This window comes from Gnatocerus cornutus, chromosome 7 (assembly GCF_029298725.1).
Source record: "Gnatocerus cornutus isolate USDA-ARS CGAHR chromosome 7, icGnaCorn1.1, whole genome shotgun sequence".
NCBI lineage: Eukaryota > Metazoa > Arthropoda > Insecta > Coleoptera > Tenebrionidae > Gnatocerus > Gnatocerus cornutus.
Window position 1 is genome coordinate 6,228,639 of NC_142239.1, and position 144,179 is coordinate 6,372,817.

A 144,179-nucleotide genomic window follows, 5' to 3' on the forward strand; every position below is an offset into this window, starting at 1 on the left:
TCTTACAGAAAACCGCATTTTTCGATGCAAAACGACGATTTCTCGCCGATTTTCGTTGTTTTCTGGCATGAATTCGCAAAAAAGAGCACGAAATCTACAAAATCATGACTTTTTACCAAGATTCAACGGCTGAATTGCAAGAAAACAGCAGAATTCTGCACGAAATCATCAAAATTCTTTCAGAAAACCGCATATTTCGATGCAAAACGACGATTTCTCGCCGATTTTCGTTGTTTTCTGGCTTGAATTCGCAAAGAAGAGCACGAAATCTACAAAATCATGACTTTTTACCAAGATTCAACAGCTGAATGCAAGAAAACAGCAGAATTCTGCACGAAATCATCAAAATTCTTAGAGAAAACTGCATATTTCGATGCAAAACAACGATTTCTCGCCGATTTTCGTTGTTTTCTATCTTAAATTCGCCAAGAAGAACACGAAATTTACAAAATCATGACTTTTTACCTAGATTCAACGGCTGAATTGCAAGAAAACAGCAGAATTCTGCACGAAATCATCAAAATTCTTACAGAAAACCGCATATTTCGATGCAAAACGACGATTTCTCGCCGATTTTCGTTGTTTTCTGGCTTGAATTCGCAAAGAAGGGCACGAAATCTACAAAATCATGACTTTTTACCAAGATTCAACGGCTGAATTGCAAGAAAACAGCAGAATTCTGCACGAAATCATCAAAATTCTTACAGAAAACCGCATATTTCGATCCAAAACGACGATTTCTCGCCGATTTTCGTTGTTTTCTGGCATGAATTCGCAAAGAAGAGCACGAAATCTACAAAATCATGACTTTTTACCAAGATTCAACGGCTGAATTGCAAGAAAACAGCAGAATTCTGCACGAAATCATCAAAATTCTTAGAGAAAACCGCATATTTCGATGCAAAATGACGATTTCTCGCCGATTTTCGTTGTTTTCTGGCTTGAATTTGCAAAGAAGAGCACGAAATCTATAAAATCATGACTTTTTACCAAGATTCAACGGCTGAATTGCAAGAAAACAGCAGAATTCTGCACGAAATCATCAAAATTCTTACAGAAAACCGCATATTTCGATCCAAAACGACGATTTCTCGCCGATTTTCGTTGTTTTCTGGCATGAATTCGCAAAGAAGAGCACGAAATCTACAAAATCATGACTTTTTACCAAGATTCAACGGCTGAATTGCAAGAAAACAGCAGAAATCTGCACGAAATCATCAAAATTCTTACAGAAAACCGCATATTTCGATCCAAAACGACGATTTCTCGCCGATTTTCGTTGTTTTCTGGCATGAATTCGCAAAGAAGAGCACGAAATCTACAAAATCATCACTTTTTACCAAGATTCAACGGCTGAATTGCAAGAAAACAGCAGAATTCTGCACGAAATCATCAAAATTCTTACAGAAAACCGCATTTTTCGATGAAAACGACGAATTCTCGCCGATTTTCGTTGTTTTCTGGCTTGAATTCGCAAAGAAGAGCACGAAATCTACAAAATCATGACTTTTTACCAAGATTCAACAGCTGAATGCAAGAAAACAGCAGAATTCTGCACGAAATCATCAAAATTCTTACAGAAAACCGCATATTTCGATGCAAAACGACGATTTCTCGCCGATTTTCGTTGTTTCCTGGCTTGAATTCGCAAAGAAGAGCACGAAATCTACAAAATCATGACTTTTTACCAAGATTCAACGGCTGAATTGCAAGAAAACAGCAGAATTCTGCACGAAATCATCAAAATTCTTACAGAAAACCGCATTTTTCGATGCAAAACGACGATTTCTCGCCGATTTTCGTGGTTTTCTGGCTTGAATTCGCAAAGAAGAGCACGAAATCCACAAAATCATGACTTTTTACCAAGATTCAACGGCTGAATTGCAAGAAAACAGCAGAATTCTGCACGAAATCATCAAAATTCTTACAGAAAACCGCATATTTCGATGCAAAACGACGATTTCTCGCCGATTTTCGTTGTTTTCTGGCTTGAATTTGCAAAGAAGTGCACGAAATCTACAAAATCATGACTTTTTACCAAGATTCAACGGCTGAATTGCAAGAAAACAGCAGAACTCTGCACGAAATCATCAAAATTTTTACAGAAAACCGCATTTTTCGATGCAAAACGACGATTTCTCGCCGATTTTCGTTGTTTTCTGGCATGAATTCGCAAAAAAGAGCACGAAATCTACAAAATCATGACTTTTTACCAAGATTGAACGGCTGAATTGCAAGAAAACAGCAGAATTCTGCACGAAATCGTCAAAATTCTTAGAGAAAACCGCATAATTCGATGCAATACGACGATTTCTCGCCGATTTTCGTTGTTTTCTGGCTTGAATTTGCAAAGAAGAGCACGAAATCTACAAAATCATCACTTTTTACCAAGATTCAACGGCTGAATTGCAAGAAAACAGCAGAATTCTGCACGAAATCATCAAAATTCTTACAGAAAACCGCATATTTCGATGCAAAACGACGATTTCTCGCCGATTTTCGTTGTTTTCTGGCTTAATTTCGCAAAGAAGAGCACGAAATCTACAAAATCATGACTTTTTACCAAGATTCAACAGCTGAATTGCAAGAAAACAGCAGAATTCTGCACGAAATCATCAAAATTCTTACAGAAAACCGCATTTTTCGATGCAAAACGACGATTTCTCGCCGATTTTCGTTGTTTTCTGGCTTGAATTCGCAAAGAAGTGCACGAAATCTACAAAATCATGACTTTTTACCAAGATTCAACGGCTGAATTGCAAGAAAACAGCAGAACTCTGCACGAAATCATCAAAATTCTTACAGAAAACCGCATTTTTCGATGCAAAACGACGATTTCTCGCCGATTTTCGTTGTTTTCTGGCATGAATTCGCAAAAAAGAGCACGAAATCTACAAAATCATGACTTTTTACCAAGATTCAACGGCTGAATTGCAAGAAAACAGCAGAATTCTGCACGAAATCATCAAAATTCTTTCAGAAAACCGCATATTTCGATGCAAAACGACGATTTCTCGCCGATTTTCGTTGTTTTCTGGCTTTAATTTGCAAAGAAGTGCACGAAATCTACAAAATCATGACTTTTTACCAAGATTCAACAGCTGAATTGCAAGAAAACAGCAGAATTCTGCACGAAATCATCAAAATTCTTACAGAAAACCGCATATTTCGATGCAAAACGACGATTTCTCGCTGATTTTCGTTGTTTTCTATCTTGAATTCGCAAAGAAGAGCACGAAATCTACAAAATCATGACTTTTTACCAAGATTCAACGGCTGAATTGCAAGAAAACAGCAGAATTCTGCACGAAATCGTCAAAATTCTTAAAGAAAACGGCATAATTCGATGCAAAACGACGATTTCTCGCCGATTTTCGTTGTTTTCTGGCTTGAATTTGCAAAGAAGAGCACGAAATCTACAAAATCATCACTTTTTACCAAGATTCAACGGCTGAATTGCAAGAAAACAGCAGAATTCTGCACGAAATCATCAAAATTCTTACAGAAAACCGCATATTTCGATGCAAAACGACGATTTCTCGCCGACTTTCGTTGTTTTCTGGCTTAAATTCGCAAAGAAGAGCACGAAATCTACAAAATCATGACTTTTTACCAAGATTCAACGGCTGAATTGCAAGAAAACAGCAGAATTCTGCACGAAATCATCAAAACTCTTACAGAAAACCGCATTTTTCGATGCAAAACGACGATTTCTCGCCGATTTTCGTTGTTTTCTGGCTTGAATTCGCAAAGAAGAGCACGAAATCTACAAAATCATGACTTTTTACCAAGATTCAACGGCTGAATTGCAAGAAAACAGCAGAATTCTGCACGAAATCATCAAAATTCTTAGAGAAAACCGCAATTTTCGATACAAAACGACGATTTCTCGCCGATTTTCGTGGTTTTCTGGCTTGAATTCGCAAAGAAGAGCACGAAATCCACAAAATCATGACTTTTTACCAAGATTCAACGGCTGAATTGCAAGAAAACAGCAGAATTCTGCACGAAATCATCAAAATTCTTACAGAAAACCGCATATTTCGATGCAAAACGACGATTTCTCGCCGATTTTCGTTGTTTTCTGGCTTGAATTCGCAAAGAAGTGCACGAAATCTACAAAATCATGACTTTTTACCAAGATTCAACGGCTGAATTGCAAGAAAACAGCAGAACTCTGCACGAAATCATCAAAATTCTTACAGAAAACCGCATTTTTCGATGCAAAACGACGATTTCTCGCCGATTTTCGTTGTTTTCTGGCATGAATTCGCAAAAAAGAGCACGAAATCTACAAAATCATGACTTTTTACCAAGATTCAACGGCTGAATTGCAAGAAAACAGCAGAATTCTGCACGAAATCATCAAAATTCTTACAGAAAACCGCATATTTCGATGCAAAACAACGATTTCTCGCCGATCATTGTTGTTTTCTGGCTTGAATTCGCAAAGAAGAGCACGAAATCCACAAAATCATGACTTTTTACCAAGATTCAACGGCTGAATTGCAAGAAAACAGCAGAATTCTGCACGAAGTCATCAAAATTCTTACAGAAAACCGCATATTTCGATCCAAAACGACGATTTCTCGCCGATTTTCGTTGTTTTCTGGCATGAATTCGCAAAGAAGAGCACGAAATCTACAAAATCATGACTTTTTACCAAGATTCAACGGCTGAATTGCAAGAAAACAGCAGAATTCTGCACGAAATCATCAAAATTTTTAGAGAAAACCGCATATTTCGATGCAAAACGACGAATTCTCGCCGATTTTCGTTGTTTTCTGGCTTGAATTAGCAAAGAAGAGCACGAAATCTACAAAATCATGACTTTTTACCAAGATTCAACGGCTGAATTGCAAGAAAACAGCAGAATTCTGCACGAAATCATCAAAATTCTTACAGAAAACCGCATTTTTCGATGCAAAACGACGATTTTTCGCCGATTTTCGTTGTTTTCTGGCTTGAATTAGCAAAGAAGAGCACGAAATCTACAAAATCATGACTTTTTACCAAGATTCAACGGCTGAATTGCAAGAAAACAGCAAAATTCTGCACGAAATCATCAAAATTCTTAGAGAAAACCGCATATTTCGATACAAAACGACGATTTCTCGCCGATTTTCGTGGTTTTCTGGCTTGAGTTCGCAAAGAAGAGCACGAAATCCACAAAATCATGACTTTTTACCAAGATTCAACGGCTGAATTGCAAGAAAACAGCAGAATTCTGCACGAAATCATCAAAATTCTTACAGAAAACCGCATATTTCGATGCAAAACGGCGATTTCTCGCCGATTTTCGTTGTTTTCTGGCTTGAATTTGCAAAGAAGTGCACGAAATCTACAAAATCATGACTTTTTACCAAGATTCAACGGCTGAATTGCAAGAAAACAGCAGAACTCTGCACGAAATCATCAAAATTTTTACAGAAAACCGCATTTTTCGATGCAAAACGACGATTTCTCGCTGATTTTCGTTGTTTTCTATCTTGAATTTGCAAAGAAGAGCACGAAATCTACAAAATCATGACTTTTTACCAAGATTCAACGGCTGAATTGCAAGAAAACAGCAGAATTTTGCACGAAATCGTCAAAATTCTTAGAGAAAACCGCATAATTCGATGCAATACGACGATTTCTCGCCGATTTTCGTTGTTTTCTGGCTTGAATTTGCAAAGAAGAGCACGAAATCTACAAAATCATCACTTTTTACCAAGATTCAACGGCTGAATTGCAAGAAAACAGCAGAATTCTGCACGAAATCATCAAAATTCTTACAGAAAACCGCATATTTCGATGCAAAACGACGATTTCTCGCCGATTTTCGTTGTTTTCTGGCTTAATTTCGCAAAGAAGAGCACGAAATCTACCAAATCATGACTTTTTACCAAGATTCAACGGCTGAATTGCAAGAAAACAGCAGAATTCTGCACGAAATCATCAAAATTCTTACAGAAAACCGCATTTTTCGATGCAAAACGACGATTTTTCGCCGATTTTCGTTGTTTTCTGGCTTAAATTCGCAAAGAAGTGCACGAAATCTACAAAATCATGACTTTTTAACAAGATTCAACGGCTGAATTGCAAGAAAACAGCAGAACTCTGCACGAAATCATCAAAATTCTTACAGAAAACCGCATTTTTCGATGCAAAACGACGATTTCTCGCCGATTTTCGTTGTTTTCTGGCATGAATTCGCAAAAAAGAGCACGAAATCTACAAAATCATGACTTTTTACCAAGATTCAACGGCTGAATTGCAAGAAAACAGCAGAATTCTGCACGAAATCATCAAAATTATTAGAGATAAACCGCATATTTCGATGCAAAACGACGATTTCTCGCTGATTTTCGTTGTTTTCTATCTTGAATTCGCAAAGAAGAGCACGAAATCTACAAAATCATGACTTTTTACCAAAATTCAACGGCTGAATTGCAAGAAAACAGCAGAATTCTGCACGAAATCGTCAAAATTCTTAGAAAAAACCGCATAATTCGATGCAATACGACGATTTCTCGCCGATTTTCGTTGTTTTCTGGCTTGAATTTGCAAAGGAGAGCACGAAATCTACAAAATCATCACTTTTTACCAAGATTCAACGGCTGAATTGCAAGAAAACAGCAAAATTTTGCACGAAATCATCAAAATTCTTAGAGAAAACCGCATATTTCGATACAAAACGACGATTTCTCGCCGATTTTCGTGGTTTTCTGGCTTGAATTCGCAAAGAAGAGCACGAAATCCACAAAATCATGACTTTTTACCAAGATTCAACGGCTGAATTGCAAGAAAACAGCAGAATTCTGCACGAAATCATCAAAATTCTTACAGAAAACCGCATATTTCGTTGCAAAACGACGATTTCTCGCCGATTTTCGTTGTTTTCTGGCTTGAATTTGCAAAGAAGTGCACGAAATCTACAAAATCATGACTTTTTACCAAGATTCAACGGCTGAATTGCAAGAAAACAGCAGAACTCTGCACGAAATCATCAAAATTTTTACAGAAAACCGCATTTTTCGATGCAAAACGACGATTTCTCGTCGATTTTCGTTGTTTTCTGGCATGAATTCGCAAAAAAGAGCACGAAATCTACAAAATCATGACTTTTTACCAACATTCAACGGCTGAATTGCAAGAAAACAGCAGAATTCTGCACGAAATCATCAAAATTCTTAGAGATAACCGCATCTTTCGATGCAAAACGACGATTTCTCGCTGATTTTCGTTGTTTTCTATCTTGAATTCGCAAAGATGAGCACGAAATCTACAAAATCATGACTTTTTACCAAGATTCAACGGCTGAATTGCAAGAAAACAGCAGAATTCTGCACGAAATCGTCAAAATTCTTAGAGAAAACCGCATAATTCGATGCAATACGACGATTTCTCGCCCATTTTCGTTGTTTTCTGGCTTGAATTTGCAAAGAAGAGCACGAAATCTACAAAATCATCACTTTTTACCAAGATTCAACGGCTGAATTGCAAGAAAACAGCAGAATTCTGCACGAAATCATCAAAATTCTTACAGAAAACCGCATATTTCGATGCAAAACGACGATTTCTCGCCGATTTTCGTTGTTTTCTGGCTTAATTTCGCAAAGAAGAGCACGAAATCTACAAAATCATGACTTTTTACCAAGATTCAACGGCTGAATTGCAAGAAAACAGCAGAATTCTGCACGAAATCATCAAAATTCTTACAGAAAACCGCATTTTTCGACGCAAAACGACGATTTCTCGCCGATTTTCGTTGTTTTCTGGCTTGAATTCGCAAAGAAGTGCACGAAATCTACAAAATCATGACTTTTTAACAAGATTCAACGGCTGAATTGCAAGAAAACAGCAGAACTCTGCACGAAATCATCAAAAGTCTTACAGAAAACCGCATTTTTCGATGCAAAACGACGATTTCTCGCCGATTTTCGTTGTTTTCTGGCATGAATTCGCAAAAAAGAGCACGAAATCTACAAAATCATGACTTTTTACCAAGATTCAACGGCTGAATTGCAAGAAAACAGCAGAATTCTGCACGAAATCATCAAAATTCTTAGAGATAAACCGCATATTTCGATGCAAAACGACGATTTCTCTCTGATTTTCGTTGTTTTCTATCTTGAATTCGCAAAGAAGAGCACGATATCTACAAAATCATGACTTTTTACCAAAATTCAACGGCTGAATTGCAAGAAAACAGCAGAATTCTGCACGAAATCGTCAAAATTCTTAGAGAAAACCGCATAATTCGATGCAATACGACGATTTCTCGCCGATTTTCGTTGTTTTCTGGCTTGAATTTGCAAAGGAGAGCACGAAATCTACAAAATCATCACTTTTTACCAAGATTCAACGGCTGAATTGCAAGAAAACAGCAGAATTCTGCACGAAATCATCAAAATTCTTACAGAAAACCGCATTTTTCGATGCAAAACGACGAATTCTCGCCGATTTTCGTTGTTTTCTGGCTTGAATTCGCAAAGAAGAGCACGAAATCTACAAAATCATGACTTTTTACCAAGATTCAACAGCTGAATGCAAGAAAACAGCAGAAATCTGCATGAAATCATCAAAATTCTTACAGAAAACCGCATATTTCGATGCAAAACGACGATTTCTCGCCGATTTTCGTTGTTTTCTGGCTTGAATTCGCAAAGAAGAGCACGAAATCTACAAAATCATGACTTTTTACCAAGATTCAACGGCTGAATTGCAAGAAAACAGCAGAATTCTGCACGAAATCATCAAAATTCTTACAGAAAACCGCATTTTTCGATGCAAAACGACGATTTTTCGCCGATTTTCGTTGTTTTCTGGCTTGAATTAGCAAAGAAGAGCACGAAATCTACAAAATCATGACTTTTTACCAAGATTCAACGGCTGAATTGCAAGAAAACAGCAGAACTCTGCACGAAATCATCAAAATTTTTACAGAAAACCGCATTTTTCGATGCAAAACGACGATTTCTCGCCGATTTTCGTTGTTTTCTGGCATGAATTCGCAAAAAAGAGCACGAAATCTACAAAATAATGACTTTTTACCAAGATTCAACGGCTGAATTGCAAGAAAACAGCAGAATTCTGCACGAAATCATCAAAATTCTTAGAGATAACCGCATCTTTCGATGCAAAACGACGATTTCTCGCTGATTTTCGTTGTTTTCTATCTTGAATTCGCAAAGATGAGCACGAAATCTACAAAATCATGACTTTTTACCAAGATTCAACGGCTGAATTGCAAGAAAACAGCAGAATTCTGCACGAAATTGTCAAAATTCTTAGAGAAAACCGCATAATTCGATGCAATACGACGATTTCTCGCCCATTTTCGTTGTTTACTGGCTTGAATTTGCAAAGAAGAGCACGAAATCTACAAAATCATCACTTTTTACCAAGATTCAACGGCTGAATTGCAAGAAAACAGCAGAATTCTGCACGAAATCATCAAAATTCTTACAAAAAACCGCATATTTCGATGCAAAACGACGATTTCTCGCCGATTTTCGTTGTTTTCTGGCTTAATTTCGCAAAGAAGAGCACGAAATCTACGAAATCATGACTTTTTACCAAGATTCAACGGCTGAATTGCAAGAAAACAGCAGAATTCTGCACGAAATCATCAAAATTCTTAGAGATAAACCGCATATTTCGATGCAAAACGACGATTTCTCGCTGATTTTCGTTGTTTTCTATCTTGAATTCGCAAAGAAGAGCACGAAATCTACAAAATCATGACTTTTTCCCAAAATTCAACGGCTGAATTGCAAGAAAACAGCAGAATTCTGCACGAAATCGTCAAAATTCTTAGAGAAAACCGCATAATTCGATGCAATACGACGATTTCTCGCCGATTTTCGTTGTTTTCTGGCTTGAATTTGCAAAGGAGAGCACGAAATCTACAAAATCATCACTTTTTACCAAGATTCAACGGCTGAATTGCAAGAAAACAGCAGAATTCTGCACGAAATCATCAAAATTCTTACAGAAAACCGCATATTTCGATGCAAAACGACGATTTCTCGCCGATTTTCGTTGTTTTCTGGCTTGAATTCGCAAAGAAGAGCACGAAATCTACAAAATCATGACTTTTTACCAAGATTCAACGGCTGAATTGCAAGAAAACAGCAGAATTCTGCACGAAATCATCAAAATTCTTACAGAAAACCGCATTTTTCGATGCAAAACGACGATTTCTCGCCGATTTTCGTTGTTTTCTGGCTTGAATTAGCAAAGAAGAGCACGAAATCTACAAAATCATGACTTTTTACCAAGATTCAACGGCTGAATTGCAAGAAAACAGCAGAATTCTGCACGAAATCATCAAAATTCTTAGAGAAAACCGCATATTTCGATACAAAACGACGATTTCTCGCCGATTTTCGTGGTTTTCTGGCTTGAATTCGCAAAGAAGAGCACGAAATTCACAAAATCATGACTTTTTACCAAGATTCAACGGCTGAATTGCAAGAAAACAGCAGAATTCTGCACGAAATCATCAAAATTCTTATAGAAAACCGCATATTTCGATGCAAAACGACGATTTCTCGCCGATTTTCGTTGTTTTCTGGCTTGAATTCGCAAAGAAGTGCACGAAATCTACAAAATCATGACTTTTTACCAAGATTCAACGGCTGAATTGCAAGAAAACAGCAGAACTCTGCACGAAATCATCAAAATTCTTACAGAAAACCGCATTTTTCGATGCAAAACGACGATTTCTCGCCGATTTTCGTTGTTTTCTGGCATGAATTCGCAAAAAAGAGCACGTAATCTACAAAATCATGACTTTTTACCAAGATTCAACGGCTGAATTGCAAGAAAACAGCAGAATTCTGCACGAAATCATCAAAATTCTTACAGAAAACCGCATATTTCGATGCAAAACGACGATTTCTCGCCGATTTTCGTTGTTTTCTAGCTTGAGTTTGCAAAGAAGAGCACGAAATCTACAAAATCATCACTTTTTACCAAGATTCAACGGCTGAATTGCAAGAAAACAGCAGAATTCTGCACGAAATCATCAAAATTCTTACAGAAAACCGCATATTTCGATGCAAAACGACGATTTCTCGCCGATTTTCGTTGTTTTCGGGCTTGAATTCGCAAAGAAGAGCACGAAATCTACAAAATCATCACTTTTTACCAAGATTCAACGGCTGAATTGCAAGAAAACAGCAGAATTCTGCACGAAATCATCAAAATTCTTACAGAAAACCGCATATTTCGATGCAAAACGACGATTTCTCGCCGATTTTCGTTGTTTTCTGGCATGAATTCGCAAAGAAGAGCACGAAATCTACAAAATCATGACTTTTTACCAAGATTCAACGGCTGAATTGCAAGAAAACAGCAGAATTCTGCACGAAATCATCAAAATTCTTACAAAAAACCGCATTTTTCGATGCAAAACGACAATTTCTCGCCGATTTTCGTTGTTTTCTGGCTTGAATTCGCAAAGAAGAGCACGAAATCTACAAAATCATGACTTTTTACCAAGATTCAACGGCTGAATTGCAAGAAAACAGCAGAATTCTGCACGAAATCATCAAAATTCTTACAGAAAACCGCATTTTTCGATGCAAAACGACGATTTCTCGCCGATTTTCGTTGTTTTCTGGCTTGAATTCGCAAAGAAGAGCACGAAATCTACAAGATCATGACTTTTTACCAAGATTCAACGGCTGAATTGCAAGAAAACAGCAGAATTCTGCACGAAATCATCAAAATTCTTAGAGAAACCCGCATATTTCGATACAAAACGACGATTTCTCGCCGATTTTCGTGGTTTTCTGGCTTGAATTCGCAAAGAAGTGCACGAAATCTACAAAATCATGACTTTTTACCAAGATTCAACGGCTAAATTGCAAGAAAACAGCAGAATTTTGCACGAAATCATCAAAATTCTTACAGAAAACCGCATATTTCGATGCAAAACAACGATTTCTCGCCGATTTTTGTTGTTTTCTGGCTTGAATTCGCTAAGAAGGGCACGAAATCTACAAAATCATCACTTTTTACCAAGATTCAACGGCTGAATTGCAAGAAAACAGCAGAATTCTGCACGAAATCATCAAAATTCTTACAGAAAACCGCATATTTCGATGCAAAACGACAATTTCTCGCCGATTTTCGTTGTTTTCTGGCTTGAATTTGCAAAGAAGTGCACGAAATCTACAAAATCATGACTTTTTACCAAGATTCAACGGCTGAATTGCAAGAAAACAGCAGAACTCTGCACGAAATCATCAAAATTTTTACAGAAAACCGCATTTTTCGATGCAAAACGACGATTTCTCGTCGATTTTCGTTGTTTTCTGGCATGAATTCGCAAAAAAGAGCACGAAATCTACAAAATCATGACTTTTTACCAAGATTCAACGGCTGAATTGCAAGAAAACAGCAGAATTCTGCACGAAATCATCAAAATTCTTAGAGATAACCGCATCTTTCGATGCAAAACGACGATTTCTCGCTGATTTTCGTTGTTTTCTATCTTGAATTCGCAAAGATGAGCACGAAATCTACAAAATCATGACTTTTTACCAAGATTCAACGGTTGAATTGCAAGAAAACAGCAGAATTCTGCACGAAATCGTCAAAATTCTTAGAGAAAACCGCATAATTCGATGCAATACGACGATTTCTCGCCCATTTTCGTTGTTTTCTGGTTTGAATTTGCAAAGAAGAGCACGAAATCTACAAAATCATCACTTTTTACCAAGATTCAACGGCTGAATTGCAAGAAAACAGCAGAATTCTGCACGAAATCATCAAAATTCTTACAGAAAACCGCATATTTCGATGCAAAACGACGATTTCTCGCCGATTTTCGTTGTTTTCTGGCTTAATTTCGCAAAGAAGAGCACGAAATCTACAAAATCATGACTTTTTACCAAGATTCAACGGCTGAATTGCAAGAAAACAGCAGAATTCTGCACGAAATCATCAAAATTCTTACAGAAAACCGCATTTTTCGATGCAAAACGACGATTTCTCGCCGATTTTCGTTGTTTTCTGGCTTGAATTCGCAAAGAAGTGCACGAAATCTACAAAATCATGACTTTTTAACAAGATTCAACGGCTGAATTGCAAGAAAACAGCAGAACTCTGCACGAAATCATCAAAAGTCTTACAGAAAACCGCATTTTTCGATGCAAAACGACGATTTCTCGCCGATTTTCGTTGTTTTCTGGCATGAATTCGCAAAAAAGAGCACGAAATCTACAAAATCATGACTTTTTACCAAGATTCAACGGCTGAATTGCAAGAAAACAGCAGAATTCTGCACGAAATCATCAAAATTCTTAGAGATAAACCGCATATTTCGATGCAAAACGACGATATCTCGCTGATTTTCGTTGTTTTCTATCTTGAATTCGCAAAGAAGAGCACGATATCTACAAAATCATGACTTTTTACCAAAATTCAACGGCTGAATTGCAAGAAAACAGCAGAATTCTGCACGAAATCGTCAAAATTCTTAGAGAAAACCGCATAATTCGATGCAATACGACGATTTCTCGCCGATTTTCGTTGTTTTCTGGCTTGAATTTGCAAAGGAGAGCACGAAATCTACAAAATCATCACTTTTTACCAAGATTCAACGGCTGAATTGCAAGAAAACAGCAGAATTCTGCACGAAATCATCAAAATTCTTACAGAAAACCGCATTTTTCGATGCAAAACGACGAATTCTCGCCGATTTTCGTTGTTTTCTGGCTTGAATTCGCAAAGAAGAGCACGAAATCTACAAAATCATGACTTTTTACCAAGATTCAACAGCTGAATGCAAGAAAACAGCAGAATTCTGCATGAAATCATCAAAATTCTTACAGAAAACCGCATATTTCGATGCAAAACGACGATTTCTCGCCGATTTTCGTTGTTTTCTGGCTTGAATTCGCAAAGAAGAGCACGAAATCTACAAAATCATGACTTTTTACCAAGATTCAACGGCTGAATTGCAAGAAAACAGCAGAATTCTGCACGAAATCATCAAAATTCTTACAGAAAACCGCATTTTTCGATGCAAAACGACGATTTTTCGCCGATTTTCGTTGTTTTCTGGCTTGAATTACCAAAGAAGAGCACGAAATCTACAAAATCATGACTTTTTACCAAGATTCAACGGCTGAATTGCAAGAAAACAGCAGAACTCTGCACGAAATCATCAAAATTTTTACAGAAAACCGCATTTTTCGATGCAAAACGACGATTTCTCGCCGATTTTCGTTGTTTTCTGGCATGAATTCGCAAAAAAGAGCACGAAATCTACAAAATCATGACTTTTTACCAAGATTCAACGGCTGAATTGCAAGAAAACAGCAGAATTCTGCACGAAATCATCAAAATTCTTACAGAAAACCGCATTTTTCGATGCAAAACGACGATTTCTCGCCGATTTTCGTTGTTTTCTGGCTTGAATTCGCAAAGAAGTGCACGAAATCTACAAAATCATGACTTTTTAACAAGATTCAACGGCTGAATTGCAAGAAAACAGCAGAACTCTGCACGAAATCATCAAAAGTCTTACAGAAAACCGCATTTTTCGATGCAAAACGACGATTTCTCGCCGATTTTCGTTGTTTTCTGGCATGAATTCGCAAAAAAGAGCACGAAATCTACAAAATCATGACTTTTTACCAAGATTCAACGGCTGAATTGCAAGAAAACAGCAGAATTCTGCACGAAATCATCAAAATTCTTAGAGATAAACCGCATATTTCGATGCAAAACGACGATATCTCGCTGATTTTCGTTGTTTTCTATCTTGAATTCGCAAAGAAGAGCACGATATCTACAAAATCATGACTTTTTACCAAAATTCAACGGCTGAATTGCAAGAAAACAGCAGAATTCTGCACGAAATCGTCAAAATTCTTAGAGAAAACCGCATAATTCGATGCAATACGACGATTTCTCGCCGATTTTCGTTGTTTTCTGGCTTGAATTTGCAAAGGAGAGCACGAAATCTACAAAATCATCACTTTTTACCAAGATTCAACGGCTGAATTGCAAGAAAACAGCAGAATTCTGCACGAAATCATCAAAATTCTTACAGAAAACCGCATTTTTCGATGCAAAACGACGAATTCTCGCCGATTTTCGTTGTTTTCTGGCTTGAATTCGCAAAGAAGAGCACGAAATCTACAAAATCATGACTTTTTACCAAGATTCAACAGCTGAATGCAAGAAAACAGCAGAATTCTGCATGAAATCATCAAAATTCTTACAGAAAACCGCATATTTCGATGCAAAACGACGATTTCTCGCCGATTTTCGTTGTTTTCTGGCTTGAATTCGCAAAGAAGAGCACGAAATCTACAAAATCATGACTTTTTACCAAGATTCAACGGCTGAATTGCAAGAAAACAGCAGAATTCTGCACGAAATCATCAAAATTCTTACAGAAAACCGCATTTTTCGATGCAAAACGACGATTTTTCGCCGATTTTCGTTGTTTTCTGGCTTGAATTACCAAAGAAGAGCACGAAATCTACAAAATCATGACTTTTTACCAAGATTCAACGGCTGAATTGCAAGAAAACAGCAGAACTCTGCACGAAATCATCAAAATTTTTACAGAAAACCGCATTTTTCGATGCAAAACGACGATTTCTCGCCGATTTTCGTTGTTTTCTGGCATGAATTCGCAAAAAAGAGCACGAAATCTACAAAATCATGACTTTTTACCAAGATTCAACGGCTGAATTGCAAGAAAACAGCAGAATTCTGCACGAAATCATCAAAATTCTTAGAGATAACCGCATCTTTCGATGCAAAACGACGATTTCTCGCTGATTTTCGTTGTTTTCTATCTTGAATTCGCAAAGATGAGCACGAAATCTACAAAATCATGACTTTTTACCAAGATTCAACGGCTGAATTGCAAGAAAACAGCAGAATTCTGCACGAAATTGTCAAAATTCTTAGAGAAAACCGCATAATTCGATGCAATACGACGATTTCTCGCCCATTTTCGATGTTTACTGGCTTGAATTTGCAAAGAAGAGCACGAAATCTACAAAATCATCACTTTTTACCAAGATTCAACGGCTGAATTGCAAGAAAACAGCAGAATTCTGCACGAAATCATCAAAATTCTTACAGAAAACCGCATATTTCGATGCAAAACGACGATTTCTCGCCGATTTTCGTTGTTTTCTGGCTTAATTTCGCAAAGAAGAGCACGAAATCTACGAAATCATGACTTTTTACCAAGATTCAACGGCTGAATTGCAAGAAAACAGCAGAATTCTGCACGAAATCATCAAAATTCTTAGAGATAAACCGCATATTTCGATGCAAAACGACGATTTCTCGCTGATTTTCGTTGTTTTCTATCTTGAATTCGCAAAGAAGAGCACGAAATCTACAAAATCATGACTTTTTCCCAAAATTCAACGGCTGAATTGCAAGAAAACAGCAGAATTCTGCACGAAATCGTCAAAATTCTTAGAGAAAACCGCATAATTCGATGCAATACGACGATTTCTCGCCGATTTTCGTTGTTTTCTGGCTTGAATTTGCAAAGGAGAGCACGAAATCTACAAAATCATCACTTTTTACCAAGATTCAACGGCTGAATTGCAAGAAAACAGCAGAATTCTGCACGAAATCATCAAAATTCTTACAGAAAACCGCATATTTCGATGCAAAACGACGATTTCTCGCCGATTTTCGTTGTTTTCTGGCTTGAATTCGCAAAGAAGAGCACGAAATCTACAAAATCATGACTTTTTACCAAGATTCAACGGCTGAATTGCAAGAAAACAGCAGAATTCTGCACGAAATCATCAAAATTCTTACAGAAAACCGCATTTTTCGATGCAAAACGACGATTTCTCGCCGATTTTCGTTGTTTTCTGGCTTGAATTAGCAAAGAAGAGCACGAAATCTACAAAATCATGACTTTTTACCAAGATTCAACGGCTGAATTGCAAGAAAACAGCAGAATTCTGCACGAAATCATCAAAATTCTTAGAGAAAACCGCTTATTTCGATACAAAACGACGATTTCTCGCCGATTTTCGTGGTTTTCTGGCTTGAATTCGCAAAGAAGAGCACGAAATTCACAAAATCATGACTTTTTACCAAGATTCAACGGCTGAATTGCAAGAAAACAGCAGAATTCTGCACGAAATCATCAAAATTCTTATAGAAAACCGCATATTTCGATGCAAAACGACGATTTCTCGCCGATTTTCGTTGTTTTCTGGCTTGAATTCGCAAAGAAGTGCACGAAATCTACAAAATCATGACTTTTTACCAAGATTCAACGGCTGAATTGCAAGAAAACAGCAGAACTCTGCACGAAATCATCAAAATTCTTACAGAAAACCGCATTTTTCGATGCAAAACGACGATTTCTCGCCGATTTTCGTTGTTTTCTGGCATGAATTCGCAAAAAAGAGCACGTAATCTACAAAATCATGACTTTTTACCAAGATTCAACGGCTGAATTGCAAGAAAACAGCAGAATTCTGCACGAAATCATCAAAATTCTTACAGAAAACCGCATATTTCGATGCAAAACGACGATTTCTCGCCGATTTTCGTTGTTTTCTGGCTTGAATTCGCAAAGAAGAGCACGAAATCTACAAAATCATGACTTTTTACCAAGATTCAACGGCTGAATTGCAAGAAAACAGCAGAATTCTGCACGAAATCATCAAAATTCTTAGAGAAAACCGCATATTTCGATGCAAAACGACGATTTCTCGCCGATTTTCGTTGTTTTCTGGCTTGAATTCGCAAAGATGAGCACGAAATCTACAAAATCATCACTTTTTACCAAGATTCAACGGCTGAATTGCAAGAAAACAGCAGAATTCTGCTCGAAATCATCAAAATTCTTACAGAAAACCGCATATTTCGATGCAAAACGACGATTTCTCGCCGATTTTCGTTGTTTTCTGGCATGAATTCGCAAAGAAGAGCACGAAATCTACAAAATCATGACTTTTTACCTAGATTCAACGGCTGAATTGCAAGAAAACAGCAGTATTCTGCACGAAATCATCAAAATTCTTAGAGATATCCGCATATTTCGATGCAAAACAACGATTTCTCGCCGATTTTTGTTGTTTTCTGGCTTGAATTCGCTAAGAAGAGCACGAAATCTACAAAATCATCACTTTTTACCAAGATTCTACGGCTGAATTGCAAGAAAACAGCAGAATTCTGCACGAAATCATCAAAATTCTTAGAGAAAACCGCATATTTCGATGCAAAACGACGATTTCTCGACGATTTTCGTTGTTTTCTGGCTTGAATTCGCAAAGAAGAGCACGAAATCTACAAAATCATGACTTTTTACCAAGATTCAACTGCTGAATTGCAAGAAAACAGCAGAATTCTGCACGAAATCATCAAAATTCTTACAGAAAACCGCATATTTCGATGCAAAACGACGATTTCTCGCCGATTTTCGTTGTTTTCTGGCTTGAGTTCGCAAAGAAGAGCACGAAATCTACAAAATCATCACTTTTTACCAAGATTCAACGGCTGAATTGCAAGAAAACAGCAGAATTCTGCACGAAATCATCAAAATTCTTACAGAAAACCGCATATTTCGATGCAAAACGACGATTTCTCGCCGATTTTCGTTGTTTTCGGGCTTGAATTCGCAAAGAAGAGCACGAAATCTACAAAATCATCACTTTTTACCAAGATTCAACGGCTGAATTGCAAGAAAACAGCAGAATTCTGCACGAAATCATCAAAATTCTTACAGAAAACCGCATATTTCGATGCAAAACGACGATTTCGCGCCGATTTTCGTTGTTTTCTGGCATGAATTCGCAAAGAAGAGCACGAAATCTACAAAATCATGACTTTTTACCAAGATTCAACGGCTGAATTGCAAGAAAACAGCAGAATTCTGCACGAAATCATCAAAATTCTTACAGAAAACCGCATTTTTCGATGCAAAACGACAATTTCTCGCCGATTTTCGTTGTTTTCTGGCTTGAATTCGCAAAGAAGAGCACGAAATCTACAAAATCATGACTTTTTACCAAGATTCAACGGCTGAATTGCAAGAAAACAGCAGAATTCTGCACGAAATCATCAAAATTCTTACAGAAAACCGCATTTTTCGATGCAAAACGACGATTTCTCGCCGATTTTCGTTGTTTTCTGGCTTGAATTCGCAAAGAAGAGCACGAAATCTACAAGATCATGACTTTTTACCAAGATTCAACGGCTGAATTGCAAGAAAACAGCAGAATTCTGCACGAAATCATCAAAATTCTTAGAGAAACCCGCATATTTCGATACAAAACGACGATTTCTCGCCGATTTTCGTGGTTTTCTGGCTTGAATTCGCAAAGAAGTGCACGAAATCTACAAAATCATGACTTTTTACCAAGATTCAACGGCTAAATTGCAAGAAAACAGCAGAATTCTGCACGAAATCATCAAAATTCTTACAGAAAACCGCATATTTCGATGCAAAACAACGATTTCTCGCCGATTTTTGTTGTTTTCTGGCTTGAATTCGCTAAGAAGAGCACGAAATCTACAAAATCATCACTTTTTACCAAGATTCTACGGCTGAATTGCAAGAAAACAGCAGAATTCTGCACGAAATCATCAAAATTCTTAGAGAAAACCGCATATTTCGATGCAAAACGACGATTTCTCGCCGATTTTCGTTGTTTTCTGGCTTGAATTCGCAAAGAAGAGCACGAAATCTACAAAATCATGACTTTTTACCAAGATTCAACTGCTGAATTGCAAGAAAACAGCAGAATTCTGCACGAAATCATCAAAATTCTTACAGAAAACCGCATATTTCGATGCAAAACGACGATTTCTCGCCGATTTTCGTTGTTTTCTGGCTTGAATTCGCAAAGAAGAGCACGAAATCTACAAAATCATCACTTTTTACCAAGATTCAAGGGCTGAATTGCAAGAAAACAGCAGAATTCTGCACGAAATCATCAAAATTCTTACAGAAAACCGCATATTTCGATGCAAAACGACGATTTCTCGCCGATTTTCGTTGTTTTCTGGCTTGAATTCGCAAAGAAGAGCACGAAATCTACAAAATCATCACTTTTTACCAAGATTCAACGGCTGAATTGCAAGAAAACAGCAGAATTCTGCACGAAATCATCAAAATTCTTAGAGAAACCCGCATATTTCGATACAAAACGACGATTTCTCGCCGATTTTCGTGGTTTTCTGGCTTGAATTCGCAAAGAAGAGCACGAAATCCACAAAATCATGACTTTTTACCAAGATTCAACGGCTGAATTGCAAGAAAACAGCAGAATTCTGCACAAAATCATAAAAATTCTTACAAAAAACCGCATATTTCGATGCAAAACGACGATTTTTCGCCGATTTTCTTTGTTTTCTGACTTGAATTCGCAAAGAAGTGCACGAAATCTACAAAATCATGACTTTTTACCAAGATTCAACGGCTGAATTGCAAGAAAACAGCAGAATTCTGCACGAAATCATCAAAATTCTTACAGAAAACCGCATATTTCGATGCAAAACAACGATTTCTCGCCGATTTTTGTTGTTTTCTGGCTTGAATTCGCTAAGAAGAGCACGAAATCTACAAAATCATCACTTTTTACCAAGATTCTACGGCTGAATTGCAAGAAAACAGCAGAATTCTGCACGAAATCATCAAAATTCTTAGAGAAAACCGCATATTTCGATGCAAAACGACGATTTTTCGCCGATTTTCGTTGTTTTCTGGCTTGAATTCGCAAAGAAGAGCACGAAATCTACAAAATCATGACTTTTTACCAAGATTCAACTTCTGAATTGCAAGAAAACAGCAGAATTCTGCACGAAATCATCAAAATTCTTACAGAAAACCGCATATTTTGATGCAAAACGACGATTTCTCGCCGATTTTCGTTGTTTTCTGGCTTGAATTCGCAAAGAAGAGCACGAAATCTACAAAATCATCACTTTTTACCAAGATTCAACGGCTGAATTGCAAGAAAACAGCAGAATTCTGCACGAAATCATCAAAATTCTTACAGAAAACCGCATATTTCGATGCAAATCGACGATTTCTCGCCGATTTTCGTTGTTTTCTGGCTTGAATTCGCAAAGAAGAGCACGAAATCTACAAAATCATCACTTTTTACCAAGATTCAACGGCTGAATTGCAAGAAAACAGCAGAATTCTGCACGAAATCATCAAAATTCTTACAGAAAACCGCATATTTCGATGCAAAACGACGATTCCTCGCCGATTTTCGTTGTATTCTGGCATGAATTCGCAAAGAAGAGCACGAAATCTACAAAATCATCACTTTTTACCTAGATTCAACGGCTGAATTGCAAGAAAACAGCAGAATTCTGCACGAAATCATCAAAATTCTTACAGAAAACCGCATATTTCGATGCAAAACGACGATTTCTCGCCGATTTTCGTTGTTTTCTGGCTTGAATTCGCAAAGAAGAGCACGAAATCTACAAAATAATGACTTTTTACCAAGATTCAACGGCTGAATTGCAAGAAAACAGCAGAAATCTGCACGAAATCATCAAAATTCTTACAGAAAACCGCATTTTTCGATGCAAAACGACGATTTCTCGCCGATTTTCGTTGTTTTCTGGCTTGAATTCGCTAAGAAGAGCACGAAATCTACAAAATCATCACTTTTTACCAAGATTCTACGGCGGAATTGCAAGAAAACAGCAGAATTCTGCACGAAATCATCAAAATTCTTAGAGAAAACCGCATATTTCGATGCAAAACGACGATTTCTCGCCGATTTTCGTTGTTTTCTGGCTTGAATTCGCAAAGAAGAGCACGAAATCTACAAAATCATGACTTTTTACCAAGATTCAACTGCTGAATTGCAAGAAAACAGCAGAATTCTGCACGAAATCATCAAAATTCTTACAGAAAACCGCATATTTCGATGCAAAACGACGATTTCTCGCCGATTTTCGTTGTTTTCTGGCTTGAATTCGCAAAGAAGAGCACGAAATCTACAAAATCATCACTTTTTACCAAGATTCAACGACTGAATTGCAAGAAAACAGCAGAATTCTGCACGAAATCATCAAAATTCTTACAGAAAACCGCATATTTCGATGCAAAACGACGATTTCTCGCCGATTTTCGTTGTTTTCTGGCTTGAATTCGCAAAGAAGAGCACGAAATCTACAAAATCATCACTTTTTACCAAGATTCAACGGCTGAATTGCAAGAAAACAGCAGAATTCTGCACGACATCATCAAAATTCTTAGAGAAACCCGCATATTTCGATACAAAACGACGATTTCTCGCCGATTTTCGTGGTTTTCTGGCTTGAATTCGCAAAGAAGAGCACGAAATCCACAAAATCATGACTTTTTACCAAGATTCAACGGCTGAATTGCAAGAAAACAGCAGAATTCTGCACGAAATCATCAAAATTCTTAGAGAAAACCGCATATTTCGATGCAAAACGACGATTTCTCGCCGATTTTCGTTGTTTTCTGGCATGAATTCGCAAAGAAGAGCACGAAATCTACAAAATCATCACTTTTTTCCAAGATTCAACGGCTGAATTGCAAGAAAACAGCAGAATTCTGCACGAAATCATCAAAATTCTTACAGAAAACCGCATATTTCGATGCAAAACGACGATTTCTCGCCGATTTTCGTTGTTTTCTGGCTTGAATTCGCAAAGAAGAGCACGAAATCTACAAAATCATGACCTTTTACCAAGATTCAACGGCTGAATTGCAAGAAAACAGCAGAATTCTGCACGAAATCATCAAAATTCTTAGAGAAAACTGCATATTTCGATGCAAAACAACGATTTCTCGCCGATTTTCGTTGTTTTCTATCTTGAATTCGCCAAGAAGAACACGAAATCTACAAAGTCATGACTTTTTACCTAGATTCAACGGCTGAATTGCAAGAAAACAGCAGATTTCTGCACGAAATCATCAAAATTCTTACAGATAACCGCATATTTCGATGCAAAACGACGATTTCTCGCTGATTTTCGTTGTTTTCTATCTTGAATTCCCAAAGAAGAGCACGAAATCTACAAAATCATGACTTTTTACCAAGATTCAACGGCTGAATTGCAAGAAAACAGCAGAATTCTGCACGAAATCGTCAAAATTCTTAGAGAAAACCGCATAATTCGATGCAAAACGACGATTTCTCGCCGATTTTCGTTGTTTTCTGGCTTGAATTTGCAAAGAAGAGCACGAAATCTACAAAATCATCACTTTTTACCAAGATTCAACGGCTGAATTGCAAGAAAACAGCAGAATTCTGCACGAAATCATCAAAATTCTTACAGAAAACCGCATATTTCGATGCAAAACGACGATTTCTCGCCGATTTTCGTTGTTTTCTGGCTTGAATTCGCAAAGAAGAGCACGAAATCTACAAAATCATGACTTTTTACCAAGATTCAACGGCTGAATTGCAAGAAAACAGCAGAATTCTGCACGAAATCATCAAAATTCTTACAGAAAACCGCATTTTTCGATGCAAAACGACGATTTCTCGCCGATTTTCGTTGTTTTCTGGCTTGAATTCGCAAAGAAGAACACGAAATCTACAAAATCATGACTTTTTACCAAGATTCAACGGCTGAATTGCAAGAAAACAGCAGAATTCTGCACGAAATCATCAAAATTCTTAGAGAAAACCACATATTTCGATACAAAACGACGATTTCTCGCCGATTTTCGTGGTTTTCTGGCTTGAATTCGCAAAGAAGAGCACGAAATCCACAAAATCATGACTTTTTACCAAGATTCAACGGCTGAATTGCAAGAAAACAGCAGAATTCTGCACGAAATCATCAAAATTCTTACAAAAAAACCGCATATTTCGATGCAAAACGACGATTTCTCGCCGATTTTCGTTGTTTTCTGGCTTGAATTCGCAAAGAAGTGCACGAAATCTACAAAATCATGACTTTTTACCAAGATTCAACGGCTGAATTGCAAGAAAACAGCAGAATTCTGCACGAAATCATCAAAATTCTTAGAGAAAACCGCATATTTCGATGCAAAACGACGATTTCTCGCCGATTTTCGTTGTTTTCTGGCTTGAATTCGCAAAGAAGAGCACGAAATCTACAAAATCATGACTTTTTACCAAGATTCAACGGCTGAATTGCAAGAAAACAGCAGAATTCTGCACGAAATCATCAAAATTCTTAGAGAAAACTGCATATTTCGATGCAAAACGACGATTTCTCGCCGATTTTCGTTGTTTTCTGGCTTGAATTCGCAAAGAAGAGCACGAAATCTACAAAATCATGACTTTTTACCAAGATTCAACGGCTGAATTGCAAGAAAACAGCAGAATTCTGCACGAAATCATCAAAATTCTTACAAAAAACCGCATATTTCGATGCAAAACGACGATTTCTCGCCGATTTTCGTTGTTTTCTGGCTTGAATTCGCAAAGAAGAGCACGAAATCCACAAAATCATGACTTTTTACCAAGATTCAACGGCTGAATTGCAAGAAAACAGCAGAATTCTGCACGAAATCATCAAAATTCTTACAAAAAACCGCATATTTCGATGCAAAACCACGATTTCTCGCCGATTTTCGTTGTTTTCTATCTTGAAGTCGCAAAGATGAGCACGAAATCTACAAAATCATGACTTTTTACCAAGATTCAACGGCTGAATTGCAAGAAAACAGCAGAATTCTGCACGAAATCATCAAAATTCTTACAAAAAACCGCATATTTCGATGCAAAACGACGATTTCTCGCCGATTTTCGTTGTTTTCTGGCTTGAATTCGCAAAGAAGTGCACGAAATCTACAAAATCATGACTTTTTACCAAGATTCAACGGCTGAATTGCAAGAAAACAGCAGAATTCTGCACGAAATCATCAAAATTCTTAGAGAAAACCGCATATTTCGATGCAAAACCACGATTTCTCGCAGATTTTCGTTGTTTTCTATCTTGAAGTCGCAAAGATGAGCACGAAATCTACAAAATCATGACTTTTTACCAAGATTCAACGGCTGAATGCAAGAAAACAGCAGAATTCTGCACGAAATCGTCAAAATTCTTAGAGAAAACCGCATATTTCGATGCAAAACGACGATTTCTCGCCGATTTTCGTTGTTTTCTGGCTTGAATTCGCAAAGAAGAGCACGAAATCTACAAAATCATCACTTTTTACCAAGATTCAACGGCTGAGTTGCAAGAAAACAGCAGAATTCTGCACGAAATCATCAAAATTCTTAGAGAAAACCGCATATTTCGATGCAAAACGACGATTTCTCGCCGATTTTCGTTGTTTTCTGGCATGAATTCGCAAAGAAGAGCACGAAATCTACAAAATCATGACTTTTTACCAAGATTCAACGGCTGAATTGCAAGAAAACAGCAGAATTCTGCACGAAATCATCAAAATTCTTACAAAAAACCGCATATTTCGATGCAAAACGACGATTTCTCGCCGAATTTCGTTGTTTTCTGGCTTGAATTCGCAAAGAAGAGCACGAAATCTACAAAATTATGACTTTTTACCAAGATTCAACGGCTGAATTGCAAGAAAACAGCAGAATTCTGCACAAAATTATCAAAATTCTTACAGAAAACCGCATATTTCGATGCAAAACGACGATTTCTCGCCGATTTTCGTTGTTTTCTGGCTTGAATTCGCAAAGAAGAGTAGGAAATCTACAAAATCATGACTTTTTACTAAGATTCAACAGCTGAATTGCAAGAAAACAGCAGAATTCTGCACGAAATCATCAAAATTCTTGGAGAAAACCGCATATTTCGATGCAAAACGACGATTTCTCGCCGATTTTCGTTGTTTTCTGGCATGAATTCGCAAAGAAGAGCACGAAATCTACAAAATCATGACTTTTTACCAAGATTCAACGGCTGAATTGCAAGAAAACAGCAGAATTCTGCACGAAATCATCAAAATTCTTACAGAAAACCGCATATTTCGATGCAAAACGACGATTTCTCGCCGATTTTCGTTGTTTTCTGGCTTGAATTCGCAAAGAAGAGCACGAAATCTACAAAATCATGACTTTTTACTAAGATTCAACAGCTGAATTGCAAGAAAACAGCAGAATTCTGCACGAAATCATCAAAATTCTTAGAGAAAACCGCATATTTCGATGCAAAACGACGATTTCTCGCCGATTTTCGTTGTTTTCTGGCTTGAATTCGCAAAGAAGTGCACGAAATCTACAAAATCATGACTTTTTACCAAGATTCAACGGCTGAATTGCAAGAAAACAGCAGAACTCTGCACGAAATCATCAAAATTCTTACAGAAAACCGCATTTTTCGATGCAAAACGACGATTTCTCGCCGATTTTCGTTGTTTTCTGGCATGAATTTGCAAAAAAGAGCACGAAATCTACAAAATCATGACTTTTTACCAAGATTCAACGGCTGAATTGTAAGAAAACAGCAGAATTCTGCACGAAATCATCAAAATTCTTACAGAAAACCGCATATTTCGATGCAAAACAACGATTTCTCGCGCATTTTTGTTGTTTTCTGGCTTGAATTCGCAAAGAAGAGCACGAAATCTACAAAATCATCACTTTTTACCAAGATTCTACGGCTGAATTGCAAGAAAACAGCAGAATTCTGCACGAAATCATCAAAATTCTTACAGAAAACCGCATATTTCGATGCAAAACGACGATTTTTCGCCGATTTTCGTTGTTTTCTGGCTTGAATTCGCAAAGAAGAGCACGAAATCTACAAAATCATGACTTTTTACCAAGATTCAACGGCTGAATTGCAAGAAAACAGCAGAATTCTGCACGAAATCATCAAAATTCTTAGAGAAAACTGCATATTTCGATGCAAAACAACGATTTCTCGCCGATTTTCGTTGTTTTCTATCTTGAATTCGCCAAGAAGAACACGAAATCTACAAAATCATGACTTTTTACCTAGATTCAACGGCTGAATTGCAAGAAAACAGCAGAATTCTGCACGAAATCATCAAAATTCTTACAGAAAACCGCATATTTCGATGCAAAACGACGATTTCTCGCCGATTTTCGTTGTTTTCTGGCTTGAATTCGCAAAGAAGAGCACGAAATCTACAAAATCATCACTTTTTACCAAGATTCAACGGCTGAATTGCACGAAAACAGCAGAATTCTGCACGAAATCATCAAAATTCTTACAGAAAACCGCATATTTCGATGCAAAACGACGATTTCTCGCCGATTTTCGTTGTTTTCTGGCATGAATTCGCAAAGAAGAGCACGAAATCTACAAAATCATGACTTTTTACCAAGATTCAACGGCTGAATTGCAAGAAAACAGCAGAATTCTGCACGAAATCATCAAAATTCTTAGAGAAAACCGCATATTTCGATGCAAAACGACGATTTCTCGCTGATTTTCGTTGTTTTCTATCTTGAATTCGCAAAGCAGAACACGAATTCTACAAAATCATGACTTTTTACCAAGATTCAACGGCTGAATTGCAAGAAAACAGCAGAATTCTGCACGAAATCATCAAAATTCTTAGAGAAAACCGCATATTTCGATGCAAAATGACGATTTCTCGCCGATTTTCGTTGTTTTCTGGCTTGAATTTGCAAAGAAGAGCACGAAATCTACAAAATCATCACTTTTTACCAAGATTCAACGGCTGAGTTGCAAGAAAACAGCAGAATTCTGCACGAAATCATCAAAATTCTTACAGAAAACCGCATATTTCGATGCAAAACGACGATTTCTCGCCGATTTTCGTTGTTTTCTGGCTTTAATTCGCAAAGAAGAGCACGAAATCTACAAAATCATGACTTTTTACCAAGATTCAACGGCTGAATTGCAAGAAAACAGCAGAATTCTGCACGAAATCATCAAAATTCTTACAGAAAACCGCATATTTCGATGCAAAACAACGATTTCTCGCCGATTTTTGTTGTTTTCTGGCTTGAATTCGCAAAGAAGAGCACGAAATCTACAAAATCATCACTTTTTACCAAGATTCTACGGCTGAATTGCAAGAAAACAGCAGAATTCTGCACGAAATCATCAAAATTCTTACAAAAAACCGCATATTTCGATGCAAAACGACGATTTCTCGCCGATTTTCGTTGTTTTCTGGCTTGAATTCGCAAAGAAGAGCACGAAATCTACAAAATCATGACTTTTTACCAAGATTCAACGGCTGAAATGCAAGAAAACAGCAGAATTCTGCACGAAATCATCAAAATTCTTAGAGAAAACTGCATATTTCGATGCAAAACAACGATTTCTCGCCGATTTTCGTTGATTTCTATCTTGAATTCGCCAAGAAGAACACGAAATCTACAAAATCATGACTTTTTACCTAGATTCAACGGCTGAATTGCAAGAAAACAGCAGAATTCTGCACGAAATCATCAAAATTCTTACAGAAAACCGCATATTTCGATGCAAAACGACGATTTCTCGCCGATTTTCGTTGTTTTCTGGCTTGAATTCGCAAAGAAGAGCACGAAATCTACAAAATCATGACTTTTTACCAAGATTCAACGGCTGAATTGCAAGAAAACAGCAGAATTCTGCACGAAATCATCAAAATGCTTACAGAAAACCGCATATTTCGATGCAAAACGACGATTTCTCGCCGATTTTCGTTGTTTTCTGGCATGAATTCGCAAAGAAGAGCACGAAATCTACAAAATCATGACTTTTTACCAAGATTCAACGACTGAATTGCAAGAAAACAGCAGAATTCTGCACGAAATCATCAAAATTCTTAGAGATAACCGCATATTTCGATGCAAAACGACGATTTCTCGCTGATTTTCGTTGTTTTCTATCTTGAATTTGCAAAGAAGAGCACGAAATCTACAAAATCATGACTTTTTACCAAGATTCAACGGCTGAATTGCAAGAAAACAGCAGAATTCTGCTCGAAATCGTCAAAATTCTTAGAGAAAACCGCATATTTCGATGCAAAACGACGATTTCTCGCCGATTTTCGTTGTTTTCTGGCTTGAATTTGCAAAGAAGAGCACGAAATCTACAAAATCATCACTTTTTACCAAGATTCAACGGCTGAATTGCAAGAAAACAGCAGAATTCTGCACGAAATCATCAAAATTCTTAGAGAAAACCGCATATTTCGATGCAAAACGACGATTTCTCGCTGATTTTCGTTGTTTTCTATCTTGAATTCGCAAAGAAGAGCACGAAATCTACAAAATCATGACTTTTTACCAAGATTCAACAGCTGAATTGCAAGAAAATAGCAGAATTCTGCACGAAATCATCAAAATTCTTAGACAAAACCGCATATTTCGATACAAAACGACGATTTCTCGCCGATTTTCGTGGTTTTCTGGCTTGAATTCGCAAAGAAGAGCACGAAATCCACAAAATCATGACTTTTTACCAAGATTCAACGGCTGAATTGCAAGCAAACAGCAGAATTCTGCACGAAATCATCAAAATCCTTACAGAAAACCGCATATTTCGATGCAAAATGACGATTTCTCGCCGATTTTCGTTGTTTTCTGGCTTGAATTCGCAAAGAAGAGCACGAAATCTACAAAATCATAACTTTTTACCAAGATTCTACGGCTGAATTGCAAGAAAACAGCAGAATTCTGCACGAAATCATCAAAATTCTTACAGAAAACCGCATATTTCGATGCAAAACGACGATTTCTCGCCGATTTTCGTTGTTTTCTGGCTTGAATTCGCAAAGAAGAGCACGAAATCTACAAAATTATGACTTTTTACCAAGATTCAACGGCTGAATTGCAAGAAAACAGCAGAATTCTGCACGAAATCATCAAAATTCTTAGAGAAAACAGCATATTTCGATGCAAAACGACGATTTCTCGCTGATTTTCGTTGTTTTCTATCTTGAATTCGCAAATAAGAGCACGAAATCTACAAAATCATGACTTTTTACCAAGATTCAACGGCTGAATTGCAAGAAAACAGCAGAATTCTGCACGAAATCATCAAAATTCTTACAGAAAACCGCATATTTCGATGCAAAACGACGATTTCTCGCCGATTTTCGTTGTTTTCTGGCTTGAATTCGCAAAGAAGAGCACGAAATCTACAAAATCATGACTTTTTACCAAGATTCAACGGCTGAATTGCAAGAAAACAGCAGAACTCTGCACGAAATCATCAAAATTCTTACAGAAAACCGCATTTTTCGATGCAAAACGACGATTTCTCGCCGATTTTCGTTGTTTTCTGGCATGAATTCGCAAAGAAGAGCACGAAATTTACAAAATCATGACTTTTTACCAAGATTCAACGGCTGAATTGCAAGAAAACAGCAGAATTCTGCACGAAATCGTCAAAATTCTTAGAGAAAACCGCATATTTCGATGCAAAACGACGATTTCTCGCCGATTTTCGTTGTTTTCTGGCTTGAATTTGCAAAGAAGAGCACGAAATCTACAAAATCATCACTTTTTACCAAGATTCAATGGCTGAATTGCAAGAAAACAGCAGAATTCTGCACGAAATCATCAAAATTCTTACAGAAAACCGCATATTTCGATGCAAAACGACGATTTCTCGCCGATTTTCGTTGTTTTCTGGCTTGAATTCGCAAAGAAGAGCACGAAATCTACAAAATCATGACTTTTTACTAAGATTCAACGGCTGAATTGCAAGAAAACAGCAGAATTCTGCACGAAATCATCAAAATTCTCACAGAAAACCGCATATTTCGATGCAAAACGACGATTTCTCGCCGATTTTCGTTGTTTTCTGGCATGAATTCGCAAAGAAGAGCACGAAATCTACAAAATCATGACTTTTTACCAAGATTCAACGGCTGAATTGCAAGAAAACAGCAGAATTCTGCACGAAATCATCAAAATTCTTAGAGAAAACCGCATATTTCGATGCAAAACGACGATTTCTCGCTGATTTTCGTTGTTTTCTATCTTGAATTCGCAAAGAAGAGCACGAAATCTACAAAATCATGACTTTTTACCAAGATTCAACGGCTGAATTGCAAGAAAACAGCAGAATTCTGCACGAAATCATCAAAATTCTTACAGAAAACCGCATATTTCGATGCAAAACGACGATTTCTCGCCGATTTTCGTTGTTTTCTGGCTTGAAGTCGCAAAGAAGAGCACGAAATCTACAAAATCATGACTTTTTACCAAGATTCAACGGCTGAATTGCAAGAAAACAGCAGAACTCTGCACGAAATCATCAAAATTCTTACAGAAAACCGCATTTTTCGATGCAAAACGACGATTTCTCGCCGATTTTTGTTGTTTTCTGGCATGAATTCGCAAAGAAGAGCACGTAATCTACAAAATCATGACTTTTTACCAAGATTCAACGGCTGAATTGCAAGAAAACAGCAGAATTCTGCACGAAATCATCAAAATTCTTAGAGAAAACTGCATATTTCGATGCAAAACGACGATTTCTCGCCGATTTTCGGTGTTTTCTGGCTTGAATTTGCAAAGAAGAGCACGAAATCTACAAAATCATCACTTTTTACCAAGATTCAATGGCTGAATTGCAAGAAAACAGCAGAATTCAGCACGAAATCATCAAAATTCTTACAGAAAACCGCATATTTCGATGCAAAACGACGATTTCTCGCCGATTTTCGTTGTTTTCTGGCTTGAATTTGCAAAGAAGAGCACTAAATCTACAAAATCATGACTTTTTACCAAGATTCAACGGCTGAATTGCAAGAAAACAGCAGAATTCTGCACGAAATCATCAAAATTCTTACAGAAAACCACAGTTTTCGATGCAAAACGACGATTTCTCGCCGATTTTCGTTGTTTTCTGGCTTGAATTCGCAAAGAAGAGCACGAAATCTACAAAATCATGACTTTTTACCAAGATTCAACGGCTGAATTGCAAGAAAACAGCAGAATTCTGCACGAAATCATCAAAATTCTTAGAGATAACCGCATATTTCGATGCAAAACGACGATTTCTCGCTGATTTTCGTTGTTTTCTATCTTGAATTCGCAAAGAAGAGCACGAAATCTACAAAATCATGACTTTTTACCAAGATTCAACGGCTGAATTGCAAGAAAACAGCAGAATTCTGCACGAAATCATCAAAATTCTTAGAGAAAACCGCATATTTCGATGCAAAACGACGATTTCTCGCCGATTTTCGTTGTTTTCTGGCTTGAATTCGCAAAGAAGAGCACTAAATCTACAAAATCATGACTTTTTACCAAGATTCAACGGCTGAATTGCAAGAAAACAGCAGAATTCTGCACGAAATCATCAAAATTCTTACAGAAAACCGCATTTTTCGATGCAAAACGACGATTTCTCGCTGATTTTCGTTGTTTTCTATCTTGAATTCGCAAAGAAGAGCACGAAATCTACAAAATCATGACTTTTTACCAAGATTCAACGGCTGAATTGCAAGAAAACAGCAGAATTCTGCACGAAATCATCAAAATTCTTACAGAAAATCGCATATTTCGATGCAAAACGACGATTTCTCGCCGATTTTCGTTGTTTTCTGGCTTGAATTCGCAAAGAAGAGCACAAAATCTACAAAATCATGACTTTTTACCAAGATTCAACGGCTGAATTGCAAGAAAACAGCAGAACTCTGCACGAAATCATCAAAATTCTTACAGAAAACCGCATTTTTCGATGCAAAACGACGATTTCTCGCCGATTTTCGTTGTTTTCTGGCATGAATTCGCAAAGAAGTACACGAAATTTACAAAATCATGACTTTTTACCAAGATTCAACGGCTGAATTGCAAGAAAACAGCAGAATTCTGCACGAAATCGTCAAAATTCTTAGAGAAAACCGCATATTTCGATGCAAAACGACGATTTCTCGCCGATTTTCGTTGTTTTCTGGCTTGAATTTGCAAAGAAGAGCACGAAATCTACAAAATCATCACTTTTTACCAAGATTCAATGGCTGAATTGCAAGAAAACAGCAGAATTCTGCACGAAATCATCAAAATTCTTACAGAAAACCGCATATTTCGATGCAAAACGACGATTTCTCGCCTATTTTCGTTGTTTTCTGGCTTGAAGTCGCAAAGAAGAGCACGAAATCTACAAAATCATGACTTTTTACCAAGATTCAACGGCTGAATTGCAAGAAAACAGCAGAACTGCACGAAATCATCAAAATTCTTACAGAAAACCGCATTTTTCGATGCAAAACGACGATTTCTCGCCGATTTTTGTTGTTTTCTGGCATGAATTCGCAAAGAAGAGCACGAAATCTACAAAATCATGACTTTTTACCAAGATTCAACGGCTGAATTGCAAGAAAACAGCAGAATTCTGCACGAAATCATCAAAATTCTTAGAGAAAACTGCATATTTCGATGCAAAACGACGATTTCTCGCCGATTTTCGGTGTTTTCTGGCTTGAATTTGCAAAGAAGAGCACGAAATCTACAAAATCATCACTTTTTACCAAGATTCAATGGCTGAATTGCAAGAAAACAGCAGAATTCAGCACGAAATCATCAAAATTCTTACAGAAAACCGCATATTTCGATGCAAAACGACGATTTCTCGCCGATTTTCGTTGTTTTCTGGCTTGAATTTGCAAAGAAGAGCACTAAATCTACAAAATCATGACTTTTTACCAAGATTCAACGGCTGAATTGCAAGAAAACAGCAGAATTCTGCACGAAATCATCAAAATTCCTACAGAAAACCACAGTTTTCGATGCAAAACGACGATTTCTCGCCGATTTTCGTTGTTTTCTGGCTTGAATTCGCAAAGAAGAGCACGAAATCTACAAAATCATGACTTTTTACCAAGATTCAACGGCTGAATTGCAAGAAAACAGCAGAATTCTGCACGAAATCATCAAAATTCTTAGAGATAACCGCATATTTCGATGCAAAACGACGATTTCTCGCTGATTTTCGTTGTTTTCTATCTTGAATTCGCAAAGAAGAGCACGAAATCTACAAAATCATGACTTTTTACCAAGATTCAACGGCTGAATTGCAAGAAAACAGCAGAATTCTGCACGAAATCATCAAAATTCTTAGAGAAAACCGCATATTTCGATGCAAAACGACGATTTCTCGCCGATTTTCGTTGTTTTCTGGCTTGAATTCGCAAAGAAGAGCACTAAATCTACAAAATCATGATTTTTTACCAAGATTCAACGGCTGAATTGCAAGAAAACAGCAGAATTCTGCACGAAATCATCAAAATTCTTACAGAAAATCGCATATTTCGATGCAAAACGACGATTTCTCGCCGATTTTCGTTGTTTTCTGGCTTGAATTCGCAAAGAAGAGCACAAAATCTACAAAATCATAACTTTTTACCAAGATTCAACGGCTGAATTGCAAGAAAACAGCAGAACTCTGCACGAAATCATCAAAATTCTTACAGAAAACCGCATTTTTCGATGCAAAACGACGATTTCTCGCCGATTTTCGTTGTTTTCTGGCATGAATTCGCAAAGAAGAGCACGAAATTTTCAAAATCATGACTTTTTACCAAGATTCAACGGCTGAATTGCAAGAAAACAGCAGAATTCTGCACGAAATCGTCAAAATTCTTAGAGAAAACCGCATATTTCGATGCAAAACGACGATTTCTCGCCGATTTTCGTTGTTTTCTGGCATGAATTTGCAAAGAAGAGCACGAAATCTACAAAATCATCACTTTTTACCAAGATTCAATGGCTGAATTGCAAGAAAACAGCAGAATTCTGCACGAAATCATCAAAATTCTTACAGAAAACCGCATATTTCGATGCAAAACGACGATTTCTCGCCGATTTTCGTTGTTTTCTGGCTTGAATTCGCAAAGAAGAGCACGAAATCTACAAAATCATGACTTTTTACCAAGATTCAACGGCTGAATTGCAAGAAAACAGCAGAATTCTGCACGAAATCATCAAAATTCTTACAGAAAACCGCATATTTCGATGCAAAACGACGATTTCTCGCCGATTTTCGTTGTTTTCTGGCATGAATTCGCAAAGAAGAGCACGAAATCTACAAAATCATGACTTTTTACCAAGATTCAACGGCTGAATTGCAAGAAAACAGCAGAATTCTGCACGAAATCATCAAAATTCTTAGAGAAAACCGCATATTTCGATGCAAAACGACGATTTCTCGCTGATTTTCGTTGTTTTCTATATTGAATTCGCAAAGAAGAGCACGAAATCTACAAAATCATGACTTTTTACCAAGATTCAACGGCTGAATTGCAAGAAAACAGCAGAATTCTGCACGAAATCATCAAAATTCTTACAGAAAACCGCATTTTTCGATGCAAAACGACGATTTCTCGCCGATTTTCGTTGTTTTCTGGCATGATTTCGCAAAGAAGAGCACGAAATTTTCAAAATCATGACTTTTTACCAAGATTCAATGGCTGAATTGCAAGAAAACAGCAGAATTCTGCACGAAATCGTCAAAATTCTTAGAGAAAACCGCATATTTCGATGCAAAACGACGATTTCTCGCCGATTTTCGTTGTTTTCTGGCATGAATTTGCAAAGAAGAGCACGAAATCTACAAAATCATCACTTTTTACCAAGATTCAATGGCTGAATTGCAAGAAAACAGCAGAATTCTGCACGAAATCATCAAAATTCTTACAGAAAACCGCATATTTCGATGCAAAACGACGATTTCTCGCCGATTTTCGTTGTTTTCTGGCTTGAATTCGCAAAGAAGAGCACGAAATCTACAAAATCATGACTTTTTACCAAGATTCAACGGCTGAATTGCAAGAAAACAGCAGAATTCTGCACGAAATCATCAAAATTCTTACAGAAAACCGCATATTTCGATGCAAAACGACGATTTCTCGCCGATTTTCGTTGTTTTCTGGCTTGAAGTCGCAAAGAAGAGCACGAAATCTACAAAATCATGACTTTTTACCAAGATTCAACGGCTGAATTGCAAGAAAACAGCAGAACTCTGCACGAAATCATCAAAATTCTTACAGAAAACCGCATTTTTCGATGCAAAACGACGATTTCTCGCCGATTTTTGTTGTTTTCTGGCATGAATTCGCAAAGAAGAGCACGAAATCTACAAAATCATGACTTTTTACCAAGATTCAACGGCTGAATTGCAAGAAAACAGCAGAATTCTGCACGAAATCGTCAAAATTCTTAGAGAAAACCGCATATTTCGATGCAAAACGACGATTTCTCGCCGATTTTCGGTGTTTTCTGGCTTGAATTTGCAAAGAAGAGCACGAAATCTACAAAATCATCACTTTTTACCAAGATTCAATGGCTGAATTGCAAGAAAACAGCAGAATTCAGCACGAAATCATCAAAATTCTTACAGAAAACCGCATATTTCGATGCAAAACGACGATTTCTCGCCGATTTTCGTTGTTTTCTGGCTTGAATTTGCAAAGAAGAGCACTAAATCTACAAAATCATGACTTTTTACCAAGATTCAACGGCTGAATTGCAAGAAAACAGCAGAATTCTGCTCGAAATCATTAAAATTCTTACAGAAAACCACATTTTTCGATGCAAAACGACGATTTCTCGCCGATTTTCGTTGTTTTCTGGCTTGAATTCGCAAAGAAGAGCACGAAATCTACAAAATCATGACTTTTTACCAAGATTCAACGGCTGAATTGCAAGAAAACAGCAGAATTCTGCACGAAATCATCAAAATTCTTAGAGATAACCGCATATTTCGATGCAAAACGACGATTTCTCGCTGATTTTCGTTGTTTTCTATCTTGAATTCGCAAAGAAGAGCACGAAATCTACAAAATCATGACTTTTTACCAAGATTCAACGGCTGAATTGCAAGAAAACAGCAGAATTCTGCACGAAATCATCAAAATTCTTAGAGAAAACCGCATATTTCGATGCAAAACGACGATTTCTCGCCGATTTTCGTTGTTTTCTGGCTTGAATTCGCAAAGAAGAGCACTAAATCTACAAAATCATGACTTTTTACCAAGATTCAACGGCTGAATTGCAAGAAAACAGCAGAATTCTGCACGAAATCATCAAAATTCTTACAGAAAACCGCATTTTTCGATGCAAAACGACGATTTCTCACCGATTTTCGTTGTTATCTGGCTTGAATTCGCAAAGAAGAGCACGAAATCTACAAAATCATGAGTTTTTACCAAGATTCAACGGCTGAATTGCAAGAAAACAGCAGAATTCTGCACGAAATCATCAAAATTCTTAGAGAAAACCGCATATTTCGATGCAAAACAACGATTTCTCGCCGATTTTTGTTGTTTTCTGGCTTGAATTCGCAAAGAAGAGCACGAAATCTACAAAATCATCACTTTTTATCAAGATTCTACGGCTGAATTGCAAGAAAACAGCAGAATTCTGCACGAAATCATCAAAATTCTTACAGAAAACCGCATATTTCGATGCAAAACGACGATTTCTCGCCGATTTTCGTTGTTTTCTGGCTTGAATTCGCAAAGAAGAGCACGAAATCTACAAAATCATGACTTTTTACCAAGATTCAACGGCTGAATTGCAAGAAAACAGCAGAACTCTGCACGAAATCATCAAAATTCTTACAGAAAACCGCATTTTTCGATGCAAAACGACGATTTCTCGCCGATTTTCGTTGTTTTCTGGCATGAATTCGCAAAGAAGAGCACGAAATCTACAAAATCATGACTTTTTACCAAGATTCAACGGCTGAATTGCAAGAAAACAGCAGAATTCTGCACGAAATCGTCAAAATTCTTAGAGAAAACCGCATATTTCGATGCAAAACGACGATTTCTCGCCGATTTTCGTTGTTTTCTGGCTTGAATTCGCAAAGAAGAGCACCAAATCTACAAAATCATGACTTTTTACCAAGATTCAACGGCTGAATTGCAAGAAAACAGCAGAATTCTGCACGTAATCATCAAAATTCTTACAGAAAACCGCATATTTCGATGCAAAACAACGATTTCTCGCGCATTTTTGTTGTTTTCTGGCTTGAATTCGCAAAGAAGAGCACGAAATCTACAAAATCATCACATTTTACCAAGATTCTACGGCTGAATTGCAAGAAAACAGCAGAATTCTGCACGAAATCATCAAAATTCTTACAGAAAACCGCATATTTCGATGCAAAACGACGATTTTTCGCCGATTTTTGTTGTTTTCTGGCTTGAATTCGCCAAGAAGAACACGAAATCTTCAAAATCATGACTTTTTACCTAGATTCAACGGCTGAATTGCAAGAAAACAGCAGAATTCTGCACGAAATCATCAAAATTCTTACAGAAAACCGCATATTTCGATGCAAAACAACGATTTCTCGCCGATTTTCGTTGTTTTCTGGCTTGAATTCGCAAAGAAGAGCACGAAATCTACAAAATCATGACTTTTTACCAAGATTCAACGGCTGAATTGCACGAAAACATCAGAATTCTGCACGAAATCATCAAAATTCTTACAGAAAACCGCATATTTCGATGCAAAACGACGATTTCTCGCCGATTTTCGTTGTTTTCTGGCATGAATTCGCAAAGAAGAGCACGAAATCTACAAAGTCATGACTTTTTACCAAGATTCAACGGCTGAATTGCAAGAAAACAGCAGAATTCTGCACGAAATCATCAAAATTCTTAGAGAAAACCGCATATTTCGATGCAAAACGACGATTTCAAGCTGATTTTCGTTGTTTTCTATCTTGAATTCGCAAAGAAGAGCACGAAATCTACAAAATCATGACTTTTCACCAAGATTCAACGGCTGCATTGCAAGAAAACAGCAGAATTCTGCACGAAATCATCAAAATTCTTAGAGAAAACCGCATATTTCGATGCAAAATGACGATTTCTCGCCGATTTTTGTTGTTTTCTGGCTTGAATTCGCAAAGAAGGGCACGAAATCTACAAAATCATCACTTTTTACCAAGATTCAACGGCTGAATTGCAAGAAAACAGCAGAATTCTGCACGAAATCATCAAAATTCTTAGAGAAAACCGCATATTTCGATGCAAAACTGCAAAATTGCAAGAAAATAGCAGAATTCTGCACGAAATCATCAAAATTCTTAGACAAAACCGCATATTTCGATACAAAACGACTATTTCTCGCCGATTTTCGTGGTTTTCTGGCTTGAATTCGCAAAGAAGAGCACGAAATCCACAAAATCATGACTTTTTACCAAGATTCAACGGCTGAATTGCAAGCAAACAGCAGAATTCTGCACGAAATCATCAAAATTCTTACAGAAAACCGCATATTTCGATGCAAAACGACGATTTCTCGCCGATTTTCGTTGTTTTCTGGTTTGAATTCGCAAAGAAGAGCACGAAATCTACAAAATCATGACATTTTACCAAGATTCAACGGCTGAATTGCAAGAAAACAGCAGAATTCTGCACGAAATCATCAAAATTCTTACAGAAAACCGCATATTTCGATGCAAAACAACGATTTCTCGCCGATTTTTGTTGTTTTCTGGCTTGAATTCGCAAAGAAGAGCACGAAATCTACAAAATCATCACTTTTAACCAAGATTCTACGGCTGAATTGCAAGAAAACAGCAGAATTCTGCACGAAATCATCAAAATTCTTACAGAAAACCGCATATTTCGATGCAAAACGACGATTTCTCCCCGATTTTCGTTGTTTTCTGGCTTGAATTCGCAAAGAAGAGCACGAAATCTACAAAATTATGACTTTTTACCAAGATTCAACGGCTGAATTGCAAGAAAACAGCAGAATTCTGCACGAAATCATCAAAATTCTTAGAGAAAACCGCATATTTCGATGCAAAACGACGATTTCTCGCTGATTTTCGTTGTTTTCTATGTTGAATTCGCAAAGAAGAGCACGAAATCTACAAAATCATGACTTTTTACCAAGATTCAACGGCTGAATTGCAAGAAAACAGCAGAATTCTGCACGAAATCATCAAAATTCTTACAGAAAACCGCATATTTCGATGCAAAACGACGATTTCTCGCCGATTTTCGTTGTTTTCTGGCTTGAATTCGCAAAGAAGAGCACGAAATCTACAAAATCATGACTTTTTACCAAGATTCAACGGCTGAATTGCAAGAAAACAGCAGAACTCTGCACGAAATCATCAAAATTCTTACAGAAAACCGCATTTTTCGATGCAAAACGACGATTTCTCGCCGATTTTCGTTGTTTTCTGGCATGAATTCGCAAAGAAGAGCACGAAATTTACAAAATCATGACTTTTTACCAAGATTCAACGGCTGAATTGCAAGAAAACAGCAGAATTCTGCACGAAATCGTCAAAATTCTTAGAGAAAACCGCATATTTCGATGCAAAACGACGATTTCTCGCCGATTTTCGTTGTTTTCTGGTTTGAATTTGCAAAGAAGAGCACGAAATCTACAAAATCATCACTTTTTACCAAGATTCAATGGCTAAATTGCAAGAAAACAGCAGAATTCTGCACGAAATCATCAAAATTCTTACAGAAAACCGCATATTTCGATGCAAAACGACGATTTCTCGCCGATTTTCGTTGTTTTCTGGCTTGAATTCGCAAAGAAGAGCACGAAATCTACAAAATCATGACTTTTTACCAAGATTCAACGGCTGAATTGCAAGAAAACAGCAGAATTCTGCACGAAATCATCAAAATTCTTACAGAAAACCGCATATTTCGATGCAAAACGACGATTTCTCGCCGATTTTCGTTGTTTTCTGGCTTGAATTCGCAAAGAAGAGCACGAAATCTACAAAATCATGACTTTTTACCAAGATTCAACGGCTGAATTGCAAGAAAACAGCAGAACTCTGCACGAAATCATCAAAATTCTTACAGAAAACCGTGCAAAACGACGATTTCTCGCCGATTTTCGTTGTTTTCTGGCATGAATTCGCAAAGAAGAGCACGAAATTTACAAAATCATGACTTTTTTCCAAGATTCAACGGCTGAATTGCAAGAAAACAGCAGAATTCTGCACGAAATCGTCAAAATTCTTAGAGAAAACCGCATATTTCGATGCAAAACGACGATTTCTCGCCGATTTTCGTTGTTTTCTGGCTTGAATTTGCAAAGAAGAGCACGAAATCTACAAAATCATCACTTTTTACCAAGATTCAATGGCTAAATTGCAAGAAAACAGCAGAATTCTGCACGAAATCATCAAAATTCTTACTGAAAACCGCATATTTCGATGCAAAACGACGATTTCTCGCCGATTTTCGTTGTTTTCTGGCTTGAATTCGCAAAGAAGAGCACGAAATCTACAAAATCATGACTTTTTACCAAGATTCAACGGCTGAATTGCAAGAAAACAGCAGAATTCTGCACGAAATCATCAAAATTCTTACAGAAAACCGCATATTTCGATGCAAAACGACGATTTCTCGCCGATTTTCGTTGTTTTCTGGCATGAATTCGCAAAGAAGAGCACGAAATCTACAAAATCATGACTTTTTACCAAGATTCAACGGCTGAATTGCAAGAAAACAGCAGAATTCTGCATGAAATCATCAAAATTCTTAGAGAAAACCGCATATTTCGATGCAAAACGACGATTTCTCGCTGATTTTCGTTGTTTTCTATCTTGAATTCGCAAAGAAGAGCACGAAATCTACAAAATCATGACTTTTTACCAAGATTCAACGGCTGAATTGCAAGAAAACAGCAGAATTCTGCACGAAATCATCAAAATTCTTACAGAAAACCGCATATTTCGATGCAAAACGACGATTTCTCGCCGATTTTCGTTGTTTTCTGGCTTGAAGTCGCAAAGAAGAGCACGAAATCTACAAAATCATGACTTTTTACCAAGATTCAACGGCTGAATTGCAAGAAAACAGCAGAACTCTGCACGAAATCATCAAAATTCTTACAGAAAACCGCATTTTTCGATGCAAAACGACGATTTCTCGCCGATTTTTGTTGTTTTCTGGCATGAATTCGCAAAGAAGAGCACGAAATCTACAAAATCATGACTTTTTACCAAGATTCAACGGCTGAATTGCAAGAAAACAGCAGAATTCTGCACGAAATCGTCAAAATTCTTAGAGAAAACCGCATATTTCGATGCAAAACGACGATTTCTCGCCGATTTTCGGTGTTTTCTGGCTTGAATTTGCAAAGAAGAGCACGAAATCTACAAAATCATCACTTTTTACCAAGATTCAATGGCTGAATTGCAAGAAAACAGCAGAATTCAGCACGAAATCATCAAAATTCTTACAGAAAACCGCATATTTCGATGCAAAACGACGATTTCTCGCCGATTTTCGTTGTTTTCTGGCTTGAATTTGCAAAGAAGAGCACTAAATCTACAAAATCATGACTTTTTACCAAGATTCAACGGCTGAATTGCAAGAAAACAGCATAATTCTGCACGAAATCATCAAAATTCTTACAGAAAACCACATTTTTCGATGCAAAGACGATTTCTCGCCGATTTTCGTTGTTTTCTGGCTTGAATTCGCAAAGATGAGCACGAAATCTACAAAATCATGACTTTTTACCAAGATTCAACGGCTGAATTGCAAGAAAACAGCAGAATTCTGCACGAAATCATCAAAATTCTTAGAGATAATCGCATATTTCGATGCAAAACGACGATTTCTCGCTGATTTTCGTTGTTTTCTATCTTGAATTCGCAAAGAAGAGCACGAAATCTACAAAATCATGACTTTTTACCAAGATTCAACGGCTGAATTGCAAGAAAACAGCAGAATTCTGCACGAAATCATCAAAATTCTTAGAGAAAACCGCATATTTCGATGCAAAACGACGATTTCTCGCCGATTTTTGTTGTTTTCTGGCTTGAATTCGCAAAGAAGAGCACGAAATCTACAAAATCATGACTTTTTACCAAGATTCAACGGCTGAATTGCAAGAAAACAGCAGAATTCTGCACGAAATCAACAAAATTCTTACAGAAAACCGCATATTTCGATGCAAAACAACGATTTCTCGCCGATTTTTGTTGTTTTCTGGCTTGAATTCGCAAAGAAGAGCACGAAATCTACAAAATCATCACTTTTTACCAAGATTCTACGGCTGAATTGCAAGAAAACAGCAGAATTCTGCACGAAATCATCAAAATTCTTACAGAAAACCGCATATTTCGATGCAAAACGACGATTTCTCGCCGATTTTCGTTGTTTTCTGGCTTGAATTCGCAAAGAAGAGCACGAAATCTACAAAATCATGACTTTTTACCAAGATTCAACGGCTGAATTGCAAGAAAACAGCAGAACTCTGCACGAAATCATCAAAATTCTTACAGAAAACCGCATATTTCGATGCAAAACGATGATTTCTCGCCGATTTTCGTTGTTTTCTGGCTTGAATTCGCAAAGAAGGGTACGAAATCTACAAAATCATGACTTTTTACCTAGATTCAACGGCTGAATTGCAAGAAAACAGCAGAATTCTGCACGAAATCATCAAAATTTTTACAGAAAACCGCATATTTCGATGCAAAACGACGATTTCTCGCTGATTTTCGTTGTATTCTATCTTGAATTCGCAAAGAAGAGCACGAAATCTACAAAATCATGACTTTTTACCAAGAATCAACAGCTGAATTGCAAGAAAACAGCAGAATTCTGCACGGAATCATCAAAATTCCTAGAGAAACCCGCATATTTCGATGCAAAACGACGATTTCTCGCCGATTTTCGTTGTTTTCTGGCTTGAATTCGTAAAGAAGAGCACGAAATCTACAAAATCATGACTTTTTACCAAGATTCAACGGCTGAATTGCAAGAAAACAGCAGAATTCTGCACGAAATCATCAAAATTCTTACAGAAAACCGCATATTTCGATGCAAAACGACGATTTCTCGCCGATTTTCGTTGTTTTCTGGCATGAATTCGCAAAGAAGAGCACGAAATCTACAAAATCATGACTTTTTACCAAGATTCAACGGCTGAATTGCAAGAAAACAGCAGAATTCTGCACGAAATCATCAAAATTCTTAGAGAAAACCGCATATTTCGATGCAAAACGACGATTTCTCGCTGATTTTCGTTGTTTTCTATCTTGAATTCGCAAAGAAGAGCACGAAATCTACAAAATCATGACTTTTTACCAAGATTCAACGGCTGAATTGCAAGAAAACAGCAGAATTCTGCACGAAATCGTCAAAATTCTTAGAGAAAACCGCATATTTCGATGCAAAACGACGATTTCTCGCCGATTTTCGGTGTTTTCTGGCTTGAATTTGCAAAGAAGAGCACGAAATCTACAAAATCATCACTTTTTACCAAGATTCAATGGCTGAATTGCAAGAAAACAGCAGAATTCAGCACGAAATCATCAAAATTCTTACAGAAAACCGCATATTTCGATGCAAAACGACGATTTCTCGCCGATTTTCGTTGTTTTCTGGCTTGAATTTGCAAAGAAGAGCACTAAATCTACAAAATCATGACTTTTTACCAAGATTCAACGGCTGAATTGCAAGAAAACAGCAGAATTCTGCACGAAATCATCAAAATTCTTACAGAAAACCACATTTTTCGATGCAAAGACGATTTCTCGCCGATTTTCGTTGTTTTCTGGCTTGAATTCGCAAAGATGAGCACGAAATCTACAAAATCATGATTTTTTACCAAGATTCAACGGCTGAATTGCAAGAAAACAGCAGAATTCTGCACGAAATCATCAAAATTCTTAGAGATAACCGCATATTTCGATGCAAAACGACGATTTCTCGCTGATTTTCGTTGTTTTCTATCTTGAATTCGCAAAGAAGAGCACGAAATCTACAAAATCATGACTTTTTACCAAGATTCAACGGCTGAATTGCAAGAAAACAGCAGAATTCTGCACGAAATCATCAAAATTCTTAGAGAAAACCGCATATTTCGATGCAAAACGACGATTTCTCGCCGATTTTTGTTGTTTTCTGGCTTGAATTCGCAAAGAAGAGCACGAAATCTACAAAATCATGACTTTTTACCAAGATTCAACGGCTGAATTGCAAGAAAACAGCAGAATTCTGCACGAAATCAACAAAATTCTTACAGAAAACCGCATATTTCGATGCAAAACAACGATTTCTCGCCGATTTTTGTTGTTTTCTGGCTTGAATTCGCAAAGAAGAGCACGAAATCTACAAAATCATCACTTTTTACCAAGATTCTACGGCTGAATTGCAAGAAAACAGCAGAATTCTGCACGAAATCATCAAAATTCTTACAGAAAACCGCATATTTCGATGCAAAACGACGATTTCTCGCCGATTTTCGTTGTTTTCTGGCTTGAATTCGCAAAGAAGAGCACGAAATCTACAAAATCATGACTTTTTACCAAGATTCAACGGCTGAATTGCAAGAAAACAGCAGAACTCTGCACGAAATCATCAAAATTCTTACAGAAAACCGCATATTTCGATGCAAAACGATGATTTCTCGCCGATTTTCGTTGTTTTCTGGCTTGAATTCGCAAAGAAGGGTACGAAATCTACAAAATCATGACTTTTTACCTAGATTCAACGGCTGAATTGCAAGAAAACAGCAGAATTCTGCACGAAATCATCAAAATTTTTACAGAAAACCGCATATTTCGATGCAAAACGACGATTTCTCGCCGGTTTTCGTTGTTTTCTGGCTTGAATTCGCAAAGAAGAGCACGAAATCTACAAAATCATCACTTTTTACCAAGATTCAACGGCTGAATTGCAAGAAAACAGCAGAATTCTGCACGAAATCATCAAAATTCTTAGAGAAAACCGCATATTTCGATGCAAAACGACGATTTCTCGCTGATTTTCGTTGTTTTCTATTTTGAATTCGCAATGAAGAGCACGAAATCTACAAAATCATGAATTTTTACCAAGATTCAACGGCTGAATTGCAAGAAAACAGCAGAATTCTGCACGAAATCATCAAAATTCTTACAGAAAACCGCATATTTCGATGCAAAACGACGATTTCTCGCCGATTTTCGTTGTTTTCTGGCATGAATTCGCAAAGAAGAGCACGAAATCTACAAAATCATGACTTTTTACCAAGATTCAACGGCTGAATTGCAAGAAAACAGCAGAATTCTGCACGAAATCGTCAAAACTCTTAGAGAAAACCGCATATTTCGATGCAAAACGACGATTTTCGTTGTTTTCTGGCTTGAATTCGCAAAGAAGAGCACGAAATCTACAAAATCATGACTTTTTACCAAGATTCAACGGCTGAATTGCAAGAAAACAGCAGAATTCTGCACGAAATCATCAAAATTCTTAGAGAAAACCGCATATTTCGATGCAAAACGACGATTTCTCGCTGATTTTCGTTGTTTTCTATCTTGAATTCGCAAAAAAGAGCACGAAATCTACAAAATCATGACTTTTTTCCAAGATTCAACGGCTGAATTGCAAGAAAACAGCAGAATTCTGCACGAAATCATCAAAATTCTTACAGAAAACCGCATATTTCGATGCAAAACGACGATTTTTCGCAGATTTTCGTTGTTTTCTGGCATGAATTCGCAAAGAAGAGCACGAAATCTACAAAATCATGACTTTTTACCAAGATTCAACGGCTGAATTGCAAGAAAACAGCAGAATTCTGCACGAAATCATCAAAATTCTTAGAGAAAACCGCATATTTCGATGCAGAACAACGATTTCTCGCCGATTTTCGTTGTTTTCTATCTTAAATTCGCAAAGAAGAGCACGAAATCTACAAAATCATGACATTTTACCAAGATTCAACGGCTGAATTGCAAGATAACAGCAGAATTCTGCACCAAATCGTCAAAATTCTTAGAGAAAACCGCATATTTCGATGCAAAACGACGATTTCTCGGCGATTTTCGTTGTTTTCTATCTTGAATTTACAAAGAAGAGCACGAACTCTACAAAATCATGACTTTTTACCAAGATTCAACGGCTGAATTGCAAGAAAACAGCAGAATTCTGCACGAAATCGTCAAAATTCTTAGAGAAAACCGCATATTTCGATGCAAAACGACGATTTTCGTTGTTTTCTGGCTTGAATTCGCAAAGAAGAGCACGAAATCTACAAAATCATGACTTTTTACCAAGATTCAACGGCTGAATTGCAAGAAAACAGCAGAATTCTGCACGAAATCATCAAAATTCTAACAGAAAACCGCATATTTCGATGCAAAACGACGATTTCTCGCCGATTTTCGTTGTTTTCTGGCATGAATTCGCAAAGAAGAGCACGAAATCTACAAAATCATGACTTTTTACCAAGATTCAACGGCTGAATTGCAAGAAAACAGCAGAATTCTGCACGAAATCATCAAAATTCTTAGAGAAAACCGCATATTTCGATGCAAAACGACGATTTCTCGCTGATTTTCGTTGTTTTCTATCTTGAATTTGCAAAGAAGAGCACGAAATCTACAAAATCATGACTTTTTACCAAGATTCAACGGCTGAATTGCGAGAAAACAGCAGAATTCTGCACGAAATCATCAAAATTCTTACAGAAAACCGCATATTTCGATGCAAAACGACGATTTTTCGCGGATTTTCGTTGATTTCTGGCTTGAATTCGCAAAGAAGAGCACGAAATCTACAAAATTATGACTTTTTACCAAGATTCAACGGCTGAATTGCAAGAAAACAGCAGAATTCTGCACGAAATCGTCAAAATTCTTAGAGAAAACCGCATATTTCGATGCAAAACGACGATTTTTCGCGGATTTTCGTTGTTTTCTGGCTTGAATTCGCAAAGAAGAGCACGAACTCTACAAAATCATGACTTTTTACCAAGATTCAACGGCTGAATTGCAAGAAAACAGCAGAATTCTGCACGAAATCGTCAAAATTCTTAGAGAAAACCGCATATTTCGATGCAAAACGACGATTTCTCGCCGATTTTCGTTGTTTTCTGGCTTGAATTTGCAAAGAAGAGCACGAAATCTACAAAATCATGACTTTTTACCAAGATTCAACGGCTGAATTGCAAGAAAACAGCAGAATTCTGCACGAAATTATCAAAATTCTTACAGAAAACCGCATATTTCGATGCAAAACGACGATTTTTCGCAGATTTTCGTTGTTTTCTGGCATGAATTCGCAAAGAAGAGCACGAAATCTACAAAATCATGACTTTTTACCAAGATTCAACGGCTGAATTGCAAGAAAACAGCAGAATTCTGCACGAAATCGTCAAAATTCTTAGAGAAAACCGCATATTTCGATGCAAAACGACGATTTCTCGCTGATTTTCGTTGTTTTCTATCTTGAATTCGCAAAGAAGAGCACGAAATCTACAAAATCATGACTTTTTACCAAGATTCAACGGCTGCATTGCAAGAAAACAGCAGAATTCTGCACGAAATCATCAAAAGTCTCACAGAAAACCGCATATTTCGATGCAAAACGACGATTTCTCGCTGATTTTCGTTGTTTTCTATCTTGAATTCGCAAAGAAGAGCACGAAATCTACAAAATCATGACTTTTTACCAAGATTCAACGGCTGAATTGCAAGAAAACAGCAGAATTCTGCACGAAATCATCAAAATTCTTGCAGAAAACCGCATATTTCGATGCAAAACGACGATTTCTCGCCGATTTTCGTTGTTTTCTGGCTTGAATTCGCAAAGAAGAGCACGAAATCTACAAAATCATGACTTTTTACCAAGATTCAACGGCTGAATTGCAAGAAAACAGCAGAATTCTGCACGAAATCATCAAAATTCTTAGATAAAACCGCATATTTCGATGCAGAACAACGATTTCTCGCCGATTTTCGTTGTTTTCTATCTTAAATTCGCAAAGAAGAGCACGAAATCTACAAAATCATGACTTTTTACCAAGATTCAACGGCTGAATTGCAAGATAACAGCAGAATTCTGCACCAAATCGTCAAAATTCTTAGAGAAAACCGCATATTTCGATGCAAAACGACGATTTCTCGGCGATTTTCGTTGTTTTCTATCTTGAATTTACAAAGAAGAGCACGAACTCTACAAAATCATGACTTTTTACCAAGATTCAACGGCTGAATTGCAAGAAAACAGCAGAATTCTGCACGAAATCGTCAAAATTCTTAGAGAAAACCGCATATTTCGATGCAAAACGACGATTTTCGTTGTTTTCTGGCTTGAATTCGCAAAGAAGAGCACGAAATCTACAAAATCATGACTTTTTACCAAGATTCAACGGCTGAATTGCAAGAAAACAGCAGAATTCTGCACGAAATCATCAAAATTCTAACAGAAAACCGCATATTTCGATGCAAAACGACGATTTTTCGCGGATTTTCGTTGTTTTCTGGCTTGAATTCGCAAAGAAGAGCACGAAATCTACAAAATTATGACTTTTTACCAAGATTCAACGGCTGAATTGCAAGAAAACAACAGAATTATGCACGAAATCATCAAAATTCTTAGGGAAAACTGCATATTTCGATGCAAAACAACGATTTCTCGCTGATTATCGTTGTTTTCTATCTTGAATTTGCCAAGAAAAGCACGAAATCTACAGAATCATGACTTTTTATCAAGATTCAACGGCTGAATTGCAAGAAAACAGCAGAATTCTGCACGAAATCATCAAAATTCTTACAGAAAACCGCATATTTCGATGCAAAACGACGATTTCTCGCCGATTTTCGTTGTTTTCTGGCTTGAATTCGCAAAGAAGAGCACGAAATCTACAAAATCATGACTTTTTACCAAGATTCAACGCTTGAATGCAAGAAAACAGCAGAATTCTGCACGAAATCATCAAAATTCTTACAGAAAACCGCATATTTCGATGCAAAACGACGATTTCTCGCCGATTTTCGTTGTTTTCTGGCATGAATTCGCAAAGAAGAGCACGAAATCTACAAAATCATGACTTTTTACCAAGATTCAACGGCTGAATTGCAAGAAAACAGCAGAATTCTGCACGAAATCATCAAAATTCTTAGAGAAAGCCGCATATTTCGATGTAAAACGACGATTGTTCGCTGATTTTCGTTGTTTTCTATCTTGAATTCGCCAAGAAGAGCACGAAATCTACAAAATCATGACTTTTTACCAAGATTCAACGGCTGCATTGCAAGAAAACAGCAGAATTCTGCACGAAATCATCAAAATTCTTACAGAAAACCGCATATTTCGATGCAAAACGACGATTTTTCGCCGATTTTCGTTGTTTTCTGGCTTGAATTCGCAAAGAAGAGCACGAAATCTACAAAATTATGACTTTTTACCAAGATTCAACGGCTGAATTGCAAGAAAACAGCAGAATTCTGCACGAAATCATCAAAATTCTCACAGAAAACCGCATATTTCGATGCAAAACGACGATTTCTCGCTGATTTTCGTTGTTTTCTATCTTGAATTCGCAAAGAAGAGCACGAAATCTACAAAATCATGACTTTTTACCAAGATTCAACGGCTGAATTGCAAGAAAACAGCAGAATTCTGCACGAAATCATCAAAATTCTTGCAGAAAACCGCATATTTCGATGCAAAACGACGATTTCTCGCCGATTTTCGTTGTTTTCTGGCTTGAATTCGCAAAGAAGAGCACGAAATCTACAAAATCATGACTTTTTACCCATGATTCAACGGCTGAATTGCAAGAAAACAGCAGAATTCTGCACGAAATCATCAAAATTCTTAGAGAAAACCGCATATTTCAATGCAGAACAACGATTTCTCGCCGATTTTCGTTGTTTTCTATCTTAAATTCGCAAAGAAGAGCACGAAATCTACAAAATCATGACTTTTTACCAAGATTCAACGGCTGAATTGCAAGATAACAGCAGAATTCTGCACCAAATCGTCAAAATTCTTAGAGAAAACCGCATATTTCGATGCAAAACGACGATTTCTCGGCGATTTTCGTTGTTTTCTATCTTGAATTTACAAAGAAGAGCACGAACTCTACAAAATCATGACTTTTTACCAAGATTCAACGGCTGAATTGCAAGAAAACAGCAGAATTCTGCACGAAATCGTCAAAATTCTTAGAGAAAACCGCATATTTGGATGCAAAACGACGATTTTCGTTGTTTTCTGGCTTGAATTCGCAAAGAAGAGCACGAAATCTACAAAATCATGACATTTTACCAAGATTCAACGGCTGAATTGCAAGAAAACAGCAGAATTCTGCACGAAATCATCAAAATTCTAACAGAAAACCGCATATTTCGATGCAAAACGACGATTTCTCGCCGATTTTCGTTGTTTTCTGGCATGAATTCGCAAAGAAGAGCACGAAATCTACAAAATCATGACTTTTTACCAAGATTCAACGGCTGAATTGCAAGAAAACAGCAGAATTCTGCACGAAATCATCAAAATTCTTAGAGAAAACCGCATATTTCGATGCAAAACGACGATTTCTCGCTGATTTTCGTTGTTTTCTATCTTGAATTTGCAAAGAAGAGCACGAAATCTACAAAATCATGACTTTTTACCAAGATTCAACGGCTGAATTGCGAGAAAACAGCAGAATTCTGCACGAAATCATCAAAATTCTTACAGAAAACCGCATATTTCGATGCAAAACGACGATTTTTCGCGGATTTTCGTTGTTTTCTGGCTTGAATTCGCAAAGAAGAGCACGAAATCTACAAAATTATGACTTTTTACCAAGATTCAACGGCTGAATTGCAAGAAAACAACAGAATTCTGCACGAAATCATCAAAATTCTTAGGGAAAACTGCATATTTCGATGCAAAACAACGATTTCTCGCTGATTATCGTTGTTTTCTATCTTGAATTTGCCAAGAAAAGCACGAAATCTACAGAATCATGACTTTTTATCAAGATTCAACGGCTGAATTGCAAGAAAACAGCAGAATTCTGCACGAAATCATCAAAATTCTTACAGAAAACCGCATATTTCGATGCAAAACGACGATTTCTCGCCGATTTTCGTTGTTTTCTGGCTTGAATTCGCAAAGAAGAGCACGAAATCTACAAAATCAAGACTTTTTACCAAGATTCAACGCTTGAATGCAAGAAAACAGCAGAATTCTGCACGAAATCATCAAAATTCTTACAGAAAACCGCATATTTCGATGCAAAACGACGATTTTTCGCCGATTTTCGTTGTTTTCTGGCATGAATTCGCAAAGAAGAGCACGAAATCTACAAAATCATGACTTTTTACCAAGATTCAACGGCTGAATTGCAAGAAAACAGCAGAATTCTGCACGAAATCATCAAAATTCTTAGAGAAAACCGCATATTTCGATGCAAAACGACGATTTCTCGCCGATTTTCGTTGTTTTCTGGCTTGAATTTGCAAAGAAGAGCACGAAATCTACAAAATCATGACTTTTTACTAAGATTCAACGGCTGAATTGCAAGAAAACAGCAGAATTCTGCACGAAATCATCAAAATTCTTAGAGAAAGCCGCATATTTCGATGTAAAACGACGATTGTTCGCTGATTTTCGTTGTTTTCTATCTTGAATTTGCCAAGAAGAGCACGAAATCTACAAAATCATTACTTTTTACCAAGATTCAACGGCTGAATTGCAAGAAAACAGCAGAATTCTGCACGAAATCATCAAAATTCTCACAGAAAACCGCATATTTCGATGCAAAACGACGATTTCTCGCCGATTTTCGTTGTTTTCTGGCTTGAATTTGCAAAGAAGAGCACGAAATCTACAAAATCATGACTTTTTACCAAGATTCAACGGCTGAATTGCAAGAAAACAGCAGAATTCTGCACGAAATCATCTAAATTCTTAGAGAAAACCGCATATTTCGATGCAAAACAACGATTTCTCGCCGATTTTCGTTGTTTTCTATCTTGAATTCGCAAAGAAGAGCACGAAATCTACAAAATCATGATTTTTTACCAAGATTCAACGGCTGAATTGCAAGAAAACAGCAGAATTCAGCACGAAATCATCAAAATTCTTGCAGAAAACCGCATATTTCGATGCAAAACGACGATTTCTCGCCGATTTTCGTTGTTTTCTGGCTTGAATTCGCAAAGAAGAGCACGAAATCTACAAAATTATGACTTTTTACCAAGATTCAACGGCTGAATTGCAAGAAAACAGCAGAATTCTGCACGAAATCATCAAAATTCTTAGGGAAAACTGCATATTTCGATGCAAAACAACGATTTCTCGCTGATTATCGTTGTTTTCTATCTTGAATTTGCCAAGAAAAGCACGAAATCTACAGAATCATGACTTTTTATCAAGATTCAATGGCTGAATTGCAAGAAAACAGCAGAATTCTGCACGAAATCATCAAAATTCTTACAGAAAACCGCATATTTCGATGCAAAACGACGATTTCTCGCCGATTTTCGTTGTTTTCTGGCTTGAATTCGCAAAGAAGAGCACGAAATCTACAAAATCATGACTTTTTACCAAGATTCAACGCTTGAATGCAAGAAATCAGCAGAATTCTGCACGAAATCATCAAAATTCTTAGGGAAAACTGCATATTTCGATGCAAAACAACGATTTCTCGCTGATTATCGTTGTTTTCTATCTTGAATTTGCCAAGAAAAGCACGAAATCTACAGAATCATGACTTTTTATCAAGATTCAACGGCTGAATTGCAAGAAAACAGCAGAATTCTGCACGAAATCATCAAAATTCTTACAGAAAACCGCATATTTCGATGCAAAACGACGATTTCTCGCCGATTTTCGTTGTTTTCTGGCTTGAATTCGCAAAGAAGAGCACGAAATCTACAAAATCATGACTTTTTACCAAGATTCAACGCTTGAATGCAAGAAAACAGCAGAATTCTGCACGAAATCATCAAAATTCTTAGGGAAAACTGCATATTTCGATGCAAAACAACGATTTCTCGCTGATTATCGTTGTTTTCTATCTTGAATTTGCCAAGAAAAGCACGAAATCTACAGAATCATGACTTTTTATCAAGATTCAACGGCTGAATTGCAAGAAAACAGCAGAATTCTGCACGAAATCATCAAAATTCTTACAGAAAACCGCATATTTCGATGCAAAACGACGATTTCTCGCCGATTTTCGTTGTTTTCTGGCTTGAATTCGCAAAGAAGAGCACGAAATCTACAAAATCATGACTTTTTACCAAGATTCAACGCTTGAATGCAAGAAAACAGCAGAATTCTGCACGAAATCATCAAAATTCTTACAGAAAACCGCATATTTCGATGCAAAACGACGATTTCTCGCCGATTTTCGTTGTTTTCTGGCATGAATTCGCAAAGAAGAGCACGAAATCTACAAAATCATGACTTTTTACCAAGATTCAACGGCTGAATTGCAAGAAAACAGCAGAATTCTGCACGAAATCATCAAAATTCTTACAGAAAACCGCATATTTCGATGCAAAACGACGATTTCTCGCCGATTTTCGTTGTTTTCTGGCTTGAATTTGCAAAGAAGAGCACGAAATCTACAAAATCATGACTTTTCACTAAGATTCAACGGCTGAATTGCAAGAAAACAGCAGAATTCTGCACGAAATCATCAAAATTCTTAGAGAAAGCCGCATATTTCGATGTAAAACGACGATTTCTCGCCGATTTTCGTTGTTTTCTGGCTTGAATTTGCAAAGAAGAGCACTAAATCTACAAAATCATGACTTTTTACCAAGATTCAACGGCTGAATTGCAAGAAAACAGCAGAATTCTGCACGAAATCATCAAAATTCTTACAGAAAACCACATTTTTCGATGCAAAGACGATTTCTCGCCGATTTTCGTTGTTTTCTGGCTTGAATTCGCAAAGATGAGCACGAAATCTACAAAATCATGACTTTTTACCAAGATTCAACGGCTGAATTGCAAGAAAACAGCAGAATTCTGCACGAAATCATCAAAATTCTTAGAGATAACCGCATATTTCGATGCAAAACGACGATTTCTCGCTGATTTTCGTTGTTTTCTATCTTGAATTCGCAAAGAAGAGCACGAAATCTACAAAATCATGACTTTTTACCAAGATTCAACGGCTGAATTGCAAGAAAACAGCAGAATTCTGCACGAAATCATCAAAATTCTTAGAGAAAACCGCATATTTCGATGCAAAACGACGATTTCTCGCCGATTTTCGTTGTTTTCTGGCTTGAATTTGCAAAGAAGAGCACGAAATCTACAAAATCATGACTTTTTACTAAGATTCAACGGCTGAATTGCAAGAAAACAGCAGAATTCTGCACGAAATCATCAAAATTCTTAGAGAAAGCCGCATATTTCGATGTAAAACGACGATTGTTCGCTGATTTTCGTTGTTTTCTATCTTGAATTTGCCAAGAAGAGCACGAAATCTACAAAATCATTACTTTTTACCAAGATTCAACGGCTGAATTGCAAGAAAACAGCAGAATTCTGCACGAAATCATCAAAATTCTCACAGAAAACCGCATATTTCGATGCAAAACGACGATTTCTCGCCGATTTTCGTTGTTTTCTGGCTTGAATTTGCAAAGAAGAGCACGAAATCTACAAAATCATGACTTTTTACCAAGATTCAACGGCTGAATTGCAAGAAAACAGCAGAATTCTGCACGAAATCATCTAAATTCTTAGAGAAAACCGCATATTTCGATGCAAAACAACGATTTCTCGCCGATTTTCGTTGTTTTCTATCTTGAATTCGCAAAGAAGAGCACGAAATCTACAAAATCATGATTTTTTACCAAGATTCAACGGCTGAATTGCAAGAAAACAGCAGAATTCAGCACGAAATCATCAAAATTCTTGCAGAAAACCGCATATTTCGATGCAAAACGACGATTTCTCGCCGATTTTCGTTGTTTTCTGGCTTGAATTCGCAAAGAAGAGCACGAAATCTACAAAATTATGACTTTTTACCAAGATTCAACGGCTGAATTGCAAGAAAACAGCAGAATTCTGCACGAAATCATCAAAATTCTTAGGGAAAACTGCATATTTCGATGCAAAACAACGATTTCTCGCTGATTATCGTTGTTTTCTATCTTGAATTTGCCAAGAAAAGCACGAAATCTACAGAATCATGACTTTTTATCAAGATTCAATGGCTGAATTGCAAGAAAACAGCAGAATTCTGCACGAAATCATCAAAATTCTTACAGAAAACCGCATATTTCGATGCAAAACGACGATTTCTCGCCGATTTTCGTTGTTTTCTGGCTTGAATTCGCAAAGAAGAGCACGAAATCTACAAAATCATGACTTTTTACCAAGATTCAACGCTTGAATGCAAGAAATCAGCAGAATTCTGCACGAAATCATCAAAATTCTTAGGGAAAACTGCATATTTCGATGCAAAACAACGATTTCTCGCTGATTATCGTTGTTTTCTATCTTGAATTTGCCAAGAAAAGCACGAAATCTACAGAATCATGACTTTTTATCAAGATTCAACGGCTGAATTGCAAGAAAACAGCAGAATTCTGCACGAAATCATCAAAATTCTTACAGAAAACCGCATATTTCGATGCAAAACGACGATTTCTCGCCGATTTTCGTTGTTTTCTGGCTTGAATTCGCAAAGAAGAGCACGAAATCTACAAAATCATGACTTTTTACCAAGATTCAACGCTTGAATGCAAGAAAACAGCAGAATTCTGCACGAAATCATCAAAATTCTTAGGGAAAACTGCATATTTCGATGCAAAACAACGATTTCTCGCTGATTATCGTTGTTTTCTATCTTGAATTTGCCAAGAAAAGCACGAAATCTACAGAATCATGACTTTTTATCAAGATTCAACGGCTGAATTGCAAGAAAACAGCAGAATTCTGCACGAAATCATCAAAATTCTTACAGAAAACCGCATATTTCGATGCAAAACGACGATTTCTCGCCGATTTTCGTTGTTTTCTGGCTTGAATTCGCAAAGAAGAGCACGAAATCTACAAAATCATGACTTTTTACCAAGATTCAACGCTTGAATGCAAGAAAACAGCAGAATTCTGCACGAAATCATCAAAATTCTTACAGAAAACCGCATATTTCGATGCAAAACGACGATTTCTCGCCGATTTTCGTTGTTTTCTGGCATGAATTCGCAAAGAAGAGCACGAAATCTACAAAATCATGACTTTTTACCAAGATTCAACGGCTGAATTGCAAGAAAACAGCAGAATTCTGCACGAAATCATCAAAATTCTTACAGAAAACCGCATATTTCGATGCAAAACGACGATTTCTCGCCGATTTTCGTTGTTTTCTGGCTTGAATTTGCAAAGAAGAGCACGAAATCTACAAAATCATGACTTTTCACTAAGATTCAACGGCTGAATTGCAAGAAAACAGCAGAATTCTGCACGAAATCATCAAAATTCTTAGAGAAAGCCGCATATTTCGATGTAAAACGACGATTTCTCGCCGATTTTCGTTGTTTTCTGGCTTGAATTTGCAAAGAAGAGCACTAAATCTACAAAATCATGACTTTTTACCAAGATTCAACGGCTGAATTGCAAGAAAACAGCAGAATTCTGCACGAAATCATCAAAATTCTTACAGAAAACCACATTTTTCGATGCAAAGACGATTTCTCGCCGATTTTCGTTGTTTTCTGGCTTGAATTCGCAAAGATGAGCACGAAATCTACAAAATCATGACTTTTTACCAAGATTCAACGGCTGAATTGCAAGAAAACAGCAGAATTCTGCACGAAATCATCAAAATTCTTAGAGATAACCGCATATTTCGATGCAAAACGACGATTTCTCGCTGATTTTCGTTGTTTTCTATCTTGAATTCGCAAAGAAGAGCACGAAATCTACAAAATCATGACTTTTTACCAAGATTCAACGGCTGAATTGCAAGAAAACAGCAGAATTCTGCACGAAATCATCAAAATTCTTAGAGAAAACCGCATATTTCGATGCAAAACGACGATTTCTCGCCGATTTTTGTTGTTTTCTGGCTTGAATTCGCAAAGAAGAGCACGAAATCTACAAAATCATGACTTTTTACCAAGATTCAACGGCTGAATTGCAAGAAAACAGCAGAATTCTGCACGAAATCAACAAAATTCTTACAGAAAACCGCATATTTCGATGCAAAACAACGATTTCTCGCCGATTTTTGTTGTTTTCTGGCTTGAATTCGCAAAGAAGAGCACGAAATCTACAAAATCATCACTTTTTACCAAGATTCTACGGCTGAATTGCAAGAAAACAGCAGAATTCTGCACGAAATCATCAAAATTCTTACAGAAAACCGCATATTTCGATGCAAAACGACGATTTCTCGCCGATTTTCGTTGTTTTCTGGCTTGAATTCAGAAGAAGAGCACGAAATCTACAAAATCATGACTTTTTACCAAGATTCAACGGCTGAATTGCAAGAAAACAGCAGAACTCTGCACGAAATCATCAAAATTCTTACAGAAAACCGCATATTTCGATGCAAAACGATGATTTCTCGCCGATTTTCGTTGTTTTCTGGCTTGAATTCGCAAAGAAGGGTACGAAATCTACAAAATCATGACTTTTTACCTAGATTCAACGGCTGAATTGCAAGAAAACAGCAGAATTCTGCACGAAATCATCAAAATTTTTACAGAAAACCGCATATTTCGATGCAAAACGACGATTTCTCGCTGATTTTCGTTGTTTTCTGGCTTGAATTCGCAAAGAAGAGCACGAAATCTACAAAATCATCACTTTTTATCAAGATTCTACGGCTGAATTGCAAGAAAACAGCAGAATTCTGCACGAAATCATCAAAATTCTTACAGAAAACCGCATATTTCGATGCAAAACGACGATTTCTCGCCGATTTTCGTTGTTTTCTGGCTTGAATTCGCAAAGAAGAGCACGAAATCTACAAAATCATGACTTTTTACCAAGATTCAACGGCTGAATTGCAAGAAAACAGCAGAACTCTGCACGAAATCATCAAAATTCTTACAGAAAACCGCATATTTCGATGCAAAACGATGATTTCTCGCCGATTTTCGTTGTTTTCTGGCTTGAATTCGCAAAGAAGGGTACGAAATCTACAAAATCATGACTTTTTACCTAGATTCAACGGCTGAATTGCAAGAAAACAGCAGAATTCTGCACGAAATCATCAAAATTTTTACAGAAAACCGCATATTTCGATGCAAAACGACGATTTCTCGCCGGTTTTCGTTGTTTTCTGGCTTGAATTCGCAAAGAAGAGCACGAAATCTACAAAATCATCACTTTTTACCAAGATTCAACGGCTGAATTGCAAGAAAACAGCAGAATTCTGCACGAAATCATCAAAATTCTTAGAGAAAACCGCATATTTCGATGCAAAACGACGATTTCTCGCTGATTTTCGTTGTTTTCTATTTTGAATTCGCAATGAAGAGCACGAAATCTACAAAATCATGAATTTTTACCAAGATTCAACGGCTGAATTGCAAGAAAACAGCAGAATTCTGCACGAAATCATCAAAATTCTTACAGAAAACCGCATATTTCGATGCAAAACGACGATTTCTCGCCGATTTTCGTTGTTTTCTGGCATGAATTCGCAAAGAAGAGCACGAAATCTACAAAATCATGACTTTTTACCAAGATTCAACGGCTGAATTGCAAGAAAACAGCAGAATTCTGCACGAAATCATCAAAATTCTCACAGAAAACCGCATATTTCGATACAAAACGACGATTTCTCGCCGATTTTCGTTGTTTTCTGGCATGAATTCGCAAAGAAGAGCACGAAATCTACAAAATCATGACTTTTTATCAAGATTCAACGGCTGAATTGCAAGAAAACAGCAGAATTCTGCACGAAATCATCAAAATTCTTAGAGAAAACCGCATATTTCGATGCAAAACGACGATTTCTCGCTGATTTTCGTTGTTTTCTATCTTGAATTCGCAAAAAAGAGCACGAAATCTACAAAATCATGACTTTTTTCCAAGATTCAACAGCTGAATTGCAAGAAAACAGCAGAATTCTGCACGAAATCATCAAAATTCTTACAGAAAACCGCATATTTCGATGCAAAACGACGATTTCTCGCCGATTTTCGTTGTTTTCTGGCTTGAATTCGCAAAGAAGAGCACGAAATCTACAAAATCATGACTTTTTACCAAGATTCAACGGCTGAATTGCAAGAAAACAGCAGAATTCTGCACGAAATCATCAAAATTCTTACAGAAAACCGCAATATTCGATGCAAAACAACGATTTCTCGCCGATTTTTGTTGTTTTCTGGCTTGAATTCGCAAAGAAGAGCACGAAATCTACAAAATCATCACTTTTAACCAAGATTCTACGGCTGAATTGCAAGAAAACAGCAGAACTCTGCACGAAATCATCAAAATTCTTACAGAAAACCACATTTTTCGATGCAAAGACGATTTCTCGCCGATTTTCGTTGTTTTCTGGCATGAATTCGCAAAGAAGAGCACGAAATTTACAAAATCATGACTTTTTACCAAGATTCAACGGCTGAATTGCAAGAAAACAGCAGAATTCTGCACGAAATCATCAAAATTCTTACAGAAAACCACATTTTTCGATGCAAAGACGATTTCTCGCCGATTTTCGTTGTTTTCTGGCTTGAATTCGCAAAGATGAGCACGAAATCTACAAAATCGTGACTTTTTACCAAGATTCAACGGCTGAATTGCAAGAAAACAGCAGAATTCTGCACGAAATCATCAAAATTCTTACAGAAAACCACATTTTTCGATGCAAAACGACGATTTCTCGCTGATTTTGGTTGTTTTCTATCTTGAATTCGCAAAGAAGAGCACGAAATCTACAAAATCATGACTTTTTACCAAGATTCAACGGCTGAATTGCAAGAAAACAGCAGAATTCTGCACGAAATCATCAAAATTCTTAGAGAAAACCGCATATTTCGATGCAAAACGACGATTTCTCGCCGATTTTCGTTGTTTTCTGGCTTGAATTCGCAAAGAAGAGCACTAAATCTACAAAATCATGACTTTTTACCAAGATTCAACGGCTGAATTGCAAGAAAACAGCAGAATTCTGCACGAAATCATCAAAATTCTTACAGAAAACCGCATTTTTCGATGCAAAACGACGATTTCTCGCCGATTTTCGTTGTTTTCTGGCTTGAATGCGCAAAGAAGAGCACGAAATCTACAAAATCATGACTTTTTACCAAGATTCAACGGCTGAATTGCAAGAAAACAGCAGAATTCTGCACGAAATCAACAAAATTCTTACAGAAAACCGCATATTTCGATGCAAAACAAAGATTTCTCGCCGATTTTTGTTGTTTTCTGGCTTGAATTCGCAAAGAAGAGCACGAAATCTACAAAATCATCACTTTTTACCAAGATTCTACGGCTGAATTTCAAGAAAACAGCAGAATTCTGCACGAAATCATCAAAATTCTTACAGAAAACCGCATATTTCGATGCAAAACGACGATTTCTCGCCGATTTTCGTTGTTTTCTGGCTTGAATTCGCAAAGAAGAGCACGAAATCTACAAAATCATGACTTTTTACCAAGATTCAACGGCTGAATTGCAAGAAAACAGCAGAACTCTGCACGAAATCATCAAAATTCTTACAGAAAACCGCATATTTCGATGCAAAACGATGATTTCTCGCCGATTTTCGTTGTTTTCTGGCTTGAATTCGCAAAGAAGGGTACGAAATCTACAAAATCATGACTTTTTACCTAGATTCAACGGCTGAATTGCAAGAAAACAGCAGAATTCTGCACGAAATCATCAAAATTTTTACAGAAAACCGCATATTTCGATGCAAAACGACGATTTCTCGCCGGTTTTCGTTGTTTTCTGGCTTGAATTCGCAAAGAAGAGCACGAAATCTACAAAATCAGCACTTTTTACCAAGATTCAACGGCTGAATTGCAAGAAAACAGCAGAATTCTGCACGAAATCATCAAAATTCTTAGAGAAAACCGCATATTTCGATGCAAAACGACGATTTCTCGCTGATTTTCGTTGTTTTCTATTTTGAATTCGCAATGAAGAGCACGAAATCTACAAAATCATAAATTTTTACCAAGATTCAACGGCTGAATTGCAAGAAAACAGCAGAATTCTGCACGAAATCATCAAAATTCTTACAGAAAACCGCATATTTCGATGCAAAACGACGATTTCTCGCCGATTTTCGTTGTTTTCTGGCATGAATTCGCAAAGAAGAGCACGAAATCTACAAAATCATGACTTTTTACCAAGATTCAACGGCTGAATTGCAAGAAAACAGCAGAATTCTGCACGAAATCATCAAAATTCTTACAGAAAACCGCATATTTCGATACAAAACGACGATTTCTCGCCGATTTTCGTTGTTTTCTGGCATGAATTCGCAAAGAAGAGCACGAAATCTACAAAATCATGACTTCTTACCAAGATTCAACGGCTGAATTGCAAGAAAACAGCAGAATTCTGCACGAAATCATCAAAATTCTTAGAGAAAACCGCATATTTCGATGCAAAACGACGATTTCTCGCTGATTTTCGTTGTTTTCTATCTTGAATTCGCAAAAAAGAGCACGAAATCTACAAAATCATGACTTTTTTCCAAGATTCAACGGCTGAATTGCAAGAAAACAGCAGAATTCTGCACGAAATCATCAAAATTCTTACAGAAAACCGCATATTTCGATGCAAAACGGCGATTTCTCGCCGATTTTCGTTGTTTTCTGGCTTGAATTCGCAATGAAGAGCACGAAATCTACAAAATCATGTCTTTTTACCAAGATTCAACGGCTGAATTGCAAGAAAACAGCAGAATTCTGCACGAAATCATCAAAATTCTTACAGAAAACCGCATATTTCGATACAAAACAACGATTTCTCGCCGATTTTCGTTATTTTCTGGCATGAATTTGCAAAGAAGAGCACGAAATCTACAAAATCATGTCCTTTTACCAAGATTCAACGGCTGAATTGCAAGAAAACAGCAGAATTCTGCACGAAATCGTCAAAATTCTTAGAGAAAACCGCATATTTCGATGAAAAACGACGATTTCTCGCCGATTTTCGTTGTTTTCTGGCTTGAATTCGCAGAGAAGGGCACGAAATCTACAAAATCATGACTTTTTACCAAGATTCAACGGCTGAATTGCAAGAAAACAGCAGAATTCTGCACGAAATCATCAAAATTTTTAGAGAAAACCGCATATTTCGATGCAAAACGACGATTTCTCGCCGATTTTCGTTGTTTTCTGGCTTGAATTCGCAGAGAAGGGCACGAAATCTACAAAATCATGACTTTTTACCAAGATTCAACGGCTGAATTGCAAGAAAACAGCAGAATTCTGCACGAAATCATCAAAATTCTTACAGAAAACCGCATATTTCGATGCAAAACGACGATTTCTCGCCGATTTTCGTTGTTTTCTGGCATGAATTCGCAAAGAAGAGCACGAAATCTACAAAATCATGACTTTTTACCAAGATTCAACGGCTGAATTGCAAGAAAACAGCAGAATTCTGCACGAAATCATCAAAATTCTTAGAGAAAACCGCATATTTCGATGCAAAACCACGATTTCTCGCTGATTTTCGTTGTTTTCTATCTTGAATTCGCAAAGATGAGCACGAAATCTACAAAATCATGACTTTTTACCAAGATTCAACGGCTGAATGCAAGAAAACAGCAGAATTCTGCACGAAATCGTCAAAATTCTTAGAGAAAACCGCATATTTCGATGCAAAACAACGATTTCTCGCCGATTTTCGTTGTTTTCTATCTTGAATTCGCCAAGAAGAGCACGAAATCTACAAAATCATGACTTTTTACCAAGATTCAACAGCTGAATTGCAAGAAAACAGCAGAATTCTGCACGAAATCATCAAAATTCTTACAGAAAACCGCATATTTCGATGCAAAACGAAGATTTCTCGCCGATTTTCGTTGTTTTCTGGCTTGAATTCGCAAAGAAGGGCACGAAATCTACAAAATCATGACTTTTTACCTAGATTCAACGGCTGAATTGCAAGAAAACAGCAAAATTCTGCACGAAATCATCAAAATTTTTACAGAAAACCGCATATTTCGATGCAAAACGACGATTTCTCGCCGATTTTCGTTGTTTTCTGGCTTGAATTCGCAAAGAAGAGCACGAAATCTACAAAATCATCACTTTTTACCAAGATTCAACGGCTGAATTGCAAGAAAACAGCAGAATTCTGCACGAAATCATCAAAATTCTTAGAGAAAACCGCATATTTCGATGCAAAAAGACGATTTCTCGCTGATTTTCGTTGTTTTCTATTTTGAATTCGCAATGAAGAGCACGAAATCTACAAAATCATGAATTTTTACCAAGATTCAACAGCTGAATTGCAAGAAAACAACAGAATTCTGCACGAAATCATCAAAATTCTTACAGAAAACCGCATATTTCGATGCAAAATGACGATTTCTCGCCGATTTTCGTTGTTTTCTGGCATGAATTCGCAAAGAAGAGCACGAAATCTACAAAATCATGTCTTTTTACCAAGATTCAACGGCTGAATTGCAAGAAAACAGCAGAATTCTGCACGAAATCGTCAAAATTCTTAGAGAAAACCGCATATTTCGATGCAAAACGACGATTTCTCGCCGATTTTCGTTGTTTTCTGGCTTGAATTCGCAAAGAAGGGCACGAAATCTACAAAATCATGACTTTTTACCAAGATTCAACGGCTGAATTGCAAGAAAACAGCAGAATTCTACACGAAATCGTCAAAATTCTTAGAGAAAACCGCATATTTCGATGCAAAACGACGATTTCTCGCCGATTTTCGTTGTTTTCTGGCTTGAATTCGCAAAGAAGGGCACGAAATCTACAAAATCATGACTTTTTACCAAGATTCAACGGCTGAATTGCAAGAAAACAGCAGAATTCTGCACGAAATCATCAAAATTTTTAGAGAAAACCGCATATTTCGATGCAAAACGGCGATTTCTCGCCGATTTTCGTTGTTTTCTGGCTTGAATTCGCAAAGAAGAGCACGAAATCTACAAAATCATGACTTTTTACCAAGATTCAACAGCTGAATTGCAAGAAAACAGCAGAATTCTGCACGAAATCATCAAAATTCTTACAGAAAACCGCATATTTCGATGCAAAACGACGATTTCTCGCCGATTTTCGTTGTTTTCTGGCATGAATTCGCAAAAAAGAGCACGAAATCTACAAAATCATGACTTTTTACCAAGATTCAACGGCTGAATTGCAAGAAAACAGCAGAATTCTGCACGAAATCATCAAAATTCTTAGAGAAAACCGCATATTTCGATGCAAAACCACGATTTCTCGCTGATTTTCGTTGTCTTCTATCTTGAATTCGCAAAGATGAGCACGAAATCTACAAAATCATGACTTTTTACCAAGATTCAACGGCTGAATGCAAGAAAACAGCAGAATTCTGCACGAAATCGTCAAAATTCTTAGAGAAAACCGCATATTTCGATGCAAAACGACGATTTCTCGCCGATTTTCGTTGTTTTCTGGCTTGAATTCGCGAAGAAGAGCACGAAATCTACAAAATCATCACTTTTTGCCAAGATTCAACGGCTGAATTGCAAGAAAACAGCAGAATTCTGCACGAAATCATCAAAATTCTTAGAGAAAACCGCATATTTCGATGCAAAACGACGATTTCTCGCCGATTTTCGTTGTTTTCTGGCATGAATTCGCAAAGAAGAGCACGAAATCTACAAAATCATGACTTTTTACCAAGATTCAACGGCTGAATTGCAAGAAAACAGCAGAATTCTGCACGAAATCATCAAAATTCTTACAAAAAACCGCATATTTCGATGCAAAACGACGATTTCTCGCCGATTTTCGTTGTTTTCTGGTTTGAATTCGCAAAGAAGAGCACGAAATCTACAAAATCATCACATTTTACCAAGATTCAACGGGTGAATTGCAAGAAAACAGCAGAATTCTGCACGAAATCATCAAAATTCTTAGAGAAAACCGCATATTTCGATGCAAAACGACGATTTCCCGCTGATTTTCGTAGTTTTCTATCTTGAATTCGCAAAGAAGAGCACGAAATCTACAAAATCATGACTTTTTACCAAGATTCAACGGCTGAATTGCAAGAAAACAGCAGAATTCTGCACGAAATCATCAAAATTCTTAGAGAAAACCGCATATTTCGATGCAAAACGACGATTTCTCGCTGATTTTCGTAGTTTTTTATCTTGAATTCGCAAAGAAGAGCACGAAATCTACAAAATCATTACTTTTTACCAAGATTCAACAGCTGAACTGCAAGAAAACAGCAGAATTCTGCACGAAATCATCAAAATTCTTACAGAAAACCGCATCTTTTGATGCAAAACGACGATTTCTCGCCGATTTTCGTTCTTTTCTGGCTTGAATTCGCAAAGAAGAGCATGAAATCTACAAAATCATGACTTTTTACCAAGATTCAACGGCTGAGTTGCAAGAAAACAGCAGAATTCTGCACGAAATCATCAAAATTCTTAGAGAAAACCTCATATTTCGAAACAAAACGACGATTTCTCGCCGATTTTCGTGGTTTTCTGGCTTGAATTCGCAAAGAAGAGCACGAAATCTACAAAATCATGACTATTTACCAAGATTCAACAGCTGTATTGCAAGAAAACAGCAGAATTCTGCACGAAATTATCAAAATTCTTAGAGAAAACCGCATATTTCGATGCAAAACGACGATTTCTCGCCGATTTTCGTTGTTTTCTGGCATGAATTCGCAAAGAAGAGCACGAAATCTACAAAATCATGACTTTTTACCAAGATTCAACGGCTGAATTGCAAGAAAACAGCAGAATTCTGCACGAAATCATCAAAATTCTTACAGAAAACCGCATATTTCGATGCAAAACGACGATTTCTCGCCGATTTTCGTTGTTTTCTGGCTTGAATTCGCAAAGAATAGCACGAAATCTACAAAATCATCACTTTTTACCAAGATTCAACGGCTGAATTGCAAGAAAACAGCAGAATTCTGCACAAAATCATCAAAATTCTTAGAGTAAACCGCATATTTCGATGCAAAACGACGATTTCTCGCCGATTTTCGTTGTTTTCTGGCTCGAATTCGCAAAGAAGAGCACGAAATCTACAAAATCATGACTTTTTACCAAGATTCAACGGCTGAGTTGCACGAAATCATCAAAATTCTTAGAGAAAACCTCATATTTCGATGCAAAACCACGATTTCTCGCCGATTTACGTGGTTTTCTGGCTTGAATTCGCAAAGAAGAGCACGGAATCTACAAAATCATGACTTTTTACCAAGATTCAACAACTGTATTGCAAGAAAACAGCAGAATTCTGCACGAAATCATCAAAATTCTTAGAGAAAACCGCATATTTCGATGCAAAACGACGATTTCTCGCCAATTTTCGTTGTTTTCTGGCATGAATTTGCAAAGAAGAGCACGAAATCTACAAAATCATGACTTTTTACCAAGATTCAACGGCTGAATTGCAAGAAAACAGCAGAATTCTGCACGAAATCATCAAAATTCTTACAGAAAACCGCATATTTCGATGCAAAACAACGATTTCTCGCCGATTTTCGTTGTTTTCTGGCTTGAATTCGCAAAGAAGAGCACGAAATCTACAAAATCATCACTTTTTACCAAGATTCAACGGCTGAATTGCAAGAAAACAGCAGAATTCTGCACGAAATCATCAAAATTCTTACAGAAAACCGCATATTTCGATGCAAAACGACGATTTCTCGCCGATTTTCGTTGTTTTCTGGCTTGAATTCGCAAAGAAGAGCACGAAATCTACAAAATCATCACTTTTTACCAAGATTCAACGGCTGAATTGCAAGAAAACAGCAGAATTCTGCACGAAATCATCAAAATTCTTAGAGAAAACCGCATATTTCGATGCAAAACGACGATTTCTCGCCGATTTTCGTTGTTTTCTGGCATGAATTCGCAAAGAAGAGCACGAAATCAACAAAATCATGACTTTTTACCAAGATTCAACAGCTGAATTGCAAGAAAACAGCAGAATTCTGCACGAAATCATCAAAATTCTTACAAAAAACCGCATATTTCGATGCAAAACCACGATTTCTCGCTGATTTTCGTTGTTTTCTATCTTGAATTCGCAAAGATGAGCACGAAATCTACAAAATCATGACTTTTTACCAAGATTCAACGGCTGAATGCAAGAAAACAGCAGAATTCTGCACGAAATCGTCAAAATTCTTAGAGAAAACCGCATATTTCGATGCAAAACAACGATTTCTCGCCGATTTTCGTTGTTTTCTATCTTGAATTCGCCAAGAAGAGCACGAAATCTACAAAATCATGACTTTTTACCAAGATTCAACGGCTGAATTGCAACAAAACAGCAGAATTCTGCACGAAATCATCAAAATTCTTACAGAAAACCGCATATATCGATGCAAAACGACGATTTCTCGCCGATTTTCGTTGTTTTCTGGCTTGAATTCGCAAAGAAGAGCACGAAATCTACAAAATCATCACTTTTTACCAAGATTCAACGGCTGAATTGCAAGAAAACAGCAGAATTCTGCACGAAATCATCAAAATTCTTAGAGAAAACCGCATATTTCGATGCAAAACGACGATTTCTCGCCGATTTTCGTTGTTTTCTGGCTTGAATTCGCAAAGAAGAGCACGAAATCTACAAAATCATGACTTTTTACCAAGATTCAACAGCTGAATTGCAAGAAAACAGCAGAATTCTGCACGAAATCATCAAAATTCTTAGAGAAAACCGCATATTTCGATGCAAAACGACAATTTCTCGCCGATTTTCGTTGTTTTCTGGCTTGAATTCGCAAAGAAGAGCACGAAATCTACAAAATCATGACTTTTTACCAAGATTCAACGGCTGAATTGCAAGAAAACAGCAGAATTCTGCACGAAATCATCAAAATTCTTACAGAAAACCGCATATTTCGATGCAAAACGACGATTTCTCGCCGATTTTCGTTGTTTTCTGGCATGAATTCGCAAACAAGAGCACGAAATCTACAAAATCATGACTTTTTACCAACATTCAACGGCTGAATTGCAAGAAAACAGCAGAATTCTGCACGAAATCATCAAAATTCTTAGAGAAAACCGCATATTTCGATGCAAAACGACGATTTCTCGCCGATTTTCGTTGTTTTCTGGCATGAATTCGCAAAGAAGAGCACGAAATCTACAAAATCATGACTTTTTACCAAGATTCAACAGCTGAATTGCAAGAAAACAGCAGAATTCTGCACGAAATCATCAAAATTCTTAGAGAAAACCGCATATTTCGATGCAAAACGACGATTTCTCGCCGATTTTCGTTGTTTTCTGGCTTGAATTCGCAAAGAAGAGCACGAAATCTACAAAATCATGACTTTTTACCAAGATTCAACGGCTGAATTGCAAGAAAACAGCAGAATTCTGCACGAAATCATCAAAATTCTTACAGAAAACCGCATATTTCGATGCAAAACGACGATTTCTCGCCGATTTTCGTTGTTTTCAATCTTGAATTCGCAAAGATGAGCACGAAATCTACAAAATCATGACTTTTTACCAAGATTCAACGGCTGAATTGCAAGAAAACAGCAGAATTCTGCACGAAATCATCAAAATTCTTACAGAAAACCGCATATTTCGATGCAAAACGACGATTTCCCGCCGATTTTCGTTGTTTTCTGGCTTGAATTCGCAAAGAAGAGCACGAAATCTACAAAATCAACACTTTTTACCAAGATTCAACGGCTGAATTGCAAGAAAACAGCAGAATTCTGCACGAAATCATCAAAATTCTTAGAGAAAACCTCATATTTCGATGCAAAACCACGATTTTTCGCCGATTTACGTGGTTTTCTGGCTTGAATTCGCAAAGAAGAGCAGGAAATCTACAAAATCATGACTTTTTACCAAGATTCAACGGCTGAATTGCAAGAAAACAGCAGAATTCTGCACGAAATCATCAAAATTCTTAGAGAAAACCGCATATTTCGATGCAAAACGACGATTTCTCGCCGATTTTTGTTGTTTTCTGGCTTGAATTCGCAAAGATGAGCACGAAATCTACAAAATCATGACTTTCTACCAAGATTCAACGGCTGAATTGCAAGAAAACAGCAGAATTCTGCACGAAATCATCAAAATTCTTACAGAAAACCCCATAGTTCGATGCAAAACGACGATTTCTCGCCGATTTTCGTTGTTTTCTGGCATGAATTCGCAAAGAAGAGCACGAAATCTACAAAATCATGACTTTTTACCAAGATTCAACGGCTGAATTGCAAGAAAACAGCAGAATTCTGCACGAAATCATCAAAATTCTTAGAGAAAACCGCATATTTCGATGCAAAACGACGATTTCTCGCCGATTTTCGTTGTTTTCTGGCATGAATTCGCAAAGAAGAGCACGAAATCAACAAAATCATGACTTTTTACCAAGATTCAACAGCTGAATTGCAAGAAAACAGCAGAATTCTGCACGAAATCATCAAAATTCTTACAAAAAACCGCATATTTCGATGCAAAACCACGATTTCTCGCTGATTTTCGTTGTTTTCTATCTTGAATTCGCAAAGATGAGCACGAAATCTACAAAATCATGACTTTTTACCAAGATTCAACGGCTGAATGCAAGAAAACAGCAGAATTCTGCACGAAATCGTCAAAATTCTTAGAGAAAACCGCATATTTCGATGCAAAACAACGATTTCTCGCCGATTTTCGTTGTTTTCTATCTTGAATTCGCCAAGAAGAGCACGAAATCTACAAAATCATGACTTTTTACCAAGATTCAACGGCTGAATTGCAAGAAAACAGCAGAATTCTGCACGAAATCATCAAAATTCTTACAGAAAACCGCATATATCGATGCAAAACGACGATTTCTCGCCGATTTTCGTTGTTTTCTGGCTTGAATTCGCAAAGAAGAGCACGAAATCTACAAAATCATCACTTTTTACCAAGATTCAACGGCTGAATTGCAAGAAAACAGCAGAATTCTGCACGAAATCATCAAAATTCTTAGAGAAAACCGCATATTTCGATGCAAAACGACGATTTCTCGCCGATTTTCGTTGTTTTCTGGCTTGAATTCGCAAAGAAGAGCACGAAATCTACAAAATCATGACTTTTTACCAAGATTCAACGGCTGAATTGCAAGAAAACAGCAGAATTCTGCACGAAATCATCAAAATTCTTAGAGAAAACCGCATATTTCGATGCAAAACGACGATTTCTCGCCGATTTTCGTTGTTTTCTGGCTTGAATTCGCAAAGAAGAGCACGAAATCTACAAAATCATGACTTTTTACCAAGATTCAACGGCTGAATTGCAAGAAAACAGCAGAATTCTGCACGAAATCATCAAAATTCTTACAGAAAACCGCATATTTCGATGCAAAACGACGATTTCTCGCCGATTTTCGTTGTTTTCTGGCATGAATTCGCAAAGAAGAGCACGAAATCTACAAAATCATGACTTTTTACCAAGATTCAACGGCTGAATTGCAAGAAAACAGCAGAATTCTGCACGAAATCATCAAAATTCTTAGAGAAAACCGCATATTTCGATGCAAAACGACGATTTCTCGCCGATTTTCGTTGTTTTCTGGCATGAATTCGCAAAGAAGAGCACGAAATCTACAAAATCATGACTTTTTACCAAGATTCAACAGCTGAATTGCAAGAAAACAGCAGAATTCTGCACGAAATCATCAAAATTCTTAGAAAAAACCGCATATTTCGATGCAAAACGACGATTTCTCGCCGATTTTCGTTGTTTTCTGGCTTGAATTCGCAAAGAAGAGCACGAAATCTACAAAATCATGACTTTTTACCAAGATTCAACGGCTGAATTGCAAGAAAACAGCAGAATTCTGCACGAAATCATCAAAATTCTTACAGAAAACCGCATATTTCGCAAAGATGAGCACGAAATCTACAAAATCATGACTTTTTACCAAGATTCAACGGCTGAATGCAAGATAACAGCAGAATTCTGCACGAAATCGTCAAAATTCTTAGAGAAAACCGCATATTTCGATGCAAAACAACGATTTCTCGCCGATTTTCGTTGTTTTCTATCTTGAATTCGCCAAGAAGAGCACGAAATCTACAAAATCATGACTTTTTACCAAGATTCAACGGCTGAATTGCAAGAAAACAGCAGAATTCTGCACGAAATCATCAAAATTCTTACAGAAAACCGCATATATCGATGCAAGACGACGATTTCTCGCCGATTTTCGTTGTTTTCTGGCTTGAATTCGCAAAGAAGGGCACGAAATCTACAAAATCATGACTTTTTACCTAGAATCAACGGCTGAATTGCAAGAAAACAGCAAAATTCTGCACGAAATCATCAAAATTTTTACAGAAAACCGCATATTTCGATGCAAAACGACGATTTCTCGCCGATTTTCTTTGTTTTCTGGCTTGAATTCGCAAAGAAGAGCACGAAATCTACAAAATCATCACTTTTTACCAAGATTCAACGGCTGAATTGCAAGAAAACAGCAGAATTCTGCACGAAATCATCAAAATTCTTAGAGAAAACCGCATATTTCGATGCAAAACGACGATTTCTCGCTGATTTTCGTTGTTTTCTATTTTGAATTCGCAATGAAGAGCACGAAATCTACAAAATCATGAATTTTTACCAAGATTCAACGGCTGAATTGCAAGAAAACAGCAGAATTCTGCACGAAATCATCAAAATTCTTACAGAAAACCGCATATTTCGATGCAAAACGACGATTTCTCGCCGATTTTCGTTGTTTTCTGGCATGAATTCGCAAAGAAGAGCACGAAATCTACAAAATCATGTCTTTTTACCAAGATTCAACGGCTGAATTGCAAGAAAACAGCAGAATTCTGCACGAAATCATCAAAATTCTTACAGAAAACCGCATATTTCGATACAAAACGACGATTTCTCGCCGTTTTTCGTTGTTTTCTGGCATGAATTCGCAAAGAAGAGCACGAAATCTACAAAATCATGACTTTTTACCAAGATTCAACGGCTGAATTGCAAGAAGACAGCAGAATTCTGCACGAAATCATCAAAATTCTTAGAGAAAACCGCATATTTCGATGCAAAACGACGATTTCTCGCTGATTTTCGTTGTTTTCTATCTTGAATTTGCAAAAAAGAGCACGAAATCTACAAAATCATGACTTTTTACCAAGATTCAACGGCTGAATTGCAAGAAAACAGCAGAATTCTGCACGAAATCATCAAAATTCTTACAGAAAACCGCATATTTAGATGCAAAACGACGATTTCTCGCCGATTTTCGTTGTTTTCTGGCTTGAATTCGCAATGAAGAGCACGAAATCTACAAAATCATGACTTTTTACCAAGATTCAACGGCTGAATTGCAAGAAAACAGCAGAATTCTGCACGAAATCATCAAAATTCTTACAGAAAACCGCATATTTCGATACAAAACGACGATTTCTCGCCGATTTTCGTTATTTTCTGGCATGAATTTGCAAAGAAGAGCACGAAATCTACAAAATCATGTCTTTTTACCAAGATTCAACGGCTGAATTGCAAGAAAACAGCAGAATTCTGCACGAAATCGTCAAAATTCTTAGAGAAAACCGCATATTTCGATGCAAAACGACGATTTCTCGCCGATTTTCTTTGTTTTCTGGCTTGAATTCGCAAAGAAGGGCACGAAATCTACAAAATCATGACTTTTTACCAAGATTCAACGGCTGAATTGCAAGAAAACAGCAGAATTCTGCACGAAATCGTCAAAATTCTTAGAGAAAACCGCATATTTCGATGCAAAACGACGATTTCTCGCCGATTTTCGTTGCTTTCTGGCTTGAATTCGCAAAGAAGGGCACGAAATCTACAAAATCATGACTTTTTACCAAGATTCAACGGCTGAATTGCAAGAAAACAGCAGAATTCTGCACGAAATCATCAAAATTTTTAGAGAAAACCGCATATTTCGATGCAAAACGACGATTTCTCGCCGATTTTCGTTGTTTTCTGGCTTGAATTCGGAAAGAAGAGCACGAAATCTACAAAATCATGACTTTTTACCAAGATTCAACGGCTGAATTGCAAGAAAACAGCAGAATTCTGCACGAAATCATCAAAATTCTTACAGAAAACCGCATATTTCGATGCAAAACGACGATTTCTCGCCGATTTTCGTTGTTTTCTGGCATGAATTCGCAAAGAAGAGCACGAAATCTACAAAATCATGACTTTTTACCAAGATTCAACGGCTGAATTGCAAGAAAACAGCAGAATTCTGCACGAAATCATCAAAATTCTTAGAGAAAACCGCATATTTCGATGCAAAACCACGATTTCTCGCTGATTTTCGTTGTTTTCTATCTTGAATTCGCAAAGATGAGCACGAAATCTACAAAATCATGACTTTTTACCAAGATTCAACGGCTGAATGCAAGAAAACAGCAGAATTCTGCACGAAATCGTCAAAATTCTTAGAGAAAACCGCATATTTCGATGCAAAACGACGATTTCTCGCCGATTTTCGTTGTTTTCTGGCTTGAATTCGCAAAGAAGAGCACGAAATCTACAAAATCATCACTTTTTACCAAGATTCAACGGCTGAATTGCAAGAAAACAGCAGAATTCTGCACGAAATCATCAAAATTCTTAGAGAAAACCGCATATTTCGATGCAAAACGACGATTTCTCGCCGATTTTCGTTGTTTTCTGGCATGAATTCGCAAAGAAGAGCACGAAATCTACAAAATCATGACTTTTTACCAAGATTCAACGGCTGAATTGCAAGAAAACAGCAGAATTCTGCACGAAATCATCAAAATTCTTACAGAAAACCGCATACTTCGATGCAAAACGACGATTTCTCGCCGATTTTCGTTGTTTTCTGGCATGAATTCGCAAAGAAGAGCACGAAATCTACAAAATCATGACTTTTTACCAAGATTCAACGGCTGAATTGCAAGAAAACAGCAGAATTCTGCACGAAATCATCAAAATTCTTACAGAAAACCGCATATTTCGATACAAAACGACGATTTCTCGCCGATTTTCGTTGTTCTCTGGCATGAATTCGCAAAGAAGAGCACGAAATCTACAAAATCATGACTTTTTACCAAGATTCAACGGCTGAATTGCAAGAAAACAGCAGAATTCTGCACGAAATCATCAAAATTCTTAGAGAAAACCGCATATTTCGATGCAAAACGACGATTTCTCGCTGATTTTCGTTGTTTTCTATCTTGAATTTGCAAAAAAGAGCACGAAATCTACAAAATCATGACTTTTTATCAAGATTCAACGGCTGAATTGCAAGAAAACAGCAGAATTCTGCACGAAATCATCAAAATTCTTACAGAAAACCGCATATTTCGATGCAAAACGACGATTTCTCGCCGATTTTCGTTGTTTTCTGGCATGAATTCGCAAAGAAGAGCACGAAATCTACAAAATCATGACTTTTTACCAAGATTCAACGGCTGAATTGCAAGAAAACAGCAGAATTCTGCACGAAATCATCAAAATTCTTAGAGAAAACCGCATATTTCGATGCAAAACCACGATTTCTCGCTGATTTTCGTTGTTTTCTATCTTGAATTCGCAAAGATGAGCACGAAATCTACAAAATCATGACTTTTTACCAAGATTCAACGGCTGAATGCAAGAAAACAGCAGAATTCTGCACGAAATCGTCAAAATTCTTAGAGAAAACCGCATATTTCGATGCAAAACGACGATTTCTCGCCGATTTTCGTTGTTTTCTGGCTTGAATTCGCAAAGAAGAGCACGAAATCTACAAAATCATCACTTTTTACCAAGATTCAACGGCTGAATTGCAAGAAAACAGCAGAATTCTGCACGAAATCATCAAAATTCTTAGAGAAAACCGCATATTTCGATGCAAAACGACGATTTCTCGCCGATTTTCGTTGTTTTCTGGCATGAATTCGCAAAGAAGTGCACGAAATCTACAAAATCATGACTTTTTACCAAGATTCAACGGCTGAATTGCAAGAAAACAGCAGAATTCTGCACGAAATCATCAAAATTCTTACAGAAAACCGCATATTTCGATACAAAACGACGATTTCTCGCCGATTTTCGTTGTTTTCTGGCATGAATTCGCAAAGAAGAGCACGAAATCTACAAAATCATGACTTTTTACCAAGATTCAACGGCTGAATTGCAAGAAAACAGCAGAATTCTGCACGAAATCATCAAAATTCTTACAGAAAACCGCATATTTCGATACAAAACGACGATTTCTCGCCGATTTTCGTTGTTTTCTGGCATGAATTCGCAAAGAAGAGCACGAAATCTACAAAATCATGACTTTTTACCAAGATTCAACGGCTGAATTGCAAGAAAACAGCAGAATTCTGCACGAAATCATCAAAATTCTTAGAGAAAACCGCATATTTCGATGCAAAACGACGATTTCTCGCTGATTTTCGTTGTTTTCTATTTTGAATTCGCAATGAAGAGCACGAAATCTACAAAATCATGAATTTTTACCAAGATTCAACAGCTGAATTGCAAGAAAACAGCAGAATTCTGCACGAAATCATCAAAATTCTTACAGAAAACCGCATATTTCGATGCAAAACGACGATTTCTCGCCGATTTTCGTTGTTTTCTGGCATGAATTCGCAAAGAAGAGCACGAAATCTACAAAATCATGACTTTTTACCAAGATTCAACGGCTGAATTGCAAGAAAACAGCAGAATTCTGCACGAAATCATCAAAATTCTTACAGAAAACCGCATATTTCGATACAAAACGACGATTTCTCGCCGATTTTCGTTGTTTTCTGGCATGAATTCGCAAAGAAGAGCACGAAATCTACAAAATCATGACTTTTTACCAAGATTCAACGGCTGAATTGCAAGAAAACAGCAGAATTCTGCACGAAATCATCAAAATTCTTAGAGAAAACCGCATATTTCGATGCAAAACGACGATTTCTCGCTGATTTTCGTTGTTTTCTATCTTGAATTTGCAAAAAAGAGCACGAAATCTACAAAATCATGACTTTTTACCAAGATTCAACGGCTGAATTGCAAGAAAACAGCAGAATTCTGCACGAAATCATCAAAATTCTTGCAGAAAACCGCATATTTCGATGCAAAACGACGATTTCTCGCCGATTTTCGTTGTTTTCTGGCTTGAATTCGCAATGAAGAGCACGAAATCTACAAAATCATGACTTTTTACCAAGATTCAACGGCTGAATTGCAAGAAAACAGCAGAATTCTGCACGAAATCATCAAAATTCTTACAGAAAACCGCATATTTCGATACAAAACGACGATTTCTCGCCGATTTTCGTTATTTTCTGGCATGAATTTGCAAAGAAGAGCACGAAATCTACAAAATGATGTCTTTTTACCAAGATTCAACGGCTGAATTGCAAGAAAACAGCAAAATTCTGCACGAAATCGTCAAAATTCTTAGAGAAAACCGCATATTTCGATGCAAAACGACGATTTCTCGCCGATTTTCTTTGTTTTCTGGCTTGAATTCGCAAAGAAGGGCACGAAATCTACAAAATCATGACTTTTTACCAAGATTCAACGGCTGAATTGCAAGAAAACAGCAGAATTCTGCACGAAATCGTCAAAATTCTTAGAGAAAACCGCATATTTCGATGCAAAACGACGATTTCTCGCCGATTTTCGTTGTTTTCTGGCTTGAATTCGCAAAGAAGGGCACGAAATCTACAAAATCATGACTTTTTACCAAGATTCAACGGCTGAATTGCAAGAAAACAGCAGAATTCTGCACGAAATCATCAAAATTTTTAGAGAAAACCGCATATTTCGATGCAAAACGACGATTTCTCGCCGATTTTCGTTGTTTTCTGGCTTGAATTCGCAAAGAAGAGCACGAAATCTACAAAATCATGACTTTTTACCAAGATTCAACGGCTGAATTGCAAGAAAACAGCAGAATTCTGCACGAAATCATCAAAATTCTTACAGAAAACCGCATATTTCGATGCAAAACGACGATTTCTCGCCGATTTTCGTTGTTTTCTGGCATGAATTCGCAAAGAAGAGCACGAAATCTACAAAATCATGACTTTTTACCAAGATTCAACGGCTGAATTGCAAGAAAACAGCAGAATTCTGCACGAAATCATCAAAATTCTTAGAGAAAACCGCATATTTCGATGCAAAACCACGATTTCTCGCTGATTTTCGTTGTTTTCTATCTTGAATTCGCAAAGATGAGCACGAAATCTACAAAATCATGACTTTTTACCAAGATTCAACGGCTGAATGCAAGAAAACAGCAGAATTCTGCACGAAATCGTCAAAATTCTTAGAGAAAACCGCATATTTCGATGCAAAACGACTATTTCTCGCCGATTTTCGTTGTTTTCTGGCTTGAATTCGCAAAGAAGAGCACGAAATCTACAAAATCATCACTTTTTACCAAGATTCAACGGCTGAATTGCAAGAAAACAGCAGAATTCTGCACGAAATCATCAAAATTCTTAGAGAAAACCGCATATTTCGATGCAAAACGACGATTTCTCGCCGATTTTCGTTGTTTTCTGGCATGAATTCGCAAAGAAGAGCACGAAATCTACAAAATCATGACTTTTTACCAAGATTCAACGGCTGAATTGCAAGAAAACAGCAGAATTCTGCACGAAATCATTAAAATTCTTACAAAAAACCGCATATTTCGATGCAAAACGACGATTTCTCGCCGATTTTCGTTGTTTTCTGGTTTGAGTTCGCAAAGAAGAGCACGAAATCTACAAAATCATCACATTTTACCAAGATTCAAGGGGTGAATTGCAAGAAAACAGCAGAATTCTGCACGAAATCATCAAAATTCTTAGAGAAAACCGCATATTTCGATGCAAAACGACGATTTCCCGCTGATTTTCGTAGTTTTCTATCTTGAATTCGCAAAGAAGAGCACGAAATCTACAAAATCATGACTTTTTACCAAGATTCAACGGCTGAATTGCAAGAAAACAGCAGAATTCTGCACGAAATCGTCAAAATTTTTAGAGAAAACCGCATATTTCGATGCAAAACGACGATTTCTCGCCGATTTTCGTTGTTTTCTGGCTTGAATTCGCAAAGAGGGGCACGAAATCTACAAAATCATGACTTTTTACCAAGATTCAACGGCTGAATTGCAAGAAAACAGCAGAATTCTGCACGAAATCATCAAAATTTTTAGAGAAAACCGCATATTTCGATGCAAAACGACGATTTCTCGCCGATTTTCGTTGTTTTCTGGCTTGAATTCGCAAAGAAGAGCACGAAATCTACAAAATCATGACTTGTTACCAAGATTCAACGGCTGAATTGCAAGAAAACAGCAGAATTCTGCACGAAATCATCAAAATTCTTACAGAAAACCGCATATTTCGATGCAAAACGACGATTTCTCGCCGATTTTCGTTGTTTTCTGGCATGAATTCGCAAAGAAGAGCACGAAATCTACAAAATCATGACTTTTTACCAAGATTCAACGGGCATATTTCGATGCAAAACGACGATTTCTCGCTGATTTTCGTTGTTTTCTATCATGAATTTGCAAAAAAGAGCACGAAATCTACAAAATCATGACTTTTTACCATGATTCAACGGCTGAATTGCAAGAAAACAGCAGAATTCTGCACGAAATCATCAAAATTCTTACAGAAAACCGCATATTTCGATGCAAAACGACGATTTCTCGCCGATTTTCGTTGTTTTCTGGCTTGAATTCGCAATGAAGAGCACGAAATCTACAAAATCATGACTTTTTACCAAGATTCAACGGCTGAATTGCAAGAAAACAGCAGAATTCTGCACGAAATCATCAAAATTCTTACAGAAAACCGCATATTTCGATACAAAACGACGATTTCTCGCCGATTTTCGTTATTTTCTGGCATGAATTTGCAAAGAAGAGCACGAAATCTACAAAATCATGTCTTTTTACCAAGATTCAACGGCTGAATTGCAAGAAAACAGCAAAATTCTGCACGAAATCGTCAAAATTCTTAGAGAAAACCGCATATTTCGATGCAAAACGACGATTTCTCGCCGATTTTCTTTGTTTTCTGGCTTGAATTCGCAAAGAAGGGCACGAAATCTACAAAATCATGACTTTTTACCAAGATTCAACGGCTGAATTGCAAGAAAACAGCAGAATTCTGCACGAAATCATCAAAATTTTTAGAGAAAACCGCATATTTCGATGCAAAACGACGATTTCTCGCCGATTTTCGTTGTTTTCTGGCTTGAATTCGCAAAGAAGAGCACGAAATCTACAAAATCATGACTTTTTACCAAGATTCAACGGCTGAATTGCAAGAAAACAGCAGAATTCTGCACGAAATCATCAAAATTCTTACAGAAAACCGCATATTTCGATGCAAAACGACGATTTCTCGCCGATTTTCGTTGTTTTCTGGCATGAATTCGCAAAGAAGAGCACGAAATCTACAAAATCATGACTTTTTACCAAGATTCAACGGCTGAATTGCAAGAAAACAGCAGAATTCTGCACGAAATCATCAAAATTCTTAGAGAAAACCGCATATTTCGATGCAAAACCACGATTTCTCGCTGATTTTCGTTGTTTTCTATCTTGAATTCGCAAAGATGAGCACGAAATCTACAAAATCATGACTTTTTACCAAGATTCAACGGCTGAATGCAAGAAAACAGCAGAATTCTGCACGAAATCGTCAAAATTCTTAGAGAAAACCGCATATTTCGATGCAAAACGACGATTTCTCGCCGATTTTCGTTGTTTTCTGGCTTGAATTCGCAAAGAAGAGCACGAAATCTACAAAATCATCACTTTTTACCAAGATTCAACGGCTGAATTGCAAGAAAACAGCAGAATTCTGCACGAAATCATCAAAATTCTTAGAGAAAACCGCATATTTCGATGCAAAACGACGATTTCTCGCCGATTTTCGTTGTTTTCTGGCATGAATTCGCAAAGAAGAGCACGAAATCTACAAAATCATGACTTTTTACCAAGATTCAACGGCTGAATTGCAAGAAAACAGCAGAATTCTGCACGAAATCATTAAAATTCTTACAAAAAACCGCATATTTCGATGCAAAACGACGATTTCTCGCCGATTTTCGTTGTTTTCTGGTTTGAGTTCGCAAAGAAGAGCACGAAATCTACAAAATCATCACATTTTACCAAGATTCAAGGGGTGAATTGCAAGAAAACAGCAGAATTCTGCACGAAATCATCAAAATTCTTAGAGAAAACCGCATATTTCGATGCAAAACGACGATTTCCCGCTGATTTTCGTAGTTTTCTATCTTGAATTCGCAAAGAAGAGCACGAAATCTACAAAATCATGACTTTTTACCAAGATTCAACGGCTGAATTGCAAGAAAACAGCAGAATTCTGCACGAAATCGTCAAAATTTTTAGAGAAAACCGCATATTTCGATGCAAAACGACGATTTCTCGCCGATTTTCGTTGTTTTCTGGCTTGAATTCGCAAAGAAGGGCACGAAATCTACAAAATCATGACTTTTTACCAAGATTCAACTGCTGAATTGCAAGAAAACAGCAGAATTCTACACGAAATCATCAAAATTTTTAGAGAAAACCGCATATTTCGATGCAAAACGACGATTTCTCGCCGATTTTCGTTGTTTTCTGGCTTGAATTCGCAAAGAAGAGCACGAAATCTACAAAACCATAACTTGTTACCAAGATTCAACGGCTGAATTGCAAGAAAACAGCAGAATTCTGCACGAAATCATCAAAATTCTTACAGAAAACCGCATATTTCGATGCAAAACGACGATTTCTCGCCGATTTTCGTTGTTTTCTGGCATGAATTCGCAAAGAAGAGCACGAAATCTACAAAATCATGACTTTTTACCAAGATTCAACGGCTGAATTGCAAGAAAACAGCAGAATTCTGCACGAAATCATCAAAATTCTTAGAGAAAACCGCATATTTCGATGCAAAACGACGATTTCTCGCTGATTTTCGTTGTTTTCTATCTTGAATTTGCAAAAAAGAGCACGAAATCTACAAAATCATGACTTTTTACCAAGATTCAACGGCTGAATTGCAAGAAAACAGCAGAATTCTGCACGAAATCATCAAAATTCTTACAGAAAACCGCATATTTCGATGCAAAACGACGATTTCTCGCCGATTTTCGTTGTTTTCTGGCTTGAATTCGCAATGAAGAGCACGAAATCTACAAAATCATGACTTTTTACCAAGATTCAACGGCTGAATTGCAAGAAAACAGCAGAATTCTGCACGAAATCATCAAAATTCTTAGAGAAAACCGCATATTTCGATGCAGAACCACGATTTCTCGCTGATTTTCGTTGTTTTCTATCTTGAATTCGCAAAGATGAGCACGAAATCTACAAAATCATGACTTTTTACCAAGATTCAACGGCTGAATTGCAAGAAAACAGCAGAATTCTGCACGAAATCGTCAAAATTCTTAGAGAAAACCGCATATTTCGATGCAAAACGACGATTTCTCGCCGATTTTCGTTATTTTCTGGCATGAATTTGCAAAGAAGAGCACGAAATCTACAAAATCATGTCTTTTTACCAAGATTCAACGGCTGAATTGCAAGAAAACAGCAGAATTCTGCACGAAATCGTCAAAATTCTTAGAGAAAACCGCATATTTCGATGCAAAACGACGATTTCTCGCCGATTTTCTTTGTTTTCTGGCTTGAATTCGCAAAGAAGGGCACGAAATCTACAAAATCATGACTTTTTACCAAGATTCAACGGCTGAATTGCAAGAAAACAGCAGAATTCTGCACGAAATCGTCAAAATTCTTAGAGAAAACCGCATATTTCGATGCAAAACGACGATTTCTCGCCGATTTTCGTTGTTTTCTGGCTTGAATTCGCAAAGAAGAGCACGAAATCTACAAAATCATGACTTTTTACCAAGATTCAACGGCTGAATTGCAAGAAAACAGCAGAATTCTGCACGAAATCATCAAAATTCTTACAGAAAACCGCATATTTCGATGCAAAACGACGATTTCTCGCCGATTTTCGTTGTTTTCTGGCATGAATTCGCAAAGAAGAGCACGAAATCTACAAAATCATGACTTTTTACCAAGATTCAACGCTGAATTGCAAGAAAACAGCAGAATTCTGCACGAAATCATCAAAATTCTTAGAGAAAACCGCATATTTCGATGCAAAACCACGATTTCTCGCTGATTTTCGTTGTTTTCTATCTTGAATTCGCAAAGATGAGCACGAAATCTACAAAATCATGACTTTTTACCAAGATTCAACGGCTGAATGCAAGAAAACAGCAGAATTCTGCACGAAATCGTCAAAATTCTTAGAGAAAACCGCATATTTCGATGCAAAACGACGATTTCTCGCCGATTTTCGTTGTTTTCTGGCTTGAATTCGCAAAGAAGAGCACGAAATCTACAAAATCATCACTTTTTACCAAGATTCAACGGCTGAATTGCAAGAAAACAGCAGAATTCTGCACGAAATCATCAAAATTCTTAGAGAAAACCGCATATTTCGATGCAAAACGACGATTTCTCGCCGATTTTCGTTGTTTTCTGGCATGAATTCGCAAAGAAGAGCACGAAATCTACAAAATCATGACTTTTTACCAAGATTCAACGGCTGAAATGCAAGAAAACAGCAGAATTCTGCACGAAATCATCAAAATTCTTACAGAAAACCGCATATTTCGATGCAAAACGACGATTTCTCGCCGATTTTCGTTGTTTTCTGGCATGAATTCGCAAAGAAGAGCACGAAATCTACAAAATCATGACTTTTTACCAAGATTCAACGGCTGAATTGCAAGAAAACAGCAGAATTCTGCACGAAATCATCAAAATTCTTACAGAAAACCGCATATTTCGATACAAAACGACGATTTCTCGCCGATTTTCGTTGTTCTCTGGCATGAATTCGCAAAGAAGAGCACGAAATCTACAAAATCATGACTTTTTACCAAGATTCAACGGCTGAATTGCAAGAAAACAGCAGAATTCTGCACGAAATCATCAAAATTCTTAGAGAAAACCGCATATTTCGATGCAAAACGACGATTTCTCGCTGATTTTCGTTGTTTTCTATCTTGAATTTGCAAAAAAGAGCACGAAATCTACAAAATCATGACTTTTTACCAAGATTCAACGGCTGAATTGCAAGAAAACAGCAGAATTCTGCACGAAATCATCAAAATTCTTACAGAAAACCGCATATTTCGATGCAAAACGACGATTTCTCGCCGATTTTCGTTGTTTTCTGGCATGAATTCGCAAAGAAGAGCACGAAATCTACAAAATCATGACTTTTTACCAAGATTCAACGGCTGAATTGCAAGAAAACAGCAGAATTCTGCACGAAATCATCAAAATTCTTAGAGAAAACCGCATATTTCGATGCAAAACCACGATTTCTCGCTGATTTTCGTTGTTTTCTATCTTGAATTCGCAAAGATGAGCACGAAATCTACAAAATCATGACTTTTTACCAAGATTCAACGGCTGAATGCAAGAAAACAGCAGAATTCTGCACGAAATCGTCAAAATTCTTAGAGAAAACCGCATATTTCGATGCAAAACGACGATTTCTCGCCGATTTTCGTTGTTTTCTGGCTTGAATTAGCAAAGAAGAGCACGAAATCTACAAAATCATCACTTTTTACCAAGATTCAACGGCTGAATTGCAAGAAAACAGCAGAATTCTGCACGAAATCATCAAAATTCTTAGAGAAAACCGCATATTTCGATGCAAAACGACGATTTCTCGCCGATTTTCGTTGTTTTCTGGCATGAATTCGCAAAGAAGAGCACGAAATCTACAAAATCATGACTTTTTACCAAGATTCAACGGCTGAATTGCAAGAAAACAGCAGAATTCTGCACGAAATCATCAAAATTCTTACAGAAAACCGCATATTTCGATACAAAACGACGATTTCTCGCCGATTTTCGTTGTTTTCTGGCATGAATTCGCAAAGAAGAGCACGAAATCTACAAAATCATGACTTTTTACCAAGATTCAACGGCTGAATTGCAAGAAAACAGCAGAATTCTGCACGAAATCATCAAAATTCTTAGAGAAAACCGCATATTTCGATGCAAAACGACGATTTCTCGCTGATTTTCGTTGTTTTCTATTTTGAATTCGCAATGAAGAGCACGAAATCTACAAAATCATGAATTTTTACCAAGATTCAACAGCTGAATTGCAAGAAAACAGCAGAATTTTGCACGAAATCATCAAAATTCTTACAGAAAACCCCATATTTCGATGCAAAACGACGATTTCTCGCCGATTTTCGTTGTTTTCTGGCATGAATTCGCAAAGAAGAGCACGAAATCTACAAAATCATGACTTTTTACCAAGATTCAACAGCTGAATTGCAAGAAAACAGCAGAATTCTGCACGAAATCATCAAAATTCTTACAGAAAACCGCATATTTCGATACAAAACGACGATTTCTCGCCGATTTTCGTTGTTTTCTGGCATGAATTCGCAAAGAAGAGCACGAAATCTACAAAATCATGACTTTTTACCAAGATTCAACGGCTGAATTGCAAGAAAACAGCAGAATTCTGCACGAAATCATCAAAATTCTTAGAGAAAACCGCATATTTCGATGCAAAACGACGATTTCTCGCTGATTTTCGTTGTTTTCTATCTTGAATTTGCAAAAAAGAGCACGAAATCTACAAAATCATGACTTTTTACCAAGATTCAACGGCTGAATTGCAAGAAAACAGCAGAATTCTGCACGAAATCATCAAAATTCTTACAGAAAACCGCATATTTCGATGCAAAACGACGATTTCTCGCCGATTTTCGTTGTTTTCTGGCTTGAATTCGCAATGAAGAGCACGAAATCTACAAAATCATGACTTTTTACCAAGATTCAACGGCTGAATTGCAAGAAAACAGCAGAATTCTGCACGAAATCATCAAAATTCTTACAGAAAACCGCATATTTCGATACAAAACGACGATTTCTCGCCGATTTTCGTTATTTTCTGGCATGAATTTGCAAAGAAGAGCACGAAATCTACAAAATCATGTCTTTTTACCAAGATTCAACGGCTGAATTGCAAGAAAACAGCAAAATTCTGCACGAAATCGTCAAAATTCTTAGAGAAAACCGCATATTTCGATGCAAAACGACGATTTCTCGCCGATTTTCTTTGTTTTCTGGCTTGAATTCGCAAAGAAGGGCACGAAATCTACAAAATCATGACTTTTTACCAAGATTCAACGGCTGAATTGCAAGAAAACAGCAGAATTCTGCACGAAATCGTCAAAATTCTTAGAGAAAACCGCATATTTCGATGCAAAACGACGATTTCTCGCCGATTTTCGTTGTTTTCTGGCTTGAATTCGCAAAGAAGGGCACGAAATCTACAAAATCATGACTTTTTACCAAGATTCAACGGCTGAATTGCAAGAAAACAGCAGAATTCTGCACGAAATCATCAAAATTTTTAGAGAAAACCGCATATTTCGATGCAAAACGACGATTTCTCGCCGATTTTCGTTGTTTTCTGGCTTGAATTCGCAAAGAAGAGCACGAAATCTACAAAATCATGACTTTTTACCAAGATTCAACGGCTGAATTGCAAGAAAACAGCAGAATTCTGCACGAAATCATCAAAATTCTTACAGAAAACCGCATATTTCGATGCAAAACGACGATTTCTCGCCGATTTTCGTTGTTTTCTGGCATGAATTCGCAAAGAAGAGCACGAAATCTACAAAATCATGACTTTTTACCAAGATTCAACGGCTGAATTGCAAGAAAACAGCAGAATTCTGCACGAAATCATCAAAATTCTTAGAGAAAACCGCATATTTCGATGCAAAACCACGATTTCTCGCTGATTTTCGTTGTTTTCTATCTTGAATTCGCAAAGATGAGCACGAAATCTACAAAATCATGACTTTTTACCAAGATTCAACGGCTGAATGCAAGAAAACAGCAGAATTCTGCACGAAGTCGTCAAAATTCTTAGAGAAAACCGCATATTTCGATGCAAAACGACGATTTCTCGCCGATTTTCGTTGTTTTCTGGCTTGAATTCGCAAAGAAGAGCACGAAATCTACAAAATCATCACTTTTTACCAAGATTCAACGGCTGAATTGCAAGAAAACAGCAGAATTCTGCACGAAATCATCAAAATTCTTAGAGAAAACCGCATATTTCGATGCAAAACGACGATTTCTCGCCGATTTTCGTTGTTTTCTGGCATGAATTCGCAAAGAAGAGCACGAAATCTACAAAATCATGACTTTTTACCAAGATTCAACGGCTGAATTGCAAGAAAACAGCAGAATTCTGCACGAAATCATTAAAATTCTTACAAAAAACCGCATATTTCGATGCAAAACGACGATTTCTCGCCGATTTTCGTTGTTTTCTGGTTTGAGTTCGCAAAGAAGAGCACGAAATCTACAAAATCATCACATTTTACCAAGATTCAAGTTGTGAATTGCAAGAAAACAGCAGAATTCTGCACGAAATCATCAAAATTCTTAGAGAAAACCGCATATTTCGATGCTAAACGACGATTTCCCGCTGATTTTCGTAGTTTTCTATCTTGAATTCGCAAAGAAGAGCACGAAATCTACAAAATCATGACTTTTTACCAAGATTCAACGGCTGAATTGCAAGAAAACAGCAGAATTCTGTACGAAATCGTCAAAATTTTTAGAGAAAACCGCATATTTCGATGCAAAACGACGATTTCTCGCCGATTTTCGTTGTTTTCTGGCTTGAATTCGCAAAGAAGGGCACGAAATCTACAAAATCATGACTTTTTACCAAGATTCAACGGCTGAATTGCAAGAAAACAGCAGAATTCTGCACGAAATCATCAAAATTTTTAGAGAAAACCGCATATTTCGATGCAAAACGACGATTTCTCGCCGATTTTCGTTGTTTTCTGGCTTGAATTCGCAAAGAAGAGCACGAAATCTACAAAATCATGACTTGTTACCAAGATTCAACGGCTGAATTGCAAGAAAACAGCAGAATTCTGCACGAAATCATCAAAATTCTTACAGAAAACCGCATATTTCGATGCAAAACGACGATTTCTCGCCGATTTTCGTTGTTTTCTGGCATGAATTCGCAAAGAAGAGCACGAAATCTACAAAATCATGACTTTTTACCAAGATTCAACGGCTGAATTGCAAGAAAACAGCAGAATTCTGCACGAAATCATCAAAATTCTTAGAGAAAACCGCATATTTCGATGCAAAACGACGATTTCTCGCTGATTTTCGTTGTTTTCTATCTTGAATTTGCAAAAAAGAGCACGAAATCTACAAAATCATGACTTTTTACCAAGATTCAACGGCTGAATTGCAAGAAAACAGCAGAATTCTGCACGAAATCATCAAAATTCTTAGAGAAAACCGCATATTTCGATGCAAAACGACGATTTCTCGCCGATTTTCGTTGTTTTCTGGCTTGAATTCGCAAAGAAGGGCACGAAATCTACAAAATCATGACTTTTTACCAAGATTCAACGGCTGAATTGCAAGAAAACAGCAGAATTCTGCACGAAATCATCAAAATTCTTAGAGAAAACCGCATATTTCGATGCAAAACCACGATTTCTCGCTGATTTTCGTTGTTTTCTATCTTGAATTCGCAAAGATGAGCACGAAATCTACAAAATCATGACTTTTTACCAAGATTCAACGGCTGAATGCAAGAAAACAGCAGAATTCTGCACGAAATCGTCAAAATTCTTAGAGAAAACCGCATATTTCGATGCAAAACGACGATTTCTCGCCGATTTTCGTTGTTTTCTGGCTTGAATTCGCAAAGAAGAGCACGAAATCTACAAAATCATCACTTTTTACCAAGATTCAACGGCTGAATTGCAAGAAAACAGCAGAATTCTGCACGAAATCATCAAAATTCTTAGAGAAAACCGCATATTTCGATGCAAAACGACGATTTCTCGCCGATTTTCGTTGTTTTCTGGCATGAATTCGCAAAGAAGAGCACGAAATCTACAAAATCATGACTTTTTACCAAGATTCAACGGCTGAATTGCAAGAAAACAGCAGAATTCTGCACGAAATCATTAAAATTCTTACAAAAAATCGCATATTTCGATGCAAAACGACGATTTCTCGCCGATTTTCGTTGTTTTCTGGTTTGAGTTCGCAAAGAAGAGCACGAAATCTACAAAATCATCACATTTTACCAAGATTCAAGAGGTGAATTGCAAGAAAACAGCAGAATTCTGCACGAAATCATCAAAATTCTTAGAGAAAACCGCATATTTCGATGCAAAACGACGATTTCCCGCTGATTTTCGTAGTTTTCTATCTTGAATTCGCAAAGAAGAGCACGAAATCTACAAAATCATGACTTTTTACCAAGATTCAACGGCTGAATTGCAAGAAAACAGCAGAATTCTGCACGAAATCGTCAAAATTTTTAGAGAAAACCGCATATTTCGATGCAAAACGACGATTTCTCGCCGATTTTCGTTGTTTTCTGGCTTGAATTCGCAAAGAAGGGCACGAAATCTACAAAATCATGACTTTTTACCAAGATTCAACGGCTGAATTGCAAGAAAACAGCAGAATTCTGCACGAAATCATCAAAATTTTTAGAGAAAACCGCATATTTCGATGCAAAACGACGATTTCTCGCCGATTGTCGTTGTTTTCTGGCTTGAATTCGCAAAGAGGAGCACGAAATCTACAAAATCATCACTTTTTACCAAGATTCAACGGCTGAATTGCAAGAAAACAGCAGAATTCTGCACGAAATCATCAAAATTCTTAGAGAAAACCGCATATTTCGATGCAAAACGACGATTTTTCGCCGATTTTCGTTGTTTTCTGGCATGAATTCGCAAAGAAGAGCACGAAATCTACAAAATCATGACTTTTTACCAAGATTCAACGGCTGAATTGCAAGAAAACAGCAGAATTCTGCACGAAATCATTAAAATTCTTACAAAAAACCGCATATTTCGATGCAAAACGACGATTTCTCGCCGATTTTCGTTGTTTTCTGGTTTGAATTCGCAAAGAAGAGCACGAAATCTACAAAATCATCACATTTTACCAAGATTCAAGGGGTGAATTGCAAGAAGACATCAGAATTCTGCACGAAATCATCAAAATTCTTAGAGAAAACCGCATATTTCGATGAAAAACGACGATTTCCCGCTGATTTTCGTAGTTTTCTATCTTGAATTCGCAAAGAAGAGCACGAAATCTACAAAATCATGACTTTTTACCAAGATTCAACGGCTGAATTGCAAGAAAACAGCAGAATTCTGCACGAAATCATCAAAATTCTTAGAGAAAACCGCATATTTCGATGCAAAACGACGATTTCTCGCTGATTTTCGTAGTTTTTTATCTTGAATTCGCAAAGAAGAGCACGAAATCTACAAAATCATTACTTTTTACCAAGATTCAACAGCTGAACTGCAAGAAAACAGCAGAATTCTGCACGAAATCATCCAAAATCTTACAGAAAACCGCATATTTTGATGCAAAACGACGATTTCTCGCTGATTTTCGTTCTTTTCTGGCTTGAATTCGCAAAGAAGAGCACGAAATCTACAAAATCATGACTTTTTACCAAGATTCAACAGCTCTATTGCAAGAAAACAGCAGAATTCTGCACGAAATCATCAAAATTCTTAGAGAAAACCGCATATTTCGATGCAAAACGACGATTTCTCGCCGATTTTCGTTGTTTTCTGGCATGAATTCGCAAAGAAGAGCACGAAATCTACAAAATCATGACTTTTTACCAAGATTCAACGGCTGAATTGCAAGAAAACAGCAGAATTCTGCACGAAATCATCAAAATTCTTACAGAAAACCGCATATTTCGATGCAAAACGACGATTTCTCGCCGATTTTCGTTGTTTTCTGGCTTGAATTTGCAAAGAAAAGCACGAAATCTACAAAATCATCACTTTTTACCAAGATTCAACAGCTGTATTGCAAGAAAACAGCAGAATTCTGCACGAAATCATCAAAATTCTTAGAGAAAACCGCATATTTCGATGCAAAACGACGATTTCTCGCCGATTTTCGTTGTTTTCTGGCATAAATTCGCAAAGAAGAGCACGAAATCTACAAAATCATGACTTTTTACCAAGATTCAACGGCTGAATTGCAAGAAAACAGCAGAATTCTGCACGAAATCATCAAAATTCTTACAGAAAACCGCATATTTCGATGCAAAACGACGATTTCTCGCCGATTTTCGTTGTTTTCTGGCTTGCATTCGCAAAGAAGAGCACGAAATCTACAAAATCATCACTTTTTACCAAGATTCAACGGCTGAATTGCAAGAAAACAGCAGAATTCTGCACGAAATCATCAAAATTCTTAGAGAAAACCGCATATTTCGATGCAAAACGACGATTTCTCGCCGATTTTCGTTGTTTTCTGGCTTGAATTCGCAAAGAAGAGCACGAAATCTACAAAATCATGACTTTTTACCAAGATTCAACGGCTGAATTGAAAGAAAACAGCAGAATTCTGCACGAAATCATCAAAATTCTTAGAGAAAACCGCATATTTCGATGCAAAACGACGATTTCTCGCCGATTTTCGTTGTTTTCTGGCTTGAATTCGCAAAGAAGAGCACGAAATCTACAAAATCATGACTTTTTACCAAGATTCAACGGCTGAATTGAAAGAAAACAGCAGAATTCTGCACGAAATCATCAAAATTCTTAGAGAAAACCGCATATTTCGATGCAAAACGACGATTTCTCGCCGATTTTCGTTGTTTTCTGGCTTGAATTCGCAAAGAAGAGCACGAAATCTACAAAATCATGACTTTTTACCAAGATTCAACGGCTGAATAGCAAGAAAACAGCAGAATTCTGCACGAAATCATCAAAATTCTTACAGAAAACCGCATATTTCGATGCAAAACGACGATTTCTCGCCGATTTTCGTTGTTTTCTGGCTTGAATTCGCAAAGAAGAGCACGAAATCTACAAAATCGTCACTTTTTACCAAGATTCAACGGCTGAATTGCAAGAAAACAGCAGAATTCTGCACGAAATCATCAAAATTCTTAGAGAAAACCTCATATTTCGATGCAAAACCACGATTTTTCGCCGATTTACGTGGTTTTCTGGCTTGAATTCGCAAAGAAGAGCACGAAATCTACAAAATCATGACTTTTTACCAAGATTCAACAGCTGTATTGCAAGAAAACAGCAGAATTCTGCACGAAATCATCAAAATTCTTAGAGAAAACCGCATATTTCGATGCAAAACGACGATTTCTCGCCGGTTTTCGTTGTTTTCTGGCATGAATTCGCAAAGAAGAGCACGAAATCTACAAAATCATGACTTTTTACCAAGATTCAACGGCTGAATTGCAAGAAAACAGCAGAATTCTGCACGAAATCATCAAAATTCTTAGAGAAAACCGCATATTTCGATGCAAAACGACGATTTCTCGCCGATTGTCGTTGTTTTCTGGCTTGAATTCGCAAAGAAGAGCACGAAATCTACAAATCATCACTTTTTACCAAGATTCAACGGCTGAATTGCAAGAAAACAGCAGAATTCTGCACGAAATCATCAAAATTCTTAGAGAAAACCGCATATTTCGATGCAAAACGACGATTTCTCGCCGATTTTCGTTGTTTTTTGGCTTGAATTCGCAAAGAAGAGCACGAAATCTACAAAATCATGACTTTTTACCAAGATTCAACGGCTGAATTGCAAGAAAACAGCAGAATTCTGCACGAAATCATCAAAATTCTTAGAGAAAACCGCATATTTCGATGCAAAACGACGATTTCTCGCCGATTTTCGTTGTTTTCTGGCTTGAATTCGCAAAGAAGAGCACGAAATCTACAAAATCATGACTTTTTACCAAGATTCAACGGCTGAGTTGCAAGAAAACAGCAGAATTCTGCACGAAATCATCAAAATTCTTAGAGAAAACCTCATATTTCGATGCAAAACGACGATTTCTCGCCGATTTTCGTGGTTTTCTGGCTTGAATTCGCAAAGAAGAGCACGAAATCTACAAAATCATGACTTTTTACCAAGATTCAACACCTGTATTGCAAGAAAACAGCAGAATTCTGCACGAAATCATCAAAATTCTTAGAGAAAACCGCATATTTCGATGCAAAACGACGATTTCTCGCCGATTTTCGTTGATTTCTGGCATGAATTCGCAAAGAAGAGCACGAAATCTACAAAATCATAACTTTTTACTAAGATTCAACGGCTGAATTGCAAGAAAACAGCAGAATTCTGCACGAAATCATCAAAATTCTTACAGAAAACCGCATATTTCGATGCAAAACGACGATTTCTCGCCGATTTTCGTTGTTTTCTGGCTTGAATTCGCAAAGAAGAGCACGAAATCTACAAAATCATCACTTTTTACCAAGATTCAACGGCTGAATTGCAAGAAAACAGCAAAATTCTGCACGAAATCATCAAAATTCTTAGAGAAAACCGCATATTTCGATGCAAAACGACGATTTCTCGCCGATTTTCGTTGTTTTTTGGCTTGAATTCGCAAAGAAGAGCACGAAATCTACAAAATCATAACTTTTTACCAAGATTCAACGGCTGAATTGCAAGAAAACAGCAGAATTCTGCACGAAATCATCAAAATTCTTAGAGAAAACCGCATATTTCGATGCAAAACGACGATTTCTCGCCGATTTTCGTTGTTTTCTGGCTTGAATTCGCAAAGAAGAGAACGAAATCTACAAAATCATCACTTTTTACCAAGATTCAACGGCTGAATTGCAAGAAAACAGCAGAATTCTGCACGAAATCATCAAAATTCTTACAGAAAACCGAATATTTCGATGCAAAACGACGATTTCTCGCCGATTTTCGTTGTTTTCTGGCTTGAATTTGCAAAGAAGAGCACGAAATCTACAAAATCATCACTTTTTACCAAGATTCAACGGCTGAATTGCAAGAAAACAGCAGAATTCTGCACGAAATCATCAAAGTTCTTACAGAAAACCGCATATTTCGATGCAAAACGACGATTTCTCGCCGATTTTCGTTGTTTTCTAGCTTGAATTCGCAAAGAAGAGCACGAAATGTACAAAATCATGACTTTTTACCAAGATTCAACGGCTGAATTGCAAGAAAACAGCAGAATTCTGCACGAAATCATCAAAATTCTTAGAGAAAACCGCATATTTCGATGCAAAACGACGATTTCTCGGCGATTTTCGTTGTTTTCTGGCATGAATTCGCAAAGAAGAGCACGAAATCTACAAAATCATGACTTTTTACCAAGATTCAACGGCTGAATTGCAAGAAAACAGCTGAATTCTGCACGAAATCATCAAAATTCTTACAGAAAACCGCATTTTTCGATGCAAAACGACGATTTCTCGCCGATTTTCGTTGTTTTCTGGCTTGAATTCGCAAAGAAGAGCACGAAATCCACAAAATCATGACTTTTCACCAAGATTCAACGGCTGAATTGCAAGAAAACAGCTGAATTCTGCACGAAATCATCAAAATTCTTACAGAAAACCGCATTTTTCGATGCAAAACGACGATTTCTCGCCGATTTTCGTTGTTTTCTGGCTTGAATTCGCAAAGAAGAGCACGAAATCCACAAAATCATGACTTTTCACCAAGATTCAACGGCTGAATTGCAAGAAAACAGCAGAATTCTGCACGAAATCATCAAAATTCTTAGAGAAAACCGCATATTTCGATGCAAAACGACGATTTCTCGCCGATTTTCGTTGTTTTCTGGCTTGAATTCGCAAAGAAGAGCACGAAATCTACAAAATCATGACTTTTTACCAAGATTCAACGGCTGAGTTGCAAGAAAACAGCAGAATTCTGCACGAAATCATCAAAATTCTTAGAGAAAACCTCATATTTCGATGCAAAACGACGATTTCTCGCCGATTTTCGTGGTTTTCTGGCTTGAATTCGCAAAGAAGAGCACGAAATCTACAAAATCATGACTTTTTACCAAGATTCAACACCTGTATTGCAAGAAAACAGCAGAATTCTGCACGAAATCATCAAAATTCTTAGAGAAAACCGCATATTTCGATGCAAAACGACGATTTCTCGCCGATTTTCGTTGATTTCTGGCATGAATTCGCAAAGAAGAGCACGAAATCTACAAAATCATAACTTTTTACTAAGATTCAACGGCTGAATTGCAAGAAAACAGCAGAATTCTGCACGAAATCATCAAAATTCTTACAGAAAACCGCATATTTCGATGCAAAACGACGATTTCTCGCCGATTTTCGTTGTTTTCTGGCTTGAATTCGCAAAGAAGAGCACGAAATCTACAAAATCATCACTTTTTACCAAGATTCAACGGCTGAATTGCAAGAAAACAGCAAAATTCTGCACGAAATCATCAAAATTCTTAGAGAAAACCGCATATTTCGATGCAAAACGACGATTTCTCGCCGATTTTCGTTGTTTTTTGGCTTGAATTCGCAAAGAAGAGCACGAAATCTACAAAATCATAACTTTTTACCAAGATTCAACGGCTGAATTGCAAGAAAACAGCAGAATTCTGCACGAAATCATCAAAATTCTTAGAGAAAACCGCATATTTCGATGCAAAACGACGATTTCTCGCCGATTTTCGTTGTTTTCTGGCTTGAATTCGCAAAGAAGAGAACGAAATCTACAAAATCATCACTTTTTACCAAGATTCAACGGCTGAATTGCAAGAAAACAGCAGAATTCTGCACGAAATCATCAAAATTCTTACAGAAAACCGAATATTTCGATGCAAAACGACGATTTCTCGCCGATTTTCGTTGTTTTCTGGCTTGAATTCGCAAAGAAGAGCACGAAATCTACAAAATCATGACTTTTTACCAAGACTCAACGGCTGAATTGCAAGAAAACAGCAGAATTCTGCACGAAATCATCAAAATTCTTAGAGAAAACCGCATATTTCGATGCAAAACGACGATTTCTCGCCGATTTTCGTTGTTTTCTGGCATGAATTCGCAAAGAAGAGCACGAAATCTACAAAATCATCACTTTTTACCAAGATTCAACGGCTGAATTGCAAGAAAACAGCAGAATTCTGCACGAAATCATCAAAGTTCTTACAGAAAACCGCATATTTCGATGCAAAACGACGATTTCTCGCCGATTTTCGTTGTTTTCTAGCTTGAATTCGCAAAGAAGAGCACGAAATGTACAAAATCATGACTTTTTACCAAGATTCAACGGCTGAATTGCAAGAAAACAGCAGAATTCTGCACGAAATCATCAAAATTCTTAGAGAAAACCGCATATTTCGATGCAAAACGACGATTTCTCGCCGATTTTCGTTGTTTTCTGGCTTGAATTCGCAAAGAAGAGAACGAAATCTACAAAATCATCACTTTTTACCAAGATTCAACGGCTGAATTGCAAGAAAACAGCAGAATTCTGCACGAAATCATCAAAATTCTTACAGAAAACCGAATATTTCGATGCAAAACGACGATTTCTCGCCGATTTTCGTTGTTTTCTGGCTTGAATTTGCAAAGAAGAGCACGAAATCTACAAAATCATCACTTTTTACCAAGATTCAACGGCTGAATTGCAAGAAAACAGCAGAATTCTGCACGAAATCATCAAAGTTCTTACAGAAAACCGCATATTTCGATGCAAAACGACGATTTCTCGCCGATTTTCGTTGTTTTCTAGCTTGAATTCGCAAAGAAGAGCACGAAATGTACAAAATCATGACTTTTTACCAAGATTCAACGGCTGAATTGCAAGAAAACAGCAGAATTCTGCACGAAATCATCAAAATTCTTAGAGAAAACCGCATATTTCGATGCAAAACGACGATTTCTCGGCGATTTTCGTTGTTTTCTGGCATGAATTCGCAAAGAAGAGCACGAAATCTACAAAATCATCACTTTTTACCAAGATTCAACGGCTGAATTGCAAGAAAACAGCTGAATTCTGCACGAAATCATCAAAATTCTTACAGAAAACCGCATTTTTCGATGCAAAACGACGATTTCTCGCCGATTTTCGTTGTTTTCTGGCTTGAATTCGCAAAGAAGAGCACGAAATCCACAAAATCATGACTTTTCACCAAGATTCAACGGCTGAATTGCAAGAAAACAGCAGAATTCTGCACGAAATCATCAAAATTCTTAGAGAAAACCGCATATTTCGATGCAAAACGACGATTTCTCGCCGATTTTCGTTGTTTTCTGGCTTGAATTCGCAAAGAAGAGCACGAAATCTACAAAATCATGACTTTTTACCAAGATTCAACGGCTGAGTTGCAAGAAAACAGCAGAATTCTGCACGAAATCATCAAAATTCTTAGAGAAAACCTCATATTTCGATGCAAAACGACGATTTCTCGCCGATTTTCGTGGTTTTCTGGCTTGAATTCGCAAAGAAGAGCACGAAATCTACAAAATCATGACTTTTTACCAAGATTCAACACCTGTATTGCAAGAAAACAGCAGAATTCTGCACGAAATCATCAAAATTCTTAGAGAAAACCGCATATTTCGATGCAAAACGACGATTTCTCGCCGATTTTCGTTGATTTCTGGCATGAATTCGCAAAGAAGAGCACGAAATCTACAAAATCATAACTTTTTACTAAGATTCAACGGCTGAATTGCAAGAAAACAGCAGAATTCTGCACGAAATCATCAAAATTCTTACAGAAAACCGCATATTTCGATGCAAAACGACGATTTCTCGCCGATTTTCGTTGTTTTCTGGCTTGAATTCGCAAAGAAGAGCACGAAATCTACAAAATCATCACTTTTTACCAAGATTCAACGGCTGAATTGCAAGAAAACAGCAAAATTCTGCACGAAATCATCAAAATTCTTAGAGAAAACCGCATATTTCGATGCAAAACGACGATTTCTCGCCGATTTTCGTTGTTTTTTGGCTTGAATTCGCAAAGAAGAGCACGAAATCTACAAAATCATAACTTTTTACCAAGATTCAACGGCTGAATTGCAAGAAAACAGCAGAATTCTGCACGAAATCATCAAAATTCTTAGAGAAAACCGCATATTTCGATGCAAAACGACGATTTCTCGCCGATTTTCGTTGTTTTCTGGCTTGAATTCGCAAAGAAGAGAACGAAATCTACAAAATCATCACTTTTTACCAAGATTCAACGGCTGAATTGCAAGAAAACAGCAGAATTCTGCACGAAATCATCAAAATTCTTACAGAAAACCGAATATTTCGATGCAAAACGACGATTTCTCGCCGATTTTCGTTGTTTTCTGGCTTGAATTCGCAAAGAAGAGCACGAAATCTACAAAATCATGACTTTTTACCAAGACTCAACGGCTGAATTGCAAGAAAACAGCAGAATTCTGCACGAAATCATCAAAATTCTTAGAGAAAACCGCATATTTCGATGCAAAACGACGATTTCTCGCCGATTTTCGTTGTTTTCTGGCATGAATTCGCAAAGAAGAGCACGAAATCTACAAAATCATCACTTTTTACCAAGATTCAACGGCTGAATTGCAAGAAAACAGCAGAATTCTGCACGAAATCATCAAAGTTCTTACAGAAAACCGCATATTTCGATGCAAAACGACGATTTCTCGCCGATTTTCGTTGTTTTCTAGCTTGAATTCGCAAAGAAGAGCACGAAATGTACAAAATCATGACTTTTTACCAAGATTCAACGGCTGAATTGCAAGAAAACAGCAGAATTCTGCACGAAATCATCAAAATTCTTAGAGAAAACCGCATATTTCGATGCAAAACGACGATTTCTCGCCGATTTTCGTTGTTTTCTGGCTTGAATTCGCAAAGAAGAGAACGAAATCTACAAAATCATCACTTTTTACCAAGATTCAACGGCTGAATTGCAAGAAAACAGCAGAATTCTGCACGAAATCATCAAAATTCTTACAGAAAACCGAATATTTCGATGCAAAACGACGATTTCTCGCCGATTTTCGTTGTTTTCTGGCTTGAATTTGCAAAGAAGAGCACGAAATCTACAAAATCATCACTTTTTACCAAGATTCAACGGCTGAATTGCAAGAAAACAGCAGAATTCTGCACGAAATCATCAAAGTTCTTACAGAAAACCGCATATTTCGATGCAAAACGACGATTTCTCGCCGATTTTCGTTGTTTTCTAGCTTGAATTCGCAAAGAAGAGCACGAAATGTACAAAATCATGACTTTTTACCAAGATTCAACGGCTGAATTGCAAGAAAACAGCAGAATTCTGCACGAAATCATCAAAATTCTTAGAGAAAACCGCATATTTCGATGCAAAACGACGATTTCTCGGCGATTTTCGTTGTTTTCTGGCATGAATTCGCAAAGAAGAGCACGAAATCTACAAAATCATCACTTTTTACCAAGATTCAACGGCTGAATTGCAAGAAAACAGCTGAATTCTGCACGAAATCATCAAAATTCTTACAGAAAACCGCATTTTTCGATGCAAAACGACGATTTCTCGCCGATTTTCGTTGTTTTCTGGCTTGAATTCGCAAAGAAGAGCACGAAATCCACAAAATCATGACTTTTCACCAAGATTCAACGGCTGAATTGCAAGAAAACAGCAGAATTCTGCACGAAATCATCAAATTTCTTAGAGAAAACTGCATATTTCGATGCAAAACAACGATTTCTCGCCGATTTTCGTTGTTTTCTATCTTGAATTCGCAAAGAAGAGCACGAAATCTACAAAATCATGACTTTTTACCAAGATTCAACGGCTGAATTGCAAAAAAACAGCAGAATTCTGCACGAAATCATCAAAATTCTTACAGAAAACCGCATATTTCGATGCAAAACGACGATTTCTCGCCGATTTTCGTTGTTTTCTGGCTTGAATTCGCAAAGAAGAGCACGAAATCTACAAAATCATGACTTTTTACCAAGATTCAACGGCTGAATTGCAAGAAAACAGCAGAATTCTGCACGAAATCTTCAAAATTCTTACAGAAAACCGCATATTTCGATGCAAAACGACGATTTCACGCCGATTTTCGTTGTTTTCTGGCATGAATTCGCAAAGAAGAGCACGAAATCTACAAAATCATGACTTTTTACAAGATTCAACGGCTGAATTGCAAGAAAACAGCAGAATATTGCAAGAAAACAGCAGAATTCTGCACGAAATCATCAAAATTCTTAGAGATAACCGCATATTTCGATGCAAAACGACGATTTCTCGCTGATTTTCGTTGTTTTCTATCTTGAATTCGCAAAGAAGAGCACGAAATCTACAAAATCATGACTTTTTACCAAGATTCAACGGCTGAATTGCAAGAAAACAGCAGAATTCTGCACGAAATCGTCAAAATTCTTAGAGAAAACCGCATATTTCGATACAAAACGACGATTTCTCGCCGATTTTCGTGGTTTTCTGGCTTGAATTCGCAAAGAAGAGCACGAAATCCACAAAATCATGACTTTTTACCAAGATTCAACGGCTGTATTGCAAGAAATCAGCAGAATTCTGCACGAAATCATCAAAATTCTTACAGAAAACCGCATATTTCGATGGAAAACGACGATTTCTCGCCGATTTTCGTTGTTTTCTGGCTTGAATTCGCAAAGAAGAGCACGAAATCTACAAAATCATGACTTTTTACCAAGATTCAACAGCTGAATTGCAAGAAAACAGCAGAATTCTGCACGAAATCATCAAAATTCTTACAGAAAACCGCATATTTCGATGCAAAACGACGATTTCTCGCCGATTTTCGTTGTTTTCTGGCATGAATTCGCAAAGAAGAGCACGAAATCTACAAAATCATGACTTTTTACCAAGATTCAACGGCTGAATTGCAAGAAAACAGCAGAATTCTGCACGAAATCATCAAAATTCTTAGAGAAAACCGCATATTTCGATGCAAAACGACGATTTCTCGCTGATTTTCGTTGTTTTCTATCTTGAATTCGCAAAGAAGAGCACGAAATCTACAAAATCATGACTTTTTACCAAGATTCAACGGCTGAATTGCAAGAAAACAGCAGAATTCTGCACGAACTCATCAAAATTCTTACAGAAAACCGCATATTTCGATGCAAAACGACGATTTTTCGCCGATTTTCGTTGTTTTCTGGCTTGAATTCGCAAAGAAGAGCACGAAATCTACAAAATCATGACTTTTTACCAAGATTCAACGGCTGAATTGCAAGAAAACAGCAGAATTCTGCACGAAATCATCAAAATTCTTACAGAAAACCGCATATTTCGATGCAAAACGACGATTTCTCGCCGATTTTCGTTGTTTTCTGGCTTGAATTCGCAAAGAAGAGCACGAAATCTACAAAATCATGACTTTTTACCAAGATTCAACGGCTGAATTGCAAGAAAACAGCAGAATTCTGCACGAAATCATCAAAATTCTTAGAGAAAACCGCATATTTCGATGCAAAACGACGATTTCTCGCTGATTTTCGTTGTTTTCTATCTTGAATTCGCAAAGAAGAGCACGAAATCTACAAAATCATGACTTTTTACCAAGATTCAACGGCTGAATTGCAAGAAAACAGCAGAATTCTGCACGAACTCATCAAAATTCTTACAGAAAACCGCATATTTCGATGCAAAACGACGATTTTTCGCCGATTTTCGTTGTTTTCTGGCTTGAATTCGCAAAGAAGAGCACGAAATCTACAAAATCATGACTTTTTACCAAGATTCAACGGCTGAATTGCAAGAAAACAGCAGAATTCTGCACGAAATCATCAAAATTCTTACAGAAAACCGCATATTTCGATGCAAAACGACGATTTCTCGCCGATTTTCGTTGTTTTCTGGCTTGAATTCGCAAAGAAGAGCACGAAATCTACAAAATCATGACTTTTTACCAAGATTCAACGGCTGAATTGCAAGAAAACAGCAGAATTCTGCACGAACTCATCAAAATTCTTACAGAAAACCGCATATTTCGATGCAAAACGACGATTTCTCGCCGATTTTCGTTGTTTTCTGGCTTGAATTCGCAAAGAAGAGCACGAAATCTACAAAATCATGACTTTTTACCAAGATTCAACGGCTGAATTGCAAGAAAACAGCAGAATTCTGCACGAAATCATCAAAATTCTTAGAGAAAACCGCATATTTCGATGCAAAACGACGATTTCTCGCTGATTTTCGTTGTTTTCTATCTTGAATTCGCAAAGAAGAGCACGAAATCTACAAAATCATGACTTTTTACCAAGATTCAACACCTGTATTGCAAGAAAACAGCAGAATTCTGCACGAAATCATCAAAATTCTTAGAGAAAACCGCATATTTCGATGCAAAACGACGATTTCTCGCCGATTTTCGTTGATTTCTGGCATGAATTCGCAAAGAAGAGCACGAAATCTACAAAATCATAACTTTTTACTAAGATTCAACGGCTGAATTGCAAGAAAACAGCAGAATTCTGCACGAAATCATCAAAATTCTTACAGAAAACCGCATATTTCGATGCAAAACGACGATTTCTCGCCGATTTTCGTTGTTTTCTGGCTTGAATTCGCAAAGAAGAGCACGAAATCTACAAAATCATCACTTTTTACCAAGATTCAACGGCTGAATTGCAAGAAAACAGCAAAATTCTGCACGAAATCATCAAAATTCTTAGAGAAAACCGCATATTTCGATGCAAAACGACGATTTCTCGCCGATTTTCGTTGTTTTTTGGCTTGAATTCGCAAAGAAGAGCACGAAATCTACAAAATCATAACTTTTTACCAAGATTCAACGGCTGAATTGCAAGAAAACAGCAGAATTCTGCACGAAATCATCAAAATTCTTAGAGAAAACCGCATATTTCGATGCAAAACGACGATTTCTCGCCGATTTTCGTTGTTTTCTGGCTTGAATTCGCAAAGAAGAGAACGAAATCTACAAAATCATCACTTTTTACCAAGATTCAACGGCTGAATTGCAAGAAAACAGCAGAATTCTGCACGAAATCATCAAAGTTCTTACAGAAAACCGCATATTTCGATGCAAAACGACGATTTCTCGCCGATTTTCGTTGTTTTCTAGCTTGAATTCGCAAAGAAGAGCACGAAATGTACAAAATCATGACTTTTTACCAAGATTCAACGGCTGAATTGCAAGAAAACAGCAGAATTCTGCACGAAATCATCAAAATTCTTAGAGAAAACCGCATATTTCGATGCAAAACGACGATTTCTCGGCGATTTTCGTTGTTTTCTGGCATGAATTCGCAAAGAAGAGCACGAAATCTACAAAATCATCACTTTTTACCAAGATTCAACGGCTGAATTGCAAGAAAACAGCTGAATTCTGCACGAAATCATCAAAATTCTTACAGAAAACCGCATTTTTCGATGCAAAACGACGATTTCTCGCCGATTTTCGTTGTTTTCTGGCTTGAATTCGCAAAGAAGAGCACGAAATCCACAAAATCATGACTTTTCACCAAGATTCAACGGCTGAATTGCAAGAAAACAGCAGAATTCTGCACGAAATCATCAAATTTCTTAGAGAAAACTGCATATTTCGATGCAAAACAACGATTTCTCGCCGATTTTCGTTGTTTTCTATCTTGAATTCGCAAAGAAGAGCACGAAATCTACAAAATCATGACTTTTTACCAAGATTCAACGGCTGAATTGCAAAAAAACAGCAGAATTCTGCACGAAATCATCAAAATTCTTACAGAAAACCGCATATTTCGATGCAAAACGACGATTTCTCGCCGATTTTCGTTGTTTTCTGGCTTGAATTCGCAAAGAAGAGCACGAAATCTACAAAATCATGACTTTTTACCAAGATTCAACGGCTGAATTGCAAGAAAACAGCAGAATTCTGCACGAAATCTTCAAAATTCTTACAGAAAACCGCATATTTCGATGCAAAACGACGATTTCACGCCGATTTTCGTTGTTTTCTGGCATGAATTCGCAAAGAAGAGCACGAAATCTACAAAATCATGACTTTTTACAAGATTCAACGGCTGAATTGCAAGAAAACAGCAGAATATTGCAAGAAAACAGCAGAATTCTGCACGAAATCATCAAAATTCTTAGAGATAACCGCATATTTCGATGCAAAACGACGATTTCTCGCTGATTTTCGTTGTTTTCTATCTTGAATTCGCAAAGAAGAGCACGAAATCTACAAAATCATGACTTTTTACCAAGATTCAACGGCTGAATTGCAAGAAAACAGCAGAATTCTGCACGAAATCGTCAAAATTCTTAGAGAAAACCGCATATTTCGATACAAAACGACGATTTCTCGCCGATTTTCGTGGTTTTCTGGCTTGAATTCGCAAAGAAGAGCACGAAATCCACAAAATCATGACTTTTTACCAAGATTCAACGGCTGTATTGCAAGAAATCAGCAGAATTCTGCACGAAATCATCAAAATTCTTACAGAAAACCGCATATTTCGATGGAAAACGACGATTTCTCGCCGATTTTCGTTGTTTTCTGGCTTGAATTCGCAAAGAAGAGCACGAAATCTACAAAATCATGACTTTTTACCAAGATTCAACAGCTGAATTGCAAGAAAACAGCAGAATTCTGCACGAAATCATCAAAATTCTTACAGAAAACCGCATATTTCGATGCAAAACGACGATTTCTCGCCGATTTTCGTTGTTTTCTGGCATGAATTCGCAAAGAAGAGCACGAAATCTACAAAATCATGACTTTTTACCAAGATTCAACGGCTGAATTGCAAGAAAACAGCAGAATTCTGCACGAAATCATCAAAATTCTTAGAGAAAACCGCATATTTCGATGCAAAACGACGATTTCTCGCTGATTTTCGTTGTTTTCTATCTTGAATTCGCAAAGAAGAGCACGAAATCTACAAAATCATGACTTTTTACCAAGATTCAACGGCTGAATTGCAAGAAAACAGCAGAATTCTGCACGAACTCATCAAAATTCTTACAGAAAACCGCATATTTCGATGCAAAACGACGATTTTTCGCCGATTTTCGTTGTTTTCTGGCTTGAATTCGCAAAGAAGAGCACGAAATCTACAAAATCATGACTTTTTACCAAGATTCAACGGCTGAATTGCAAGAAAACAGCAGAATTCTGCACGAAATCATCAAAATTCTTACAGAAAACCGCATATTTCGATGCAAAACGACGATTTCTCGCCGATTTTCGTTGTTTTCTGGCTTGAATTCGCAAAGAAGAGCACGAAATCTACAAAATCATGACTTTTTACCAAGATTCAACGGCTGAATTGCAAGAAAACAGCAGAATTCTGCACGAAATCATCAAAATTCTTAGAGAAAACCGCATATTTCGATGCAAAACGACGATTTCTCGCTGATTTTCGTTGTTTTCTATCTTGAATTCGCAAAGAAGAGCACGAAATCTACAAAATCATGACTTTTTACCAAGATTCAACGGCTGAATTGCAAGAAAACAGCAGAATTCTGCACGAACTCATCAAAATTCTTACAGAAAACCGCATATTTCGATGCAAAACGACGATTTTTCGCCGATTTTCGTTGTTTTCTGGCTTGAATTCGCAAAGAAGAGCACGAAATCTACAAAATCATGACTTTTTACCAAGATTCAACGGCTGAATTGCAAGAAAACAGCAGAATTCTGCACGAAATCATCAAAATTCTTACAGAAGACCGCATATTTCGTTGCAAAACAACGATTTCTCGCCGATTTTCGTGTTTTCTATCTTGAATTCGCCAAGAAGAACACGAAATCTACAAAATCATGACTTTTTACCTAGATTCAACGGCTGAATTGCAAGAAAACAGCAGAATTCTGCACGAAATCATCAAAATTCTTACAGAAAACCGCATATTTCGATGCAAAACGACGATTTCTCGCCGATTTTCGTTGTTTTATGGCTTGAATTCGCAAAGAAGAGCACGAAATCTACAAAATCATGACTTTTTACCAAGATTCAACGGCTGAATTGCAAGAAAACAGCAGAATTCTGCACGAAATCATCAAAATTCTTAAAGAAAACCGCATATTTCGATGCAAAACGACGATTTCTCGCCGATTTTCGTTGTTTTCTGGCATGAATTCGCAAAGAAGAGCACGAAATCTACAAAATCATGACTTTTTACCAAGATTCAACGGCTGAATTGCAAGAAAACAGCAGAATTCTGCACGAAATCATCAAAATTCTTAGAGATAACCGCATATTTCGATGCAAAACGACGATTTCTCGCTGATTTTCGTTGTTTTCTATCTTGAATTCGCAAAGAAGAGCACGAAATCTACAAAATCATGACTTTTTACCAAGATTCAACGGCTGAATTGCAAGAAAACAGCAGAATTCTGCACGAAATCGTCAAAATTCTTAGAGAAAACCGCATAATTCGATGCAAAACGACGATTTCTCGCCGATTTTCGTTGTTTTCTAGCTTGAATTTGCAAAGAAGAGCACGAAATCTACAAAATCATCACTTTTTACCAAGATTCAACGACTGAATTGCAAGAAAACAGCAGAATTCTGCACGAAATCATCAAAATTCTTACAGAAAACCGCATATTTTGATGCAAAACGACGATTTCTCGCCGATTTTCGACGTTTTCTGGCTTGAATTCGCAAGGAAGGGCACGAAATCTACAAAATCATGACTTTTTACCAAAATTCAACGGCTGAATTGCAAGAAAACAGCAGAATTCTGCACGAAATCATCAAAATTCTTACAGAAAACCGCATATTTCGATGCAAAACGACGATTTTTCGCCGATTTTCGTTGTTTTCTGGCTTGAATTCGCAAAGAAGAGCACGAAATCTACAAAATCATGACTTTTTACCAAGATTCAACGGCTGAATTGCAAGAAAACAGCAGAATTCTGCACGAAATCATCAAAATTCTTACAGAAAACCGCATATTTCGATGCAAAACGACGATTTCTCGCCGATTTTCGTTGTTTTCTGGCTTGAATTCGCAAAGAAGAGCACGAAATCTACAAAATCATGACTTTTTACCAAGATTCAACGGCTGAATTGCAAGAAAACAGCAGAATTCTGCACGAAATCATTAAAATTCTTAGAGAAAACCGCATATTTCGATGCAAAACGACGATTTCTCGCTGATTTTCGTTGTTTTCTATCTTGAATTCGCAAAGAAGAGCACGAAATCTACAAAATCATGACTTTTACCAAGATTCAACGGCTGAATTGCAAGAAAACAGCAGAATTCTGCACGAACTCATCAAAATTCTTACAGAAAACCGCATATTTCGATGCAAAACGACGATTTTTCGCCGATTTTCGTTGTTTTCTGGCTTGAATTCGCAAAGAAGAGCACGAAATCTACAAAATCATGACTTTTTACCAAGATTCAACGGCTGAATTGCAAGAAAACAGCAGAATTCTGCACGAAATCATCAAAATTCTTACAGAAAACCGCATATTTCGTTGCAAAACAACGATTTCTCGCCGATTTTCGTGTTTTCTATCTTGAATTCGCCAAGAAGAACACGAAATCTACAAAATCATGACTTTTTACCTAGATTCAACGGCTGAATTGCAAGAAAACAGCAGAATTCTGCACGAAATCATCAAAATTCTTACAGAAAACCGCATATTTCGATGCAAAACGACGATTTCTCGCCGATTTTCGTTGTTTTCTGGCTTGAATTCGCAAAGAAGAGCACGAAATCTACAAAATCATGACTTTTTACCAAGATTCAACGGCTGAATTGCAAGAAAACAGCAGAATTCTGCACGAAATCATCAAAATTCTTAGAGATAACCGCATATTTCGATGCAAAACGACGATTTCTCGCTGATTTTCGTTGTTTTCTATCTTGAATTCGCAAAGAAGAGCACGAAATCTACAAAATCATGACTTTTTACCAAGATTCAACGGCTGAATTGCAAGAAAACAGCAGAATTCTGCACGAAATCGTCAAAATTCTTAGAGAAAACCGCATAATTCGATGCAAAACGACGATTTCTCGCCGATTTTCGTTGTTTTCTAGCTTGAATTTGCAAAGAAGAGCACGAAATCTACAAAATCATGACTTTTTACCAAGATTCAATGGCTGAATTGCAAGAAAACAGCAGAATTCTGCACGAACTCATCAAAATTCTTACAGAAAACCGCATATTTCGATGCAAAACGACGATTTTTCGCCGATTTTCGTTGTTTTCTGGCTTGAATTCGCAAAGAAGAGCACGAAATCTACAAAATCATGACTTTTTACCAAGATTCAACGGCTGAATTGCAAGAAAACAGCAGAATTCTGCACGAAATCATCAAAATTCTTAAAGAAAACCGCATATTTCGATGCAAAACGACGATTTCTCGCCGATTTTCGTTGTTTTCTGGCATGAATTCGCAAAGAAGAGCACGAAATCTACAAAATCATGACTTTTTACCAAGATTCAACGGCTGAATTGCAAGAAAACAGCAGAATTCTGCACGAAATCATCAAAATTCTTACAGAAAACCGCATATTTCGATGCAAAACGACAATTTCTCGCCGATTTTCGTTGTTTTCTGGCATGAATTCGCAAAGAAGAGCACGAAATCTACAAAATCATGACTTTTTACCTAGATTCAACGGCTGAATTGCAAGAAAACAGCAGAATTCTGCACGAAATCATCAAAATTCTTACAGAAAACCGCATATTTCGATGCAAAACGACGATTTCTCGCCGATTTTCGTTGTTTTCTGGCTTGAATTCGCAAAGAAGAGCACGAAATCTACAAAATCATGACTTTTTACCAAGATTCAACGGCTGAATTGCAATAAAACAGCAGAATTCTGCACGAAATCATCAAAATTCTTAAAGAAAACCGCATATTTCGATGCAAAACGACGATTTCTCGCCGATTTTCGTTGTTTTCTGGCATGAATTCGCAAAGAAGAGCACGAAATCTACAAAATCATGACTTTTTACCAAGATTCAACGGCTGAATTGCAAGAAAACAGCAGAATTCTGCACGAAATCATCAAAATTCTTAGAGATAACCGCATATTTCGATGCAAAACGACGATTTCTCGCTGATTTTCGTTGTTTTCTATCTTGAATTCGCAAAGAAGAGCACGAAATCTACAAAATCATGACTTTTTACCAAGATTCAACGGCTGAATTGCAAGAAAACAGCAGAATTCTGCACGAAATCGTCAAAATTCTTAGAGAAAACCGCATAATTCGATGCAAAACGACGATTTCTCGCCGATTTTCGTTGTTTTCTAGCTTGAATTTGCAAAGAAGAGCACGAAATCTACAAAATCATCACTTTTTACCAAGATTCAACGGCTGAATTGCAAGAAAACAGCAGAATTCTGCACGAAATCATCAAAATTCTTACAGAAAACCGCATATTTTGATGCAAAACGACGATTTCTCGCCGATTTTCGTCGTTTTCTGGCTTGAATTCGCAAAGAAGGGCACGAAATCTACAAAATCATGACTTTTTACCAAAATTCAACAGCTGAATTGCAAGAAAACAGCAGAATTCTGCACGAAATCATCAAAATTCTTACAGAAAACCGCATATTTCGAGGCAAAACGACGATTTCTCGCCGATTTTCGTTGGTTTCTGGCTTGAATTCGCAAAGAAGTGCACGAAATCTACAAAATCATGACTTTTTACCAAGATTCAACGGCTGAATTGCAAGACAACAGCAGAATTCTGCACGAAATCATCAAAATTCTTACAGAAAACCGCATATTTCGATGCAAAACGACGATTTCTCGCCGATTTTCGTTGTTTTCTGGCTTGAATTCGCAAAGAAGAGCACAAAATCTACAAAATCATGACTTTTTACCAAGATTCAACGGCTGAATTACAAGAAAACAGCAGAATTCTGCACGAAATCATCAAAATTCTTAGAGAAAACTGCATATTTCGATGCAAAACAACGATTTCTCGCCGATTTTCGTTGTTTTCTATCTTGAATTCGCCAAGAAGAACACGAAATCTACAAAATCATGACTTTTTACCTAGATTCAACGGCTGAATTGCAAGAAAACAGCAGAATTCTGCACGAAATCATCAAAATTCTTACAGAAAACCGCATATTTCGATGCAAAACGACAATTTCTCGCCGATTTTCGTTGCTTTCTGGCTTGAATTCGCAAAGAAGAGCACGAAATCTACAAAATCATGACTTTTTACCAAGATTCAACGGCTGAATTGCAAGAAAACAGCAGAATTCTGCACGAAATCATCAAAATTCTTACAGAAAACCGCATATTTCGATGCAAAACGACAATTTCTCGCCGATTTTCGTTGTTTTCTGGCATGAATTCGCAAAGAAGAGCACGAAATCTACAAAATCATGACTTTTTACCTAGATTCAACGGCTGAATTGCAAGAAAACAACAGAATTCTGCACGAAATCATCAAAATTCTTACAGAAAACCGCATATTTCGATGCAAAACGACGATTTCTCGCCGATTTTCGTTGTTTTCTGGCTCGAATTCGCAAAGAAGAGCACGAAATCTACAAAATCATGACTTTTTACCAAGATTCAACGGCTGAATTGCAAGAAAACAGCAGAATTCTGCACGAAATCATCAAAATTCTTAAAGAAAACCGCATATTTCGATGCAAAACGACGATTTCTCGCCGATTTTCGTTGTTTTCTGGCATGAATTCGCAAAGAAGAGCACGAAATCTACAAAATCATGACTTTTTACCAAGATTCAACGGCTGAATTGCAAGAAAACAGCAGAATTCTGCACGAAATCATCAAAATTCTTAGAGATAACCGCATATTTCGATGCAAAACGACGATTTCTCGCTGATTTTCGTTGTTTTCTATCTTGAATTCGCAAAGAAGAGCACGAAATCTACAAAATCATGACTTTTTACCAAGATTCAACGGCTGAATTGCAAGAAAACAGCAGAATTCTGCACGAAATCGTCAAAATTCTTAGAGAAAACCGCATAATTCGATGCAAAACGACGATTTCTCGCCGATTTTCGTTGTTTTCTAGCTTGAATTTGCAAAGAAGAGCACGAAATCTACAAAATCATCACTTTTTACCAAGATTCAACGGCTGAATTGCAAGAAAACAGCAGAATTCTGCACGAAATCATCAAAATTCTTACAGAAAACCGCATATTTTGATGCAAAACGACGATTTCTCGCCGATTTTCGTCGTTTTCTGGCTTGAATTCGCAAAGAAGGGCACGAAATCTACAAAATCATGACTTTTTACCAAAATTCAACGGCTGAATTGCAAGAAAACAGCAGAATTCTGCACGAAATCATCAAAATTCTTACAGAAAACCGCATATTTCGAGGCAAAACGACGATTTCTCGCCGATTTTCGTTGTTTTCTGGCTTGAATTCGCAAAGAAGTGCACGAAATCTACAAAATCATGACTTTTTACCAAGATTCAACGGCTGAATTGCAAGACAACAGCAGAATTCTTCACGAAATCATCAAAATTCTTACAGAAAACCGCATATTTCGATGCAAAACAACGATTTCTCGCCGATTTTTGTTGTTTTCTGGCTTGAATTCGCAAAGAAGAGCACGAAATCTTCAAAATCATCACTTTTTACCAAGATTCTACGGCTGAATTGCAAGAAAACAGCAGAATTCTGCACGAAATCATCAAAATTCTTACAGAAAACCGCATATTTCGATGCAAAACGACGATTTCTCGCCGATTTTCGTTGTTTTCTGGCTTGAATTCGCAAAGAAGAGCACAAAATCTACAAAATCATGACTTTTTACCAAGATTCAACGGCTGAATTACAAGAAAACAGCAGAATTCTGCACGAAATCATCAAAATTCTTAGAGAAAACTGCATATTTCGATGCAAAACAACGATTTCTCGCCGATTTTCGTTGTTTTCTATCTTGAATTCGCCAAGAAGAACACGAAATCTACAAAATCATGACTTTTTACCTAGATTCAACGGCTGAATTGCAAGAAAACAGCAGAATTCTGCACGAAATCATCAAAATTCTTACAGAAAACCGCATATTTCGATGCAAAACGACAATTTCTCGCCGATTTTCGTTGCTTTCTGGCTTGAATTCGCAAAGAAGAGCACGAAATCTACAAAATCATGACTTTTTACCAAGATTCAACGGCTGAATTGCAAGAAAACAGCAGAATTCTGCACGAAATCATCAAAATTCTTACAGAAAACCGCATATTTCGATGCAAAACGACGATTTCTCGCCGATTTTCGTTGTTTTCTGGCATGAATTCGCAAAGAAGAGCACGAAATCTACAAAATCATGACTTTTTACCAAGATTCAACGGCTGAATTGCAAAAAAACAGCAGAATTCTGCACGAAATCATCAAAATTCTTAGAGAAAACCGCATATTTCGATGCAAAACGACGATTTCTCGCTGATTTTCGTTGTTTTCTATCTTGAATTCGCAAAGAAGAGCACGAAATCTACAAAATCATGACTTTTTACCAAGATTCAACGGCTGAATTGCAAGAAAACAGCAGAATTCTGCACGAAATCATCAAAATTCTTACAGAAAACCGCATATTTCGATGCAAAACAACGATTTCTCGCCGATTTTTGTTGTTTTCTGGCTTGAATTCGCAAAGAAGAGCACGAAATCTACAAGATCATCACTTTTTACCTAGATTCAACGGCTGAATTGCAAGAAAACAGCAGAATTCTGCACGAAATCATCAAAATTCTTACAGAAAACCGCATATTTCGATGCAAAACGACGATTTCTCGCCGATTTTCGTTGTTTTCTGGCATGAATTCGCAAAGAAGAGCACGAAATCCACAAAATCATGACTTTTTACCAAGATTCAACGGCTGAATGCAAGAAAACAGCAGAATTCTGCACAAAATCATCAAAATTCTTAGAGATAACCGCATATTTCGATGCAAAACGACGATTTCTCGCTGATTTTCGTTGTTTTCTATCTTGAATTCGCAAAGAAGAGCACGAAATCTACAAAATCATGACTTTTTACCAAGATTCAACGGCTGAATTGCAAGAAAACAGCAGAATCCTGTACGAAATCGTCAAAATTCTCAGAGAAAACCGCATATTTCGATGCAAAACCACGATTTTTCGCCGATTTTCGTTGTTTTCTGGCTTGAATTCGCAAAGAAGAGCACGAAATCTACAAAATCATGACTTTTTACCAAGATTCAACGGCTGAATTGCAAGAAAACAGCAGAATTCTGCACGAAATCATCAAAATTCTTACAGAAAACCGCATATTTCGATGCAAAACGACAATTTCTCGCCGATTTTCGTTGTTTTCTGGCATGAATTCGCAAAGAAGAGCACGAAATCTACAAAATCATGACTTTTTACCAAGATTCAACGGCTGAATTGCAAGAAAACAGCAGAATTCTGCACGAAATCATCAAAATTCTTAGAGAAAACCGCATATTTCGATGCAAAACGACGATTTCTCGCTGATTTTCGTTGTTTTCTATCTTGAATTCGCAAAGAAGAGCACGAAATCTACAAAATCATGACTTTTTACCAAGATTCAATGGCTGAATTGCAAGAAAACAGCAGAATTCTGCACGAACTCATCAAAATTCTTACAGAAAACCGCATATTTCGATGCAAAACGACGATTTTTCGCCGATTTTCGTTGTTTTCTGGCTTGAATTCGCAAAGAAGAGCACGAAATCTACAAAATCATGACTTTTTACCAAGATTCAACGGCTGAATTGCAAGTAAACAGCAGAATTCTGCACGAAATCATCAAAATTCTTAGAGAAAACCGCATATTTCGATGCAAAACGACGATTTCTCGCTGATTTTCGTTGTTTTCTATCTTGAATTCGCAAAGAAGAGCACGAAATCTACAAAATCATGACTTTTTACCAAGATTCAACGGCTGAATTGCAAGAAAACAGCAGAATTCTGCACGAAATCGTCAAAATTCTTAGAGAAAACCGCATATTTCGATGCAAAACGACGATTTCTCGCCGATTTTCGTTGTTTTCTATCTTGAATTCGCAAAGAAGAGCACGAAATCTACAAAATCATGACTTTTTACCAAGATTCAACGGCTGAATTGCAAGAAAACAGCAGAATTCTGCACGAAATCATCAAAATTCTTACAGAAAACCGCATATTTCGATGCAAAACAACGATTTCTCGCCGATTTTTGTTGTTTTCTGGCTTGAATTCGCAAAGAAGAGCACGAAATCTACAAGATCATCACTTTTTACCTAGATTCAACGGCTGAATTGCAAGAAAACAGCAGAATTCTGCACGAAATCATCAAAATTCTTACAGAAAACCGCATATTTCGATGCAAAACGACGATTTCTCGCCGATTTTCGTTGTTTTCTGGCATGAATTCGCAAAGAAGAGCACGAAATCCACAAAATCATGACTTTTTACCAAGATTCAACGGCTGAATGCAAGAAAACAGCAGAATTCTGCACAAAATCATCAAAATTCTTAGAGATAACCGCATATTTCGATGCAAAACGACGATTTCTCGCTGATTTTCGTTGTTTTCTATCTTGAATTCGCAAAGAAGAGCACGAAATCTACAAAATCATGACTTTTTACCAAGATTCAACGGCTGAATTGCAAGAAAACAGCAGAATCCTGCACGAAATCGTCAAAATTCTCAGAGAAAACCGCATATTTCGATGCAAAACGACGATTTTTCGCCGATTTTCGTTGTTTTCTGGCTTGAATTCGCAAAGAAGAGCACGAAATCTACAAAATCATGACTTTTTACCAAGATTCAACGGCTGAATTGCAAGAAAACAGCAGAATTCTGCACGAAATCATCAAAATTCTTACAGAAAACCGCATATTTCGATGCAAAACGACAATTTCTCGCCGATTTTCGTTGTTTTCTGGCATGAATTCGCAAAGAAGAGCACGAAATCTACAAAATCATGACTTTTTACCAAGATTCAACGGCTGAATTGCAAGAAAACAGCAGAATTCTGCACGAAATCATCAAAATTCTTAGAGAAAACCGCATATTTCGATGCAAAACGACGATTTCTCGCTGATTTTCGTTGTTTTCTATCTTGAATTCGCAAAGAAGAACACGAAATCTACAAAATCATGACTTTTTACCAAGATTCAATGGCTGAATTGCAAGAAAACAGCAGAATTCTGCACGAACTCATCAAAATTCTTACAGAAAACCGCATATTTCGATGCAAAACGACGATTTTTCGCCGATTTTCGTTGTTTTCTGGCTTGAATTCGCAAAGAAGAGCACGAAATCTACAAAATCATGACTTTTTACCAAGATTCAACGGCTGAATTGCAAGTAAACAGCAGAATTCTGCACGAAATCATCAAAATTCTTAGAGAAAACCGCATATTTCGATGCAAAACGACGATTTCTCGCTGATTTTCGTTGTTTTCTATCTTGAATTCGCAAAGAAGAGCACGAAATCTACAAAATCATGACTTTTTACCAAGATTCAACGGCTGAATTGCAAGAAAACAGCAGAATTCTGCACGAAATCGTCAAAATTCTTAGAGAAAACCGCATATTTCGATGCAAAACGACGATTTCTCGCCGATTTTCGTTGTTTTCTGGCTTGAATTTGCAAAGAAGAGCACGAAATCTACAAAATCATCACTTTTTATCAAGATTCAACGGCTGAATTGCAAGAAAACAGCAGATTTCTGCACGAAATCATCAAAATTCTTACAGAAAACCGCATATTTCGATGCAAAACGACGATTTCTCGCCGATTTTCGTTGTTTTCTGGCTTGAATTCGCAAAGAAGAGCACGAAATCTACAAAATTATGACTTTTTACCAAGATTCAACGGCTGAATTGTAAGAAAACAGCAGAATTCTGCACGAAATCTTCAAAATTCTTAGAGAAAACCGCATATTTCGATTCAAAACGACGATTTCTCGCTGATTTTCGTTGTTTTCTATCTTGAATTCGCAAAGAAAAGCACGAAATCTACAAAATCATGACTTTTTACCAAGATTCAACGGCTGAATTGCAAGAAAACAGCAGAATTCTGCACGAAATCGTCAAAATTCTTAGAGAAAACCGCATATTTCGATGCAAAACGACGATTTCTCGCCGATTTTTGTTGTTTTCTGGCTTGAATTTGCAAAGAAGAGCACGAAATCTACAAAATCATCACTTTTTATCAAGATTCAACGGCTGAATTGCAAGAAAACAGCAGATTTCTGCACGAAATCATCAAAATTCTTACAGAAAACCGCATATTTCGATGCAAAACGACGATTTCTCGCCGATTTTCGTTGTTTTCTGGCTTGAATTCGCAAAGAAGAGCACGAAATCTACAAAATTATGACTTTTTACCAAGATTCAACGGCTGAATTGCAAGAAAACAGCAGAATTCTGCACGAAATCTTCAAAATTCTTAGAGAAAACTGCATATTTCGATGGAAAACGACGATTTCTCGCTGATTTTCGTTGTTTTCTATCTTGGATTCGCAAAGAAGAGCACGAAATCTACAAAATCATGACTTTTTATCAAGATTCAACGGCTGAATTGCAAGAAAACAGCAGAATTCTGCACGAAATCATCAAAATTCTTACAGAAAACCTCATATTTCGATGCAAAACGACGATTTTTCGCCGATTTTCGTTGTTTTCTGGCTTGAATTCGCAAAGAAGAGCACGAAATCTACAAAATTATTACTTTTTACAAAGATTCAACGGCTGAATTGCAAGAAAACAGCAGAATTCTGCACGAAATCATCAAAATTCTTAGAGAAAACTGCATATTTCGATGGAAAACGACGATTTCTCGCTGATTTTCGTTGTTTTCTATCTTGGATTCGCAAAGAAGAGCACGAAATCTACAAAATCATGACTTTTTACCAAGATTCAACAGCTGAATTGCAAGAAAACAGCAGAATTCTGCACGAAATCATCAAAATTCTTAGAGAAAACCGCATATTTCGATGCAAAACGACGATGTCTCGCTGATTTTCGTTGTTTTCTATCTTGAATTCGCAAAGAAGAGCACGAAATCTACAAAATCATGACTTTTTACCAAGATTCAACGGCTGAATTGCAAGAAAACAGCAGAATTCTGCACGAAATCGTCAAAATTCTTAGAGAAAACCGCATATTTCGATGCAAAACGACGATTTCTCGCCGATTTTCGTTGTTTTCTGGCTTGAATTTGCAAAGAAGAGCACGAAATCTACAAAATCATCACTTTTTACCAAAATTCAACGGCTGAATTGCAAGAAAACAGCAGATTTCTGCACGAAATCATCAAAATTCTTACAGAAAACCGCATATTTCGATGCAAAACGACGATTTCTCGCCGATTTTCGTTGTTTTCTGGCTTGAATTCGCAAAGAAGAGCACGAAATCTACAAAATTATGACTTTTTACCAAGATTCAACGGCTGAATTGCAAGAAAACAGCAGAATTCTGCACGAAATCTTCAAAATTCTTAGAGAAAACTGCATATTTCGATGGAAAACGACGATTTCTCGCTGATTTTCGTTGTTTTCTATATTGGATTCGCAAAGAAGAGCACGAAATCTACAAAATCATGACTTTTTATCAAGATTCAACGGCTGAATTGCAAGAAAACAGCAGAATTCTGCACGAAATCATCAAAATTCTTACAGAAAACCGCATATTTCGATGCAAAACGACGATTTTTCGCCGATTTTCGTTGTTTTCTGGCTTGAATTCGCAAAGAAGAGCACGAAATCTACAAAATTATTTCTTTTTACAAAGATTCAACGGCTGAATTGCAAGAAAACAGCAGAATTCTGCACGAAATCATCAAAATTCTTAGAGAAAACTGCATATTTCGATGCAAAACAACGATTTCTCGCTGATTATCGTTGTTTTCTATCTTGAATTTGCCAAGAAAAGCACGAAATCTACAAAATCATGACTTTTTACCAAGATTCAACGGCTGAATTGCAAGAAAACAGCAGAATTCTGCACGAAATCATCAAAATTCTTACAGAAAACCGCATATTTCGATGCAAAACGACGATTTCTCGCCGATTTTCATTATTTCCTGGCTTGAATTCGCAAAGAAGAGCACGAAATCTACAAAATCATGACTTTTTACCAAGATTCAACGGCTGAATTGCAAGAAAACAGCAGAATTCTGCACGAAATCATCAAAATTCTTACAGAAAACCGCATATTTCGATGCAAAACGACGATTTCTCGCCGATTTTCGTTGTTTTCTGGCTTGAATTCGCAAAGAAGAGCACGAAATCTACAAAATTATGACTTTTTACCAAGATTCAACGGCTGAATTGCAAGAAAACAGCAGAATTCTGCACGAAATCATCAAAATTCTTAGAGAAAACTGCATATTTCGATGGAAAACGACGATTTCTCGCTGATTTTCGTTGTTTTCTATCTTGAATTCGCAAAGAAGAGCACGAAATCTACAAAATCATGACTTTTTACCAAGATTCAACAGCTGAATTGCAAGAAAACAGCAGAATTCTGTACGAAATCATCAAAATTCTTACAGAAAACCGCATATTTCGATGCAAAACGACGATTTCTCGCCGATTTTCGTTGTTTTCTGGCATGAATTCGCAAAGAAGAGCACGAAATCCACAAAATCATGACTTTTTACCAAGATTCAACGGCTGAATGCAAGAAAACAGCAGAATTCTGCACAAAATCATCAAAATTCTTAGAGATAACCGCATATTTCGATGCAAAACGACGATTTCTCGCTGATTTTCGTTGTTTTCTATCTTGAATTCGCAAAGAAGAGCACGAAATCTACAAAATCATGACTTTTTACCAAGATTCAACGGCTGAATTGCAAGAAAACAGCAGAATCCTGCACGAAATCGTCAAAATTCTCAGAGAAAACCGCATATTTCGATGCAAAACGACGATTTTTCGCCGATTTTCGTTGTTTTCTGGCTTGAATTCGCAAAGAAGAGCACGAAATCTACAAAATCATGACTTTTTACCAAGATTCAACGGCTGAATTGCAAGAAAACAGCAGAATTCTGCACGAAATCATCAAAATTCTTACAGAAAACCGCATATTTCGATGCAAAACGACAATTTCTCGCCGATTTTCGTTGTTTTCTGGCATGAATTCGCAAAGAAGAGCACGAAATCTACAAAATCATGACTTTTTACCAAGATTCAACGGCTGAATTGCAAGAAAACAGCAGAATTCTGCACGAAATCATCAAAATTCTTAGAGAAAACCGCATATTTCGATGCAAAACGACGATTTCTCGCTGATTTTCGTTGTTTTCTATCTTGAATTCGCAAAGAAGAACACGAAATCTACAAAATCATGACTTTTTACCAAGATTCAATGGCTGAATTGCAAGAAAACAGCAGAATTCTGCACGAACTCATCAAAATTCTTACAGAAAACCGCATATTTCGATGCAAAACGACGATTTTTCGCCGATTTTCGTTGTTTTCTGGCTTGAATTCGCAAAGAAGAGCACGAAATCTACAAAATCATGACTTTTTACCAAGATTCAACGGCTGAATTGCAAGTAAACAGCAGAATTCTGCACGAAATCATCAAAATTCTTAGAGAAAACCGCATATTTCGATGCAAAACGACGATTTCTCGCTGATTTTCGTTGTTTTCTATCTTGAATTCGCAAAGAAGAGCACGAAATCTACAAAATCATGACTTTTTACCAAGATTCAACGGCTGAATTGCAAGAAAACAGCAGAATTCTGCACGAAATCGTCAAAATTCTTAGAGAAAACCGCATATTTCGATGCAAAACGACGATTTCTCGCCGATTTTCGTTGTTTTCTGGCTTGAATTTGCAAAGAAGAGCACGAAATCTACAAAATCATCACTTTTTATCAAGATTCAACGGCTGAATTGCAAGAAAACAGCAGATTTCTGCACGAAATCATCAAAATTCTTACAGAAAACCGCATATTTCGATGCAAAACGACGATTTCTCGCCGATTTTCGTTGTTTTCTGGCTTGAATTCGCAAAGAAGAGCACGAAATCTACAAAATTATGACTTTTTACCAAGATTCAACGGCTGAATTGTAAGAAAACAGCAGAATTCTGCACGAAATCTTCAAAATTCTTAGAGAAAACCGCATATTTCGATTCAAAACGACGATTTCTCGCTGATTTTCGTTGTTTTCTATCTTGAATTCGCAAAGAAAAGCACGAAATCTACAAAATCATGACTTTTTACCAAGATTCAACGGCTGAATTGCAAGAAAACAGCAGAATTCTGCACGAAATCGTCAAAATTCTTAGAGAAAACCGCATATTTCGATGCAAAACGACGATTTCTCGCCGATTTTTGTTGTTTTCTGGCTTGAATTTGCAAAGAAGAGCACGAAATCTACAAAATCATCACTTTTTATCAAGATTCAACGGCTGAATTGCAAGAAAACAGCAGATTTCTGCACGAAATCATCAAAATTCTTACAGAAAACCGCATATTTCGATGCAAAACGACGATTTCTCGCCGATTTTCGTTGTTTTCTGGCTTGAATTCGCAAAGAAGAGCACGAAATCTACAAAATTATGACTTTTTACCAAGATTCAACGGCTGAATTGCAAGAAAACAGCAGAATTCTGCACGAAATCTTCAAAATTCTTAGAGAAAACTGCATATTTCGATGGAAAACGACGATTTCTCGCTGATTTTCGTTGTTTTCTATCTTGGATTCGCAAAGAAGAGCACGAAATCTACAAAATCATGACTTTTTATCAAGATTCAACGGCTGAATTGCAAGAAAACAGCAGAATTCTGCACGAAATCATCAAAATTCTTACAGAAAACCTCATATTTCGATGCAAAACGACGATTTTTCGCCGATTTTCGTTGTTTTCTGGCTTGAATTCGCAAAGAAGAGCACGAAATCTACAAAATTATTTCTTTTTACAAAGATTCAACGGCTGAATTGCAAGAAAACAGCAGAATTCTGCACGAAATCATCAAAATTCTTAGAGAAAACTGCATATTTCGATGCAAAACAACGATTTCTCGCTGATTATCGTTGTTTTCTATCTTGAATTTGCCAAGAAAAGCACGAAATCTACAAAATCATGACTTTTTACCAAGATTCAACGGCTGAATTGCAAGAAAACAGCAGAATTCTGCACGAAATCATCAAAATTCTTACAGAAAACCGCATATTTCGATGCAAAACGACGATTTCTCGCCGATTTTCATTATTTCCTGGCTTGAATTCGCAAAGAAGAGCACGAAATCTACAAAATCATGACTTTTTACCAAGATTCAACGGCTGAATTGCAAGAAAACAGCAGAATTCTGCACGAAATCATCAAAATTCTTACAGAAAACCGCATATTTCGATGCAAAACGACGATTTCTCGCCAATCTTCGTGGTTTTCTGGCTTGAATTCGCAAAGAAGAGCACGAAATTTACAAAATCGTGACTTTTTACCAAGATTCAACGGCTGAATTGCAAGAAAACAGCAGAATTCTGCTCGAAATCGCCAAAATTCTTAGAGAAAACCGCATATTTCGATGCAAAACGACGATTTCTCGCCGATTTTCGTTGTTTTCTGGCTTGAATTTGCAAAGAAGAGCACGAAATCTACAAAATCATCACTTTTTACCAAGATTCAACGGCTGAATTGCAAGAAAACAGCAGATTTCTGCACGAAATCATCAAAATTCTTACAGAAAACCGCATATTTCGATGCAAAACGACGATTTCTCGCCGATTTTCGTTGTTTTCTGGCTTGAATTCGCAAAGAAGAGCACGAAATCTACAAAATTATGACTTTTTACCAAGATTCAACGGCTGAATTGCAAGAAAACAGCAGAATTCTGCACGAAATCTTCAAAATTCTTAGAGAAAACTGCATATTTCGATGGAAAACGACGATTTCTCGCTGATTTTCGTTGTTTTCTATCTTGGATTCGCAAAGAAGAGCACGAAATCTACAAAATCATGACTTTTTATCAAGATTCAACGGCTGAATTGCAAGAAAACAGCAGAATTCTGCACGAAATCATCAAAATTCTTACAGAAAACCGCATATTTCGATGCAAAACGACGATTTTTCGCCGATTTTCGTTGATTTCTGGCTTGAATTCACAAAGAAGAGCACGAAATTTACAAAATTATGACTTTTTACCAAGATTCAACGGCTGAATTGCAAGAAAACAGCAGAATTCTGCACGAAATCATCAAAATTCTTACAGAAAACCGCATATTTCGATGCAAAACGATTTCTCGCCGATTTTCGTTGTTTTCTAGCTTGAATTCGCAAAGAAGTGCACGAAATCTACAAAATCATGACTTTTTACCAAGATTCAACGGCTGAATTGCAAGAAAACAGCAGAATTCTGCACGAAATCATCAAAATTCTTACAGAAAACCGCATTTTTCGATGCAAAACAACGATTTATCGCCGATTTTCGTTGTTTTCTGGCTTGAATTCGCAAATAAGAGCACGAAATCTACAAAATCATGATTTTTTACCAAGATTCAACGGCTGAAATGCAAGAAAACAGCAGAATTCTGCACGAAATCATCAAAATTCTTAGAGAAAACTGCATATTTCGATGGAAAACGACGATTTCTCGCAGATTTTCGTTGTTTTCCATCTTGGATTCGCAAAGAAGAGCAAAAAATCTACAAAATCATGACTTTTTACCAAGATTCAACAGCTGAATTGCAAGAAAACAGCAGAATTCTGCACGAAATCATCAAAATTCTTAGAGAAAACCGCATATTTCGATGCAAAACGACGATTTCTCGCTGATTTTCGTTGTTTTCTATCTTGAATTCGCAAAGAAGAGCACGAAATCTACAAAATCATGACTTTTTACCAAGATTCAACGGCTGAATTGCAAGAAAACAGCAGAATTCTGCACGAAATCGTCAAAATTCTTTAAAGAAAACCGCATATTTCGATGCAAAACGACGATTTCTCGCCGATTTTCGTTGTTTTCTGGCTTGAATTTGCAAAGAAGAGCACGAAATCTACAAAATCATCACTTTTTACCAAGATTCAACGGCTGAATTGCAAGAAAACAGCAGATTTCTGCACGAAATCATCAAAATTCTTACAGAAAACCGCATATTTCGATGCAAAACGACGATTTCTCGCCGATTTTCGTTGTTTTCTGGCTTGAATTCGCAAAGAAGAGCACGAAATCTACAAAATTATGACTTTTTACCAAGATTCAACAGCTGAATTGCAAGAAAACAGCAGAATTCTGCACGAAATCTTCAAAATTCTTAGAGAAAACTGCATATTTCGATGGAAAACGACGATTTCTCGCTGATTTTCGTTGTTTTCTATCTTAGATTCGCAAAGAAGAGCACGAAATCTACAAAATCATGACTTTTTACCAAGATTCAACGGCTGAATTGCAAGAAAACAGCAGAATTCTGCACGAAATCATCAAAATTCTTACAGAAAACCGCATATTTCGATGCAAAACGACGATTTTTCGCCGATTTTCGTTGTTTTCTGGCTTGAATTCGCAAAGAAGAGCACGAAATCTACAAAATTATAACTTTTTACAACGATTCAACGGCTGAATTGCAAGAAAACAGCAGAATTCTGCACGAAATCATCAAAATTCTTAGAGAAAGCTGCATATTTCGATGCAAAACAACGATTTCTCGCTGATTATCGTTGTTTTCTATCTTGAATTTGCCAAGAAAAGCACGAAATCTACAAAATCATGACTTTTTACCAAGATTCAACGGCTGAATTGCAAGAAAACAGCAGAATTCTGCACGAAATCATCAAAATTCTTACAGAAAACCGCATATTTCGATGCAAAACGACGATTTCTCGCCGATTTTCATTATTTCCTGGCTTGAATTCGCAAAGAAGAGCACGAAATCTACAAAATCATGACTTTTTACCAAGATTCAACGGCTGAATTGCAAGAAAACAGCAGAATTCTGCACGAAATCATCAAAATTCTTACAGAAAACCGCATATTTCGATGCAAAACGACGATTTCTCGCCGATTTTCGTTGTTTTCTGGCTTGAATTCGCAAAGAAGAGCACGAAATCTACAAAATTATGACTTTTTATCAAGATTCAACGGCTGAATTGCAAGAAAACAGCAGAATTCTGCACGAAATCATCAAAATTCTTAGAGAAAACTGCATATTTCGATGGAAAACGACGATTTCTTGCTGATTTTCGTTGTTTTCTATCTTGAATTCGCAAAGAAGAGCACGAAATCTACAAAATCATGACTTTTTACCAAGATTCAACGCTTGAATTGCAAGAAAACAGCAGAATTCTGCACGAAATCATCAAAATTCTTAGAGAAAACCGCATATTTCGATGCAAAACGACGATTTCTCGCTGATTTTCGTTGTTTTCTATCTTGAATTCGCAAAGAAGAGCACGAAATCTACAAAATCATGACTTTTTACCAAGATTCAACGGCTGAATTGCAAGAAAACAGCAGAATTCTGCACGAAATCATCAAAATTCTTACAGAAAACCGCATATTTCGATGCAAAACGACGATTTTTCGCCGATTTTCGTTGTTTTCTGGCTTGAATTCGCAAAGAAGAGCACGAAATCTACAAAATCATGACTTTTTACCAAGATTCAACGGCTGAATTGCAAGAAAACAGCAGAATTCTGCACGAAATCATCAAAATTCTTAGAGAAAACCGCATATTTCGATGCAAAACGACGATTTCTCGCCGATTTACACAGAAAACCGCATATTTCGATGCACAACGACGATTTCTCGCCGATTTTCGTTGTTTTCTGGCTTGAATTCGCAAAGAAGAGCACGAAATCTACAAAATCATGACTTTTTACCAACATTCAACGGCTGAATTGCAAGAAAACAGCAGAATTCTGCACGAAATCATCGAAATTCTTAGAGAAATCCGCATATTTCGATGCAAAACGACGATTTCTCGCCAATCTTCGTGGTTTTCTGGCTTGAATTCGCAAAGAAGAGCACGAAATTTACAAAATCGTGACTTTTTACCAAGATTCAACGGCTGAATTGCAAGAAAACAGCAGAATTCTGCACGAAATCATCAAAATTCTTACAGAAAACCGCATATTTCGATGCAAAACGACGATTTCTCGCCGATTTTCGTTGTTTTCTGGCTTGAATTCGCAAATAAGAGCACGAAATCTACAAAATCATGATTTTTTACCAAGATTCAACGGCTGAATTGCAAGAAAACAGCAGAATTCTGCACGAAATCATCAAAATTCTTACAGAAAACCGCATATTTCGATGCAAAACAACGATTTCTCGCCGATTTTCGTTGTTTTCTGGCTTCAATTCGCAAAGAAGAGCACGAAATCTACAAAATCATCACTTTTTACCAAGATTCAACGGCTGAATTGCAAGAAAACAGCAGAATTCTGCACGAAATCATCAAAATTCTTACAGAAAACCGCATATTTCGATGTAAAACGACGATTTCTCGCCGATTTTCGTTGTTTTCTGGCTTGAATTCGCAATGAAGAGCACGAAATCTACAAAATTATGACTTTATACCAAGATTCAACGGCTGAATTGCAAGAAAACAGCAGAATTCTGCACGAAATCATCAAAATTCTTAGAGAAATCTGCATATTTCTATGGAAAACGACGATTTCTCGCTGATTTTCGTTGTTTTCTATCTTGAATTCGCAAAGAAGAGCACGAAATCTACAAAATCATGACTTTTTACCAAGATTCAACGGCTGAATTGCAAGAAAACAGCAGAATTCTGTACGAAATCATCAAAATTCTTACAGAAAACCGCATATTTCGATGCAAAACGACGATTTTTCGCCGATTTTCGTTGTTTTCTGGCTTGAATTCCTAAAGAAGAGCACGAAATCTACAAAATTATGACTTTTTACCAAGATTCAACGGCTGAATTGCAAGAAAAAAGCAGAATTCTGCACGAAATCATCAAAATTCTTAGAGAAAACTGCATATTTCGATGCAAAACAACGATTTCTCGCTGATTATCGTTGTTTTCTATCTTGAATTTGCCAAGAAAAGCACGAAATCTACAAAATCATGACTTCTTACCAAGATTCAACGGCTGAATTGCAAGAAAACAGCAGAATTCTGCACGAAATCGTCAAAATTCTTTAAAGAAAACCGCATATTTCGATGCAAAACGACGATTTCTCGCCGATTTTCGTTGTTTTCTGGCTTGAATTTGCAAAGAAGAGCACGAAATCTACAAAATCATCACTTTTTACCAAGATTCAACGGCTGAATTGCAAGAAAACAGCAGATTTCTGCACGAAATCATCAAAATTCTTACAGAAAACCGCATATTTCGATGCAAAACGACGATTTCTCGCCGATTTTCGTTGTTTTCCGGCTTGAATTCGCAAAGAAGAGCACGAAATCTACAAAATTATGACTTTTTACCAAGATTCAACGGCTGAATTGCAAGAAAACAGCAGAAGTCTGCACGAAATCGTCAAAATTCTTTAAAGAAAACCGCATATTTTGATGCAAAACGACGATTTCTCGCCGATTTTCGTTGTTTTCTGGCTTGAATTTGCAAAGAAGAGCACGAAATCTACAAAATCATCACTTTTTACCAAGATTCAACGGCTGAATTGCAAGAAAACAGCAGATTTCTGAACGAAATCATCAAAATTCTTACAGAAAACCGCATATTTCGATGCAAAACGACGATTTCTCGCCGATTTTCGTTGTTTTCTGGCTTGAATTTGCAAAGAAGAGCACGAAATCTACAAAATTATGACTTTTTACCAAGACTCAACGGCTGAATTGCAAGAAAATAGCAGAATTCTGCACGAAATCATCAAAATTCTTACAGAAAACCGCATATTTCGATGCAAAACGATTTCTCGCCGATTTTCGTTGTTTTCTGGCTTGAATTCGCAAAGAAGTGCACGAAATCTACAAAATCATGACTTTTTACCAAGACTCAACGGCTGAATTGCAAGAAAACAGCAGAATTCTGCACGAAATCATCAAAATTCTTACAGAAAACCGCTTTTTTCGATGCAAAACAACAATTTATCGCCGATTTTCGTTGTTTTCTGGCTTGAATTCGCAAATAAGAGCACGAAATCTACAAAATCATGATTTTTTACCAAGATTCAACGGCTGAATTGCAAGAAAACAGCAGAATTCTGCACGAAATCGTCAAAATTCTTTAAAGAAAAATCATGATTTTTTACCAAGATTCAACGGCTGAATTGCAAGAAAACAGCAGAATTCTGCACGAAATCATCAAAATTCTTAGAGAAAACTGCATATTTCGATGGAAAACGACGATTTCTCGCTGATTTTCGTTGTTTTCTATCTTGGATTGGCAAAGAAGAGCACGAAATCTACAAAATCATGACTTTTTACCAAGATTCAACAGCTGAATTGCAAGAAAACAGCAGAATTCTGCACGAAATCATCAAAATTCTTAAAGAAAACCGCATATTTCGATGCAAAACGACGATTTCTCGCTGATTTTCGTTGTTTTCCATCTTGAATTCGCAAAGAAGAGCACGAAATCTACAAAATCATGACTTTTTACCAAGATTCAACGGCTGAATTGCAAGAAAACAGCAGAATTCTGCACGAAATCGTCAAAATTCTTTAAAGAAAACCGCATATTTCGATGCAAAACGACGATTTCTCGCCGATTTTCGTTGTTTTCTGGCTTGAATTTGCAAAGAAGAGCACGAAATCTACAAAATCATCACTTTTTACCAAGATTCAACGGCTGAATTGCAAGAAAACAGCAGATTTCTGCACGAAATCATCAAAATTCTTACAGAAAACCGCATATTTCGATGCAAAACGACGATTTCTCGCCGATTTTCGTTGTTTTTTGGCTTGAATTCGCAAGGAAGAGCACGAAATCTACAAAATTATGACTTTTTACTAAGATTCAACGGCTGAATTGCAAGAAAACAGCAGAATTCTGCACGAAATCATCAAAATTCTTACAGAAAACCGCATATTTCGATGCAAAACGACGATTTCTCGCTGATTATCGTTGTTTTCTATCTTGAATTTGCCAAGAAAAGCACGAAATCTACAAAATCATGACTTTTTACCAAGATTCAACGGCTGAATTGCAAGAAAACAGCAGAAATCTGCACGAAATCATCAAAATTCTTACAGAAAACCGCATATTTCGATGCAAAACGACGATTTCTCGCCGATTTTCATTGTTTTCTGGCTTGAATTCGCAAAGAAGAGCACGAAATCTACAAAATCATGACTTTTTAACAAGATTCAACGGCTGAATTGCAAGAAAACAGCAGAATTCTGCACGAAATCATCAAAATTCATACAGAAAACCGCATATTTCGATGCAAAACGACGATTTCTCGCCGATTTTCGTTGTTTTCTGGCTTGAATTCGCAAAGAAGAGAACGAAATCTACAAAATTATGACTTTTTACCAAGATTCAACGGCTGAATTGCAAGAAAACAGCAGAATTCTGCACGAAATCATCAAAATTCTTAGAGAAAACTGCATATTTCGATGGAAAACGACGATTTCTCGCTGATTTTCGTTCTTTTCTATCTTGAATTCGCAAAGAAGAGCACGAAATCTACAAAATCATGACTTTTTACCAAGATTCAACGGCTGAATTGCAAGAAAACAGCAGAATTCTGCACGAAATCATCAAAATTCTTACAGAAAACCGCATATTTCGATGCAAACCGACGATTTTTCGCCGATTTTCGTTGTTTTCTGGCTTGAATTCGCAAAGAAGAGCACGAAATCTACAAAATTATGACTTTTTACCAAGATTCAACGGCTGTATTGCAAGAAAACAGCAGAATTCTGCACGAAATCATCAAAATTCTTAGAGAAAACTGCATATTTCGATGTAAAACAACGATTTCTCGCTGATTATCGTTGTTTTCTATCTTAAATTTGCCAAGACAAGCACGAAATCTACAAAATCATGACTCTTTACCAAGATTCAACGGCTGAATTGCAAGAAAACAGCAGAATTTTGCACGAAATCATCAAAATTCTTACAGAAAACCGCATATTTCGATGCAAAACGACGATTTCTCGCCGATTTTCGTTGTTTTCTGGCTTGAATTCGCAAAGAAGAGCACGAAATCTACAAAATCATGAATTTTTACCAAGATTCAACGCTTGAATTGCAAGAAAACAGCAGATTTCTGCACGAAATCATCAAAATTCTTACAGAAAACCGCATATTTCGATGCAAAACGACGATTTCTCGCCGATTTTCGTTGTTTTTTGGCTTGAATTCGCAAGGAAGAGCACGAAATCTACAAAATTATGACTTTTTACTAAGATTCAACGGCTGAATTGCAAGAAAACAGCAGAATTCTGCACGAAATCATCAAAATTCTTACAGAAAACCGCATATTTCGATGCAAAACGACGATTTCTCGCTGATTATCGTTGTTTTCTATCTTGAATTTGCCAAGAAAAGCACGAAATCTACAAAATCATGACTTTTTACCAAGATTCAACGGCTGAATTGCAAGAAAACAGCAGAAATCTGCACGAAATCATCAAAATTCTTACAGAAAACCGCATATTTCGATGCAAAACGACGATTTCTCGCCGATTTTCATTGTTTTCTGGCTTGAATTCGCAAAGAAGAGCACGAAATCTACAAAATCATGACTTTTTAACAAGATTCAACGGCTGAATTGCAAGAAAACAGCAGAATTCTGCACGAAATCATCAAAATTCTTACAGAAAACCGCATATTTCGATGCAAAACGACGATTTCTCGCCGATTTTCGTTGTTTTCTGGCTTGAATTCGCAAAGAAGAGAACGAAATCTACAAAATTATGACTTTTTACCAAGATTCAACGGCTGAATTGCAAGAAAACAGCAGAATTCTGCACGAAATCATCAAAATTCTTAGAGAAAACTGCATATTTCGATGGAAAACGACGATTTCTCGCTGATTTTCGTTCTTTTCTATCTTGAATTCGCAAAGAAGAGCACGAAATCTACAAAATCATGACTTTTTACCAAGATTCAACGGCTGAATTGCAAGAAAACAGCAGAATTCTGCACGAAATCATCAAAATTCTTACAGAAAACCGCATATTTCGATGCAAACCGACGATTTTTCGCCGATTTTCGTTGTTTTCTGGCTTGAATTCGCAAAGAAGAGCACGAAATCTACAAAATTATGACTTTTTACCAAGATTCAACGGCTGTATTGCAAGAAAACAGCAGAATTCTGCACGAAATCATCAAAATTCTTAGAGAAAACTGCATATTTCGATGTAAAACAACGATTTCTCGCTGATTATCGTTGTTTTCTATCTTAAATTTGCCAAGACAAGCACGAAATCTACAAAATCATGACTTTTTACCAAGATTCAACGGCTGAATTGCAAGAAAACAGCAGAATTTTGCACGAAATCATCAAAATTCTTACAGAAAACCGCATATTTCGATGCAAAACGACGATTTCTCGCCGATTTTCGTTGTTTTCTGGCTTGAATTCGCAAAGAAGAGCACGAAATCTACAAAATCATGAATTTTTACCAAGATTCAACGCTTGAATTGCAAGAAAACAGCAGAATTCTGCACGAAATCATAAAAATTCTTATAGAAAACCGCATATTTCGATGCAAAACGACGATTTCTCGCCGATTTTCGTTGTTTTCTGGCATGAATTCGCAAAGAAGAGCACGAAATCTACAAAATCATGACTTTTTACCAAGATTCAACTGCTGAATTGCAAGAAAACAGCAGAATTCTGCACGAAATCATCAAAATTCTTGGAGAAAACCGCATATTTCGATGCAAAACGACGATTTCTCGCTGATTTTCGTTGTTTTATATCTTGAATTCGCAAAGAAGAGCACGAAATCTACAAAATCATGACTTTTTACCAAGATTCAACGGCTGAATTGCAAGAAAACAGCAGAATTCTGCACGAAATCATCAAAATTCTTACAGAAAACCGCATATTTTGATGTAAAACGACGATTTTTCGCCGATTTTCGTTGTTTTCTGGCTTGAATTCGCAAAGAAGAGCACGAAATCTACAAAATCATGATTTTTTACCAAGATTCAACGGCTGAATTGCAAGAAAACAGCAAAATTCTGCACGAAATCATCAAAATTCTTAGAGAAAACCGCATATTTCGATGCAAAACGACGATTTCTCGCCGATTTACACAGAAAACCGCATATTTCGATGCAAAACGACGATTTCTCGCCGAGTTTCGTTGTTTTCTGGCTTGAATTCGCAAAGAAGAGCACGAAATTTACAAAATCGTGACTTTTTACCAAGATTCAACGGCTGAATTGCAAGAAAACAGCAGAATTCTGCACGAAATCATCAAAATTCTTACAGAAAACTGCATATTTCGATGGAAAACGACGATTTCTCGCTGATTTTCGTTGTTTTCTATCTTGGATTCGCAAAGAAGAGCACGAAATCTACAAAATCATGACTTTTTACCAAGATTCAACGGCTGAATTGCAAGAAAACAGCAGAATTCTGCACGAAATCATCAAAATTCTTACAGAAAACCGCATATTTCGATGCAAAACGTCGATTTCTCGCTGATTATCGTTGTTTTCTATCTTGAATTTGCCAAGAAAAGCACGAAATCTACAAAATCATGACTTTTTACCAAGATTCAACGGCTGAATTGCAAGAAAACAGCAGAATTCTGCACGAAATCATCAAAATTCTTACAGAAAACCGCATATTTCGATGCAAAACGACGATTTCTCGCCGATTTTCATTGTTTTCTGACTTGAATTCGCAAAGAAGAGCACGAAATCTACAAAATCATGACTTTTTACCAAGATTCAACGGCTGAATTGCAAGAAAACAGCAGAATTCTGCACGAAATCATCAAAATTCTTACAGAAAACCGCATATTTCGATGCAAAACGACGATTTCTTGCCGATTTTCGTTGATTTCTGGCTTGAATTCGCAAAGACGAGAACGAAATCTACAAAATTATGACTTTTTACCAAGATTCAACGGCTGAATTGCAAGAAAACAGCAGAATTCTGCACGAAATCATCAAAATTCTTAGAGAAAACTGCATATTTCGATGGAAAACGACGATTTCTCCCTGATTTTCGTTCTTTTCTATCTTGAATTCGCAAAGAAGAGCACGAAATCTACAAAATCATGACTTTTTACCAAGATTCAACGGCTGAATTGCAAGAAAACAGCAGAATTTTGCACGAAATCATCAAAATTCTTACAGAAAACCGCATATTTCGATGCAAAACGACGATTTCTCGCCGATTTTCGTTGTTTTCTGGCTTGAATTCGCAAAGAAGAGCACGAAATCTACAAAATCATGAATTTTTACCAAGATTCAACGCTTGAATTGCAAGAAAACAGCAGAATTCTGCACGAAATCATCAAAATTCTTACAGAAAACCGCATATTTCGATGCAAAACGACGATTTCTCGCCGATTTTCGTTGTTTTCTGGCATGAATTCGCAAAGAAGAGCACGAAATCTACAAAATCATGACTTTTTACCAAGATTCAACTGCTGAATTGCAAGAAAACAGCAGAATTCTGCACGAAATCATCAAAATTCTCACAGAAAACCGCATATTTCGATGCAAAACGACGATTTCTCGCCGATTTTCGTTGTTTTCTGGCTTGAATTCGCAAAGAAGAGCACGAAATCTACAAAATTATGACTTTTTACCAAGATTCAACGGCTGTATTGCAAGAAAACAGCAGATTTCTGCACGAAATCATCAAAATTCTTAGAGAAAACTGCATATTTCGATGCAAAACAACGATTTCTCGCTGATTATCGTTGTTTTCTATCTTGAATTTGCCAAGAAAAGCACGAAATCTACAAAATCATGACTTTTTACCAAGTTTCAACGGCTGAATTGCAAGAAAACAGCAGAATTTTGCACGAAATCATCAAAATTCTTACAGAAAACCGCATATTTCGATGCAAAACGACGATTTCTCGCCGATTTTCGTTGTTTTCTGGCTTGAATTCGCAAAGAAGAGCACGAAATCTACAAAATCATGAATTTTTACCAAGATTCAACGCTTGAATTGCAAGAAAACAGCAGAATTCTGCACGAAATCATCAAAATTCTCACAGAAAACCGCATATTTCGATGCAAAACGACGATTTCTCGCCGATTTTCGTTGTTTTCTGGCATGAATTCGCAAAGAAGAGCACGAAATCTACAAAATCATGACTTTTTACCAAGATTCAACTGCTGAATTGCAAGAAAACAGCAGAATTCTGCACGAAATCATCAAAATTCTTAGAGAAAACCGCATATTTCGATGCAAAACGACGATTTCTCGCTGAATTTCGTTGTTTTCTATCTTGAATTCGCAAAGAAGAGCACGAAATCTACAAAATCATGACTTTTTACCAAGATTCAACGCTGAATTGCAAGAAAACAGCAGAATTCTGCACGAAATCATCAAAATTCTTACTGAAAACCGCATATTTTGATGTAAAACGACGATTTTTCGCCGATTTTAGTTGTTTTCTGGCTTGAATTCGCAAAGAAGAGCACGAAATCTACAAAATCATGACTTTTTACCAAGATTCAACGGCTGAATTGCAAGAACACAGCAGAATTCTGCACGAAATCATCAAAATTCTTAGAGAAAACCGCATATTTCGATGCAAAACGACGATTTCTCGCCGATTTACACAGAAAACCGCATATTTAGATGCAAAACGACGATTTCTCGCCGAGTTTCGTTGTTTTCTGGCTTGAATTCGCTAAGAAGAGCACGAAATCTACAAAATCATGACTTTTTACCAACATTCAACGGCTGAATTGCAAGAAAACAGCAGAATTCTGCACGAAATCATCAAAATTCTTAGAGAAAACCGCATATTTCGATGCAAAACGACGATTTCTCGCCAATCTTCGTGGTTTTCTGGCTTGAATTCGCAAAGAAGAGCACGAAATTTACAAAATCGTGACTTTTTACCAAGATTCAACGGCTGAATTGCAAGAAAACAGCAGAATTCTGCACGAAATCATCAAAATTCTTACAGAAAACCGCATATTTCGATGCAAAACGACGATTTTTCGCCGATTTTCGTTGTTTTCTGGCTTGAATTCGCAAAGAAGAGCACGAAATCTACAAAATCATGACTTTTTACCAAGATTCAACGGCTGAATTGCAAGAAAACAGCAGAATTCTGCACGAAATCATCAAAATTCTTACAGAAAACCGCATTTTTCGATGCAAAACAACGATTTATCGCCGATTTTCGTTGTTTTCTGGCTTGAATTCGCAAATAAGAGCACGAAATCTACAAAATTATGACTTTTTACCAAGATTCAACGGCTGTATCGCAAGAAAACAGCAGAATTCTGCACGAAATCATCAAAATTCTTAGAGAAAACTGCATATTTCGATGCAAAACAACGATTTCTCGCTGATTATCGTTGTTTTCTATCTTGAATTTGCCAAGAAAAGCACGAAATCTACAAAATCATGACTTTTTACCAAGATTCAACGGCTGAATTGCAAGAAAACAGCAGAATTTTGCACGAAATCATCAAAATTCTTACAGAAAACCGCATATTTCGATGCAAAACGACGATTTCTCGCCGATTTTCGTTGTTTTCTGGCTTGAATTCGCAAAGAAGAGCACGAAATCTACAAAATCATGAATTTTTACCAAGATTCAACGCTTGAATTGCAAGAAAACAGCAGAATTCTGCACGAAATCATCAAAATTCTTACAGAAAACCGCATATTTCGATGCAAAACGACGATTTCTCGCCGATTTTCGTTGTTTTCTGGCATGAATTCGCAAAGAAGAGCACGAAATCTACTAAATCATGACTTTTTACCAAGATTCAACTGCTGAATTGCAAGAAAACAGCAGAATTCTGCACGAAATCATCAAAATTCTTAGAGAAAACCGCATATTTCGATGCAAAACGACGATTTCTCGCTGAATTTCGTTGTTTTCTATCTTGAATTCGCAAAGAAGAGCACGAAATCTACAAAATCATGACTTTTTACCAAGATTCAACGGCTGAATTGCAAGAAAACAGCAGAATTCTGCACGAAATCATCAAAATTCTTACAGAAAACCGCATATTTTGATGTAAAACGACGATTTTTCGCCGATTTTCGTTGTTTTCTGGCTTGAATTCGCAAAGAAGAGCACGAAATCTACAAAATCATGACTTTTTACCAAGATTCAACGGCTGAATTGCAAGAAAACAGCAGAATTCTGCACGAAATCATCAAAATTCTTAGAGAAAACCGCATATTTCGATGCAAAACGACGATTTCTCGCCGATTTACACAGAAAACCGCATATTTCGATGCAAAACGACGATTTCTCGCCGAGTTTCGTTGTTTTCTGGCTTGAATTCGCAAAGAAGAGCACGAAATCTACAAAATCATGACTTTTTACCAACATTCAACGGCTGAATTGCAAGAAAACAGCAGAATTCTGCACGAAATCATCAAAATTCTTAGAGAAAACCGCATATTTCGATGCAAAACGACGATTTCTCGCCAATCTTCGTGGTTTTCTGGCTTGAATTCGCAAAGAAGAGCACGAAATTTACAAAATCGTGACTTTTTACCAAGATTCAACGGCTGAATTGCAAGAAAACAGCAGAATTCTGCACGAAATCATCAAAATTCTTACAGAAAACCGCATATTTCGATGCAAGACGACGATTTTTCGCCGATTTTCGTTGTTTTCTGGCTTGAATTCGCAAAGAAGAGCACGAAATCTACAAAATCATGACTTTTTACCAAGATTCAACAGCTGAATTGCAAGAAAACAGCAGAATTCTGCACGAAATCATCAAAATTCTTAGAGAAAACCGCATATTTCGATGCAAAGCGACGATTTCTCGCCGATTTACACAGAAAACCGCATATTTCGATGCAAAACGACGATTTCTCGCCGAGTTTCGTTGTTTTCTGGCTTGAATTCGCAAAGAAGAGCACGAAATCTACAAAATCATGACTTTTTACCAACATTCAACGGCTGAATTGCAAGAAAACAGCAGAATTCTGCACGAAATCATCAAAATTCTTAGAGAAAACCGCATATTTCGATGCAAAACGACGATTTCTCGCCAATCTTCGTGGTTTTCTGGCTTGAATTCACAAAGAAGAGCACGAAATTTACAAAATCGTGACTTTTTACCAAGATTCAACGGCTGAATTGCAAGAAAACAGCAGAATTCTGCACGAAATCATCAAAATTCTTACAGAAAACCGCATATTTCGATGCAAAACGACGATTTTTCGCCGATTTTCGTTGTTTTCTGGCTTGAATTCGCAAAGAAGAGCACGAAATCTACAAAATCATGACTTTTTACCAAGATTCAACGGCTGAATTGCAAGAAAACAGCAGAATTCTGCACGAAATCATCAAAATTCTTACAGAAAACCGCATTTTTCGATGCAAAACAACGATTTATCGCCGATTTTCGTTGTTTTCTGGCTTGAATTCGCAAATAAGAGCACGAAATCTACAAAATTATGACTTTTTACCAAGATTCAACGGCTGTATTGCAAGAAAACAGCAGAATTCTGCACGAAATCATCAAAATTCTTAGAGAAAACTGCATATTTCGATGCAAAACAACGATTTCTCGCTGATTATCGTTGTTTTCTATCTTGAATTTGCCAAGAAAAGCACGAAATCTACAAAATCATGACTTTTTACCAAGATTCAACGGCTGTATTGCAAGAAAACAGCAGAATTTTGCACGAAATCATCAAAATTCTTACAGAAAACCGCATATTTCGATGCAAAACGACGATTTCTCGCCGATTTTCGTTGTTTTCTGTCTTGAATTCGCAAAGAAGAGCACGAAATCTACAAAATCATGAATTTTTACCAAGATTCAACGCTTGAATTGCAAGAAAACAGCAGAATTCTGCACGAAATCATCAAAATTCTTACAGAAAACCGCATATTTCGATGCAAAACGACGATTTCTCGCCGATTTTCGTTGTTTTCTGGCATGAATTCGCAAAGAAGAGCACGAAATCTACAAAATCATGACTTTTTACTAAGATTCAACTGCTGAATTGCAAGAAAACAGCAGAATTCTGCACGAAATCATCAAAATTCTTAGAGAAAACCGCATATTTCGATGCAAAACGACGATTTCTCGCTGAATTTCGTTGTTTTCTATCTTGAATTCGCAAAGAAGAGCACGAAATCTACAAAATCATGACTTTTTACCAAGATTCAACGGCTGAATTGCAAGAAAACAGCAGAATTCTGCACGAAATCATCAAAATTCTTACAGAAAACCGCATATTTTGATGTAAAACGACGATTTTTCGCCGATTTTCGTTGTTTTCTGGCTTGAATTCGCAAAGAAGAGCACGAAATCTACAAAATCATGACTTTTTACCAAGATTCAACGGCTGAATTGCAAGAAAACAGCAGAATTCTGCACGAAATCATCAAAATTCTTAGAGAAAACCGCATATTTCGATGCAAAACGACGATTTCTCGCCGATTTACACAGAAAACCGCATATTTCGATGCAAAACGACGATTTCTCGCCGAGTTTCGTGGTTTTCTGGCTTGAATTCGCAAAGAAGAGCACGAAATCTACAAAATCATGACTTTTTACCAACATTCAACGGCTGAATTGCAAGAAAACAGCAGAATTCTGCACGAAATCATCAAAATTCTTAGAGAAAACCGCATATTTCGATGCAAAACGACGATTTCTCGCCAATCTTCGTGGTTTTCTGGCTTGAATTCGCAAAGAAGAGCACGAAATTTACAAAATCGTGACTTTTTACCAAGATTCAACGGCTGAATTGCAAGAAAACAGCAGAATTCTGCACGAAATCATCAAAATTCTTACAGAAAACCGCATATTTCGATGCAAAACGACGATTTTTCGCCGATTTTCGTTGTTTTCTGGCTTGAATTCGCAAAGAAGAGCACGAAATCTACAAAATCATGACTTTTTACCAAGATTCAACGGCTGAATTGCAAGAAAACAGCAGAATTCTGCACGAAATCATCAAAATTCTTACAGAAAACCGCATTTTTCGATGCAAAACAACGATTTATCGCCGATTTTCGTTGTTTTCTGGCTTGAATTCGCAAATAAGAGCACGAAATCTACAAAATCATGATTTTTTACCAAGATTCAACGGCTGAATTGCAAGAAAACAGCAGAATTCTGCACGAAATCATCAAAATTCTTACAGAAAACCGCATATTTCGATGCAAAACAACGATTTCTCGCCCATTTTCGTTGTTTTCTGGCTTCAATTCGCAAAGAAGAGCACGAAATCTACAAAATCATCACTTTTTACCAAGATTCAACGGCTGAATTGCAAGAAAACAGCAGAATTCTGCACGAAATCATCAAAATTCTTACAGAAAACCGCATATTTCGATGTAAAACGACGATTTCTCGCCGATTTTCGTTGTTTTCTGGCTTGAATTCGCAAAGAAGAGCACGAAATCTACAAAATTATGACTTTTTACCAAGATTCAACGGCTGAATTGCAAGAAAACAGCAGAATTCTGCACGAAATCATCAAAATTCTTAGAGAAAACTGCATATTTCGATGGAAAACGACGATTTCTCGCTGATTTTCGTTGTTTTCTATCTTGAATTCGCAAAGAAGAGCACGAAATCTACAAAATCATGACTTTTTACCAAGATTCAACGACTGAGTTGCAAGAAAACAACAGAATTCTGTACGAAATCATAAAAATTCTTACAGAAAACCGCATATTTCGATGCAAAACGACGATTTTTCGCCGATTTTCGTTGTTTTCTGGCTTGAATTCGCAAAGAAGAGCACGAAATCTACAAAATTATGACTTTTTACCAAGATTCAACGGCTGAATTGCAAGAAAACAGCAGAATTCTGCACGAAATCATCAAAATTCTTAGAGAAAACTTCATATTTCGATGCAAAACAACGATTTCTCGCTGATTATCGTTGTTTTCTATCTTGAATTTGCCAAGAAAAGAACGAAATCTACAAAATCATGACTTCTTACCAAGATTCAACGGCTGAATTGCAAGAAAACAGCAGAATTCTGCACGAAATCATCAAAATTCTTACAGAAAACCGCATATTTCGATGCAAAACAACGATTTCTCGCCGATTTTCGTTGTTTTCTGGCTTGAATTCGCAAAGAAGAGAACGAAATCTACAAAATTATGACTTTTTACCAAGATTCAACGGCTGAATTGCAAGAAAACAGCAGAATTCTGCACGAAATCATCAAAATTCTTAGAGAAAACTGCATATTTCGATGGAAAACGACGATTTCTCGCTGATTTTCGTTCTTTTCTATCTTGAATTCGCAAAGAAGAGCACGAAATCTACAAAATCATGACTTTTTACCAAGATTCAACGGCTGAATTGCAAGAAAACAGCAGAATTCTGCACGAAATCATCAAAATTCTTACAGAAAACCGCATATTTCGATGCAAACCGACGATTTTTCGCCGATTTTCGTTGTTTTCTGGCTTGAATTCGCAAAGAAGAGCACGAAATCTACAAAATTATGACTTTTTACCAAGATTCAACGGCTGTATTGCAAGAAAACAGCAGAATTCTGCACGAAATCATCAAAATTCTTAGAGAAAACTGCATATTTCGATGTAAAACAACGATTTCTCGCTGATTATCGTTGTTTTCTATCTTAAATTTGCCAAGACAAGCACGAAATCTACAAAATCATGACTTTTTACCAAGATTCAACGGCTGAATTGCAAGAAAACAGCAGAATTTTGCACGAAATCATCAAAATTCTTACAGAAAACCGCATATTTCGATGCAAAACGACGATTTCTCGCCGATTTTCGTTGTTTTCTGGCTTGAATTCGCAAAGAAGAGCACGAAATCTACAAAATCATGAATTTTTACCAAGATTCAACGCTTGAATTGCAAGAAAACAGCAGAATTCTGCACGAAATCATAAAAATTCTTATAGAAAACCGCATATTTCGATGCAAAACGACGATTTCTCGCCGATTTTCGTTGTTTTCTGGCATGAATTCGCAAAGAAGAGCACGAAATCTACAAAATCATGACTTTTTACCAAGATTCAACTGCTGAATTGCAAGAAAACAGCAGAATTCTGCACGAAATCATCAAAATTCTTGGAGAAAACCGCATATTTCGATGCAAAACGACGATTTCTCGCTGATTTTCGTTGTTTTATATCTTGAATTCGCAAAGAAGAGCACGAAATCTACAAAATCATGACTTTTTACCAAGATTCAACGGCTGAATTGCAAGAAAACAGCAGAATTCTGCACGAAATCATCAAAATTCTTACAGAAAACCGCATATTTTGATGTAAAACGACGATTTTTCGCCGATTTTCGTTGTTTTCTGGCTTGAATTCGCAAAGAAGAGCACGAAATCTACAAAATCATGATTTTTTACCAAGATTCAACGGCTGAATTGCAAGAAAACAGCAAAATTCTGCACGAAATCATCAAAATTCTTAGAGAAAACCGCATATTTCGATGCAAAACGACGATTTCTCGCCGATTTACACAGAAAACCGCATATTTCGATGCAAAACGACGATTTCTCGCCGAGTTTCGTTGTTTTCTGGCTTGAATTCGCAAAGAAGAGCACGAAATTTACAAAATCGTGACTTTTTACCAAGATTCAACGGCTGAATTGCAAGAAAACAGCAGAATTCTGCACGAAATCATCAAAATTCTTACAGAAAACTGCATATTTCGATGGAAAACGACGATTTCTCGCTGATTTTCGTTGTTTTCTATCTTGGATTCGCAAAGAAGAGCACGAAATCTACAAAATCATGACTTTTTACCAAGATTCAACGGCTGAATTGCAAGAAAACAGCAGAATTCTGCACGAAATCATCAAAATTCTTACAGAAAACCGCATATTTCGATGCAAAACGTCGATTTCTCGCTGATTATCGTTGTTTTCTATCTTGAATTTGCCAAGAAAAGCACGAAATCTACAAAATCATGACTTTTTACCAAGATTCAACGGCTGAATTGCAAGAAAACAGCAGAATTCTGCACGAAATCATCAAAATTCTTACAGAAAACCGCATATTTCGATGCAAAACGACGATTTCTCGCCGATTTTCATTGTTTTCTGACTTGAATTCGCAAAGAAGAGCACGAAATCTACAAAATCATGACTTTTTACCAAGATTCAACGGCTGAATTGCAAGAAAACAGCAGAATTCTGCACGAAATCATCAAAATTCTTACAGAAAACCGCATATTTCGATGCAAAACGACGATTTCTTGCCGATTTTCGTTGATTTCTGGCTTGAATTCGCAAAGACGAGAACGAAATCTACAAAATTATGACTTTTTACCAAGATTCAACGGCTGAATTGCAAGAAAACAGCAGAATTCTGCACGAAATCATCAAAATTCTTAGAGAAAACTGCATATTTCGATGGAAAACGACGATTTCTCCCTGATTTTCGTTCTTTTCTATCTTGAATTCGCAAAGAAGAGCACGAAATCTACAAAATCATGACTTTTTACCAAAGCTCAACGGCTGAATTGCAAGAAAACAGCAGAATTCTGCACGAAATCATCAAAATTCTTACAGAAAACCGCATATTTCGATGCAAACCGACGATTTTTCGCCGATTTTCGTTGTTTTCTGGCTTGAATTCGCAAAGAAGAGCACGAAATCTACAAAATTATGACTTTTTACCAAGATTCAACGGCTGTATTGCAAGAAAACAGCAGAATTCTGCACGAAATCATCAAAATTCTTAGAGAAAACTGCATATTTCGATGCAAAACAACGATTTCTCGCTGATTATCGTTGTTTTCTATCTTGAATTTGCCAAGAAAAGCACGAAATCTACAAAATCATGACTTTTTACCAAGATTCAACGGCTGAATTGCAAGAAAACAGCAGAATTTTGCACGAAATCATCAAAATTCTTACAGAAAACCGCATATTTCGATGCAAAACGACGATTTCTCGCCGATTTTCGTTGTTTTCTGGCTTGAATTCGCAAAGAAGAGCACGAAATCTACAAAATCATGAATTTTTACCAAGATTCAACGCTTGAATTGCAAGAAAACAGCAGAATTCTGCACGAAATCATCAAAATTCTTACAGAAAACCGCATATTTCGATGCAAAACGACGATTTCTCGCCGATTTTCGTTGTTTTCTGGCATGAATTCGCAAAGAAGAGCACGAAATCTACAAAATCATGACTTTTTACCAAGATTCAACTGCTGAATTGCAAGAAAACAGCAGAATTCTGCACGAAATCATCAAAATTCTTACAGAAAACCGCATATTTCGATGCAAAACGACGATTTCTCGCCGATTTTCGTTGTTTTCTGGCTTGAATTCGCAAAGAAGGGAACGAAATCTACAAAATTATGACTTTTTACCAAGATTCAACGGCTGAATTGCAAGAAAACAGCAGAATTCTGCACGAAATCATCAAAATTCTTAGAGAAAACTGCAAATTTCGATGGAAAACGACGATTTCTCCCTGATTTTCGTTCTTTTCTATCTTGAATTCGCAAAGAAGAGCACGAAATCTACAAAATCATGACTTTTTACCAAGGCTCAACGGCTGAATTGCAAGAAAACAGCAGAATTCTGCACGAAATCATCAAAATTCTTACAGAAAACCGCATATTTCGATGCAAACCGACGATTTTTCGCCGATTTTCGTTGTTTTCTGGCTTGAATTCGCAAAGAAGAGCACGAAATCTACAAAATTATGACTTTTTACCAAGATTCAACGGCTGTATTGCAAGAAAACAGCAGATTTCTGCACGAAATCATCAAAATTCTTAGAGAAAACTGCATATTTCGATGCAAAACAACGATTTCTCGCTGATTATCGTTGTTTTCTATCTTGAATTTGCCAAGAAAAGCACGAAATCTACAAAATCATGACTTTTTACCAAGTTTCAACGGCTGAATTGCAAGAAAACAGCAGAATTTTGCACGAAATCATCAAAATTCTTACAGAAAACCGCATATTTCGATGCAAAACGACGATTTCTCGCCGATTTTCGTTGTTTTCTGGCTTGAATTCGCAAAGAAGAGCACGAAATCTACAAAATCATGAATTTTTACCAAGATTCAACGCTTGAATTGCAAGAAAACAGCAGAATTCTGCACGAAATCATCAAAATTCTCACAGAAAACCGCATATTTCGATGCAAAACGACGATTTCTCGCCGATTTTCGTTGTTTTCTGGCATGAATTCGCAAAGAAGAGCACGAAATCTACAAAATCATGACTTTTTACCAAGATTCAACTGCTGAATTGCAAGAAAACAGCAGAATTCTGCACGAAATCATCAAAATTCTTAGAGAAAACCGCATATTTCGATGCAAAACGACGATTTCTCGCTGAATTTCGTTGTTTTCTATCTTGAATTCGCAAAGAAGAGCACGAAATCTACAAAATCATGACTTTTTACCAAGATTCAACGCTGAATTGCAAGAAAACAGCAGAATTCTGCACGAAATCATCAAAATTCTTACTGAAAACCGCATATTTTGATGTAAAACGACGATTTTTCGCCGATTTTAGTTGTTTTCTGGCTTGAATTCGCAAAGAAGAGCACGAAATCTACAAAATCATGACTTTTTACCAAGATTCAACGGCTGAATTGCAAGAACACAGCAGAATTCTGCACGAAATCATCAAAATTCTTAGAGAAAACCGCATATTTCGATGCAAAACGACGATTTCTCGCCGATTTACACAGAAAACCGCATATTTAGATGCAAAACGACGATTTCTCGCCGAGTTTCGTTGTTTTCTGGCTTGAATTCGCTAAGAAGAGCACGAAATCTACAAAATCATGACTTTTTACCAACATTCAACGGCTGAATTGCAAGAAAACAGCAGAATTCTGCACGAAATCATCAAAATTCTTAGAGAAAACCGCATATTTCGATGCAAAACGACGATTTCTCGCCAATCTTCGTGGTTTTCTGGCTTGAATTCGCAAAGAAGAGCACGAAATTTACAAAATCGTGACTTTTTACCAAGATTCAACGGCTGAATTGCAAGAAAACAGCAGAATTCTGCACGAAATCATCAAAATTCTTACAGAAAACCGCATATTTCGATGCAAAACGACGATTTTTCGCCGATTTTCGTTGTTTTCTGGCTTGAATTCGCAAAGAAGAGCACGAAATCTACAAAATCATGACTTTTTACCAAGATTCAACGGCTGAATTGCAAGAAAACAGCAGAATTCTGCACGAAATCATCAAAATTCTTACAGAAAACCGCATTTTTCGATGCAAAACAACGATTTATCGCCGATTTTCGTTGTTTTCTGGCTTGAATTCGCAAATAAGAGCACGAAATCTACAAAATTATGACTTTTTACCAAGATTCAACGGCTGTATCGCAAGAAAACAGCAGAATTCTGCACGAAATCATCAAAATTCTTAGAGAAAACTGCATATTTCGATGCAAAACAACGATTTCTCGCTGATTATCGTTGTTTTCTATCTTGAATTTGCCAAGAAAAGCACGAAATCTACAAAATCATGACTTTTTACCAAGATTCAACGGCTGAATTGCAAGAAAACAGCAGAATTTTGCACGAAATCATCAAAATTCTTACAGAAAACCGCATATTTCGATGCAAAACGACGATTTCTCGCCGATTTTCGTTGTTTTCTGGCTTGAATTCGCAAAGAAGAGCACGAAATCTACAAAATCATGAATTTTTACCAAGATTCAACGCT